The 121,896-nt window shown below is 43.0% G+C and overlaps 3 protein-coding genes across 3 annotated transcripts; all 3 read right to left on the bottom strand.

Annotated features, from left to right (window-relative positions):
• Positions 1-859: 859 nt before the first annotated feature.
• STAT3 (signal transducer and activator of transcription 3) lies at positions 860-61,194 on the bottom strand. The gene is given in 26 exon segments (XM_044000703.1): positions 860-3,329; positions 5,017-5,132; positions 5,412-5,454; positions 10,853-11,062; positions 11,734-11,873; positions 12,032-12,126; positions 12,439-12,491; positions 13,382-13,517; positions 13,644-13,742; positions 14,501-14,584; positions 15,701-15,748; positions 15,839-15,932; positions 16,023-16,052; positions 18,819-18,878; positions 20,129-20,221; positions 20,318-20,401; positions 20,403-20,429; positions 20,431-20,472; positions 22,731-22,882; positions 23,053-23,147; positions 23,362-23,443; positions 23,609-23,704; positions 24,869-24,967; positions 25,701-25,845; positions 30,480-30,631; positions 60,849-61,194. Coding segments are annotated over 25 exon segments (2,307 nt in total). The 5' UTR covers positions 30,608-30,631; positions 60,849-61,194; the 3' UTR covers positions 860-3,273.
• A 3,776-nt stretch (positions 61,195-64,970) lies between these two features.
• Positions 64,971-73,727, bottom strand: LOC122752807 (alpha-N-acetylglucosaminidase-like). Its single transcript, XM_043999729.1, has 6 exons — positions 73,320-73,727; positions 73,095-73,242; positions 71,329-71,475; positions 71,161-71,246; positions 68,900-69,156; positions 64,971-66,565 (listed from the first exon to the last, which is right to left on the bottom strand). The coding sequence occupies exons 1-6, from the start codon at positions 73,715-73,717 to the stop codon at positions 65,355-65,357; spliced, it is 2,247 nt and encodes a 748-aa protein (XP_043855664.1). The 5' UTR covers positions 73,718-73,727; the 3' UTR covers positions 64,971-65,354.
• Positions 73,728-81,593: 7,866 nt separating this feature from the next.
• On the bottom strand, positions 81,594-98,084 carry CAVIN1 (caveolae associated protein 1). The gene is made up of 2 exons (XM_044004345.1): positions 97,434-98,084; positions 81,594-83,004 (listed from the first exon to the last, which is right to left on the bottom strand). The coding sequence occupies exons 1-2, from the start codon at positions 97,896-97,898 to the stop codon at positions 82,303-82,305; spliced, it is 1,167 nt and encodes a 388-aa protein (XP_043860280.1). The 5' UTR covers positions 97,899-98,084; the 3' UTR covers positions 81,594-82,302.
• Between the last annotated feature and the right edge of the window lie 23,812 nt (positions 98,085-121,896).

The raw sequence follows: 121,896 nt of genomic DNA, 5'->3' as shown, positions 1-121,896 counted from the left end.
AGAGCAAACGGCACCAAAGCATTTCCCTGAATTACGGGCCTGTAGGCCAACCCTGGGTCCCTGCTTTTCACAGCAGTTCTAGTCGAGTGTTTACATGTTGCAGTCCCCAGTGACAGACCTGGAAAGAGCATAAAAGACAGACAGTGGAAGAGGGGAGAGAAATCCGGGGCTGGCATCTTCTTTCCTTAGCTTAGAGACGTTAAACAGGGCTCAGAGAAGCTGTGGAAGGGGTGTGGAATCTGGCTCTTTCAGATTAGAAAAGCCTTTTGTCAGAGCCACTGACGTCTCCTGTTTACCTAAGGCTGACAGAAAAACGTCAGGCTTAGGGAGACGAGGGAATGGGGTACCTACCCCCCCCCCAGGAACTTTGACTTCTGAAGCCGACACCCAGACAACAGCCCTGAGGGAGTTTGGCAGGTGGTGTCATCCCAGCCCCTGCATCCATCCCCTCCTTCGGTTCAGGCTGCTCTCCAAGCCTGGAATGTTCTGTCCTCAAGCGTCACTTTGGGAACCATAGCTTCCTCTAAGGATCAGTTCATGCTGTACCCTAAGAGGCCTTTCCTGATGCCTCCAGTAATAGTGTTCTCCCCATACCCCCACTGGGCTGCTTCTCTGGGTACACACTGGTTCCTCCTGGCAGAATGTAAATTGAGGTCGGGAAATGTTTTGGTTTGTGATTTGGTCTTGGTGTCCCCCTGGTAGGTACACAATAAAAACTTGCTGAAGACAGTCATTCCCACCCCGGGTCACAAGCTTGGCCCTGGCAGCAGGGTTTTTTGGAAGGCTGGTGGGGAGGAGAAGGTGGGGGGGGCATAGAGAGAGTGAGAGAGGGCAAGAAACATGCTACATGATCAGATAATTGCTTTAAAATGTTTATTTCTAGAAGTTAAAAGCAGATAGATACAGCAATAAAATATACAAAAACCAACTTTTTTTTTTTACAGTATGAAGTATACACTTAGAGTCAGAATGCAAGAAGTACTAGGTCAACAGTTCAGAGGTTGTTTTACAAACAAAACCAATGTACAAGATGAACTGGCAACAGGGAAGCCCCTTGGGGGCATGATGAGGGGGAAGGGGAGTTTGAAAGGGGTTTGAGAAGGGCAGCAAGACCTATCCCAGATACTGTTCTTGAGAGGAAACAATTAAATGGAGGGAAAGGTAAACCAAGTCTCAGTTCCTTTCACTGCTTCTGTCATCACAAGAATTCCAAACAGGAAGACACACGCCACCTAAAATCATCAATTCTAAAAGTCCACCCCAGGGCTCTGAGTCACCTATCTTCTCCAGCCCCACATTGCAAAATAGCAACAGTGAGTTCTTGGTAGCAGTCCTCAGTTTTCCAGCCTACATGATCAAGGTGCTCCTGACTTTTGCTAAAAAAAGGGAGAAGGGTGTGCACTGAATGCCAACTCCATCTCATCGTGAAGATGATTCAGACCAGGAGGAACTTCTATATCTCTTGGGGAGATCAGTCTCCCCATTCAGCTCAAAGGCTGCTCTGGGGACTGACAGAGGGTAGGGAACAACTGAGAACAGACGCTTCAAGGTCCTCATAATCCAAGGGGCTGCCTCTGGAGCAGAATGGACCTCAATCCTCTTCAAGAAAGCACCTGGGACAACACTACAAGTGTGCACTATCATTTGGCTGGCTAATACTAGGAAGGCAAAAAGAGAAGCACCAGAAGAGGCCTGAGGACAATTTAAGGCCAGTCAAGAGGTGGAGTCTTCTTTCCTCTTTCCCAGGCCCAAAAGCGGGGGCCTCTGACTCACCCCCAGGCTTGGGGAAAGCCAAGAGACACAGGCCCAACCAAAGTATAAGCCCCAGCCTTAGCAGAAAGTCTCCTAAAATTCCTTTGCACTGGAACATTCTATGATTTTGTATGTCTCCACCCTAGGAGCTAACCATGTGAAAAGTGAAATAAGTGCTGAAAACCTTCAAGAACCTGAGAGAGCCATGTCCCCTGAAGCCACCAGGGCGCTTTGTGAGGCTCATGGCTTGACACTACTGCTGGCACCCACAGCTCTTTTGTATTTCACAAGGCTCCAAGCCCAGGATTCCTAAAGCAATGGGATTTAGAGAAACCAGAAGGGAAGAGGGTCATGCGGGCTGAGGAGGGAAGAATCCCTCCAGCCCAAATAAGGCACCCTAACAACCAAGCTCAGAACCAGAAACTAAGGCATTGGGGCTAAGAGGCTAGCAGAGAGAATGAAAAGGTTTATCAAAGAAAATTATATATAATTTTAGGCTCTTCCTAAACATGTCTGTTTTAAAGGCCAAGCAATAGCTTCAGAGCTTCAACTACCATTTGAGGTAATCAATAGTATGCTCCTTGAGGGCAGAAATCATGTCAGATTTTATCTTTGTGTCCCCAGCACCTTGAGCATGTTTGTTGAATGAAGGAAAGAATGAATTTAATTAACCTACTCTAGGACTCTAAGGAAAGACTGCTATGTGGGTTTGCTGATTACCTGGAAGAAATCTCCGAGGAGTCTTAAATAATTTTTTTTTTGGTAGGGCAATGAGGGTTAAGTGACTTGCCCAGGGTCACACAGCTAGTAAGTGTCAAGTGTCTGAGGCCAGATTTGAACTCAGGTCCTCCTGAATCCAGGGCCAGTGCTTTATCCACTGTGCCACCTAGCTGCCCCAATACATTTTTTAAAAGCTTTGATATGGGAGAGAATGGTGTTTTTTCTCTTTTGATTTTAACTTTTCCAAGTTTAAAAAGTCCTCCCTTCTGTTTGGATGTTAGCTAGAGAAGAGGTGCGGCAGGTGCTGGCATAGTACAGTCAGACACGGCCTGGAGCACCGACACACAAAGCAGGCACTGGATGCAGCTGGCACCAGTAGGCACTTGTCAAGCAAAACAAAAAACAAAGCAGGAAACCCAGAACACACACAAAAATCCCCAAATAATTAGGAGGAAGAAAGTTAGAGGGGGGAGAATCAAAACACATTCCCTTCTTCTCCCTTCTGCTTCCCCTACCCCCATGCTCCCACCCAAACCACCACAGTCTCAAAGGATGAACTGTATGACTTGTGTTTGGTTAATAGCATATAACCTAGATGCAGCCATTTCTCTGGGAGAAAGGTACCCTAATCACTTAAGGATAAATGAGAAGCAGGAGAGCAAAGAAAATTATCTGGAGCCACAAAGGGACAAGTTTCAGTTGATCTGGGGCTTGGTTGCTGGGTTGGGGTTTGTTTTTTTGGAGGGGGGGGGGGTTTAGGTGCCTCAGTTACATCATTCTGTAGCTTCCATTCTCAACCCATCACATGGGGGATGCAGCACACTCAGAAGTCAAGTCCATGTCAAACGTGAGGGTCTCTGGAAGGATAGAGAGAGAGGAAGGACAAAGAGAGAGATATAGCTCAGTGACCTGATTTCCTCAGAGCCAGAAGGGCACAACCCCCCTCCCATACCCTGCCCAGTATCCTAGGCTCCTGGGAAGAGTCTCTAGAGGCTCGGGTCATTGTTTCCACCCACTTTCCCACACAGCCCTCCTTTGAAAACAGCAACCAGTGCAGGTTAAATTCCAAGGACATATGCCCCACTACCCTCCAAGAGCCATGCCTTGACCTCCAAAAAGGGTCTCACACAAAAATCCTGCAGGCAGGGTTGAAAGGAAGAGTATTCAAGTCACTTTAGAAAAGGGCATTCTGCACGGGATGAGCTGATTAGTGGGAGAACAGGAGGAGCTGTCTGGGGAGCTTGGATGACTGCTTGCTCAGCAAGACTGGAAAGCAGATTGTGGTTCAGGTACAGGTTGCACCAGAAGGCCTTGGAGCTCCCTTCTACTTCTGAGATTCTGTGGCATGACACGACTCTCCATCTGATTGTGAACTTTAGATCTCAAGGATAACCTCAAGGTGGAGCTGAAGTGAATATTATTTCTAAGCAGAGAAGTGTCTGATAACCTGCATCATCTGCCAATTTAGCAAAACCACAGTCCCACAGCTCCCCCAACTCTTGTGGCCTCCTAGTAGGTTTACGAGGTCCTTGCTACTTGGTTAGGGTTTCCCAGTCTTTTCTTTGCTGTTACAGTATGTGTAAACGAAATGTTCTAGGGAGGCCAGAAAGCTGCCTTCCCTGGTGTGGTGAGGCAGTGTGGGATTTAGAGGGCCAACTACGCATCAGACTGAAGCGCCATCTATTTTGCTCCCTACTAGGGAGATGGTTAACCACTTGGGCTGAAATGAAGTTGAAGAATTTATTTCTGTTGCAAATTATTTAGTATCCACTGCAACTGGCACAGACAACAGAATTGACTATTCCTAGTCACTACTTCCCTTCACTCCCATTGATTCTCTGTTCTATTCAGAATCTTTAGCCTAGGCTTCAATAGCTTCCCCATTTGCCCTTCTCTACTGCTCTCTGCGCACAGCTACAAAGCCTTGGCCAATGTTCAGCACTGGTATTATTGCTGCTCTCTTTTCCCTTAGCTCCATGTGCTCTCCCACCTTTGTCTTCAGACATCCTTTGGCTTGGAGTATCCTCCTTCCTGCCAATCAAACTCTCCTTCAATAAGTAACCACACTTGGTTCTGCTCTATTTCTTACTTTCAAACTCTTAGTACTTCATTCAGTCAACTCAGCCTCTACTGACCACCTGTTTTCACTAGATGATTCTGCATTGCTTGAATGCTGTTTTGTAAGCACTCTTTCTTCTGTTTCCTGTGTGGCTTGCATGTCTCTGTCATCAAAATGAGTGAGTTCTCCCTGAAGGCAAGAAGCTAATTTTCCTCCTGTACCAGAAGGTCCCAACCCATTGATCATAAATCAACTGAAAAATTAGATCTGGTTACTTGAGGTGTTGAGGCCTTGGCTTCTACTCCTCTGTTTGCAGGCTGCTCAGAGAGTTCACCATCAGGTCACCTTCCCACAAAAAAGTCAGAGTTCCCCATTTTTTACTCTCCCACTCCTCCCACTGCAAGGATCTCTGCACACAGAGACAAATTAACTGACTTCACCCGACAAGGAAAAAGTCTAGGGGTCTTTGTCAACTGCACACTCACCAAACTGTCCCCCTCCTGCTGAGGGCTCAGCTCCTTCACCATTATTTCCAAACTGCATCAATGAATCTAAAGTGCGGGGGGACATCGGCAGGTCAATGGTATTGCTGCAGGTCGTTCTGTAGGAAATGGGGAGTGGGGGGAATGGGCGGGGTTGACACGACATAATAGAGAAAAAAAGAAAAACAACACACACACAACAAGCCATCAAACTCTGGTTTCCAACATAAAAAAAACAAAAACTCGAGCTTCTAACACACAGAGGTCATTTTAGGGAACGACTGTGGTCTCAGGGGGCCCCTCCCTAACCCCTTACTAGTTCTCTTTCACCCAGTTTTCTACTCTCAGGGACAACTTAGGGTACAAGGAATGTAAGCACAATGGGTGAAAACACTTACGGGGTCACACAGATAAACTTGGTCTTCAGGTATGGGGCAGCACCTGTGAAAAGCAAGGAAACCCAGTTCTGTTAAGTGGGGTGTGAATTTACAAATACATAAAAAGAAGAAGAAATGTCCCTGGCCCAGAGAGACTTCAAAGTGTCAAGTTTCATCCTAAGCAACAGTATGGGACAGAAGGGTTCATCCACAGAACTGTCCTTTTCCCCTTGACTATTCAATGCTGTCTCTGATAGAATAGCATGAAGTTAGCACCTCCTTGCCCCATTCAGACTTGGAGAGCTCTATAACTCTTCCTCCTCAACCTATTCCATCTGTTTTCTTATTTACCCAAGATCTTCATGATTTCTGAGCTTTCATTTAATAAATACATTGTTAACACTTTTTGCTTCTGTTCTTTTATCTGTCTTTGTCAGTGTCTATAATTTAAAGGTCTCAAGGAACAAGGGCCAGGCCCACAGAGTTCTCTTTGTAGGATACCCAGAACCACAAGCAATTAGGAACCTATTAAATTCAGATTACGGGTAATGGCCTGGGAATTTGTTTAAAAAAAAATTTGCCTTGCATTGTGTTTTTATAACATGCCAGGCTTATAATAAACTTCATAAATTAAGGCATTGTCCTAATATAATCCTCAGCAAAAACTCTTAACCCAAAAAGTGTATAAAAAAGATAGTAATACTGAGTATTTTTGAAAATGTACCTGATGAAGTGAAAATGGGGTCCTAGTACTGGTTCTATCCTGCCGAGCTAGGTAACCCTAAGTCAATCATCTATTGTCATAGAGACTCAGTTTCTTAATTTGTAAAATGAAAATACTGAACTAAGTTATATTTAAGTTCCCTTTCACTCCTAACATTCTGATTCCTGATTGAGGCAGTAACTTCAATCTGGCAAAGGTTGACCTAATTGAGTTCTAGATATCACTCATTTTAATGCTAATATCTATGTTGATTGTACTTTAAGCCCTGGAATTTTGATATGAGCTCTGTGCCCCTCAGACAGGCAAATAACCTGAGGGTAGGAGAGATGACGAGGCAGACATGTGAAGGTTGGGACTTAAACAGAACCTGAAAGGGAAAAGAGGGACTGAATTAAGGAGCTTCATAAAGGACTTTTCGAAGATATGAGGCTCAGATTGTCTGAGAAGGCTAGTTCTAGGGGAGGAAGGCCAGCAGAATCTGCTGAGTCAGGGTTCTAGTGGCTATATGAAGAATTTCAAAACTTAGAAGAAAATATTACAGACAGATCTGAGGCCCAGATAGAAATGACCTTTAGTGACTAAGGTCATGGGAAAAAAAGAGATTTGTCTTTTGGGGAGTTGGTATGGCAGGTGAGAAAAGAGAGCAGATAAAGCCTGGTAAAACTATGAATCAGAAAGAGTCTATGCTTTTAATTTACCCAAACTATAAGAAGTCCATTATCTGAAGTTTCCTTTAACTGTAACAAACGGTTCTTTTTAAATGGCTTATGTTGTGTTTGAGTCGGGGAAGGGATAGAGGAGGAGGATCTGTGGAGGTGACAGACCTGCCACTATGGGGTCCGCCAGAGGCAGAGAATGGTGATGGCCAGAGAGCTTTTTGGTTGGGGGATGGTCCTCATGACCCTTTTCATCACACCATCTGTTTTCCTATCCCCGATTTTTTAACTGCTTCATCATGTTCAAAAGAGCTCCTAGGTCTACAATCTGTGACCCACCCACCCACCTTCCTCCTAACAAAGGCAATTAAGTTATTGCATGTCAGTTTCTTACTTGTGACTGACATCCTTCCCCCAGAAGGAGACAATGTGGGCCTCAGAGAAGGCCAAACCCTCCCACTCCAAAACACGATAGGAAGAGGAAAATGCTAATCAAGGATGTAGCCTCAGATTGGGATCTCATGTCTTAAAGCATAAATAGCCGAACTACCAGCCAGCGCCTGGATGGCCTCCACAAAACAAGAAGGCATAAGTGACAGGGGCTGATTAATAGATCTCCAACTGAAGGACAAGGTGGAGAGAGAGAGATAAGGAACAACCAGGAAGCCACGTCATAAACTTCATGAACAAACTGAATTGGCAGAACAAAGGCAAAGGGAGACCTAATTAGTTCAGGTCACATATCTCCTTCTTCACTTGCCCACTCCACACATGTAATTCTTAATGGATCCTTTTAATTTGTAAGAAGTTCATACTCTGAAATTCTCTAAAATTATGGCAAAACAAAGAGAAAATGGGGCTAGGTCAGGGAAAAAAGAGGGGGCAAGTGAAGCCAATTTCCAGAGAAAACGTTCTGGGGCAGCTAGGTGGTACAGTGGATAAAGCACCGGCCCTGGATTCAGGAGGACCTGAGTTCAAATCTAAACTCAGACACTTGACACTTACTAGCTGTGTGACCCTGAGCAAATCACTTAACCTTCATTGCCTGGGCCGAAAACAAACAAAAAAAACATTCTGCTCTTCATCTTTCAAAACACTATGGATATATAATTTCCATTTTATCTTTTGTGAACTTTGTTTACATAATTGTAGAATCTCTATTATGACTTCGATGAGTCCTCTAGGAAGTGTGGGGAATTACAGCAGAAAAAAGATTCAGAGGGGTATGAATGAAAGCCCTGGGCTCTCTTTCAGTGGGAGACTGAATGCAGCCATTGCTTTCAAGTTTAAATATGTGTATGTGTGTGTATGTATACATATGTGTATGTATATATATTATATATATGTAAAATGTGCATGTTTACTTACATACACATGGGATTTTTATGTACACATATCAAGGACCTATATTTTCAGCTGGGTAGGAACTCCCATTATAGGAATGAAGTACAATCTCTCTGTAATTTATTATCTTACCAATGGATAAGTAATCCAAGGATTATGAACAAAAAGTCTTCAAAGGATAAATTAGAAATTATTAACAACCACAGGAAAGCCTGCTCTAAATTGCTAAGAATAAGAAAAATACAAGTCAAAACAATCATGAAGTTTCACCAAATACCAGTAAATCAACAAAGATGACAAAAGCTAGAAATATTCCAAGTTGAATGGTCTGTGAAGTCAGGCACATTAATACACTGGTGGTAGAGCTATGAATTAGTCCAAAACATTCTGGAAAGCAATTTGGAATTATGTTAAAGAATAAGTGATGAAAATATCCACATCCTTTGATCCAGAGATCCCCAAAGGAAGTCAAAGACAGAAGAAAGATCCCATAAATACCAAAATACATATATACCATTTTTTGTGGTAGCAAAAGAAACCTGAAAACAAGACAGATACCCATTGACAGGAGAATGGCTAAACAAACTGTGCAGTATATATATATATATATATATATATATATATATATGTATAATATTTTATTTTTTTAGAAAACACTAATATGAAGAATTCAGAGAAACTTGGGAAGATTTATATGAACTGCTGCAGAGTGAAATAAGAACCAAGTAAACAATATACAAAATAACCCTAGCAGTGTTTAACCAAAAAAGAAAGAAATGAAACTGAATGCTTTGAAATTATACTGACCAAGCTTGGCCTTGCAAGTACAATGGAGAAAATGTATCTCCCTCCCTTCCCTGAAGAGGTAGATGACTATGAGTATGGAGTACCTATTGTATACACTGTCAAATGTGATCAATATGTTGGACACGGTCCTTTGAGTAAGGTTGAGTTTGCTAAACTGTTTTGTTTTTTTCCTTTTTCTTTTTAAATCTTTGTTACATGGGATTAGGGAGAGGGGTAGGAAGATATATAAAAATGAAATAGATAAAAATGAGAGGCCTCAATTTAAAGAAAACTTATGGTCTTAAAAAGCTGCCCACAATATAAAGGGGTTAAGTGCCTGGTACTTTCCTCATAAGTGTCAAAAGTGGGACTTGGATCCAGGTTTTCTAGAGTCTAAGTACCTTACTCTGGCTTCTATTCTTTCCTATGTATACTCATCTAAGAATCCATGAATGATCTATGATTGTGTCTATATCATGATGGAAAACTCTTGGTGAGAGAACTCTGTCCACCAAAGTAGATCAAAACCAGCAATGCCCTCAAGAGTCTTGCCTAGGGCTGGAGAGGTTAAATGACTTGCCAATGGTCATCTAGTTATTAAGTGTCAGAACCTAAAATTAAGTGGGCAGAACCTAAACTTAGGTCATCCAATCTCCCAATCTAGCACTCCTGTCCACCAGCCCACACTGCTTCTCCTACCTTATGCTGCCAAAAAATAAAGCTTTTCTCTCAAAGAATACACATAGCGACTGTACATATATAACTTATATCAAATTACTTGCATTCTTGGGGAGGGAGGGAGGGAGGGGAAGGAAGGAGAAAAACTTGAAACAAGAAGTCTTATAAAAACAAATGTTGAGGGGCAGCTAGGTAGCGCAGTGGATAAAGCACCGGCCCTGGATTCAGGAGTACCTGAGTTCAAATCTGGCCTTAGACACTTAACACTTACTAGCTGTGTGACTCTGGGCAAGTCACTTAACCCCTGTTGCCCTGCAAAAAAACAAACAAAAAAACCCCCACAAAACAAATGTTGAAAACTATCTTTACATGTAACTGGAAAATAATAAAATATTTATATGGAAAAGAATACATATAGCACTGTCACACAAGAGGTTAGAGAGGCTATAGTCGGCTGTTAGAGGGCTAGGCTTGAGGTAAGGAAGACCAGGGTTCAAAGTGGATCTGAGATACCCACTATCCATGGCCCTGGAGAAGTAACTAACTACTCTAGGCTTCAGTTTCCTCCTCTGTTAGACTCACTGACCTCTAGTCTTTCCAGCTCTAAAACTATGATCCTATGATCTTATACTTCCTTCTGTCAGTGTTAGTGAAATGCTCACATCTGGGAAATCTGTGATTAACCCTCTGCTTCAGCATCTTTCCCTTCTCACCTAGTGTTGTCATCTACAGGTCAAAAAACTTTAGGAAACCCAAGGCACAGTTCTATGCACCCAGCTGCCACTACCAGCTCTATTCTCAATATTGTGTTAAGTTTTTTGTTTGTTTGTTTGTTTTGCGGGGCAATGAGGGTTAAGTGACTTGCCCAGGGTCACACAGCTAGTAAGTATCAAGTGTCTGAGGCCAGATTTGAACTCAGGTTCTCCTGAATCCAGGGCCAGTGCTCTATCCACTGTGCCGCTTAGTTGCCCCTCAATACTGTGTTAAGTTTTAAGGTTGTGTGTGTGTGTGTGTGTGTGTGTGTGTGTATGTGCGCCCCTCATTAAACTAGGAATTCCTGAAATGAATGACCCATTTTCTTCTTTCTTTTTATTCCTCTACAAGGGCTCTAGTCCATGGTGGTGATAGCAGTGAACATCACTGACTTACTGAATGCCCATGGAAAGACTGGATCATTACACATTACCTTTCTATCCTCCAAGGACCCAGTGACTTTGCACCTCTCCAAAAGGACTCAGAATTCAGTGCCTGGTACAGGGAAAATCAACGACTACCTGGGTCAGCTTCAGGATGCTCCTGGCTCTCTGGCCGGCAATACTTTCCAAATGCCTCCTCCTTGGGAATGTCAGGGTAGAGATAGACTAGGGGAGATACCAGGATGTTGGTGGCATCCATGATTTTATAGCCCATGATGATCTCAGCAAAGGACATATTGTTCAGCTGTTGCTTTGTGTATGGTTCCACTGACTGGATCTGGGTCTTGCCTGTGGTAGAATTTGAGAAAGAAAGACCATTGGCCATATGTCTAGAGATCCAAGGGGGAGCCCCCCACCCCCACCCCAGAAGGATGAAATGACAATACCAATATAAATACCTCATATTTATATAGAAAAGCACTTTATATAAGAGATGTTACACTCTCTCATAGGTGTGGCCCAAGGCCCTGGACACAGTGCCCAGTGGTCTGGTACTGAGAATCAGCAGCAACTTTAGGGAAAAAAGAGGGTGGAGCCTGGAAGGAAAACCTTGAAGGTTAGTTATGGGTAATAAGGGATCATGGAGCCCCCTCTGGTGGAAAGACTTTACAGTAAAAACCTGAAAGATCGAGCAGTCAGTTTCCTTCCTATTCAGTAAGGTAGGGGGAAAATGAATGCCGGGGAAATCACAAGAGAAAAAACAAACAAATGAATAAAGAGAAGGAATGTAGAGCCATTTACTCTAGCCTCTGCCTCTTAACTAACTGCACTGGGCAGATGAGACTTGCCTCAACGAAGTGCTGTGGATGTCACAACAAAGGAAAACAAAACACCTAAATGTCCCTTTGTAACTGAGCAAAGACTAGAATAGAAGAAACATCCAAAGGGCAAAGGCAGTGGATGGTCACTGTTACCCACAGCAGGGGGTGTGGTGACAAAAGGCCATTGTTCTAGCTCACCACTAATATCCTTTTCCACCCAGGTGAAGGTGATGCCTCCCTCTTTGCTGCTCTCGCTGAACCTCAACAGGAAGGTTCCAGGGGGTTTCGTGCTCAGGATGGCTCTCTCTCGTTCCTTGCTAATGAAGCCCATTATATACCTGTGGCCAAACAGGGCAAAAAAGAGGGTAAAGACTCATTCTTCTCACTCCTCCAATGCCACCATATCAAGTAGCTTTTTCAGAAACTACAATAACATGTGCCGGTTTTCCTACTTATGTGCTCTCTCTTCCTCCTCCAACCAGGAGTATTGGCTTACCCTTCATTCCACAATGCCAGAATATACTTTTTCACGAGGTCAATAATGTTGTCCAACCAAACCCAGAAGGAGAAACCTTTGCCAGCCATGTTTTCCTAGAGAGAAGGATGTGTTAAATCTAGCATATGCTATGGCTATGATAGTTCTTGAGAGTACCAAATTCCTCCCAAAGGATACAGTATGGGTTCTGAGAAGTTTTGCTAACTTCCCTTTCTCTCCTTAGACTAAGGTAAAATGTCCTCCCACTCCACAAAATCTAAGTGAGAGCCACTCAAAGACATACCCCACTGTCACAAGAGAGAAACCCATATCTACCCTCAGAAAGATGTCAAATTCCAAAAATATCCCCTCTTTTCCATCCCCATCTGTAGGCGGGCCAACAGGGACTCAATTACAGGAATGCTTACTTTGCAAAATTTGGCCCATGTGATCTGGCACCCTGAGTAATTCACACCAGGTCCTAAAAGGGAAAAGAATTAGGTGGTGAGATTTTCAACCTTGTATCAAGGTCTAATTCCCTAAGAATAACCCACATTTTTCCTATGTTGTATATGTTCTACAAATAGGTTACTTTTGAACAGCCAAGACTAATACTACTACTGTTCCGCCACTAGCAAGATCTATATTTGAGTTGGTTTTTCCAAAACTACGGATGAGCTACACTGAGTTCTACTCTTTCACCTGGTCTTATTATCAAGGGTATACACTGGCAGGGGCAGCTAGGTGGCAAAGTGGATAGAGCACTGGCCCTGGAGTCAGGAGTACCTGAGTTCAAATCCGGCCTCAGGCACTTAACACTTACGGGCTGTGTGACCCTGGGCAAGTCACTTAACCCCAATTGCCTCACTAAAAAAAAAAAAAAAAAAGGCAAGATGGCAGACTAAAGTTAGACAGACTCAGCCTTTGTATAGAATGATGCTAATTGTCCTATATGCATACTAATCCCATTTAAGACTTCTCTGTTTCTCTACAAAGCTATGAATACAGACTGTATAGCATCTAACTCTCTACTGGAATTCCTCTTTAAAGAAGAAGCCAGAGAGTTTACAGGAGGACTGGGCATGTGATCCTTCAACTTCGCCTTCCCCATCTACTGTAGGAACATAAAATTCTAGAGGAGAGGAGACTGGGGAAGAAGACCAAGAATCCTGAGAGAATTCTGGCCCCTAAAGCCCACAGAAAGGCCTCCCTATCCCCAACCTCTAAGGAGTATAAGTTACTGACACCCACTTCTCTTCTTACACACTGGCAAGTCAGATTTTCTGGATGAGTAACACTGTACCATTATTTTTTTCTGTGGGAACATCACATTTCTGAGAAGGCAGAGAGAAGAGAAGACAGGTTGCCCACCTAAAAGCTTCTCTGCTAGTGTAGTCAACTGTTCGATGCTTAAGCCCCGCTTTGTGGTGGAGGAAAACTGCCAGCTTAGCACCTCAGCAACTTGATCCCATGTCCCAATGGGAGGCTTGGTGAAGAAGTTAACATTCTGCTCAAGAAACATATCACAGTGAATGGCAAGAAGGTTGAAGTTAAAGATACACAGAAAAGAACAGGAGGCTGCTCCTAACCACAGATAAAAGCCATATGGCTCCCCTGGTGGCTGCACACTAACCTTGGGGTTATTGGTCAACATGTTATACCAAAGGATTGAAGCCCAGGCATTTGGCATCTGACAGATGTTAGAGATGACCACAACTGGTAAGGAGTGTGTCTGTGGAATAAGGGAAGCAGAAACTGTCAGCATATCCCCAAATCTCTCAATCCCCCATTTTGTAACCACACTTATCATTAATTCTCAATCAGATGCTCTAGAACGTATGTAGGTCTGCATCCTTGCATAGGAAAGCCTGTGTCTGAAGTCAGGAGAGTAGAGTGCTAGTTCCCAGCTTTGCCACTAACTGCCAAGGAGACTGGCCAAGTCACTGAACTCTGTTGGGCTTCCACCTGCAATCCGTAAAACTGGGAGCTCCTTATAAGCAGAGCTCCTCTCCTCCAGCTAGACCTAGTGTTCCCAAAGAGTGCCTTATTTTTCATGCTAGAACTGTTCTAGAAAATTGTATGTGTAAATAAAATTGCTACAAAGTAAATTTGTTCAAATCTCTTTGAGTTTTGAAAAAATAATTTAAGGAATCCTATGGTGAAACCTTTTGTAAAGCAAATCATTACCCTCTAGTTTTATCCAATTCGTAAACCCTAAATTTCATGTTAAGTTGGCTAAGAGCAGAGAACACTTCTCTTTCCTTCAAAGTGCCTAATTCAGGACCCCACCTACAGAAGGCACAAAAGGAAGGGGGACAAAACAAGTTGGAGGTAAGGGCATGGGAAAAGAATAAAAAGCCCCAAACAATGATTGTTAAAATGAAGTTACTTAGCAATCATATTCAAGTTTTCTCTCTCTAGACAAACCTGCCTGCCCAAAATTTGTCCTAAATCTGCCCCACCCAGGCTGGCTTTTCCCACAGGACTAACCTCCAAGTCGATCTTTAGGCCTTGATGGTAAACTTCTGTCTCAAAGGTGATGAGATGAAGTTCTTCAGTCACTATCAAAGAGGCCTGTAAAGAGGAGACAGAGATCTAGCTTCAGAGATCAAAGAGAACAGTGCCATCCCCAATAACCAGCAGAAGAGGGAAGGGAATTCAGAACCTGACTCTCCCACCCCCAGTCTGCCGTCTCTCCGTTAAAATAGCAGCCAACTTTCAAGAATGCACCGACGCCACCTTTCCCCACCAAGCATTTCCTTCACTGCTTCCCTGCAATAAGACCACCTCTCAACCCTAACTTTAGAAATGGTTTTCAACCCTCATGACGTCATATGACACTTGGATTGTTTCTCTTTTACTGGGTGCTGCACTTTATACTTCAGTCATTAATACAGTTTGTATGTCTCCACCAGACTGTGAGCAGCATGAGGAGAGGAGCTGTGTCTCGTCATTTTTCTTTTTCAGTGAATACAGAGTATGGTTTTCTGCAGATGGTAGGTAATTAATATCTGTTAAATTGAACTAAATTAATGTCCTGGGGCCAGACCAACCAGTCACACAAGAGGCCAAAAAACAGATGCGAGGACACACTCAGAAAGATACAAAGGTTGTAGAACAATAATGATGCCTGTTCTTAATGAAGCTTAAAAGCACAATCCCCAAAGGCGGGAACTCTGCAGTCTTAACATCAAGAGAACATTTTTTCCATCAAAAATTAGATTGAACTAAGGAGTAATCCCTTGAAGCTGAAGGATGGTTGGGTGCATAAAGAGGAAAGGAAGGACAAGAAAAAATAACCAAGTTCTCATGAAAATCTCCAATATGGCAACTTCTCTCCCCCTTTCATACAGTAACTATTCTTCCTGGGTAGGTAAAATAGGGGCCAAAAAAAAAAGCCCTCAAATGGTGTGTGATGGCAATAAAACTGTCAAGTTAATGAAATCTTTTAAGTCTCAGGCAAGATGGGAAGTTTCTAGAGGTTGTGGATAACAGCTATGGGAAAGCTGGAAAGTCCCTAACTGATAAAGAGTGACTTCCCGGAACAATCCAAGATTGGCTTTTAACCAGTGACGTGGCACAACAGACTGATTTCTGACAACGGCCCTTGGCGTATAACTTTTCTTTTTTACTTCTTGGTAAAGTTAAGCCCTCCCAGGTGAGCTCCCCCCACCCATCCTACCAACTTACATCACAGTTGGCCCGGCCCCCATTGCCACATCTCTGCTCCCTCAGGGTCTACGGGAAGAAACAGAACACGTCTCACACAATTGTTCACTTCTAGTGCTACCTCTGAAAGTAAGAGAGGGTAAGTTGTTTCCTGCATACCAAGTGTTTGAACTCTGCAGAGAGGCTGCCATTGTTAGACTCCTCCATGTTCATCACTTTCGTGTTTGTTCCCAGAATGTTGAATTTCCGGGATCTGAATCACAAAAGGAAAACAACTGAGTGGCTGGAGAACAGAGATGTGGGAAATGAAGAGAATGAAAGGAATCTTCAGGAGAGGACTTACCCTCTTAATGCTGCAACATCACCAGAGTCTCTGTTGAGAATATGAAAACATTTTCAATAAAATAGGCTTCCTCCTGTGTCCTCCTGTGGAAAAACCACTATATAGCTCTTTTTGAAAACTGTTCTATTTGAATGTGCTTTAAATATATAGAGGGAAGTCTTTAATTGCTTAAAACTGCACTAAGACTTTAGGGACAACCTGTATATGTAGCAATGGGGTGCTCTATATATAGGAGAAAAAAGGAAGGAAAAGAAGGTTCTGCTCCCTTAAAAAGCAAAGTTAGAAACAGATTTCTAAAGAGCTCTGTAAGAGTATCTAGTGATAATTTCTAGTATTTTATTCAAATTAGCTTTTGCATTAATTTCTGGCTTCAAAAAGCAGTAGAAACAGGCCAAATAGGGGTGGGAGGATATGGAAATAAAACCATATCTTTAGATTTTAGATTAGTCCTGGGACAAATACTGAAATTTTTCTTTTTTTGTGCTTTTGCCACAAGAGAAGGAAGTAAGAATATCAAAAGAATTAAAAGGAGTTTTTTCCCTGAGGAATTAATTTGAGTAATAGCTCCCAGGATAACAGAAAACTCATTATAAAGGCTAGACTACAGAAAACACTGTCAGCAACCTGACTAAAGTTATTTTACCTAAATTCCAAGAACTCCAAGATAGGGTTGAAGGTAGATTAAGCAAGAACTTAATAGTTGAAAATTGATAACAGGTACCAGCCTATACCTAGAAACCTGGATCTCTTTCATTTTTTTCAAATTGCATAAATATGTATGTATATTTATGTAAATATATACATGAACATACATGTGTGTATGTTATCGCACTGAATAATAATAATAATAATATTAAAATTAAAGCACTACAATTAGGGCTGCAATTTTAATAGAAAGGGATGTTAATAAGTCTGTGGGAGCATGTGCTATGTATACTCTAAATCAGTGGTGTCAAACTCAAATAGAAACAGATCCCTATGGACTGCATATTGACTTAGAAAATCACAAATTAACATTACCTATGTTGTATTATATTTTCATTATTTTTGTGAATTCCAATTACATTTTAGTCTGGTTCAGCCTTTTGTGGGCATATGGATAGAATAGGCCCATGAATTTGATGCCTTTGCTCTATCCTTGACCTGGGTTCAAGTCCTGACCTTGACACAAAACTAGCTGTGTGACCATGGGCAAGTAATTTCTCTCAGTGCCACAGGCAACTCTCTAAGACTCTAGGTTAAAAAAGAATTGCCGGGGGCAGCTAGGTGGCGCAGTGGATAAAACATCGGCCCTGGATTCAGGAGTACCTGAGCTCAAATCCGGCCTCAGACACTTGACACTTACTAGCTGTGTGACCCTGGGCAAGTCACTTAATCCCCATTGCCCCGGAAAAAAAAAAAAAAGGATTTGCCAATTGGCATCAGTGGAAGGTGTTTCTACCTGGATTTCCTCATACTGATGAATCATGGAATTGGACAAAAAGAAAAAGAAACCTAGCCAGTTAGACCACAAAGCCATAATTAGAAAAGTAGTGGCAGTTCTCCAGAAGACAGGCATAATGCTTAGGAAAAAATTAAGGCTGATGAAGGGTGACCCTTTCAAACCTAAATCTATGGACTGACAACCAACACTTTACCTCCAATAAAGGAAGTGTGGCAAAGTCCACCACAGCAAATCTCAACTGAAATCTTCACAATGGTGGTTATGTGAGCATATAGCAACACATTTTATATACCCAAGATGTGAGTGAGCTCTCAAACTCAAGACACGATCACTCCAAAAAACCTCCAAATAATGACATAGGACAATTCCTGAAGCAGCAAAATCCACAGAAGAATGTGCTGAGATCATTTTCCAACCAAGAACAGCTTGGAAGGTCTGAAGGAGGGAGCCTCTGTGCTAAGAAAGGAGTGGAGCCCAACTCCCACAGCCTCACTGACACAGATCCAGTCCCAGGAAGGCCTTGTCAGAGAAAGAGACCCCCAGAGCCTCTGAATCAGCTGCAGCACCAGTGTCATTTAGAACTAAGCTTACAGTCTGGTGAGAAGGCTGAGCCCTTGGCAGGGGGAAGATTACAGAGGTCTCTGCAGGTGTTGAGGCAGAACCTGGGTTTTTCACCCCTGCTGGGAACCAGAAGGTAAGTTTGAGTAACAGTGGCCTAGGCAGGGAAGGGGCACACAAAGCTGGTTGATTAGCAAGTTGGCCTGGGGTCATCTACGGACCAGGGAACAGGCCAGGTGAGTGAAGAACCTGCCCCTCCTTAAATCATACCACCTGGGACCCCCTGAAGCTTGGGACTGTGTAGCCTGGAAACAGTGCACTACTTTAAGAAAAGTCAAGTAAAAGAAAGGCAAGATGAGCAGATAAAGGTGAGGACCATAGAAAGTTTCCTTAGTGACAAGGAAGATGGAGGTGCACCCTCAGAGGAGGATGGCAATGTCGGGGCCCCTATATCTAAAGCTTCTAAGAAAAATATATAACCCAAGATGTAATGCTTCAACTCAAAGTTTTCTGGGAGGAGATTTTGAATTTGCCTTTCCTTTTTTACTTCACTTTTCTGTCTCAGAATCTGTGCACAGAGGATAAACCCAACAAGTGAAAAGGACTGTCAATTCAAACTTTCTAAATGAAGGTTTTTCTCTCCTTCTTTACAAACAGTAAGAGTTCTGAATGAAGACTGAATCTTTACCATTTAGCCAAATCTTTGTAAAGTTCTTTCCTCTCATCCCCTCACTCAAAAACAACAATGACAAAACAAACAAACAAATCAGGGCTAAAGTAACAGGTTTACTTACTTGTCAATGCACACTTTAATTTTAAGTTGATAGTTTAATTCAGGAAATTTGACCAATAACCTATTGAAAAAGTCAATATAGTTTTTTAATAGTCACATAAAAACAATTACATTGGGGGCAACATAAATCAAAGATTCCCCAAGATAAAAAAAAGTCGTAATTCCATCACAAAACCCTTGTTTCCAATAAATAAAGGTTGATAAATTCTGTCCCGCAAAAAATCTGATGCCAAGTTACACTTTCCATTTAAGGCCCGCTTTACTTCAGGGTTGAAGGAATGGGAAATAACTAGTGATGAGAGTCCACATTACCTTTTCACTAAATTCTTAAACACTAAACATTTAAAACACTATCTTTGGGGGGCGGCTAGGTGGCGCAGTGAAGAAAGCACCGCCCTGGATTCAGGAGTACCTGAGTTCAAATCCAGTCTCCAGACACTTGACACTTACTAGCTGTGTGACCCTGGGCAAGTCATTTAACCCCCATTGCCCTGCAAAAAACAAAAACAAAAACAAAAAAACCCCCACTATCTTTGGCATCTTAATGTCGGGTATTTGTGGTGTTTTTCGAGAAGTTAAGAACTAAGGATTAGGACATCCTAGTATGAAGAGGCAATGAAAATGTAAAGGCAACTTCATGAAAAGTATTATAGAAACATATGTATTTAGTATTGCTTACTAAACCTGAAACCTAAAGCCACATTAACTGCATTTCTGCAAAGGGAAATTTTGAGGGTCGCAGGGTAAAACCCTAGCCTACCTGCTCAAGGACAAAAGTGTGAAATTAACACTCCCACTTACAAGCCCAAGTGGTATCAGCTAAATGTCTGTGAGGTGACATTTACTCCAACCTTGAATAGATTCTAAAGTCATGAGACTAATAATCAAAAGAAGGATAGGGGTTCCTTAGGCAGCTAAAAGGACAAGACCCCAGTGGCCTATTGGCTTTCTCAACAACCAAGTACATATCCTTACTCTGAAAGTCAAAAAGGATCACTGGCTACCTCCCCCATAGAACTCACCCAGCCCCATCCCACCCAAGAGAATAATATGAATGGGATGCTGGGAAATAATCTGCACCATTTATTGTTGTTGAAGAAGGGTGAAGCTATCACTGGAGACACTGGGATTCCTGCCAGTTGGCCTAGAATCATAGGTATATGCCTGGATGGATTTGAGGGAGGCCCACCCTTGTTGCTGATGCTGATATCAAATTCCAAAAGTTGTGGGTTACCTACCCATCTGGAGATATAGAATCCTTGCCAGATAATAATTCTCCCCCCACCCTGAGAGTAGATAAGCAGGACCCACCTGACTTTGGTAGTGAACTGGACGCCGGTCTTAATGACCAAGGGCCGATCAGGGTGCATAGGCATGCAGGGCTGCCGCTCGACAACAAAGGCACTGAGAGGAGAGAAGGGAGGGGAGAGGAGGCATTTTAGACAGAGGCCTCATTTCAGGTCCTCCTTTACCTCAGGCTGAATGAATTGGGAACATTACCTTTTCATTAAATTCCTAAAAAGCTCCACAATTCTCTCTTCCAGCATTGGTCGGTGTTGGACAATGGGGTCGCCTTTGTAGAGACTTCTGCTGCAATTCTTCCAGTTTCTTATCTGCTGGCGGTCGGGAGCTGAGATTCAGCTAAGGAAGTTAACCTGCAGACAATACCAGTGACTCTAATTTATGGTTTGAGGTGGGGAGAAGAGGGGTACATGTGTGACTGTGGAAGGGGTTGGGGTGGAAGGCAGATGAATTTTCAAGGTGGGAGAAAAGAAGGCTAAGGGAGGAATCCCAGCATAAATACTATCCAAACACTCCCTTCACAAGGGCCCTCTCGGTTGAAGGGACTATCTTGTTTGCATTTAAAACATGGAAAAAGGAATCTTTGAATCTTTGTTGGTGATCAAAGCTTATGTTATTAGGAAGTATTATGAGCTTGAGCTTAATTATTTACAAAGTTGAACACTGGGATTTAAGGATAAAGGATCTGAAATTTAGCGTTGGATTTCTCCATTAATAAAACATGTTCATGAGAGGCATCATTGCGTGGTGGCAGAGGGCTGGCCTAGAGTCAGCAAGATGTGCGTTCATGCCCTGCCTCTAACATGTTAGCTGAGTGACCATGGGCAAGAGCCTCGGCCTCTCAGTGCCTCAGATTCGTTAGAGGCAGCTGGGTGGTACAGTGGGGGCATCCTGGGCCTGGAGACAGGAAAGCCTGAGTACAAATGTGGCCACACACTCACTCACTGTGTGACCCTGGGCAAGTCACTTCATCTGTCTGATTCAGCTTCCTCATCTGTAAAATGGGTATACTATAGCACCTCCCTCCCAGGCTGGTTGTGAAGATCAAATGAGATAATCATTGTAAATCACTCTGCAAAATTTAGAGTGCTATATAAATGCTGGCTGTTATCATTATTATAAACTACAGTGTTGGAGGAGGCTTAGAGATAGGAAGCCATGCATCCAAACAGCAAGAAATTCACTTTTCTGAGGGAGCAATGACACATATGCAAACAGATGGGGAAAAGGTCAGCAAAACTGAGTGTACCCTGATGTCAGTGAATTAGTGGATAAAACAAAGAACACAAGCAGTTAATGGCATTCACTTTAGCATTTTCTCTCAATGGTCCAACACAGATAAAAGGGTCTTAAAACAACCAAAGATGCAGAGGAGGAAGGCGAGGCAACCCTAGGGATTCCTGAGCTCTCTACTGTGCACTTAGCTCTCTAGCTCTAGTATTTAGTTCCTTCTATTCCTACTACTTTTCCTCTATTCCCTGATAAAAGAAGCATTTTAAAACACATTAACAGATCCCATAACCAAATCCCTGTGTGTATTTATTTTTTCTAGAGTTGGGCCTCCCTGTCCAGCCTGGGTTGGAAGTGCAGTGGCCATTCAAGGGTTTGATACCACTGCTGACCGGCATGAAGCTTGGACCTGGTCCATTTCTTTTTTTGTTTGTTTTTTTTTTAAGTGAGGCAATTGGGGTTAAGTGACTTGCCCAGGGTCACACAGCTAGTAAGTGTTAAGTGTCTGAGGCCAGATTGAACTCAGGTACTCCTGACTCCAGGGCTGGTGCTCTATCCACTGCGCCACCTAGCTGCCCCTGACCTGGTCCATTTCTAATCCTCTCTTTTCGCAGCCTGATGGTCCCCCTGCTGCTGGAGGTTCACCACACTGTCGACTGACTTAGTAAAGACTCCTGCCTGGCTTTAGTTTAGAACTTCTGACCTTAACCAATCTGTCAGCTTCAGCATCAACCTCCCAAAAGCAGGGACTATTTAGGCCCCCCACCGTGCCCAGCATAAATCTGTGCAGTTAAAAATCCTCGGGTTGAGAGGAGCAGAACCAGGAGAACATTGTACACAGTATCAGCAACACTGTGTGAGGAACAATGGGGATAGACTTGGCTCTTCTCAGCAGTGCAACGATCTAAAACAGTTTCAAAGAATTCATGATAGAAAATGTTCTCAACATCCAGAAAAAAGAACTGTAGATTATGAATGCAGATTGAACCATACTATTTCTACTTTTGGACTGTTTTTTTTCCCCTCCTTCTTTTTTGAGGTTTTTCCCTTGTGCTCTGATTCTTCTTTCACAAGACGACTAATGCAGAAATATGTTTAATGTGATTGTACATATATAACCTATATCAGACTACTTTCTGTCTTGGGAAGAGGGAGGGAAGGGAAGGTGGGTGGGAGAAAAATTTGGAACTAAAAATCCTATGAAAACAAATGTTGAAAATTATCCTTATATGTAACTGGATAATAATAAAATACTTTTTTTAAAAAGTCCTCAGGTTTAGTATTTACTCTTAATCTATGGCCTGGGCCTATAGGGCTGACTATATCCATAGTCAGCATGGCTCTAGGAAAAAGAGCAAAAATGTTCCTCTTGATCTTTTACCAGTTTTCTAGGCGATCCAGGCAGATGTTGGGAGGGCCCCCAATACAAGCAATCTGTTGTCTCCTCTTCCAGTCAGCCAGCTCTTCATCTGTGAGAGTCTTCTGCACATATTCCATGGCTGAAAGAAGCCCTGCTAATTCACTCACAATTCCCTGTTTGGAAACCATAACAAAAATGGGAAATGTTGGGATATAGATTTTAACCATCTTCTACAGTCACATCAAGATAAGGAAGTTGTGAAAAGTGGGACAAGCAATGCCATGCTGTTACAAGGGAGCAGTGCTTGTGCCAAGGGTTGGGGAAAAGTGTCTAGTTCTCCTACCCTCCGCATCTGGTCTAGGGCAGTCAGCATCTGCTCCAGCTGCTGCATCTTTTGCCTAGTCACCGATTGGTTGTTTCCATTTAGATCTTGCATATCTGTTGAGGAAAGGTTAATTGCTAACTAACAAGGAGACAGACTCTAGCAAGCCCTTAGTGCTCAAGCACCAACAATGCTGATAGACCCCACAGCCTAAGAGAGGGTGAACTAGTCAACAAAGCCTCCTCTGCCCTACTTCCCCTCACCCCTGTATACTGAACTGTCACTTTTTGCAGAGGACTATTTTTTTTAATGTCTCTAATATCTACATGCCTCCTTGACTTTTCAGTGTCTTGTAGTTGAAATCAAAGTCATCCTGGAGATTCTCCACCACTTTCATCTTCTGTTCCAGATCCTGCAAAACATCCCATGTGAGAATTCTTTTTTTTTTCTGGGGGGAAGGGAGGGAAAGGATGGAGGAGAAATAAAGAAATATGTTCCTAGGTAAGGCATTCAGAGACTGAAGTGTCCTGCACAGTATTTCTAAGGAGCGGCTGCTTTGCAGACCATGCTCATTTACCTGTACTCTTTTCCGCACATCCTGCAAGTGTTGTTCTAGCATCTGTTGTTTTTCTGTCACCACGGCAGCTGTGGGGTGGTTGGCTTGCCCTCCTTGCTGCCATAAAGGGGACAAACAAACATGTGGGTATTGGCACAAAACAGAGAAAATCACACTCTTCAATCCCAGCATCCCCCTGGAATGCTGCCACACTAGCAGAAAACTGAAGAGGCAGTGAGCCTGGCACTGCACCCAGCAGCCAAGGGACTCCCTATGCTCCCTGGTGCTGCCTGCCTGAGCATCAGCAACACTGACATTCAGCAAAAAAAACAACAACAATAAACTTCAGGAAAACCTATTCAGTGGCACAATGCTCTGGACAAAGGGATTATGTTCTTCATGTTTGTATTTGTAACTCCATGGGCATCAGGGTACCTGGCCTAGAGCAGGTGATTAATAAATATTTGCTGAAGGAATAAAACAGATATGTTTCCTACTCTTAGAAGTTTATATTCTAAGATATATGTGAAGAGAAAGAAAGATAGAGACAGAGCTTACCAGAAGAACTCCTCTAGAATGCAGAAGATGAATACCTACTAAATACAAGTTGCTAATGGAGGATGAACGAAAACTATCTTGTCCTAATGGCAGAACCAACACCTGATGGGGTTGGCAAACTGGAAACACCGAAGGTCAAATTAAGTGTTACTTTTTTTTTAAACCAGGAAAAGAAGCATGACACTCTTCTGGGATACACAAATTAAGACAGTTATCTATAAAACTGTAAATGAGTCACAAATATCCTCTGTATGAATGAAGACAACACAGCTGGACACACAAAGCATTCCTGCTCTCTTATACTTGGTACTCCTATCACAAGTTAGACATATCAATCAAGGCACTTGAATCTTAAATCTCTTTATCCTACGGAATAGCCCAGCACCATAACAAGGAGCACACTACTAGTGTCTTGGCTAATCAACACTGTATTCTAAACAAATGGGCTAAGCAGGCTCAGGGTTTCATTCTTCATATGGGCCAATTAGGATCACACTTCTCCAAGACAGAACTGAGACTGTATCCTTAGCTCCATCTGTCTCACAAACATATGTAGAGAGTGACTGTGTGAGAGTGTTGATATCTCAGTGTAAACCTGTTCTGACTACCAGAAAACAGCCAGCATACACAATCGACAATGAGTAAGTAATATTAAATTAGTACATGACAGAAAGCACATATATCAGACTTTTTTTTTTTTTTTTGCTCTTTCCCATCTCTCACCTGGGCAGCTGTGGCTGCTGTCTGAAGGAGACGAGACTCCTCCCACAGGCACCGAGCTACGATCCTGGCAATCTCCATTGGTTTTTCAAGATATCTGCTCTATAAAGGGGGAAAGGGGAGATAGAGGCAGAGGAAAAATATGCCATCAGCTAAAAACCAAACAAACAGGGCAGGTTATTTATTCACTTTTTTCTTTTTTTTAAATGCCACAGTAGGAGTGTCATCTTTCCTGTCTCATTTTCACAAGCTTTTTTTTATTTTTATCTTTGTATACTGAATTTAGCATGGTGTTTTACACATACTAAGTTGAATACTATCTATGGAATTGAACAATGAAAGCCACAGATCCCTAGGGTTGTACAATCTCCTCAACTGTAACAGGACACATGCCTCAGAATGGGGCTAGGAGGAAGGGGGAAAAGCTGAGATGTGAGTTGTAGTTTTGTTCTATTCTTTCAAAAGGGAAGAGTTGCAGTTCAAGTTCACAGACACAGCCTGTTAACTTGGCTTCACTGGGAGACTGTCCAATCAATTAATATCACACTTTGCAGTGTCACAGGAAAAGCTATGCCCCTATGTTAGAGCTATCTATTAACAATGTATGTTGCCATTCTAATTGCAATAGGAGATGGCTAGAGAGTTCCAAGTAATGAAACACTGCACATACTGAGATTTGAGAAAAGACTATCACATCCCCTCTTGTTAAACCTCCTCCCTGGTTGTATTCTGGTTACCTCAACAAAAATGGAGAAGCGTTCTCAAAGACGGGGAAAACTTATTGGCCCCATCCTAATGGTCCAGTTTCTTTTTCGTCTTAGATTTTCTGCCCTACCTGTAGGAACTGCTTGATTCTCCGAAGGTTGTGTTGATAGAGGACATTTGACTCCTGAAGGAAGCGGCTGTACTGCTGGTCTATCTCACCCAAGAGGTTGTGGAAGACCAACGTGGCATGTGATTCTTTACTGGCAGCATATGCCCTAGAAGAAAGAATGAAGAGAAACACAGAGCTTTCCAGGTGTTCACTCAAAAAGAAAACTACCACCAGGAAGGGAAAATAAACAAAGAGCTATTACTATAACCCTAGAGTGGGTCTTATAGATTCCAACTTGTGTTCACACTAATAGCAAGTGTTTGCATACCATTGGCCACTTTTACCTTCTAAATGGTCACCTTAGTTTTTTTTAAACATAGAATCAATTCTGCATGGGGATTATCCATAGCAAAAGCTTAGTGCCTAGCTGATTTTCCCTAGTCATCCAATGAAGTACTACTAGGTTATTTCTCTTTATTCCATCTTACCTTGTCAGTGAGAAAACACGCTTATAGTAACATCAGTTTAAGCCAAAAATAGGCTGTAAAAATATCCCCATATTATATTTTAAAGTTAACTAAAAAAGACTGTTTGATTCCCCTCTGCCACTGACCTCACTATGAGAGGGCCTATATTGAACTCATCCCCCTACCCCACACTATGTCCCTTTTCCATTATTATTATTATTTTTTGAACGGGCAATGAGGGTTAAGTGACTTGCCCAGGGTCACACAGCTAAGTAAGTGTCAAGTGTCTGAGGCCAGATTTGAACTCAGGTCCTCCTGACTCCAGGGCCAGTGCTTTATCCACTGCACCACCTAGCTGCACCCCCCTTTCCATGATTTTTGTTTTAGGGGTTTTTGCAGGGCAATTGGGGTTAAGTGACTTGCCCAGGGTCACACAGCCAGTAAGTGTTAAGTGCCTGAGGCCGGATTTGAACTCAGGTCCTCCTGAATCCAAGGCCGGTGCTCTATCCACTTTACCACCTAGCTGCCCCCTTTTCCATTATTTTTAATAATTTTTTAAATTAAAGTTTTCTGTTTCTTATATCACCATACTTTCCAATATATCCTTTCTTCTCCCTTTACCAGAGAGTCATCCCTTATGATAAATAGTGGGAATTTTTAGAGAGAGAAAAAAAATAGTCAGCACAACTGATCGATACATCGACAATGCCTAAGAACATCTGTAATGTGTAATAACTATGGACCTTCCACCTCTGTGAAAGGGAGGGCTGGAAGTGTTTTCTCCTGTCTCTTCATTCAAGTCCCACTGGATCTTTATAATTTTGTTTTATTTACTTTTGATATTTCGGTGTGTCACTCTTTTTCCCATTGTTATAGTTACTGGGCATATTGTTTTCTTAGCTCTGCTCACTTCACTCTGAATCAGTTCATATAGATTTTTCCAGGTTTCTCTGTATTCATCACACATATCACTTTTTATACCACAGTAATATTCCATTACATTCATGTATTACAATTTGTTTAGCCACGCCCCAATCAATGTTCATCTACTTTGTTTCCAATTCTTAGCTATAACTAAAAGTGCTATTATTATGATATTTTAGAGTATATGGGGGCTTATTTCTAATCAATGGCTTCTTAAGAGGATAAGTCTAGTAATGAGGTTTCTGGTTCAAAGGGTCCATGTATGGACTAAAATGCCCATTTTGGTCACTTTATTTGCATAATTCCAAATTTGCTTTCCAAAATGGCTTCACCACTTCAACAACAATACCACAACAACGTATTAATGTGACTATCTTTCCAACATTGACTGTTGTCCATTTTACACAGTATCATCAACATTGAGTGTTGATCTACTGTGATGGACTATATTCTTCTCACCAATACAATGGTACAGAAGAGTTCCAGGGAACTCATGATAGAAGAGGATCTCCAAATCCAAGAAAAAAAAAAAAGAACTGTGGAGTATAGATGCTAAATGAACCATACTATTTCTTTTGTTTTTGGTGCTGTTGTTTTTTTTCTATTTTGAGGTTTTTCATCATTGCTCTGATTTTTTCTCTTATAACAGGACTAATGCAGAAATAGGATTAATGTTATTATGTGTATATATATATATATGTGTGTGTGTATAGATATATATATCTATATATGTATATGTATATAGATATATAGATATAACCTATATCAGATTACCTGCTGTCTAGGGGAGGGAGGGAGAAAAATCTGAAATTGTAAAGCTTGTATAAACAAAAGTTGTGAACTATCTTTACATGTAATGGAAAAAATAAAATACCTTATATGTAAAAAAAAAAAAAGAATGAAGGACACTTAAAAAAAAATGAAGGACACTTAAAAAAAAAAAAAACATTGACTGTTGTCTTTTTTCCCCACAATGTACAAGGTGTGAAGTGAAACCTCAGAGCTGTTTTGATGTGTATTTCAATTATTATTAGTGATTTGGAATTTTTTTTCATATGGTTATGAATACTTTGTAGTTCTTCTTTTGGGAATTATTTGTTCATATCCTTTGACCATTTATCTATTGTTTTTATATCTTATATACCAAACTTTTATCAGAGAAATTTTATACAAAGATTTTCCCCCCATTTGATCACTTCCCTTTTTATCCTAAATGAATTAATGTCTGTGCAGAATCTTTTCAGTTTCAAGTAATCAAAGATGTCTATTTCATCTTTTGTAATTGCCTCTATCTCTTGTTTTATTAAGAATCTATCTCTTACCTATAACTGTGAGTGTGATCTTTAATATTAAGGTCATGTATCCATTTAGAGGGTACTGTGGAATGTGGTGAAAATGCTGGTCTAAGCCTAATTTCTGCCAGACTTCTTTCCAGTTTTCCCAGTAGTTTTTAACAAAGAGGGAGTTTTCTCCTACATAACTTATGTTTCCCACTTTTATCAAACACTGGGTAATAACCCAGTTATTGTTCTATTGTTTCTAGATATCCTTTGTCTAATCTGTTGCATTTATCTATCTTCCTATTTTTTTTTAACCAATACCAGAGAGTTTTGATGACTGCTGCTTTATAATATGGTTTAAGGTCTAGATCTTTTGTTTTTCCAGATGAATTTTTTGTTTTGTGGGAATTTATTTTGATTTGGGGACCCTGCCTTTGGGCTGAGATTAGAAAGCCTTGGGCCCTCAGGGTTTTTTCTGTGTAGGAGGGGCTGGTGCCTCTCCCCCTCTGCTTCAGCTAAGCCAAAAAGCCCCGTGGGTTTTACAGGATGAGACCCTGGGCTCATCCAGGCCAGGCTCTGGTGTAGCCAGTGCAGAGGTCCCAGGCACCCAGCAGGGGGCAGGGCCCCCCAGAGCCCTGGGTGTGGTATGCATGGGACATTTGAGCCCCTGCCCAACGGCAACTCTAGCCCAGCCGGCAGATTAACTTGGCGTGTTCGGGGCTCACAGAGCTGGAGGTTTGAGGGGAGAGAAGGAACAGAGATACAGAGCTAGTGAGACAGTGGAGGGGGATGCCAGAGGACTAGGAGGACGCAAGAGAGGCCAGAAGATTAAGAAGACAGTAAGAGAGGAGACAGACAGAGGAAGGAGCAGTACGGAGTAAGGGGCTTTTCAGGGGTTCATCGCTATGGTAGTGAGAGAGAAGTTAAAGAGTGAAGCAGGGGGCTATTCAGTGGGGGTGGTCAGCACAGGGGAGTTGGAGTGAAGGAGAAAGTTGGAGAAAGCTGGAGCATAGCCTAAGGCAAGAAGCAATGACCCTTATTATATTAAAAGCAGACAGGTTGTATAATTTGCATTTCTTAACCCTTATCTCTTACATTTATTTTTATAAATAAATTCTGCCTTGATTATTTAATTAAGAGGCTTCTTAATTGTTTGCTTATCAATTTTGGGTGCAGAGCAAGTGGGGAGAAATTTTTAAAAGGCCCTAACAGATTGGCTTTGAAAATTAATAGCAGTCAGATAGCCAGCCAGTCAAAAGTCCCCAGTCAAGTCCTCCAGTCAGTTTAGTCCCCCCAAATTAGGCAAGCTATTTAAAAATTCTTACATTTAAATGGTGACCCAGATGGGACTTATGGCCCAATAATTTTTCTAAACTTGTAATTTTTCCATAGATATAATTTTTCATACAAATCCAGTTATATAAATTTTTTCAGATTAGACTAGATTATAGTTAAATTAAAATTTTTTTTACAGTTTGTTTTGTTTTTTGCAGGGCAATGAAAGTTAAGTGACTTGCCCAGGATCACACAGCTAGTAAGTGTCAAGTGTCTGAGGCCAGATTTGAACTCAGGTCCTCCTGAATCCAGGGCTGGGGTTTTATCCACTGTGCCACCTAGCTGCCCCCTTTCCAGATGAATTTTACAATTATTCTGGCAAGCTCTGTAAAGTGTTCTCTTGGTAATTTAATTAGGATAGCATGAAAAGTGCAAACTGAAGGGGCAGCTAGGTGGCGCAGTGGATAAAGCACCGGCCCTGGATTCAGGAGGACCTGAGTTCAAATCTGGCCTCAGACACTTGACACTTACTAGCTGTATTACCCTGGGCAAGTCACTTAACCCTCACTGCCACCCGTCAAAAAAAAGTATAGATTGATTTGGGTAGTATTGTCATTTTTTATTATATTAGCACAGCTTATTCATAAGCACTGACTATTCTTCCAGTTATTTAGATTGTTCTTGAATTCTTTAAGAAGTGCTTTGCAGTAAGTGAATCTATGCAAGTCTTTTGTGTCCTTTTTCTTTCAAAATTTTATTATTTATTTAAAAAATTCTTTCAGCATTTCTCTCAAATCAAAGCAAAGCCCAATCTTTTAGGAGGGAGCCACTCAACTCTCAAAAAGAAGACTTACCAGTCCTGGCTCTCTATCCAAGGGGCCAGGAATTGCCTCAGTTCCATGGGGAAGCTGTCACTATACAACTGGTGAAGTTGCTCCAGGTACCGAGTATCAAGCTGCTGCAGCTGGTTCCATTGCGCCATCTTGCTGGAGTCTGGGGTTGTCGGCTACAAAGCAAGAAGCACATGTGGTTGCTGTGAATCCTGAGACAACTACTAGACTTGGCAGGGAGAAACAGGAGCACTCTCAGAAGCAGCCAGCCTACCTATTCTGCACAGAGCTCAAAGCATGATAAAGGAAGATAGTGCACTTTGAAAGAGAAGTCCATTCATTATTTTGCTCCATCTAGGTGGTATATACACTGATCATAAGTCTCCTAGCTTTGCAAACCAATTGTGGCTTCCACTAAATTACAAGATTAACAATGTACACATTATGCAAATTTCTCAGATAATTTAGGATAAACAAAATCAAGGTTGTGTTAAGAATATGGTGATGGAATAAGTATAGAATGAAGATGGAAGTGGGAGGCTAATTATACTAATGAACTTTTTTTAATTAAATTTTTTTTCAATTATCAAGCATTTATTTTTTTCTCCCTCAAACCTCTCCTCCAGTGGAAAAAAAAAAGAAAAAATACTCCGTATAACAAATATATAAAGTCAAACAAAACAAATTCTCATATTGGCCATGTCCACAAATCAACATCTCATTCTGCATATTTCAGTTGAACATTTAAAAATACAAACAAGGATGAATCCATAGTCTTTAATAACTCCATTTTAAATAATCTCTTATTGATAAAGTAAATGAAAAGTAGCCTAAGAGAGAATCCACTAGCAGTACAGGGGAAGTGGAACTTCAGATGAGTCTTAAAGAAAGCATGGTAAGTCAAAAGTCAGAGCTGAGAGCAAGAACATCCTAAGCATGAGGAACAACCAGTAAAAAGGTATGCAGGAGGGGCGGCTAGGTGGCACAGTGGATAAAGCACCGGCCCTGGATTCAGGAGTACCTGAGTTCAAATCTGGCCTCAGACATGTGATACTTATCAGCTGTGTGACCCTGGGCAAGTCACTTAACCCCCACTGCCCCGCAAAAAAAAAAAAAAAAAAAAAGGTATGCAGGGGCAGCTAGGTGGCGCAGTGGATAGAGCACCAGCCCTGGAGTCAGGAAGACCTGAGTTCAAATCTGGCCTCAGACACTTGACAACTTACTAGCTGTGTGACCCCGGGCAAGTCACTTAACCCCAATTGCCTACCAAAAATTAAAAAAAAAAATTAAAAGGTATGCAGCTGGTAGATATAGTGTGCCAGGAATAGCAAGTAAGGCAACTGGCTGCAGAGAGGTCAAGAAAGATGAGAACTGAAAAAAGGCCATTAGATTTGTAAAGTAAGAGATTATTAGTAAGACAGAAGTTACAGTTAAATGATGAGGCTGGAAGACAGATTGAAGAACATTTTGAATTAAGTGAAAAGAGAGCAAGTGGTGGCACATACTGGGTGGCTAGATGGTGTGATAGGTTTGAAGTCAGGAAGACCTGAGTTCAAATTCAGCCTCAGACACTTGCTAGTTGTATGGCCATGCATTTGACCTCCATTTGCCTTAGTTTTCTCAAGTGTAATTTAGGGATAATAACAACACAGGGCTGTAAGGAGGATCAAATGAGATAAAATTGCTTAGCGCAGTGCCCGCACATATTAAGTACTAAATAAATGTTTATTTCCTTCCCTTTCCTCTCTTCTCTTCCTTTCCCATCTGGAGATAGTTTTTTCAAAGAGTTCAGTCATGGAAGAGAAGAGATATAAGACAATAGCTGTTGAGAACTTTTTAAGAATGGGGAAGTCATGGGGGCAGCTAGATGGCGCAGTGGATAGAGCACTGGCCCTGGAGTCAGGAGAACCTGAGTTCAAATTCAGCCTCAGACACTTAACACTTACTAGCTGTGTGACCCTGGGCAAGTCACTTAACCCCAATTGCCTCACTAAAAAAAAAAAAAAAAGAATGGGGAAGTCATGGGAGTCTTTGAAGGCAGAAGTAAGGAGCCAATAAATAAGGAATGGCTGAAGATTAGAAAGGATGGGGATGCTGGAGGGGATAATCTGCTAGAGAAGACTGGAGGGGGCCAGATCAAAGGTTCAAGAGATCTGCACTGGGCAAGAGAAGAGTGAACTCTCCATGTGAAACAAAGGTGAAAGAGATAATGGTGGCAAGATGTTTAAGTAATGTGAAGTGAAGAGAATGGGAAAAGAGAGAGTTCTACATGAATGGTCTCAATTTTTCTAGTTAAATACAAGGCAAAGTTCTTAGCTGGGAGGTTGTGGGGAGACATGACCTGGATCTATACTGGGCAAAAATTTGAACAGCATGAACCTCAAAGGAGAAGTTCTCAGTGATGTGGTAGGAGGAGAGTCTGGAAGGGACAATGAGAAGAACAAGGGGTATTCCCTCATCATAGCCAGAGAGTGTAGCAGGTGTTAGAAAGGATGGCCCAGGAGCGGTGCAGCTAGGTGGCACAGTGAATAAAGCACTGGCCCTGGATTCAGGAGGACCTGAGTTCAAATCCAGCCTTAGACACTTGACACTTACTAGCTATGTGAGCCTGGGCAAGTCACTTAACCCTCATTGCCCTGCAAAAACAAAAAAATAAATAAACAAACAACAACAACAACAAAGTCCAGCTTTCTAGAAGCAGCTAGGTGGCACAGTGGATAAATCATTGGCCCTGGATTCAAGAGAACCTGAGTTCAAATCCTGCCTCAGACACTTGACACTAGCTATGTGTCCCTGGGTAAGTCATTTAGCCCTCATTGTCCCCCCGTCCCCCCCAAAAAAGTTCAGCTTTCCTATAATGACAAGTTTTCCTGAGTTAAGTTTAAACAGTCATCTGTCCTATAAGTCACTTTTAACTTGAAGAAACTCATTATCTTTACATATCTTTATATCACCAGTTCTCTCGTGACCAATTAGAGGAAATCCGTTATCTCTCTACCACTAGCTGTCCTTGTACAATTAGAGGAAATGTTATCTATATACCAGTAGTCATTCTTCTAGGATGCAGGTGGGCTCAATTGACTACCAATTTCCTGCTGACAGGATGGAAGGAGGGGTTGTTGCCTGCCCCACATTCCTGTTGTCCACTCAATCATACTGTTTTCCATGCCTATGATGTTTCTAACTTTGTAACCAATCATATTATTTTCCCCACCTATGATGCTGCCTTCTAATTTTTGGAGGCTCCCCCTTTTGCCTATAAAAATCATCTGTCTGCCCTACCTCAAGGTCTTTTGGCTTGCTGAGGAGCTGGAAGACCCCTTTTATTGGTAATTGCTAGCCTTACCAATAAACTGATCGTGCTCAGAGCTTTGTGCCTCAATTTACTTTAGTTTCAATTGGGACAGGTCAAACTCCTTTGAGTGATTCCAGATTGCTTCCAAGAGTATCTGACAGACCTCACCATTCACAGGAAATGCATCTTCTACCTGAATTCTGCATTGGATCTCCTCTATAACAGTGATGAATACCTTTAACAAGCATATGTCTTATTGTTTTATGTCTCACCTGATGTTTATCATCAGATGATGAATGGGGTTATTAAGTTGTTACATTGTCCAAGGAATCTTGAATGATCTTAATGAATGGATGGAAGACATCTGGTTGTACCCTTTTTTTTTTTTGGGTGGGGCAATGAGGGTTAAGTGACTTGCCCAGGGTCACACAGCTAGTAAGTGTCAAGTGTCTGAGGCCAGATTTGAACTCAGGTACTCCTGAATCTGGGACCAGTGCTTTATCCACTGTGCCACCTAGCTGCCTGCCCCCCGGGACATCTGGCTGTAAAAGCACTTTAGTTAGTGTTTTATCAAATCAAATGCTTTTTATAATCAATAAACAAAAAGCACCATTTTCTCTGTATCTTTCAGTTAATTGTGAGAAAGTACAAAAAGAAGACCTATTGTTGAATATTGTTTATGAAAGCCTGCTTTCTGCCTATTAACCCCTCAGCATTGATGCCCTTGATTCCCATATAGATGATCCTCAGAAAGATTTTGTATAAATGGGAGAGGAGAAATACAAGTCAGCAGTTACTGATCCTTCCCCATTTGCCTTTTTTCAGTATTAATAAGGTCAGATATTTTTTCCATGACTCTGGTATCTTCCTCTTCTTAACATATCTTATAAATTAGTTCCTCAACACCTTTAAAATAATATTGCCTCAAGCAGGGACATCCTCTATATAAATTTGACACCATTTGGTGATTTTTCTATTTAGTGCTATTTCTATACCCTCTATAAACACATCAAAGACTGCTGTCTGGGTCCAACTGTGATGGTTTCCACAATCCCTGGTGGAGAAAACAGTTTGTTAAAATAGTTTTTGTTTTGTTTTGGTGAGGCAATTGGAATTAAGTGACTTGCCCAGGGTCACACTGCTAGTAAAGTGTCAAGTGTCTGAGGTCGGACTTGAACTCAGGTCCTCCTGAATACAGGGCTGGTGCTCTATCCACTGCACCACCTAGATGCCCCTGTTAAAAGAGTTTTTTCCCATCTTTTCCACTTTTCTTCTGTCTGTAGATTCTGTAGACCTGTTTTCATCCTTCAATAACCTTGGGATGATGTTGCTCAGCCGGATATCTTTCCAAGCTTTCTTTAAATTGGTTTTACATTTCACTGCTTCTCTCTGCAGCATGAGATGTTATTGCTCATAATTATTTATCATTAATCTTCATAACACTTTGTAAATGAGTTTATATTCTAAGTTGGCGTTGCCTTTGGCAACCATCTCTCTCCATTTAGCAAGTCAGATGTTTGCTGACTAAGGCATTTTCTGGATTCTACTGGTTAATAATAATTGTTATGTATAATATGGAGTGGGGTGGCTAGGTGTTGCAGTGGATAGAGTGCTAGGTCTGGAGCCAGGAAGACCTGAGTTCAAATTCAGCCTTAAATACTTACTAGTTGTGTGACCCTGGGCAAGTCATTCAACCCTGCTTGCCTCAGTTTCCTTATATGTAAAATAAGCTGGAGAAGGAAATGACAAACTACTCCAGTATCTTTGCCAAGAAAATTCCAAATGGGATCACAAAGAGTCAGACATGACCGAAATGACTGAACAACATAATAAGGAGTGTCCCAAAATTATTAGTGCAGCTTTAAGTTCTTAGACCATGTATATATCCATCCATCTATATCTATACCTTTATCACTTCATATTGTTTCAACAGAAACAACAGCCACCAGACTGGTGTTCTTGTTTTTAAGGGCAGAAAACTTATTCATTTGTAAGAGTAAGAGGTTTAAAGGATCTGACAGGTTAGAATACTGGTTAGTTGTAAACCTCCTTTTTCTGGGAAGCTGATAGGGGATTTGCTTAGAGGCAGCTATAAGCTGGTCAAAGTCTAAATTGGATCCTTAGTGGAAGTACAGGTAAAAAAATTTCTAAAAAAGAAAAGAAATACAGCTAGGTGGTACAGTGGATAAAGCACCAGCCCTGGATTCAGGAGGGCCTGAGTTCAAATCCGGCCTCAGACACTTGATACTTACTAGCTGTGTGACCCTGGGCAAGTCACTTAACCCTCATTGCCCCAAAAAAGAAAAAAAAAGAGTGGGAAAGGGACATATTGGATAGAGTACCTGAGTTCAAATCCAGCCTCAGGCACTTAACACTTACTAGCTGTGTGACCCTGGGCAAATCACTTAACCCCAACTGCCTCACTTTAAAAAAAACAACAAACAAAACACCTGTAAGAGGCCTCACAAAGGGAAAAGCCTATGGAATGAAAAAACTGTTATCATACACACAGTTTGCATCCTGCTTCTATCAGGGTCCCATAAATGTAATTTCTTCCACCTTTGAAAAATAATGTTATGGGGGGCAGCTAGGTGGCACAGTGGATAAAGCACCGGCCCTGGATTCAGGAGTACCTGAGTTCAAATCCGGCCTCAGACACTTAACACTTACTAGCTGTGTGACCCTGGGCAAGTCACTTAATCCCCATGGCCTGGCCAAAAAAAAAAAGGAAAAATAATGTTATGTAGTTTAGCAAAGTGCGCTTTGCACTGAGTTAGGCATCAAAAGACCTGAGTTCTGACAAAATCCCATTTCAGACACTTACTACCTCTGTGATCTTGGGCAAGTCACTTAACCTTCTTGGTCTTCAGTTTCTTCATCTGTAAAATAAAAAGATTGGTCTCTGGTATTCTTTCCAGCTATGGAAAGTGTAAGTGTTAAGTTAGGCATTGTAAGTTAGAACTCTAGATCCACAAGTAAAATTTAGTAAAGTCATACTGCCCCCTTAACCTAGCACCTTCTCCATATACTTGCCCCCTTCCTCTTCTAAGGACCTTGAGCCATACAAATTCTGCTTACACAGTAATTATACCTACGGTTTAAATGGATTGATACATCTGCAGAAACAGTCAAAGAGAATGTGCTCAGCTTCGAAACATTTTGCATTGAATTCAATAAAAAATGAAAGTTGCATGGAGTCCTTGATGATGGTGGGTTAGACAGCATTAAGTGGTGGATTAAGCTTTACCTATATGTCAGTGTTTTAGGAGACAGTATTAGCCAATCTGTTTAGTAGGTTATGAGTCAATTCATAATGGTAGACATTTATTAAGTACCTATGTACAAGGTACTGAGGATACAAAAATAAAAAAGGCAACATTTTTGGACCTCAAGAAGCTTAAAGTTGGCTGAAATCCTACTGTATCTGTGAACTCAACTCACTGGAGATGCAAGCCAAAAGCTAAGGCCTTCCTATCTGTTCCCATTGTTTACAAAAGGTACAGCAATTATAGCAATAACTCACTTTTCAAAAGGAATTTCAGTTTCCAAAATTAAAGTAGACTAGTTATCTGACCACCTTTCTTAATAGCCATTCAGGCACACACCTAGGAGAGGTAGGGTAGTGTAGTGAAAAAATGCTGGTTTTGGAGCCAAAGGATATGAGTTCAAATTCTTGCTCAGTCACTTACTGTCTGAGTGGCTTTAGCCAAGTAATCTCACCTCATTAAACCTCAGTTTCCTCATCTGTATAAAAAATAAAGAAAAGAGCAGGATCAAATGGGCTAGGCCTTCTAGCTCTAAATTTATAATTCGATACTCACTTCTTTTTTATAGTTCTGATTCATTTACACCACAATGGCCCCATTACATATTAACACTGCGTGTCTATCTTTTAAATGTAAGAGGAAGACAAACATTCTAACCAATAACACAGGGCTTAAAAGGGAAGGGGGATTCTTTGACTCAGTGATAGAATTATTAGGCTAATAACATCCCAAAAATTATAAAGGAAATGGGCTCACATAAAAAAAATTATAGCAGCACTTTTTGTTATAGCTAAGAATTGGAAACAAAGTGAGTGCCCATCAGCTGGAGAATGGCTGAAAAAAAAATTATAGTGTTTGATTATAATGGAATATCATCATGTGGTAAGAAGTGATAAAATGGGCAGATTCAAACAAACCTGGAAAGAAAGTGAGACTCAGTTTCCTCATCTTTTCATCCCTCAAATTTCCCAAGACTCCCCTTTCCCCCACTTTCTTAGCTGAGAGCCTTGCCTCATTTTACAGAAACAACTGTAGTCATTTGCCATGAACTCTCTTTTTTCCCCTCTTCCTCGTCTTCTATCAATATGGTGCCTTCTGCCACTATCTCCTCCTTCAGCCTTGTCTCACATGATGAAGTAAGCTTACTCCTTACCAAAGCTGACCTCTCTACTTGTTCAAGTGATCCCATTCCATCCTATCACCCCCAAGAGATTGCTCCTTCTGTCATCCCTATTCTTTCATTTATTTTCTTTTTTTTCTTTTTTTGTTTTGTTTTTTGCAGAGCAATGAGGGTTAAGTGACTTGCCCAGAGTCACACAGCTAGTAAGTGTCAAGTGTCTGAGGCTGGATTTGAACTCAGGTACTCCTGAATCCAGGGCCGGTGCTTTACCACTGAGCCATCTAGCTGCCCCTTTCATTTATTTTCAATCTCTTTCTCTCTACCAGCTCATTTCCTGCTGCCTACAAACATGCCTGTCTCTTCCATCCTGAAAAAGACCTCTATTTGAGCCTTCCATTCCCCCTATATCTACTTGTAGCTAAACTTAAAAAGGCCATCTGCAGTAAACTAACTTTTCAAAAGGAATTTCAGTTTCCAAAATGGATTAAAATAAGCTCATTATCTAACACCCCTCTTTCACGATTTTCAATGCTTATCTTTCTACTGGTATATTTCCTATCACCATCTCCCAAAAAAGGCCATCTCCACTTTCTCTCCTCTCACTCTCTTCTTAACTGTTTGCAATCCAGCTTCCCCAAAACGGCTTATTTCACCAAAACTGGTCTCTCCAAAGTTACCAGTGATCTTGTAGGTGCCAAATCCAATGGCTCCTTCTCAGTCCTCATTTTCCCTGACCTCTCTGCAGCCTTTGACACTGTTGCTCACTCCTCCCTGATACTCTCATCTCTCTAGATTTTCAAGCTATTACTTTCTGCCAGTTTTCCTCCAGTCTATCTGGCCTATCCAGCCTATCCAGCCTTCTGTCTCCTTTGCTGAATCCTCCTCCAAAGCATGCCCTTTAACCAGAGGTTTCCCTCAGGGTTCTGTCCTGGGCCCTCTTCTCTTCTCCCTCTATACCCTAGCTTCTTAAATAAACTATGGGTTATAAGCCCATATGGAGTAGTGTAAGAAACACCTGCCAACAGTATAGAGTTATGTACACCTATTTTCTATACCTATATGCCCGGGATCGCATACAAATTTCTCAGGTGAAAAATGGTCATGAGTAGAAAAAGTTTAGGAAGCCCTGCTCTACACCACTTCATGTGGTCTCATCAGCTCCCAAGGATTTAAATACCACTTCTATGCTCATGATTCTCAGATAACTTTCCTGCCCCTTCAAATCCTCTAACTCCAGACATCTCAAACTGGATGTCCAGTTCATAGCTTAAACACAGTATATCCAAAACTGAATTTATTATCTTTTCCCCAAACCCTCTCCTTCCAACTATCTTCCCTAATACTATAGAGGGCAATATCATCTCCCCATCCCTCAGGTTCAAAACCTAGGAGTCATTCAGGACTCTTCACCCCCCATATCCTAGCTGTAGCCAAGGCCTGCTGATTTTACCTTTCCAACATCTTTTGAATACAATCCCTCCTCTCCTCTGACACAGTCACAACTCTAGTGCAGACTCCCATGACATCACACCAGAACTATTTTCATAGTCTGCTGGTGGACTGCCTTGCCTGAAAACTCTCCCCATTCCCATCTGTTCTCCATTCAATCCCTAACTCAATTTTCTTAAAGTGAAGGTCTGAACATGTCACCTTCCCATCTGGCCTCAAAGTAAACTCCCTATCGCCACCAGGATCAAACATAAAATGCTGTTTGTCATTCAAAGTCTTTCATAACATAACCCCCTCAACCTTTCAACCTTTCAAGTTTTCTTAAACCTTTTCCCCAAAAACATATTCTTTGATCTAGTGACACTGGTCTCCTGGCTGTTCCTAGGGGGAAAACCACTCCATCTTTCAGCTCTGGGCATTCACTGTTTCCCATGCCTGGAACACTCTGTCTCCTCAGGTCTACTTACTAACTTGCTTGGCTTCTTTTAAGTATCAGCTATAATCTCACCTTCCACAGGCTTTCCCCAACCCCACTTAAGTGCCTTCCCCTTGTTAGTTATTTCCTATTTATCCTCTACATAGATTGCTTTATATATATTTGTCTGCATGTTGTCTCTCCTGTTATGTTGTAAGCTTCCTTGAGGGCAGTGACTGTCTTTTCCCTCTTTTGGATCCCCAGTATTTAGGATACAGTGATAGGTGCTTATTTTATCAGAACTGGTCTTTCCAAAGTTACTCGTGATCTCTTAGTTGTACCAACTAGGTTTAGGATAGCACACAGTAGGTGCTTAACAAATGTTTATTAACTGACTGATTTACTTGGTCTTTGATTTCCCTTCCAGCTCTAGATCTATGATTCCAAGGTTTCTTTGAACTACTGCAGAACAAAGTGAGCAGAACCAGTAGAATAGTTTATACACTAATTACAATACTGTATATTTAAAAATCCTTTGAAACAATCAAGAACTCTCATCGATGCAATGACCAATCAAGCTTAACTCCAAAAGTCTAATGATAAGGCATACTTCTTACAACTTGGCTGAGGGGTGTTATTGGTTTTGGGTGCAGAATTTTATATATATATATGCATATGTATATATATATATAGAGAGAGAATAATACATTATTATATACTACATTATATATTATTGTATATTGTATATAATATATTATTATAATTATATCTGTATTTCTGATATGACTCAGATGACATGGAAAACATTTTCCCATCATGAACAAGAGATTCATCTTTATAGCAATTCATAAAAATCTATTACTGTTTAGATAAAAATTTCAGGGGCAGCTAGGTGGCACAGTGGATATAGCACCGGCCCTGTATTCAGGAGGCCCTGAGTTTAAATCCGACCTTGGACACTTGACACTAGCTGTGTGACCCTGGACATGTCACTTAACCCTCATTATCCCGCCCCCCCCCAAATTCAAATCAAGTTAATATTTATGTGTCCAACTCATAATAAAAATTAAAGATGTGCTAAGGTGAATATAGTAATTGAAGTATACCTATACACACACACACACACACACACATACATGATGAATAATGCAATTTAAAGTCAGAAAACGATTCTTCATTAGAAAGATGGCCCAGGTATCTAAGAAAACTTCTATTTCAGTTTACTGTTATACCCTCAACCTTTTATTACATCTTGATAAACTGTGCTAACTTGTTAAAAGGTTAGAATCCAAAGGAGAGAAGGAAGTGCAGTTTTTCATAGCAGTCAAGTTCTCTCTGAATCCAAGTCTTGTAAGTCCTTCCTCTCCAAAAGCTAGGGAGAAAGAGGGGAGCACTTAAGAGGGTGGGTTGGGAAGGGGAGGAGGTGGTCGTGATATGGCAGGCACAATCCTTTGCCAATTCTTCCTAATGACAAGGTTGTGAGATCTTATCACAACCACACAAGCTCTACCTTTATGCTGCTGTCTGGTTTCTATCCAGAAATAGAGAATGAATTACTCTCAACTTACAGTAATTGCAGGAGGCGGAGACTACCAGGAATTTGAACAGCAAGGAGGAAGGAAAACCCAGTGTTCTATTCCACAAGTGACAATCACGATCAAAAACCTACCAGAAGAAACAATGTCTAGCCCCTCCCTAGTAGATCTGCTACCTTAGAGGGGGCTTAAAGGGGGCTTTCTTTTAAGTACCTAAGTTGCCATGCAATGGGAAGGATTACTAAACTGCTCATTATTTCAAATCTGACAGCCTAGAGGATTCAAAGCCAATGTGTCTAATTCCCTTCAGGATGGGGTCCAAACGTGACAATGCAAGACACTTTGAACAAGGGAGGAAAGACAAGCCAATAGCTTTTACCCAATACTACAAACTACAAAAGCAGGTGTACCACTCCTGGCAGACTTAGCGTTTAGTAGTATAACTACTTTAAGGCAGAGTTCCATTGCCACTTATTTGGAAATAGCAGGTACCACTATTCAGAAGTCATAGGATACGTCCCAGGCAAAACTGGTCTTTGTCAGACTTGTAGCCTTTCTCTAACTTCGACTACAAGTATCCAGTATCCTACTGTTTCCCCACTGTTTCTTCCTTAGGTGAGGACTCACCCTCCACATACCTTCCTTTCTTCCATCTAAATGTACGTGCCTCAAGTCCCATTCTTTCAGAACCCTGAGTTTCAGAAGCAGTGGAAAATACACCAGAGTGAGAGTCAGAAGACCTGGGTTCAAATTTTGATTCTGCTACTTATCCAGCTTTTTGACTCTTGGGCAAGTTGCTTCACCACAATGGGCCTTTTCATCTGTAAAATGTAGGGGTTGAACCTGGAATCTCTACAGTTCTTTCCAGTTCTAAATCTACTTTCCTTATGACTAGCTAAGATGTTGAGTCATCTTTGTGTGCTGTTCCTCCCATATTTGCCTTTTAATGGAAAATTCTGAGAATTTTTGGCACTTGAAAGGCTAATGGAAGAAATATAAGGGTGAGGGTTTTAACTGAAAAAGCCCTGTCTAGAAGAGTTAATAAATTGAGGAATATTCAAAGTGAGGGAACCAACGAGGTGAAATTTGAGAGAATTAAGTGGAGAGTTTTATGTTTTCATTCTACAAAAATTAGTTGCACAAGTCTAGGTAGTGGGAAAAATCTGAGCTGAGAGGCAATTCAGTGACAGAAACCTGAGGGTTTTAATTGACCACAAGGTTAATACAAGTCAATAGTGTTAACTCTTCTTCTTTCTCTCTGGTCCCCCTCAATCTTTGGCTACATTTAAGTCAACAACAAGCAGTTGTTGATTTCATTAAAAGAAATAGAGGGTGTCCCAAAAGTCATAGTGTAATTTTAAGCTATTAAATGGTGCTGTCCAGATTAATGGAGGTTCTACTTATTTTACTACTATACAGAATTCAGAGTAATGTGTTAGGTTCTATGTTTCATCTTAATTAAGATAAACAATGATAAACCAATGTGTGTCAAGAAGGGAAACCAAGGCAGCAAGTACTCCAAGAAATCATTTCATATGAGGGACAGTTGAAGAAATAAGTGCTCATAGAAAAAGATTTAGATGGAAGGGGAAGAAGAGAATGTTGGAAAAGACCAGTAACTATTTTCAAATAACTAAAGATATGTCATGTAAAAGAAGGAACAGATTTTTTTCCTGAGTTGCTCAAGGAGGTAAAAGCAAGACCAATGGATGGGTGGCCATTACAGAGAAGCAAACACCAGCTTAATATGGTCCTCCTAAGTGGAAGAGGCTACCTCCCCAAAAAATATCCACACAAGCAAATCCCTGGTACCCATCTTCAGGGATACCATGGAGGGAGTTCCAGTACTAGATAGGGATTTGTTTGTAGGCTCAAAGATAGATCCAGATCAAAGAGCTGGAAAAGCCTTCAGGTCATGCAGAGTTCAAGTTCCTCACTTTATAAATGAGAAATATGAGGCACAGGAGGTTTAGGGACTTGCCCTAGTTCATATATGAGAGCTAAATTGGAATCCAGGTCCTCTGATTCTAAATCTATCCATAGTTCCACAAAATTTCAGATGCACCAAGATGCCACTTTGTGGTCCCTTCTTTTTTTTTTTTTTAGTGAGGCAATTGGGGTTAAGTGACTCGCCCGGGGTCACACAGCTAGTAAGTGTTAAGTGTCTGAGGCCGGATTTGAACTCAGGTACTCCTGACTCCAGGGCCGATGCTCTATCCACTGTGCCACCTAGCTGCCCCTTTGTGGTCCCTTCTAATTCTAAGATCTCATGAATTATGGATGAAGTCTAATTCCTTGAAAGAAATATAGATTAAATATTCAAGAACTATGATAAATCAAAATAATATACCCCAAACAGTATATTCTTTCCATAATGGGAGAAGAGCTGCCTCATGGATTCTGGGTATTTTAAGACATTCCTATAAGGAAGTTACATAGGGAAACCTGGTCACTTCCCTCACACCAGCAGAGTTGCTATTCTGATTTGTAGAGGGATGACATTTCATTCACATGACAGGATGTGCATTTGGAACCTTAAAGATTAAGGAGTACCTGGATCCTGTGTTAATGGTTCTAGAGGACAGAGTTCATAAATTCATAAAATGTTGGTGACAGAAGGGACCTTTGAGATTAATTATTCCAGCCACATCATTTGGGGGGGGGCAGGGCAATGAAGGTTAAGTGACTTGCCCAGGGTCACACAGCCAGTAAGTGTCAAGTATCTGAGGTCATATTTGAACTCAGGTCCTCCTGAATCCAGGGCTGGTGCTTTATCCACTGTGCCACCTAGCTGCCCTGTGCCACATCATTTTGGAAGAAGGAAACCAAGTTCTAGAGAGGGAAAGTGATTTAGTGAGGTTACCCAAATCACATGACTCCATTTACAGTCAGTGTTTTTTTGATCACACCAAAACTTTTCCAGGTTGGGAACAGAACTTGCAATGTGTAATCCCCACCCCGTTTTTCCCCCTATACTGTAAATAAAAAAAGTGTTTATCTAGTTTCAAAGTCACACAAACTCAAGTTCTCAGATTCTACAAGAACTTATTTTCCAAAGGAAATTAATTGTCTGGGTCACTGTGTTAATAATAAACAAGTGTAAAACAATCCGTTAAATTTGGCTGTGTAACTCATCATTTTGTTTGGAATTAAGTAATACTCAATCATCATAAGTAGTTGCCTGACATTAACAATGACAATAACACAAACACATGTGGTAAACTTTCATCCAAAAGCATTCCTACTCTATACAACTGCCTAGTTACGTAGGAAAGAGAGTAATTTTTTGAATGGCTGATATCAAATATTAATTTTCAATCTTTTTAAAAAATCTTATTTTAGGAAACTTTGGGATATTGTACCAACTTCTCTCTGTTGGAATGATTTAGGAGCCTAAAAATTAAGTCTGTGACTAAGTGATTACATGACTACATTCTGAAAATAAGAAATAAAACAACTCAGATGACTAAATTTCATTCAGAAAGATGACGGTATGTATGGCACTCTATGGCTAAGTTGGGCTCAAAGCCAGTTTTAAGCCTTTAACAGAAGAATAGTAATTGTAGAATCAACCTGCTGCCTTCTCCCAATGCCCAGACGAAGCATAGCTGAGATTCCAACTAGATAACCAATATAAGTAGACCACTGGAATTTTTGAGAGCTCAAATATTAAGCCCAACCTTTTCATTTCACAAATGAAGAAACTAAGGACCTGAAAAGTTAACATGCCCAACATCACATAACTGGTTATTGAAAAAGTCAGACCAGAACTCAGGCGTCCTGAACATAGCTCCTTCAGGGCAACCATTGTCACACATTTGTTTTCTTATCCCTAGCTCCAACCATAATGCCTGGCATATAATAGACATATAATCAATGCTTATTGATTAACTGTCTCTTCACTGTGCCATGCTTCCTCAGAATGAAGAAAAGAACATGATTTAGATTTTGAGTTCATGATGAACAATATGTGATGACAAAAAAACAAACAAAATTCCTTACCCCTTCAGAGTTCAAGCACAAAAATAAAAATCACATATCTAGACAAGGGACAGGGACATGGGTTATAATGACAGTTCTCCCAAAGTGACACCTAAATGTTCAAAACCTGTCTCTAGTCTGACCATGTTAAAATGTAAACTATAAAATATGACTGGGAATTTGTGGCATCTCAAAGTAAAAGTCCAAAAGTTGAGGCAGCTAGGTGGCTCAGTGGATAGAGCACCGGCCCTGGAGTCAGGAGTACCTGAGTTCAAATCCGGCCTCAGCCACTTAACACTTACTAGCTGTGTGACCCTGGGCAAGTCACTTTACCCCAATTGCCTCACCACTACCACTACCACTACCACCACCACCACCACCACCAAAAGTCCAAGAGTTACCCTGATTAAGATTCCATAAACATTTAATAAGTGCCTACTGTATGCAGAACACTGTGCTAGGCCCCAGAAGAGATACAAAGTTATAATATGCCTTACTAAGCAAGGGGCTGTCATTTTGCTCATAATGTTTCTTAGAAGCTTTTAAAACCCACTGATTGAGGCAGTAGGCAGATTACCTGAATTTTTATCCAAATGACAAAAAAAAATCAGTAGAATGAAGAGCAAGTGTGTGTTTATAAAGGTATATAATGGGCTTACAGGAAACCAACAATTATTATCAACCACAAGGTGCTGCAAAGCTGTTCACAGTAGAAGGATGATTTGTAGTTTATAGCTTGTGAGGCCCCTGGCCCCCTTTCTCAAACCTGATTCTTATCATGGCCACCTTTCCTCTCATTACCATTATCACCCTACGAGTTTTTGGAAGGTCAGGCCACCCACCCATCTCTTCATTATGCATAGGCTTTTAGGTAGCAAAAAAGTCTTTCGGTCCATAACCAAAATTCTGAAACAATAAAACAGCAGAAGGGAAAAAACCTAAAATGATGGGTGAGAGTCAATGGACCAAAATCCAGGTGAATGGCCAGGAACATGGGGTAGGGCCCGAAATGGGGTGTCACGTCCAGAAGGCATCAGCCCTCATTCACAGGTGATTCAATGGGACCAAGAGATGGAGAGGTAGCCTGAAAAAACAGTGTTCTGCCTCATTAGAGATCTTGAAGCAAAGACTGTGTGACTTTGTTGGTATGGATTAGACTAGAAGCCCCTTCCAGCTCTGAGATTCTGTGAAGAGTCCCTGTTTTGGCACAGTAAAAACAAATAAAGACCAATTCTCTCTCCCTCTCTCTATCCATTAATAATGACCCAAAAACATTTACTAGCTGTGTGACCCTGGGCAAGTCACTTAACCCCCAGTGCCCCGCAAAAAAACAAAACAAAACAAAATAAAAAACAAAACAAAAAAAATAATGACCCAAAAAGCCCACTTTCAGATAGGGCTTTTGTTTGGCCTTCCAGGTAATGCAACGGGGAGGCCAAGATTAATCCTTAGGAACTTACAGCCACTTATCCCTTGCTAGCACTGTCATGAATCATTTAGGGAGTAAAGGAAATGAACTGGAGAAAGCAGCAAGATCCAGACAGAAATATGGTACCAGATGCATCAAGAATGCATTCTCTCGGGGCAGCTAGATGGCGCAGTGGTTAAGGCACTGGCCCTGAATTCAGGAGTACCTGAGTTCAAATCCAGCCTCAGACACTTGACACTTACTAGCTGTGTGACCCTGGGCAAGTCACTTAACCCCCATTGCCTGCAAAAAACCAAAAAAAAACAAACAAACAAAAAAAAGAATGCATTCTCTCAGTTCCCTCCAAGATTTTGTATGTCTGACTTAAATAAAATAGTGCAACCTCAAAGTCAAAGAGCCCTGGATCAAGTCCGTATAAGCTTACAGAGCTTCTCTACAAATGAAACACTAAAAATCTTATTTGGGAGTCCCCCAAAATGAGAACATTTCATTTCCTTGTATACTTCCTAATGCACTAACCACCACAAGTAATATTTCCTTACTCCAAAAGATTTACTTCTGTATAAGCTCATATGGGAGAAAAAATTATGGAAGATTTAACTTCATCTTGATGTCAAATTACACACTTTTACTTAAAACCAAAAGCCAAATGTGAGAAAGGTCACTTGTTTTTAAGATGTTGGGCATCTTGCCAATTAGTAAAGCATTTCTTTAAAATGTTACTGAGATTACTGCTTAGCTAAAAGTGACCTTGGTATATTATGGTTACAGAGCTGATCTCATCTATTAGTTTCCATAAAAGATAAGGTAAGGAAAAGGCTAATTGATCAGACAGTCAAAAGTCCAGGCAGTGTGAGTGGAGTGACTATCATGACCAAATTCTTGGAAAGACAGGGTAATCAGCTGCTTGGAAAGAAGCATTAGATCATGAGCAATTCCAGCAGAGCAAAGAAGAAAGGGTTCTCAGATAAGCCTACTTCTGAATCAAACTGGAACTGCAAAAAGCCACCTCCAACAGTACCTCACCAAAAGCTGGAACTCAAAATTGGTAGAGGGTTTTTCTACGGGTCTTCCAATAAGTTCCTTGGACCAATGTGAGCAAAGGGGCTCATGATAACTGAGTACAGAAAAACAAGATAGCAGTGGGCTCCTTGATAATCCCATTTATTTGCATGAATAACTAAATCCTTCAAATAATGCTGACCCATCCAGAACATCCAAGGCAATGTGGCCACCAGAAATTGACCACTAAGATATTTAAAAGACTTATTAATATACTCTTGGGATTTAGGGGCCCAACATACAACATACACCTATAGTTATTGCCAGAATACTCCAAACAGTAAGAGGCTTTTTTCTACCATTAGAAAGTCACTATCCAAGTCGAATTTTGAGTTCCCTATTAATAAATATATATTTACCTCTTGGTAATAAAGATTGGTTTCTTCCTTTTCCACTTTGCATGTGTTACTCAAATCATTGCAAGATCAAGAAAACAAGGAAGATATAGACATACTATCAAGATACAGATGGGAGGTAACCAAAATACACCTTTAGGTGATAAAGCAATACTTCATTTATGCAATCTGGGAAACAACAGTTTCTAACAAAGGTAATATGTATAATCAATAAAATCAAACATCACTAGCTCCTAAAACTTGATTTCTATATATTTTCCTGTCAGATTCTTGGGAAACATTACCCTCATAAAAAACCAAGTGGAGAAGAGGAGATGAACAACACAGAACAGACTTCCCACAACTAAAATGTAGATTAGCATTTAGTAAAATGTTAAGGGGGCAGCTAGGTGGCACAGTGGATAGAGCACTGGCCCTGGAGTCAGGAGTACCTGAGTTCAAATCTGGCCTCAGACATTTAACACTTACTAACTGTGTGACCCTGGGCAAGTCACTTAACCCCAATTGCCTCACTAAAAAAAAAAAAGTTATGGTTACTATAAAATAAGGAAGGTGCCAATCAACTGGGGAATGGATGAAAAAATTATGGCATATAAATGTAACAGAATATTATGTCATAAGAAATGACCATAGGGATGGTTTCAGAGAAATCTGGGAATATTTGTATGAAGTGAGTGAATTGAGTGGAACCAAGGGAACAATTTACATCATTACAACACTGGAAAGAAGACACCTCTGAATGACTTAACTCTGACCAATTCAATGACCAGCCATGATTCCAAAAGATGGATGATGATATGCTACCCACCTCCTGACAGAAATGATGGATTCAGAATGCAGAATAAGACATACATTTTTGAAGTTGTTCAGTTGTTTCCAGTCGTGTCCAATTCTTTGTGAAAACCCCTTTTGAGGTTTTCTTGACAAGATATTGCAGTGATCTGCCATTTCTTTTTCCAGCTCATTTTACAGATGAAGAACTGAGGTAAACAGGATTAAGTGACGTGCCCAGGGTCACACCGCCAGTAAGTAAGTATCTGTGGCCAGCCACATTTGAACTCAGAAAGTTGAATCTTTCTGACTTCAGGCTTGGCATTCTATCCACTGCACCAACTAGCCAAACTAGGAATTTGTTTTGTTTGACTATGCCTAGTTGTTAAAAGGGTTTTCTTTTCTTTTTTTTTTTTTTAAATTAGAGGCAAGTAGGAGGAAAGGAGGTCCACAATAGGGATAGGGAAGGAAGGGAGGGAATGAGGGAGGGAGGAAGGAAGGAAGGAAAAAGGGTCATAGAAATAGTTTTGAAATGCTCTAAATAGAACAGGCCAGAAAAAAAAATCCCAGATAAGCAGGGCAGCTTTGAAAGTTACATGTTGAACTCATTATATTTATATTTGAAAAGCAAACTTACATAATAGAGATTTACAGTTGCATGTATAATCCTCTTTTTCTGTTCTATGTGTGTATGCATTGTTCATTTTATTTATTAAGTTTAAATGAAAAATAAATTTCTAAAAAATAAAAAAAGCCCTCATCAGCCATATCCCCAATGTGTCCTGAATGAAACTGTCATCTCAATCCTCAGGAAGTCTTTTCCCAAACTATCTAAAACTTTCAAACCCCATCTTAAATTGTCTGAAAATCATCTGAACACTCACTCCTATTCAGAAAGGTTCATGAGTAAGGTATAGAAAGGAAAAGCGCTCCAGACCAGGAGTTAGGGGACCTGAGTTCTGGTCCCAATCAAATTATATTCAATGTTTAAATGTACACCGAACATTTACCTGCCATGTGCAAAGCATAGGGAAGAAGGAAGAAACAAAATATAGCCTTGCTCTTTCAGGAAGCTTGTAATATGAGCAAAGTGATGAGCCATAGGAAGTATGCAAATAGCACAAATGACCCTAATACAACATAGAACTTGATAAATGAATAAGAGGGACAAACACTATGTTATGAGAGGCCCCAGGTAAGAATGAGAAAAGGTTCTATGGTGGAGACGACATTGGAGTTCTGTCTAGACATGGCCATTCTGTGGCCTTGGGGAAGTCACAAACCCTCAATCTCAGATTTCTTATCTGTCAAAAAAGGGAAGCAAACCAGATTACTTTGTGGGGGGTGGGGGGGGGGGTTGGGGTTAAGTGATTTGCCCAGGATCACACGGCTAGTAAGTGTCAAGTATCTGAGGCCGGATTTGAACTCAGGTCCTCCTGAATCCAGGCCCGGTGCTCTATCCACTGTACTATCTAGCTGCCCCACCAGATTATTTTTAAATTCCCTTCTAGCTCTATGGTTTTATAGCTACAGGTAACTCTAACCTAGCTGATGGTTCAAAGACAGAAGTGTTACCATCCTGTTCAGAGGTATCTAGGTATCCTGTTGATGGCAGTTTCTTCCTTCCAGTAGCTCAAGTTCCTAACCTTGAAGTCATCCTCAACACTTCCTTCTCTATTACCACCTACGTATCTCAACAATAGCCTAGTCTCATTGATTCTACCATGTCAACATCTCCCAAACTTATCCCTTCCTTTCTACTTCCGGCCACCACCCTAGCTCAGGTCTTTATTATTTTTCAGCTGGCCTCCTAACTGGTCTCTCTGCTTCTGGTCTCTCCCCCTCTCTAATCCATTCTCTACATGGCTGACAAAACCATCTTCCTTAAAACACAGGTCTGCTCATGTCATTCCCATGCTCAAGAATCTTTAGGAACTCCCTATTCAATCTAAGACAAGAAACAATTTTATCAGCATGGCTCCACCCTATCTTTCCAGAATTATTTTAGATCACTTTCCTATACTATGTTCTGGACAACTGGCCTATATGTCAATGCCCAAACTCGACTTTCCATCTCCCACTTCTTTGTCACTGACCCCCATCCCTGGTAGGCACTTCCTCCACGCCTCTTAGAATCCTTAGTTTACTTCAAGCTTCAATTCCAACACCATCTTTCCATGTGAAACCTTTCCTGATCTCCCTAGTTGTTAATGCTCTCTCACTCCTCAAATTATCTGCCATTTACTTAACTTTTAACATGCTGTATCCTTCAGTGGAATGTAAGCACCTGAAGGGAAGGGAAAGAAAGGGAAGGGATTGATGGTCATTTTTTGTCTGTTTTCCTTATGCTTAGCACATAAGGATAGGGAATGGACCTTGTTTCATTGGTATAGAAACTTCTTCTACCAATGGAGGTGGGCACCTTCTCTGAGATTTTTACCTAGAGCTCAGAGAAGTTTAGTGACCTTGTTGCCAGGGTCACAAAGCCAGGAAACTTGAACCCAAATCTTGGCCCCAAGGCTTTCTCTCTATTCACCACACAATGCTTCCTCTTGTCTGGCACAGAAGGAGGCACTTAATAAATGCTTCAATTTATTATCACTTTATGACCTATACTATTATAGTAGCTTTCTTTTTTCTTTTATTTGTGGGGCAATAAGGATTAAGTGACTTGCCCAGGGTCACACAGCTAGTAAGTGTTGTCTGAGGCCAGATCTGAACTCAGGTCCTCCTGACTCCAGGGCCAGTGTTTTATCCACTGCGCCACCTAGCTGCCCCGTACAGTAGCTTTCTAACAAGTCTCTTCACTTTCTGTCCCTCCAACCCATCCTTCACATTACTTCTATTTTAGTGTTATATACTATTTAAATTTTTTTATTAGATCTCTATTGCCCACCAATTTAATTCAATACTTTAGCAAGTAAGGTTTAAATTCCTTAGCCTGGTATTAAAGTTCCTCCACTTTCTGGTGATTGACTGCCTTCCCTAGTTCACATTATACCTTCCAATTTATTTTACTTCAAGCCAAACTAAATGACTCATCATCCCCATCCACACCAGGCACTTTTTTGTCTCCATGCCTTTCCTCCCCTCTGCCTGAAATGCCCTTTCTCCCCAAATTTCTTCTGGATCCTTAAAGAAAAAGTTCTAATATCTCCTAGAAGTTAGAACTGGAAGGGTCTTTGGCTCTTGATTTTCCAGATAAGGAAACTGAGGTCCAGAATGGCAGAGTAATTTGCACAATATCCTGGAAGCTGAACAAGGATTCCAACCCCAGCCCTATGACTCCAAATCCTGGGCTCTTTCCATGACACACTATCCTGATGAAAAACCACAGGATATTTTCTACTCACCTCTCTAAGGCATTTGTCATGGATGAGAGTTTTGTATTATAGTTATGTGTGACATGCTCTGTCCCACCCCAAAAAACCAAACATAACCACCATCAATCAACTAGCATTTATTAAGTGATAACTATGCGGCAGCCACTGCTTGGGGATTGTCTGGCAAAACTTTAAGTATTATATGTGTGTGTGTGTGTGTGTGTCTGTGTGTGTGGTGTGAGTTACTGTCCTTGCTATCTAAAGTTGACTTTGCTAAACCAAATAAAGTTACTGACAAATTCACAAAGAATTCAATTTTTAAAAGTACACATTAAGGGACAGCTAGGTGGCGCGGTGGATAAAGCACTGGCCCTAGATTCAGGACCTGAGTTCAAATCTGACCTTAGACACTTGACACTTAACTAGCTGTGTGACCCTGGGCAAGTCACTTAACCCTCATTGCCCCGCCAAAAAAAAAAAAAAAAGTACACATTAAGTACCTATGGTTTGTAGAAATGCATACACACTCAAAATTTTATGAAGATTCTCCCAAGCAGTTGCTGTTTGAAGTTCAGGCTCTCACAATCACACTCTGATTATTACAACAAACCTGGGGGGGAGGGGGGGTTCTATAAACAAGAGAAATTATCAACATGGTAGGACATCAGGTGGTTAGCCTTAGATAAAGGCAGGATTTCCCCACTCTACCCCCACTGCTGGCCTCTGCTTTGTCAATTCAAGTCAATTTCCAGAAACTGCAATTATAAAAACTACCCAAACCCCACCTCCAACCATTGCCTGGAGGGCCTCCTCCACAATAAGGCCATTGCTTATTTACCAGGTTTACTTTCTGTTTCAGACACTGTTCAGCCACTGACTGCTGCCCCAAAGAGAACTAAGAAGCAAAAAAAGCCTTCCTCTTCTTTAGCACAGTGCCTACTAGCACACAGTAGGCACTAATTCCTTATTTCTTACTCCCCTTCTTGCCTTTCTAGTGATATAATGGATAGGGTACTCGCTGTCAAGAGACTTGGATTCAAATATGACACTGGCTGTAACCATGGGCAGGTTACTTAACTGTTCTGCGCCTCAGTTTCCTCATCTGTAAAATGTAGGCAATATTACCTATAGTATCCACCTTAGGGTTTGTAAGGCTTGAAATATGAGCAAGTATATAAATGTACAACCGTGAAAGTGCTATACATGTCAATGATCACCATCATCATTATATTTTTGTATCTAAGACCTCAGAGCTGGAGTGAGAGAAACCAGTTGGGACTCTTCTTAACCATAAGCATTAAGCTCAGCATAAAGATTACCCAACAACTGAAGACAATGGGGCAGTCTGTAAACAGTATTTGCCAGAACAAAGTAGGGAAGGGAAACTCAGCTAGGCTCAGCCCAGAGCAGTGAAGAAACAGTGGAACAGGAAAAGGCAAATTGAGACACTTGTTAGGACTCATGACAAGTTCCCTCCACCTGAAGCACCCTCCTCTCCTTGCTCCTTGCCTCCACCAACCTATGTCACTCCCCTTCTGCTTTTATCTTGCCTTAGAACTCATTTCCTCCAGTAAATTTTCCTAGATTAACCCCATTCAACTCTGCTCACAGAATCTCAGCGTTTGAAAAAGGCCTTAGAGGCCAATAAATCCAATTCTACAACATACTCAAAGCCCTTCTACAATATCCTCAAAGCTCATTTTATATATCTCAGATCAAATGCCGCAAGACATAACCCCAGTGGAGGGGGATGTTTAAATTGTTTCGTTGTATCAAAGTTGCTTGAAATGGGCTACAACATGGAAGGAGTGTGAGTGATAGAAAGAAGACTAGACTGTAGTCAAGGAAGACCTGAGTCTTCACAACATCTCTCCACAACTGTGAAGTCAATCAATTGAACAGTTATTAAGCACCTAGTAGATACCAGGCACTATGGTAGGCCAGAAGTTAGTTTCTGCCCTGAAGTAGTTTACAATCTAGTGAAGGGTAAAAAACATGTACATATGTAAATATATATAAAATAGGTGGGTGGAAAATCAGGAAGGATTTCATGTATATAGGGGCTCTTTAGTTGAGCCTCAAAGAAACCAAGGATAGGAAGAGTTGGAGGTAAGGAGACAGCATACTCCATGCATAAGTCTAAGAGCTAGGTGTGAGGAACAGTAAGAAGGAAAATTTGACTGGCCTGACATGTGCATGAATGGGAAGGCCAGAAAAGTAAGAGAAGGCCAGGTTGTGAAGGGCTTTAAATGCCAGGCAGCAAGTTTCTATTTGAGCCACTGGAGTTTAATAGGGGAGTGATAGGGTCAGAGCTGGGACTTAAGGTGGGTTGTGGTAGGGAGAGAGAAGAAACCAATAAGAAGATTGCTTCTGCAAGAGCTTGGACAAAAGGTGATAAGGAACTAGACTACTTCTAGTCTAGTGGATGTGTGAACAGAGAGGGGAACAGAGCAGAGAAATGTGGAGAAAGGAACACTGGTAACTGACTGTAAGCATGGGGTGAATGAAAGTAGTACATCCAGGATGACTCCAAATTGTGTCATTGCTTGGAAGGCTGTCTCTTCAACTAGAACGTAAGCTACTTGAGGACAGTTAGTTACTCTGTCATCCCCCCCAAGTAGGTTAGGATTGTCTTCCTTCTTCCATATTCATAAAATAACCCAGCAGAGTAGGCTCATAAGCAAGTATTTGCTAAGGAAACCAAGACCCTTGGACAACTGACCAACTGGTGTTGTCCTTGTATCTTCACATATCCAAAACGAATCATAACAGTCCTTTCCACTGAAAGGATATATAGGTGAAGCAGTTTGGACCTATGAAATCCCAAATGCACACCATGACAACAACTGGCTACTGCAGGAAGCAATGTTAAAACTGAAAAGAACCTTAAAAGATCATGAAGCCTAAAAACCAGGATTTTGCAGGTGCAGGGACTGAGGCCAAGAGAGGTTAAGGGACTTGCCCAAATTCACTCCATTAGGAATTTAGCTGAGACTAACCCTCAGGTCTCCTGAGACAGAATCCAAAACACTTTTTCATTATCCTACATGAAACACAGATTCCTTTGGCCTTATTTATCCAAAAAGTCAACAAGGATGGAGGTGAGGGTAGGGTGGGGAGAGGGAGGTAGGTGAGAGTCAAGCAGACAACTCCACTAAGAAAAGAGAAGGGAGAGACAGAAGGAGGCTAAGCTTCTATGGAAAGTTGGCTGTGCCTGATCCATATGCAAAATTTGAAGTAACGAGAGTAAAAGTTGACTCTTCCAAAAACTTTAGAAATATGCCATCAAAGCAATCACACTGGATGGCCCTCCAGACCAAAGTTCATGATATTAAGCTCTGGTTTCTACCAACAAGTATGTAACCACAACATTTCTTGTTTTCATTATTACTTTAAAAGACACCCAAAGAGCTGGGTTATTTTGTTCTCTGGTTCTCACGACATTCAGCTGCTGCTGTCTGGGGACCCTGAAGATCCTTCAGAAGTTGCTGACTCTCTCTAGGAGCTGAGGAATGGTCTCAGGGCTTTAATCAGGGTTCTCAAATATAGAGAGAAGCTAAAAATGTTAAGTTCTGCACAAACAAGCACAATGTGCCTTTTTCAATGAAAGGAGTCATCCAGTGATGTTGTTACATCTGTTCTCATACCCATATTTAATCACAGAGGTGGAAGGGACCTGGAGATTACTGTCTACTCCCTCTTGTGACTCTATCCAAACTCTACCCATCCTCTATGAAGCCTGGCCAAATTCCCTCTGCCTTCATGAAGCTTTCAACATCATTCTAGCCTCTGGTGGTCTATCCCCAGTTGTCTGTCCTAGACATTAGGCACTTCATTGCACAGTGGAAAGAGCAGGAACCTTGGAGTCTGGTCAAATTCTGCCCCTGCCCCTGCCACTTACTAGCTGAATATTTCATTTTAATCCTCTTAGCTTCAATTCCCTCAATTGTAAGATGAGGAAATGCACCTGTAGTACTCAACAGGGCAGTTTAGAGGGTCAAATGAGATGGTAGATGTGAAGCACTTTGTAAACCTTAGAACACTATCCAAATATCAGCTGCTGTGATTTTATTATTGCCTTGAAATATTTATTTTGCCATATTAAACTGTTATTTCTCTCATCTAAATTTTCATACTATCATATATCAACTTATTTTATCTCTCCATTCCAGTTGGAATCTTGCCTTCCCAAGTCCCCTGTAAAGATCTTGAGGATAAGAAGGGTACTTCCATATCTCCCTCAGTGGCCACTATAGTGTCTTACCTTACACAGAGTACTCACTATTTTAAAAATGCAGCAAGGTGGCACAGTGGATAAAGCACCGGCCTTAGATTCAGGAGTACCTGAGTTCAAATCCGGCCTCAGACACTTAACACTTACTAGCTGTGTGACCCTGGGCAAGTCACTTAACGCCAATTGCCTCACCAAAAAAAAAAAAAAAAGTCAGTGCTTAAAAATGCTTGTTGAACTGAATTGAGCCTTTCTTGGTTGGCTGGTTTGTGAAGTGCCATGAACAAAAGGATGCTACATAAAAGCTTTTGGGAGACAACCTGATGCCCCACATTTCACAGATGGGGAAACAGACAGACACACAAATGACTTGTGCAAGAAAGGAAAGAGAAATGATGTTAGAAAAGAAACTGTGTCTCCAAAAGTGTGCTGACTCTCAGCACTCAGACCACAACTGACCCTAACACAGTGACATTTAGGTCATGACTTAAAGGAATCTGCAGAATCTTCTGAATAAAGTAAATGGTCCTTCCAAGCAGCCAAATGCCTGTTTATTCTGAAGAATGACTCTATTAAAGTATTAAGATAAACTCTTACTTAAATGCTCTTTGGCAACCCGAAAGTTGCCCAAACTAGATCCTATTTACACTTCTACTGTCAACCCTCAACACTGAATCAAAGAGTGTTTCAATGTGCAGAGAGAAAGTAGCCTAATGCAACAGAAAATGAGCAACGCCACTAGCCAGTGGCGTCATCTTGGGCAAATCATCTCTCTTCTCTGAACCTCAGTTCCCTTGTCCATAAAATGACAGGGCTGGACAAAATGCTCTAGAATCCTAGACAGCTCTGAAATACTATAATTCCTGAGCATGTCATTATGTCACTTCTGTTTCCCAGCAGGGACTCAGGCTCAGTCAATATTTTCACTCTCAGATACATTTAAGTTAAGCACTGAATGAGGAGTTAAGGCCTGGGTTTTTTCTATAACCTGTTCCACTTCTTGGTAACTATATGACTTGGGGCAAATCATTTTCTTCTCTGAGCCTCTACTTTCTATTCGCAAAATGGGGATAATATCACCAGCCTGTTCTGAGGACCTAAAGAGATCAAACATGACAATCAAAGAATAGGAATGTATTCTAATTAAATGGTGGCAGAGAATAGGCCCTTTGGCCAGAGCCAACTCTGCCCTTATCAACTGCTGTACTTCCAATTTCCAATAAGTAGCAAGGCACTTTTGACTTGGCCTTGCTACCAGGCAGAAAATCTGCAAACAGCAGTGCTGAGTAGCAGTGTACCTGAGGAAGGAACATATTTTAATGGAATAGAGCACTGGGTCTAGAGGGAGAAGACCTGAGTTCCAATTCCAGTTTTGCTGCTTACTATTAAGGAGACTGTAAGGAGAACAGAGAGCCACAATTCACCCTGACACCATGACATTTAGGTCATGATGACCTATGTGACCTTGGCCAAGCCATTTAATCTCTCTGAATGTCAGTTTCCTCATCTGTAAAATAAGCAAGTTGCTTCTCTAAGGTCCCTTTCAGCTCTAATCCCTATGATTCAATGACTATTTTGTCTTCTTTTCTCCCTTGTTTTGAAATCCTGCGTTATTTTGAGATATGGCTGGATGCTTGTTCTTTGAGGTTCTTACTGAAATGATAAGTAACTTTAATTCTGATAAGCAGGTTAAGCACTCACAGAAAAAGCCATTATGTTCATTCAGTTTTGAATTATCTGCAGGATAATAACCAGTCATGAACTGTGGATATTCTTTACAAGTAAGACAACCGATTACTTCTCAGCACACATATAGTAATAAGAAGTACCCTAAATATGACATATGTGTGTGTGTGTGTGTGTGTGTGTGTGTGTGTGTGTGTGTGTGAGGGAACGACAGCTTAAATCTATAGCCGCACATCTACTTAATAGAAACAATAGAAAACAACATGTACCAGACATGAAAAAGGTAACCTGAGTAATGCTTAGTTCTTCAAAGTGTGCCCCATATTAAACCACACACACGAAATATCACTTAAGTTTGTGCACAAAGCTTCACCAAGAGGCCTTGCTAGTCTTTGTTTCCCTTTTCTTCTGCATTTACCCAAGATCTTGGCCCTGAGACAGAATACTCCCACTTGTTATTACTTCATTCTGACCTGTACAATTAAGCAACACCACAATCCAATAAGTGCAATGGTTCAATTATTTATCCTCTGTCCTTCTTTATCGGGTGTGTATATATATATATTTTTAATGAACAACAAATAGCAGGGGGAAAGCACCCAAAGGAAGTATTGCATTTCTCTGAAGCTGAGGTATTTGTTTGGATATGAAATCTAGCTATTAACCAGTCAAAAAAAAGTGAGGAGGAATTTAGAGTCTCTGAAAAGTCATTTATGTCCATCCAAATTACATTGGGGTAGGGTATGGGGGTGTATAAAAAAAACTGATATCCATGCAATTCAATATTTCATACATCTTGCCAAAAATTAGGATAATGAGATTGAGAGCCTTAGAGATAATGAACTGATAGAGCAACATTTATATGATGTTTTAAGATTTACAAAGGACTATCTTCACTTCACACTGTGAGGTGGATAATGAAAATATCATCTCTATTTTATGGATGAGGAAACTGAGATTCATAGATTAAGTCTAGTCACACAGATACTAAGTGTCAAAACCAGGATTTGAACCTGTCTTTCCTAAATCTAAGTCCAGCTCTCTTTCCGATACATCACACCAATTTTTCACTTAGTCTGATCCTTTTATTCTACATACAAGAAAATTAAGTCACCTAAGATGAAATACTGACTCTGGCTTTTATTACCTATATAATTTTGGGGAAGGCATTTAATCTCTCTGGTCCTCAGTTACTTTGTCAAATTCTGGAGATGGACTAGATAATTTCTAATGGTCTTTCTAGCTCTAATTCCCATAAAACCTAAGCGTCTGATTGTAAATCCAGCACTTTTGTCCACTATCCCAGACTATCATCCCTCAACCCCACCTGGATCCTAGGCAACATGGTTGCCTATATAGAACAGAAACAAGGAGTATGATCATGGGAGTCACCTCTCAACTCTAGATTCCCAGACATTTCTTGAATAACTCCCTTGAAGATGAGTAAGGAAGACAGAATACCCTTGGAAGGGAAGAATTGTCTTCACTTAAAGAATGACAGAAGAGTGAAAAGGAAGGATGGGGGGGGATGTCTTTTCTTGAAGGAGAGGAGGTATTACTGTCTTCCCATGAAGAATGGAAGAAAGGAATCAGAAGAAGAAAAGGAATGGGAAGGAGAGAATACTAACAGTCTTTTCTTGAAGGAGAAAATCGCTTAGCATAGTGTATGGTAAATAGTAGGTGCTTAATAAATGCTTTTGATTGATTGCAAAGAAAGGGCTCTCTCCCCTCACAGGAAAGATGAAGGAAGAGGGAGTGATGAGGAAACCTATTTTTCCTTGGAAGAGGAGAGGGGAAGCCCTCTACCCTTGGAGGACAAGAGGAGGGCAAATAATGAGGGAGCCTGACTTTCCTCAAAAGAAAAGAGACAGAGATTTCTCCCCGAGTTAATGTTGAGGGAGAATGATGCGGAAGCCTGTCTTTACTATGAGGGAGAGGAAGGACCCTTTCTCCACAGAAAAAGGACAAGGGAAAATTCCCCTCAGCAGATGGGAAGGAGAATTGGGGAAGGGAGTACTCTCTTTCCGGGAATGATGTGAGGAAAGAGAATGGGAGGAGGGAGGATTCTCCAGGAGGGACAGAAAGAGGGGGAGGGAAGGAGAGAGCACTATCTCTCCAGGAGGGGTGTGAGAGGGAGATGAAAAAGGAGGGGAGGAGAGAGAACTCTCTTCCCAAGAGAGGAGGAAAGTAAGGAGAGGAGGGAGGATTCTCCCTAAGAGGAACAGAGGTGGGCGAGGAAAAGGGAGAGAGAAGGGGAAGAAGGAGGTTAGAAGGAGGGGGGGGAGAACTCTCTCCCCGGGGATGATGTAGGGAAGGAGAAATAGAGGAGGGAGGACTAGCTCCCCGAGGAGGAGGGGGACGAAAGGAGGGGAAGGAAGGACTGTCTTTCCAGGAGGGGCGGGAGGGGGAAGGAAGGAGAAAAAGAGGAGGGAGGAAGGAGGACCCTTTCCCTTCCCGGGAGCCCCGCCCCTCACCTGGTCCCGGAGCTGCGGCCTGTGACAGGCCCCGCGGCCCCGCTGCTGGAGTGGCCCAAGGCGCAGGCCAAGCGGGTAGTCGCTTCAGGCCGTGCAGGCGGCTGGGTAGCTCCGAAGCTGCCTAGGCTCAACCGTAACCGGAGACCCGGAGCTGGAGGCAGCGGGACCCGGATGTGGGGGGTTACGTCTCCTGGCCTGGGCTCGAGCTCCCGAAGTCCTTTCTCAGTTTAACGTCGAAACCCACTCCTCCGTCGCCGCTACCGCCGCTGCTCCGGAAACGGCTGAGTAACAGCCCACCCAGCCAATCGCCACTAGGATGCGGGCCAGCCAAGATACTCCCCTAATGCATAATTCATGAAGCCCCCCAGTCTCCTCTGCCACTCAGAGTCCTGGGTCGACTAATTATGCCTGAAGAACCCCGCCCCGGGAGCCAATGAGCAAACACCGCCAGGATAAATTATGCAGAATAAGTGACGTATGAGGGGGACGCCCCCGTGCGGGCTGTTCCCTGGGTGGCGCTGCCCCTCCCGCCGGAGCAACCGGAACAGCTAGGGCTAAGGCCGAGGAAGCTCCGGAGGGAGGGAAGGAAGATGACGGGAATGTACTGCTGAAAACTCAGCTGAGTTCCTGGCAGGGCGTGACGTCAAAGGCACTTTAAATGCCCCTAGTGCGGCTCCCTCCTCCCCTCGCCCCCACCCCCTCCCGAACCCCTGGCTCTGCCAGGTGCTAGGCGAGGGTAGGAAAGACAGAGGGAACCAATGGGAATGGGTCCATCTATCAGACCCGTTCACACTCCAGTCCTCACGGGGTATCCAATGCCTCGCTGGAAGGACCAAAGCCCTGGGCTGGGGAGAATGACAAAGATGTGGTACGACCCTTGTCCACCTAAGAGGCTGATGTACAACACTGGGCTTTGTACGCAAGCAACACCCTCAGTCCCACTCACGGAAATGAGGAAAGATGTGACGCGTAAATAATAAAAGGATAAAAACGAGTAAAGGGAAGGACACTGTAGTCATAGATTTCCCCGCCCTCCTTCCGAAGCCCCCAGACCGCTTTACACTTGACCTTGCATAGTTAGACGATAGCAGCTGGTGTCCGTATATTATTTAATGTCATCTTAGGATCTGCTTAACCTTCAGTTCCCTTTGCATTGTCTGCAAAAAGAGCTTACGTCCACAGAAGAGCTAGCACCTATCTTAAGAGACTTGTTTGCGCTCAAAGGCTCAGATAATTTTCAGTGAAAGTAGTTCAGAGGCCAGGGTTGGAGTGTAACCTTGTCCTTTCTTAGGCTCAACTACTACACCCAAAAGAAGAAACACTTGTTCTACTATTTCAGCCAATAATTAAATCAATGTTTATAAGAGGAATTATGGAAGGTGTCCCAAGAGTTTTAGGATTAAAACCACCCTAAGACTTGTGGGACAGCCTGTACTTCGGAAATGTCCTACTCCCTCCATTCTTCACCTCATCCTGGCCAATTTTTGTCCCTCTCCTCTTTTAAATTCTCCATAGGGAATCTACCCAACATGACAAGCTCAAGATCTCTTGAAATAAAGTAGAAACGGTCCAATGCAATGGTTAAATAGGATTCCAAAGAACTGAAGATGCAAATTGTGCCTTACCCACCTCCTGACAAAACACTGAGGGACAAATACACCCGTTTTTAGATGTCACTAATATAGCCATTAGAATGTGAGCTTCTTGAGTTTAGGAACTGTTACTTTTCCAGTTGTATCCCAAGCACTTAGCATGGTGCTTTCTTTGCACATAATGCTCCCCCCACACACATTCATTTGGGAATATATTTTACTTGACTGATTATTTTTTTACCCAAAAAAAACCAAAACAAAACGAAAAAAACCCAACCCTTTTTTCCCTCTATGGAGAAAGTGGGAGAAAAAAAATTGACAAAAAAAATGGTATGGAAACCTACAAAGCAAGAAGACTGGCTGTTGGCTACCTTTTGCTCTTACAACATGGGCAACCCACCTTTTTTTCTGGTCATATTTCTCTCCGATAAAATCCTTGAAATAACTGGGATATCACATAGGAAATGGATGGTCAGAAAAGGACATGGGTCTCTCTTACAAAGAGTAAGGATAACAAAAAGGAAGCTCAAGTTCAACGAAATATAAATGTAAGGGGGTAATGGTGACTGGAACAGGTCTGGCCAAGTGTTCCATTCTAAGGATGGCCAAGTACTTCCTCCCATGGCTACAGGACATGTGCTTCACAGTAACAGTGACTGGTTCCTTGGTTTCCATAACTAGAACCTGACAAGAGTACTGGCAACTAATTCAAGAGGAGCCATCCCCTATTTGGGCTTTAAGAGGAACCAAGAACAGCTCTACATATTCCCTCCCTGTCATTTGAACATGTGGCTTTAGGATTCAGTCATCTTTTCTTTGGACTTCTAACTGGTGAAAAGAGGATTTCTTACCCGCCACCCCCACCCCAAAGTCCTCAAGCAGTATAAGCACTAGTCAGTGAGAATTTAGGTTTCTTTAGGTGAGCTCGAGACTAGATTTCAAGGCTTCTGTTTTGTCAGTCACTGAGTATAGGTGACTGAAAAGAGATCCGGAAAACAGATGCTTTACAAGTTCAAGGAAAAAGTTGTTCTGGAGTCATTGCTGGCTGCCCACTAGGTGTTCCCTACATCTTCAACACTTCATAGAGATGATCCACCATGGCCAGGAGAAAGCTACACATTGTGTGGGGTTGAGGGTAGAAATATCTGCTCAGAAATCCCATAAAGCACATTTATTTGAAGAGTATAGTAGATCATAGGTTGTTTAATGTTTTAAGTATTTAAAGTAAATTTATGAGTTTCTCGTGTTTTGAGCAATTTTTAGTAGTTAGAGGAAAAAATACACATATACATATGTAATCAACATAGAGGTTTGCTCTTCCTCTGTCCCTCCAGAATTAAGTGAAGGCAAAGCAAAGTTCACAAATCATAAAAACTCAAAAAAACCATCTGTGATGGAACTTAGAGATGCAACTTTCTTGTTTTGCATGAGAAAACTGAGTCTCCAAGCTGGCAGCTAGCTAGGAAGTAGCAGCCTCCAAATTTGACCACAGGGCCCTGCCTCCAGATGCCAAGTTGTTTCCAGTCTCTAAGTGTAGCAAGGGGGAAAAGGGAAGAGCTATAGAACCTTAAAGAGAGGTAGGGTAGGACTCTTAGGGGATCCCTGAGTGGGGATGGGGGTGCCCAGGAGTATCCTGGTTACTCAGTGGATCCTGAAGGGTGGCAGCAGGACAACTTAGACCCTCATACATACTCTCCAGTCAAACTGTGAGCCAGGAAACTGCATTAAAGGGCCAGGAAGAGAACAAGAAGGAAGACAGGGCTGAGGAATGTGAGAACTACCTTCTGCTTCGTAGAGACAGGGCAGAGACCAGACCGATAAAATTTTGAGACTAGCAAGGAATGGTTGGATGGAATTAAGGCAGTGAGAGGAGGCAGAGACTGGCCCAGCCCTTGAACCCCAAGGACACTCTTTGATTGTCTCTACTTCAATATCTCAAGGCCAATGTGCCTTCACTGCCCCTTTCTTTGAATTTTCTCCCCTTTCCAAGCCTAATCTGCTGGCAGACATCACAGGGAAAAGTCTCACCTTCTCTGAAAGCTGAGTGGGGGAAAGTGAGGCAAGGGGCACTCTGGAGTCAAGTCTACCTGCTCTGGCAGCTGAAAGAGGTGAAGGGGGAAGGCAGACGTTGTCAGTTATGCTCATATTGCTGTCCTATCTACACTCATTACTGCTTGCTCTGGCTCCTTCAAGGAGAGACATAGACAAACATGAAGAATTATTGGCTGGTATAAAAAATGATGGTTTAATTTATAGTTCTGGAGTAGAACCATGGAAACCCACTCCCCCAATTACCGTCTCTCTCTCTCTCTTTTTTTTTACGGGGCATTAACAGTTAAGTGATTTGCCCAGGGTCACACAGCTAGTTACTGTCAAGTGTCAGAGGCTGGTTTTGAACTCAGGTCCTCCTGAATCCAGGGCTGGTGCTTTATCCATTGAACCACCTACCTCTGCTGCCCCTCCCCCCCAATTACTGTCAATTCACAGGACCCACTTTCTTTTTTCTTCTTTGGTTTGGTTTGCAGGGCAATGAGGGTTAAGTGACTTGCCCAGGGTCACAGAGCTAGTAAGTTTCAAGTGTCTGAGGACAGATTTGAACTCAAGTCCTCCTGAACCCAGGGCCAGTGCTTCATCCTCCAGGGCCAGTGCTTCATCGAGGACCCCCTTTCAATCCCAGACCTTCACTCCTCTTCCCTAACCCCAGCTAAAAAGGGTCTCTTTAGTAAGCCCACTACAGTTGCAGACAAAGCCTAGCTGTGACCAAGGGACAGAAACCATCTCCAAGAGTTAACTGTCCATGGTTTTATAATCTATCCCCTCCCAGATATCCCAAGTTAGGCCACTGATAGGATTTAGGATCCTAGGAGGGTGCTTAAAAGTAAAAGGAATTACTGGAGATCCCAAATTGAGGTCATCACACAGCTCCTACTTGACACCTTGGGTAATACTTGAGGAAAAATTTCTTGGCTAAGTCCACAGTGTCACCCTGAGGCTGGGTGGGGAACTTCTCCCTCCCCAGTACAAAGTCCTGCCCCAACAGCAAGGCTTCATTCTCAAACTGGCTCTGGTGGAAGGGGGTGCCCTCAGCCAGGCTCTTCACCAGCATCTCCACAAAGAGCTTCCATCGGGGGGCATAGTAGCCGGCTACCAAGCCGGCCAGTTGCTTGTTGGCATAGTCTAGGATGTTCCCCGTGGGTCCCCAGAGGGTCAGTTGGTAGCGGGCATTCTGCTCATAATGCCAGGCCTCAGCCTCACTGACAGCCATCTCTTGGGCCTGCTGCAGCCAGCTGCCCAGGAGGAAGCGCTCATCACTGGCCAGCAGCTCATCCAGGGAGGGCAGTAGGTCAAAGACCAGCAGACCACCAGCAGTGAGCAAGGCCGGCATTGCCCCCGCCTCAAAGGCTGTCCTGAGCTCCCCATAGTACAGGCTCACCAACTCCTGGGCCACCTGCCTTGTGACGTCCAGCAGGTCATAGCAGAAGGCAGGGCTGGAGGCCAGCTCTGGGGCTGCTTCCAGCAGCAGCCTCCAGGCCTCAAACAGGTCACTGCGGTTATACCAGACAGAAAAGTCCAGGTGAAGGGATGGTCGCTTCACCAGGGGGCTGTGGTTGTGGCCAGTGCACAACGCACCAGAACAGTTGTAGACACTTTGTAGCAGCAGCCTCCAGGCAGCTTCTGCACAGGAGTGGGCAGTCCCGTACCTCTGGGCTGCAAAGCCTGCTACCCAAGCCCCTAGGTCAGCCAAGGGATCCTTCCTCCAGCCCAGCTCAGCCATCAAGGCATAAACGACTTCATTCTGGTTGATACCTTCTGGGACCATGCCCGTACCCACAAAAGTGGAGTTGGGAAACAGACGGGCAGTGGAGGGGCCCCTGTTCACAGCGTCCAAGGCTCCAAAAAGTCCATGGTTCCCCCCAAAATTGTGCAGCATGCACCAGATGAAAGGCTGCCCATAGAAGGAGTCGGTGTGGGAGTAGACAGGATGGGATTCAGCATAGAGGTCCAGGATGAGAAGGCGGCCAAGGGGCACAGCCTGCAGCACAGCCTTCACCTGGGGGGGTTTCCAGAAGTTTGGCTGGTGTTGAAAAAGCCAGCCTTGGAGCAGCCACACAGCATCAGTGTCCACTGTAGGAATAAGGGTTGGAAGAAGGGATTGCTAATGAGAGGAGGAAAACACCTGGGTCTCTCCCAAAGGGGACCCCAAACCCAAGAAAGGAAGTTACAGCATCAGGATCCATGACCACGCACCCTATGGAACCCTCTGACACTGGACCAACACATACCCAGCCCCACTTCGGTCTCATCACCTCCACCTCTAGGGAACCTCAGGATCCCTGGCCCTAGTCAGTCACCTAGCAAGCCTTTAGGAAGAGCCTACTATGTGCAAGGGTCTGTGCTAAGTGCTGGACATAAAAATAAAGGGGAAAAACTGGCCTTGTTCTCAAGGAGCTCACAGTCTGATAGGAGAGACAAGATAGAAATAACTATGTACAAACAAGACATAGACAGGATCAAATGGAGCTAATCAGCAGAGGGGAGACACCAGTATGAAGGGAATTCTGGAAAGCTTCCTGTAGAAGGTGAGATGTCAGCTGGGAGCCAGGGAGGGGCACAGGAAGAGAACTGTAGGCATGAGGGACAGCACAGGGTCTTGCACAAGAAATAGCAAGAAGGTTGGTGGCAGTGAATCACAGAGTAAATGTGATGGAGGGAGGTATAATTTGGCCTGAAAGGGGCCTGGGGTGGGGGTGGGAGGAGGTGTATAAGTCAAAGAATGTTTAGAGCAGAACCAAATCTATTCGATTCTGGAGGTGATGAGTACCACAGGAGCAGACTGAACAAGAGGTTAACATGGTCAGACTTGGACACCAGCTGAATGCCAGCAGACTACTGAGATAGTCCAAGTGTGAAGTGAAGAGGGCCTGGATCAGGGTGGTGGTAGAGGAGAGAGGGATGGGACAAAGTGACAGGATTTTGGCATTTCAGAGTGAGGAGTTGAGGATTGCACTGAAATCCTAAACCCAGGATGGGAAGAGCCTTGAAAGAAACAGGAAGTTAGGAAGGTGTGTGTGTGGGGAGGGGGGATTGGGGAATGAAAGACAACAATGTGTTGTAAATATGTTTCCTAGTTCTCATATCTATCTATCTAGATCTATATCTATGTCAATATCTGTATCTATAGCTTCCTTGGACGGGTTGTGCGTAAGACGTTTACGGGCTGTCCAGCTGCTGACGTCCAATAGGTATTTGGACATGAGAGACTGGAAGTCAGCAGGGAACTTGGGGCAGGACACATGGATCTGAGAATGATCAATAGGGAGACAGATGGTAGGTGAATCCACAGGGGCTGACAAGATCACCAAGTGAAACTGGCACAGAGAGAGAAGAGAAGGCAGCCCGTGGGACAGCCAGGGTTAGGAGGTGCGACCTGGACAAAGCTCCAGTAAAGGAATTTTACTGGAGGGATCTGACAAGTAAGAGGAGAAGCAGAGAAGAGCTGTGTCACACAAGCCCAGAGAGAGGGACTGTCTGGAGAGGAGCAGGGGCCAAAGTGGGAGAGGCTGAGCATGGAGAAGAGACCAGCAGCTCTGGCCATTGAGGGGCCACCGGTGACACTGGGAGCAGTGTCAGCTGAAGGCCAAGGTTAGAAGCCAGACCACAGAGGGTAGGGCAGGAGAGCAGAGACACTAACTGCAGGCAGCACCTCAAGGGGAGGGGGAGACGGGGAGGAGAGTTATCAGTCACTGAGGATCAAGTGAGGGCTTCTGAGGATAGTTTGGAGGCAGCAGGGAAGCAGCCATTAGCCTGAGAAGCTGAGGAGTGAAGAGGAAGATGCAGGGTGGAGAGAACAGGACCCTTTTCTCTGGGAGGGAACAAAGGTTCCAGATGACAGTGAGCAGAGGGAGTCAGGAGGCCCCAGCTCCGGCCTGAGCCTCATCACTCCGTAGCTGTGGGACCTCAGAAGTCACCTCCCCATGTACAAAATGGAAGGGTGGGACCCTTAGTGGTCACACAGTCAGTCAGTGCTGGAGCCAGACTGCATCAAGTGCATTCTGATTCTGACATTTTGCAATCAATCTGATCTCTGAGCCAGGGTTTGAGAGGGGGACGCTTGTAGAGGGCTGTAAGCTCTGCAAAGCACTTGACATACATGATCTCACTGGGGCCTCTCAATGACCCCCGGCAGTAGGGCTATTGTTATCCCCATTTGACAGATGAAGAAATGAGGCTCTGAGAGATTTAAGTGGTTTGCCCAGGGTCACTCAGCTGGTAAGGATCTGAGGTGAGAATGGTTCACAGTCACAAACAGCAGGCCCTCCCCCTGCACCCCACACATGCCCCCAAACTAACTCTCATTTCCTTGGCTGACATCCCCCATCTCCCCATCTCCCTTCTTTGTCTGATCCCTCCCAGGATGTCCACCTCCCTCGGCCACCCTCAGCACCTTGCCCTGCTCACCTGCAACCATGGCCTCATAGACGGCAGCTGTGGCAGCAGCCAGGTAGGCTGGCTCAGAGGAAGGCGGCTCCATTTCATTGAAGGTGTCAGCACTGTAGATGTGGTCAGTGCCAAAGTCCTGGGTCAGCTCCCTCAGGAAGAGGCTGCCCACAACTGGGAACAAGGGGTCTTCTGGGGCCAGGAGGTAGGAGCAGGAGTAAGTGCAGTTGAAGTGGCCCCACATGCCCAGATGTGTGACATTGGCCTGAGGGAACACCCTTCCAGGGAAGGAAGAGACGATGGTGGGGGGAGGATGATGGAGGAGGGGTGAATGGCAGAGCCCAGAGAGGCAGGATCCTATTGATGAAGGGGAGAAACTTGGGCCAGGGAACCTCCCATCCCTACACAGAGAGCCTGTGAAGGGGACCCCAGAGGTCAGTGACCTTCCCAGGAAAGAAGTGGGGCATGGGGGGAAGGGGTTGTTCCTCTTCACACCTTCACTACACCTCTACACACTGGCTGCTTCTTTGTGTCAGTGTCTCCTCCTTCAGGGATTAACCGTCAGAACACAGTAATGGGTTGTAAGCTTTTGGTGACATGCACCTCCTCGGGCAGCCTGGTGTGGCCTCTAGAGGCATCCTCACAATAATATTGTCAAATGCATGACATAACATACATAAGGTTACAAAGGAAACAGACTCTATGAAAACACAACGATCAAAATGCTAAAACTGGGGCAGCTAGGTGGTGCAGTGGATAGAGCACCAGCCCTGGAGTCAGGAGTACCTGAGTTCAAATATGGCCTCAGACACTTAACATTTACTAGCTGTGTGACCCTGGGCAAGTCACTTAACCACAACTGCCTCACTAAAAACAAAACAAAACAAAACAAAATGCTAAAACAAACAAAAACCAAACCAATTTCGAGGAGCCCAGGGCAAGAACCCCCAAGTAGGATGATCACCGTTTTTTGGAACAATGTTGTTGATAAAATAACTCTCTCTAATGTTGTCACAAATTTATAGCCAGAAACATATGATACTTCGTGGAGGCAGGAAGGCTGGGGAGAACCTCAAGGCAAGAGATCCCAGGAGTGACCTCTGTAACAAGGGCTTCTTAAGAGTTCCTTAGGGGCTCATGGGTGTAAGGGAAAGATGGCTGGGCCTGGAGTCAGGGTTCAAATCCTACTGCAGACACTTATATCCCCAATCATCTTACAGAAGAGAGGAGGTGCATGATCTATATGCTGTTTGTCTTCTCCTCAGAACACAAGCTCATTTCCGGTAGGGATTGTTTCATTCTTTGCACTTGCATCCCCACCACCTAGTCCAGCACACAGTAGGTGCTGAACTGCCTAATCAAGAAATATCTGATAGATTGGCTGATTGAGTGAAGAAGCCCAAAGGAGGGAAGTGACTTTTTCCAATCCACACAGCAGACTTGAGACTGGGATCCAAGTCTTCTGACCCCCTAAAGTGGTTTTTAAAACAACGACCCTGTGGAGCAGTGGAATGAGAGCTGGGTTTGGAGCCAAAGGAATCGAATTCAAATCCCAGCTTGGCCACTTCCTCCTCTGTGACCACAGACAAGACACAACTTCTCAGGGCTTCCGTCTAATCAAGCAACAAACATTTCTTAAGCATCTACTCTGTGTTAGATGGTGGGATACAAAGACAAGTGAAACATGCCTGCCTCCAAGGGGCTTACAGGCTAATCCATTCAGGTCTAGACACACAAGGCAGAGACCAGGCCATCTTGGGGGGAAGACACTAGCATTTCCCTGGGGGCCAGGGAGAGAAGACCTTCAAAGCTCCCTCCACTTCCAAATCTATGCACACTGCTGGAAACAATACAGGTCTTATTTCTACCATTTTACAGATTGCAAAATGCATGCTCAGAGGGAGGGAGGGACTTGTGAGCTGCCCAGAGTGACTAAACCTAGGTTTCCTCTTTTTTTCTATCATGTTACATTTTTTTCCAGAGAAAGGCACTGGAATGCCTTGTCCTCCAAATGGGGTATTCTAAGGTAATGAATTGAGTCCTGGAAGGGACGAACAGTCCTTACAGGCTGTCTGGTCTACCCTCCTGAGAACACAGAAGGGAAAAGGAGGAGTGGAAAGATTAAGGGACTTGCCCAAGGTCACACAGATGATCAGGATTCAAACCCAGGTCTGCTGACACCACCTTTAGCATGCTCTTACTGCCTTTCCTAGACAGGACCTTTGAATCATGCAGAGACTTACCATCTGTGGTCTTGCCTTGCTCTCACTTGGTAAACTCACCTAGTAAATGCCTTGGGGACATGGCCTGCAAACGCAGGAAGCACTGGCTTCATCCCAAAAGATCTCATCCTCTCCAGAATCCGGTACTGGGGAGGCAAAGGGAGGGTCAGGATCATCAGGAACCCCTTCACTCAGCCCAGGGAGGCCTCCTCTCCACTGCCCCATTACCTGCAGGTAAGATTGCTTAAGGTGCCAGGAGGAGGTCAGGGGGCCACCCCAGGTGTGCAGGTTGCCCATGCGCCCCCATGCCAGGAAGGCTGGGCCAGTGAAGTACTCATCTATCTCTGTCTCATTCAGGCCTAAAGTCAAGTACACCTGGAGAAAAGGGAGATAACAGCATGAACAAGACCTGTGCAGGTTATGAAGTCACCTCAATGCATACTTCAGTTTATCCTCATCCCCCTTTGACTGAGAAGAAAACTGAGGCCTGGGTCTGGTGGGAATCTTCTGACTCCTAGTCGTTTACCTTTCCAAAGATCCCAGAATGTCCCTCACTTGGCCCCTCCCAACATATATTTGGATATCTAAGTGAGGCATCAACCAGACCAAGTTAGAATTAGACTCATGGGGGCAGCTGGGTGGCTCAGTGGATAAAGTACCAGCCCTGGATTCAGGAGGGCCTGAGTTCAAATCTGGCCTCAGGCACTTGACACTAGCTGTGTGACTCTGGGCAAGTCACTTGCCCTTGCTGCCCCACCAAAAAAAAATGTCATTAGAATTAGACTCATGGAATGACAGGGCTGGAAGGGACCAACTAGTCCAATTCTTTTTACAGAGAAGGAAACTGAGGCCCGGGGAAGTGAAATAATTTGTTTTCCTCAAAATAGATGGGGAAGAAGAAAGGGGGGAAAAGGGGGGACAGAGAACGAGAGAAGAGGGAAGGAGAAAAGGAGGGAAAGAAAGAGAAGAAAACAGGAGAAGGAAGTCATGTGGGGGGAGGGAAAGGGTGAAGATGACAGAAGTAGAGAGAAAGAGAAAAGAGAGGGAGGAGACAAGGAGAAGGGGAACAAGGGAGAGAGCCTGATAAAGAACGGGAGGGGGAAGAGAGGAAAGAGGAAAACAGGGAGGGAAGGAGAGAGAATGGAGAAAGGGAGAGATGAGGAAAGCAGGGGAGGAAGAGAGGGAGAAGGAAGGGGGAGGGAGGGAGAAGAGACTGATAGGAAGAAGGATAGAAGACAGGGTTGAGAGAGGAAAGGAAGGAGAAAGAGGATGAGGGAGAGAGTAGGGAGAGAGGGAAAAGGGGGAGGGAAGGGGAGGAGAGGAATGAAGGGGTAGGCGAGAAGAGAGGAGTGAGAAGGGGAAGGAGGGAGGAGGGAAAGAGGGAGGGAGAGGGAGAAAGAAGAGTTAGAACGGGAAGAGAAGAGAGGAGTGAGAGAGGGAAGGAGAAGGAAGAGAGGAAGGAGGAAGAGAGGGAAGGGGGAGGGAGAGATAAGGGGAAGTAGAGAAGAGAGGGGTGAGAGAGGGAAGGAGGGAGTGAAAGAAGGATGGAGAAAGAGAGGAGTGAAGGGGGCAGCTAGATGGCGCAGTGGATAGAGCACCAGCCCTGGATTCAGGAGGACTTAGGTTCAAATTTGGCCTCAGACACTTGACACTTACTGGCTGTGTGACCCTGGGCAAGTCACTTAACCCCCATTGCCTCACCAAAAACAAACAAGAGAGAGAGAGAGAGAGAGAGAGAGAGAGAGAGAGAGAGAGAGAGAGAGAGAGAGAGAGAGGAGTGAAGGGGGAAGGAGGAGGGAGGAGGAGAGAGGAGAAAGGAGGAGGGAAAGAAGTGACAGAGGGAAGGAGTGAGGAGGATGGAGGGAAAGAGGGAAGGAGGAGGGAAAAGGGGAAGAGAGGAGGGAGGCACGGGGGCGGAGGAGCGCCGGGCGAAGCTCCCCTGGGACCGCTGGCCCCAAGCCCTCTCTCCCCGGCCCGGTCCGGCCCGGACCCACCCTCCGCCAGACGGCCTCCTGCCCGACGGCGGCCAGCGCCAGGTTGATGCCGTTCAGGGCCATCCAGTCGATCTCTCGCTCCCAGCGCTCCCAGCCCCACCACACGAAGGAGTAGCTCTGCGTGCAGACGTTCTGGTAAAAGCGGTACCTGCACGGAGGGGGCGGGGATGAGCCTCGTTCCCCAATCGCCACCGCCCCCTTTCCACCGCCCCCTCCCCTCGTTACCTGTTGGGCGTGGTCTCGGTGAGCGGTTCGGGCACTGCGGGCAGCGGCTCGGGCAGGCGGAGCTGCGCGCCCGACCAGGCCACGTGGCAGCCGCAGAAGTCGCGCAGGTAGCGGTGCAGGCCGGCCGCGGCCGCCACGCCGCTGGAGCCGGCCACCCGCACGGGGCTGCCACCCCCGCCGCCACTCAGGCGGAACGTGTCGGCGCCCGGGGCCGGCGCCAGGGAGCGCTCCACCGATACCGAGAAGCCCGTGGCCGCCCGGGGCCCCAGCAGCCGCGACAGCAAGCTCCGCACGGCCGCTGCCTCGCGGGCTTCGTCCCCGGACACATCTGCCCCGGTCCCGCTCACTAGCAAACAGGCTAGAAGGGCCACTACCGCCGCTGCTGCCGCCGCCGCCATAACTCTCAGCTCCCGCGCCCCGGAGCCCAACTTTTAAGTTCCTCGACCAATCGCCTAATACTCTGGAGGGGGCGGTGCCCCTGCTGACCAATCGGGGGGGGGGGTGTCACCATTTCGTGCACGTGATATTTTGGTTTTAAGGAACCCAGCGCAGCTTCCTTCCGGCTTGGTTTTCAAGTGTCTAAAGTCTGGTCGAACTTCTGAAGCTGCGCGTGATTTATCTGCTTAGGAAGCACGAGTCACTGAGTACTTCTCTTTTGTACTTAATAACCTTCCTCCTCTTGTGGAACTAGGGGACTTAATGGTAAGATGGAACGCAGAACTTGGAGTCTGGAAAACTGAAGTTTGGCGCTGCGCAAGTCACTTAATTTCATTCACCTCATTTTTTTCATCTGTAAAATAAGGCTAACAACAGTATCTCTCCTCTCGGGTTGTTATTGATATAACATGTAAAGGGTTTTTAAAACTACAATTGCTGGCTGTTGCTACTACTCCCACCACTACTATTCTTGTATAAGTTATTTCCGTAATCAGTCAACAAAAATTCACTAAGCACCTGCTGTGTACTAGTCATTGTACTAGCCGCTGACGATGCAAAGATAAAAATGAAATAATCCCTGTACTTGTCCTATCCCCCATAAATTCTTTGAAGCCAGAACAGAGACTACGTCTTATTTTATTTTTATCATGATCGTATAGCACTGTGACTTGCCCATATGGAGAGACCTTTAACAAATGCACATGTTATATTTTATTGCAGTGCCCTCTGCTGTACTAGGCACTATGAAGTAGCTTTATGTAGAAGAAGCACTGGACATAGGGTGGACCGACTAGCTTCAAGTACCAGCAATGTCACTGAATTTTTTTTTTATAGTGACCTTGGATAAGCCTTATCATTTCTCTTAGCTTCAATGGTCTCACTTGTAAAATTAGGACTAACAATAAAATTTAGATCTGGAAGAGACTAGAAATCATCCAGATTGGTGGTGTCAAACCCAAATAGAAATAGAACCCTCAGGGCTGTATATTGACTTAGAAAACCACAAATTAACATCATCTTTGTTATATTTTAATTTATTTCGGCACGGCAGCTGGGTGGCAAAGTGGATATAGTACTAGTTCTGGTCAGGCCTCAAACACTTGATACTTACTAGCTGTGTAACCTAGGCAAATCCTTTGAACCTAATTGCAATGTCGTGGTCCTCTTCCAGAATGAAGGACAAACAACAACATTTATTTTGTGATCCAACCATTCTGGAGAGCAATTTGGAACTATGCCCAAAGGGCTATGGGGTTGTGCATACCTTTTGACCCAGTAATAACACTACTGGTCTCTATCCCAAAGAGATGATAAAAAAAGGGAAAAGGACTCACATGTACAAAAATATTTCTAGCAGCTCTCTTTGTGGTGGCAAAGAATTGGAAATTGAGGGGATGCCCATCAATTGGGAAATGGCTGAACAAATTGTGGTATATGTATGTAATGGAATACTATTATAAGAAATTATGAGCAGGCAGATTTCAGAAAAACCTGGAAAGACTTAAGTGGACTGATGCTGAGTGAAGTGAGCAGAATCAGGAGAACATTGTACACAGTAACAGCAACATTGTGTGATGATCAACTGTGATAGAGTTAATTCTTCTTAGAAATACAATGATCCAAGACAATTCCAAAGGATTCATGATGGAAAATGTTCTCTACATCCAGAAAAAAGAACAGTGGAATCTGAATGCAGATTGGACCATAATGTTTCTACTTTTTTTTTCTTTTTTGAGGTTTTCCCTTTTGTTCTGATTCTTCTTTCACAGACTAATGCAGAAATACGTTTAATGTGTGTACATATATAACCTATATCAGATTTTTTTCTGTCTTGGGAAGGTGGGAGGGAAGGGAAGGAGGGAGAAAAGTTTGGAACTCAAAATCTTATGAAAACAAATGTTGAAAACAAAAAATAAATAATTTTAGAACATTTATTTTGTTAAACATTTCCCAATTATGTTTTTTATCTGGGTCAGGCCACAGGAGTTTTGACACCATTGAGACCAACTCCCTAAATTACAGAAGAGGAAATTAAGCCCCTGATAGGTTAAGGGACCTGCCCAAAGTCAGGCAGGGAATAAATGGTAGAGCTAGAATTGAAACACACACACACAATCTCAAAATTGGAAGTTTCCTTGCATCATGTAGTCCAACCTGTACTGGAAAAAGGATCACCTCTACAACATATCTGATAAGCAGATCTTAACCAGTCCTTCTTCAAAGGTATCAAGGAGGAGCCCCACGCCTGCCTTGGTTGCCTCTGATTATTAGGAAGTGCCTAAGTCTGGCTTTGCATCTACTGTTCACTGGTCCTAGTTCTGCCCTCTGGAGCTTAGCCAAACAATTTTAGATAGAAAGGATCTCAATGGTCATCTAGTCTAACACTGTCATATTTCATTTGAGGAAATTTGTTGGGAGACATTGAGTGATTTATTCAAATTCACACAGTTTAGTTAGTTACAGAACTGGGATTTGAACCCAGGTCCTGTGAATACAAATACAACAGAGAATCCCTCTTTTATGGGAGTACCTTAAACAATTGAAGACTAGGGCAGCTAGGTGGTGCAGTGGATAAAGCACTGGCCCTGGATTCAGGAGGACCTGAGTCACTTGACACATTACTAGCTGTGTGACCCTGGGCAAGTCACTTAACCCTCACTGCCTCACAAAAAAAAGAAAAACAATTGAAGACAGCTACCATGTTCCCCCTTGTCTTCCTTTCCCTAGGCTAAACAGCCCTAGCCAGTTCCTCTTTCCCTAACCACCCCAGTCTTCCCCCACTCCACCAAGCTCATTGGAGCATGCGTACACACACACCCCTTTTCCACTGAAGCATGGGGTGCCTCTCATCATCAGAAGTTTATATATATATGTATATATATATATATATATACACACACACACACACACATACATATCTATACCACATCTCTGTGTGTGTGTGTGTGTGTGTGTGTGTGTGTATGAGAGAGAGCTGTCTAATCAAAACAGAAAATTCCCAGCGTGGAAAGCATCACCACCAATACACACTAGCAACTTTCAGCCACTTAGAGAATCCCTGAGTCACTGAGGGTTTAAGAAACTTGGCCATGGTCACAAAGCTAATATTTGTCAGAGACAGGTCTTGAACCTAGAACTTCAAACTTCAAGGATTCTAGCCACTGTAGTGTGTAGTGTATGGGCTGGCTTTGAACTGTAACTGCAGTATAAAATAATACTCCCCTACACTGAGGTAAAACCTCAGCATTTGTAGAATAGTGAGAGAGGTAGAATCAGTCACTGGATTGTGTTTGGATTCTTGACCAATCAACCTTCATTGTGTCACTACCACAACCAAGGCCTTCCTTCAAGGTATGACATGACTGAGTTAGGTGGTAGTGACTGATTTTTTTTTAACTGGACATTTGATTTAATTGATGTAGAAAACATCCATTGTGGGTAAAGAAACACCCTACGGGGGCAGCTAGGTGGCAGTAGATAAAGTACTGGCCCTGGATTCAGGAGGACCCGAGTTCAAATTCAGCCTTAGACACTTGACACTTACTAGCTGTGTGACCCTGGGCAAATCACTTAACTCTCATTGCCCTGCCAAAAAAGAAAGAAAGAAACTCCCTACAACCATTCAGGTCAACACCTGTGCTATAATTTAAGAGAGTTGCCCTGATCCCACTGAGAGGTTAAGTTACTTGCCTAGGGCCACAACAGAATTATGTTGTTGGACTTGATTCCCCCCCCTCAACCCGTTGTTCAGACTTGTTAAGCTAGTAAGCATCCACTACAGTGAGCTGCTTCTTGATTAATACAAATAAATAATAATATATCTGGGTTCTGATTTTCCCATTAAGGAAACTAAAATTCAGAGAAAACTTGCTCAAGGCAACAGGACCACCAGAAGAACCAAAGACACTGAATTCAAAAGGTCCATTCTCTTGTTATATCATTCTCTACAATCCTTCACCAGCTTGTAGGTCTTAAGAGACAGAAAAGACCTTAAAATGAATCTGTCCAACCCTTTTTTTGTTTGTTTGTTTTTAGTTTTTTTAGTGAGGCAATTGGGGTTAAGTGACTTGCCCAAGGTCACATAGCTAGTAAGTGTTAAGTGTCTGAGGCCGGATTTGAACTCAGGTCCTCCTGACTGCAGGGCCGGTGCTCTATCCACTGTGCCACCTAGCTGCCCCCCCTTTTATTTTACAAAGGAAGGAAATGAAGCTCCTTTTTTTAAAATTTTAAATTAAAAATTTTTTTTAATGAAGCTCCTTTTTGATGATTATGATCCTCCCCTCCAGGGTTAGCCCTACCTTTCCTGCCTCCTTCCCAGTGCTCTCATCCCAGCTCCCTGATACCCTGAAATACAAAATTTATGGTCACTCTTGTTATTCCTTTAGGGTCCAGCTCCAAGCACTTTGGAGGTGTCAGCTAGCAAATCTGTGCTTAAAGTGCTCTAGAGAGTGAGAGGTTCAGTCCTCTGATCCCAATTTATTGACACAGTTTAACAATTTATTTATTTGTTTGTTTTTGTTAAAGCTAGAGCTGGAAGGAACCTTAGAGATCATCTAATGATTAGATTTTAATCCAACTCCCTCATTTTATGGATAAAGAAACTGAGGCCCAGACAGGTTGAAACTTGTTCAAGGCCATACAGATGATGACAGATGGAACTTTGGCACAGGGTGTGGTATAATGGAGAGAGCCCTGAATTTGAAGAGAAAGACTTGTCCTGCATTCATATCTCAGCTTTATCACTATCTAGATCTCTCCATCTGTTACTTCCTTTGTAAGATGAGAGTTGAATTGGATGATGTATTAGGTTCTTCTCAGTTCTAAATCCTAGGAGACTATAATATACACATATATTATTTATGTATATGTGTACATATACACATACACACACACACACATACATACATATACACCTTTGTTGTCTAACCTGGAGAAGTAAATTGTTGTAAATGGTGGAAATTTTTGACTTCTTAGAAAGTGCTTAGTAGCACTGGCCATGACAAAGTGGTGGGAGAAAATGTTAGGGTCACAGAGATTTGTAATGCCCTCGAATTCCATCATCTTGTCAGTTGTCTACTTTATTTATACACAAGGCCAGTTCTGCCCCCCATCTCTTACAGTTGACAATTAGAACCTGGATCTGAGAAATGCATGAAGGAAGATGGTCTGACAGTGTATGGAGGGATGTGGACAATAGATAATAGGCTATCTTGAACTTCAGATCGTTGTTTTAGGGCTGGAAGGAACCTCTGAGATCATCTAGTTCAACCTAGACCAGTCAGAGTTTGTTTAACAGATGAGGAAATGGAAATCTCCAGAGGATAAATGATCTGCCAAGGTCACATAATAAGCAGCAGAGCTGGTACTTGAACCCAGGTTCTTAGACTCCGAACCCAGCATTCTTTTCCACTGTCTTTTAGGAGATAGTCTTGCCAAAGACTTTGGGTAAGAGGAAACTTGGTGGGAGGGGTACAGATGGGTAGTTTGCCTGGAGTAGAAGACATGGACTAGAAAGTTGGAGGTGAGCTTGATTAGGGAAAGGCACCAGTGACAAAATGGTGTAGATTAGGAAGAGTAAGGACTCTTATTCTTATGGGTGGGGAGGGTTGGCAGGTGGAATATATAGTGTAGGAGGAATAAATGCAGCTTCATACAATCCTGTCGAGGTCTCTCATGTGTCTCTGGGATTACCTGGCTCTCCTCCTCAAATGGGGGTCAAGGCCTTGTTGCTCTCTTCCTGTAGCTGCCAATCTGGATCCTGGTCCAGAAATAAGCAGAATTCTTAGGATGCTCAGCTTGCTGGGTGAGAAGGCTTCAGGTCTGGCTCATTTCCCATTCCTCCCAGGGGACTGAAAAGCTGACTTAAGTTCTAAATTTCTCTAACCAAAACTAGTCTTCTGTCTTTGCATCTCCCTATCGTATGCTTATGTGTTTTGGGAGGTCTGGTAGCGGGGTGGGAGGGAGGAAGCAGACAAATTGGAGAGAAAAGAGGTAGGAGCTGTGAGTCTGGCCAAGTAAGGAAGTAGGGGATAGGTTGCTTGCTACTTGTAAAGAACTCCTGGGCCCTTTCCCAACTACATCCAGTTCCACAGGGGAATTGGAAGAAGGGGCTTTAGAGGCCATCAGATCTGACCTCCTGGTTTTATAGATGAGGAAACAGGCCCTGGGGAAATGATTGGCCTAAGGTCACATGTTCGTGTCAGAACCAAGATGTAAATCCAAGTCCTCTCACTACAATCAGTACTCTTTCGTTGAAATCTGCTCTTCTGCCATTCTCCCCACCCCATTCCCCCCCAATTCTCAGGAAAGCTCTCAGACTAATCGGGGTGTAACCATGGGCTTCTGGGGTCCTGGCTACAATGGACTGAACGTGGGTGCATAACTTCTGGAACATGGAAGAGGGGGAAACGAGGGTGGAGAAATCTGGCCACTCCTCTAGCTTCTCTGGAGAAGTACAGTCCAACACGTGTCTTTTTAGAAAAGCAGGTTTATTGGTCAAGCTGATTACCAGGATGCAGTCACAAGAGACTACAAGCCCTGGAGCCCAAGAGAAACGGCCTCATAGTTCTGCATCTCCCTCCCCCCTCCCACTCCTCTGAAGGCCTGGCCCCCACCAGCCCATCAGCACCAAGGGACCCTGGGCCCCACCCACACCCCATCCTCCATCAACTATTTCTTCATCTCTCCAGAGGAGGAAGGGAACAAAAGGGAAAAAAAAAAAAAGCATGTATAAAAGAAGTTTGTGTCCTTAAGCTCCCTTCTCAGAAACAGCCCGGACCCCACCCCCCAACCCCACCCCTGGCTGAAAACAGCTGAATGCAATTCTACAGTATAAAATAATCATAAAGCAAGGCAGCTTCCGGAAGAAATGAAGGGGCAGGGAGCAAGAAAGGAAGAAGCGGGTATTAAGCGTTGAAGGACAAAGCCCCCAGTTCTAGGCTTCAATTAAAGAGTGTAGAGTTGAAGATGCCATCATTGGGGCTGAGCTGCCTCTGCAATTTATATCCCCAGAGGGGAAATGGGGTGAAGGGGGCAGGGTTGGCACTGGGGATACTGAAGGGAATATGGTCAAAAGTCAGCAGAGATCATGTCCTGCCAACCACAGACATTATTCCACCCCAGCCCCCACAATACAGGAGAGGAACCCCCTGGAGCAGGGAAAACAAAGTTAAAGCGGGGCCAGAATTGTGCCTAATTTGGGGGAGGGGGGAGGGAGCACTATGCAAACCCCCAGTGTCACAAATAGACTTGGGCTAGGGTGTAAATACAGATCCCCTCCCCTGGTTTCCTCTCTTCTTTGCTATCTGTCCTTTTCTGCTACACACACATACTCCATCTGTCTCTTTCTGTCAGAGGCACTTGTGCCCTGAACTACCTCCCAAACCCTAGCTAGTCATGGTTTCCCATGGCTACAACTTTCCGTTTCACTGATCCAGACACAGCTGGGCAACAAGAAATGGGGCAGGCCCTGGTTCATACTCCCCAGATGAGGGGTAAAGTTTGCTCGGATCCTCCTGACACTGTTAGGTGAGCAGGGTTGTCACAGTGGGTCTTCCAAGACAGAAAGCTTGCCCCAAATCTTGTAGCCAAGCTGGGCTTTTAGCTTGGGACTTGCCCCTTCTCAGCCCTTCCTCCAGCAGCTGGTAATGGATGTGCTGTACTCTTGGGAGCACTGGCTGGATGCCTAGTCTGTTCTCGGTGCTGCTAGGGAGGGGCATCTCTCCTCCCCTTTCCCCCAGGCCCCACCTTCCAGTTACCCATCCTCCCACACAACCATGTGTACTGTGTACGTGCCTGCCCTGCCTGCCCCGGGGTGTGTGTGTGTGTGTGTGTGTGTGTGTGTGTGTGTGTGTGTAAATGTCCCTTCAGGGTCTAGCCCTTTTATGCCAGGACCTACACGAAGATTTGACCTGGCCTGGACATCTGCTCCCCCTCCTCAAACCCTGCCCCTCGACAATTATCATGGCCTTACTCACTCTATTTTCCACTGCCCCAAACCCCAGACTGCCTTTCAGGAAAAGGTCTCTATTTCCTCTAGGAGTGGATATGGATATAAAAGATAGGATTTAGGGGAATGTTTACAGCATAACTTGGGTGAGGGGAGACTAAAAAGGCAGGAAGGACAGCTGGGAGGGGGAGAGGGAAAGGGGACCATAGCATCCTCAAACGCTTTTGCTAGCCCTGTCACAGAAATGGCAGGAACTTCTGGCCGACCCCAAACTACATAATTGGAAAATGAGGGGTGCCTTTTTCACCTTTCTACCACTAATAGTGGCAGGTTCTGTCAAAGTCTCCTTTCCTCCTAAAAGGCAGGGAAATGGAGGGGAAAGGGGTGAATTCTTAATGTTATATTTTCAATTTATAAAACTCTCAGCCGATGCCCCAGCTTGGGGGCAGAGAGACAGACAGACAGACAGAATGAAGCAGAGACAGAGTTCACAATAAGAAAGGATTTGGGGAGGGGGGAATGGAGTAGGCTTGCTCCCACTCCTCCATCCCCTGAGCCTCCAGAGAGCATGGCTCTTCCTCTCCCTCTCTGTCCGGCTCAGTCGCTATCACTCTTGTCCACTAGCACAGCATCTGACTCCTCAGTGATTTCCAGCAGGGTGTGCATGTCAGGGCTGCTCCCCCTCAGGAGGTCGGTACCCTCGCCACCATCATCTTCGACTCCATCCTCTTCGCCTCCAACCTCCACCATTTCTGTAGCCTTGACAACCTCGACCTCGCCTTCCCGGATCTTCTTGACATGGAAGGTGAAGGGGGGCACCTTGTAGACGGCGGTCTTGGAGCGGGCATAGACCACGTGGTCAGGTGTGAAGGACTTGCGCAGCTTGTCCCGAGATGTCTTCATCTTCTCCCGGCGCTCGGCGGTCACAATCCTTGTGCCCAGCTTGTTCATTCTCTTCTCCAGATTGTGCCGGGTCTTCTCCAGGTTCTCTTTGGTCTTCAGTCGGGTCTTCTCCAGGTTCTCCCTGGTTCGAACCTTCGTCTTTTCCATTTTCTCCTTGGAGAAGGCTTTCTTGAAGTCATCCACTCGCCGAAGGCCACTTCTCTTGATGCGCTCAGCTCTGGACTCTTCGATGATTTCCTCAACTTCTACTGCCTCATCAGAGGACAGTTCCAGGGTGGCATCATCTTCAGGCTTCTCTCCCCCCTCACCCAGCTCATCACCTTCTTTCTCTGGCAGCAGCTCAGACTCCTTCAGGGACTTACTGATGCTCAATTTGGCTGGTAGTTTCACTTCATCCTGGTGAGAGAACACAAAGAATGGTTTGGAGGAGAGAAGAGAATTCAGAGGTTAGTGGGCACAGACAAAATGTGTTTCTGGCCACAAACCCAAGAATCTTGAAAAAAGCAATGACTCCCAGATACTGGCCTAGCCCTCGCAGCCACAATTGAGGGGAGCAATCATTGTAGAGAAGGGGTCTACCTTTCTCACCAATTAACTGTTGACCAACTGCCATCAATGGGCATGTAAGCCCAAGAGCCCTGGAAGTGGCAGGACAAATCACTCACTGGTGATCCCTCACAAGGCTTCCAGTGCTGCCCCTGAAGACATTACCCTGGGAAGCAACTTCTGGGGATGCCATAGCCTTGTTTCCTTAGCAGTCACAGCTACTGAAGATCAGAAAAGAAAAGTTTGGGGGGCAGCTAGGTGGCATAGTGGATAAAGCACTGCCCCTGGATTCAGGAGGACCTGAGTTCAAGTCTGGCCTCAGACACTTGACACTAGCTGTGTGACCCTGGGCAAGTCACTTAACCCTCATTGCCCCACAAAAAATTTTTTTTTAAATTGGGGGGCAGCTAGGTGGTACAGTGGATAAAGCACTGGCCTTGGATTCAGGAGGACCTGAGTTCAAATCCAGCCACAGCCACTTGACACTTAACTAGCTGTGTGACCCTGGGTAAGTCACTTAACCCTCATTGCCCTGCAGAAAGAAAGAAAGAAAGAAAGAAAGAAAGAAAGAAAGAAAGAAAGAAAGAAAGAAAGAAAGAAAGAAAGAAAGGAAGGAAGGAAGGAAGGAAGGAAGGAAGGAAGGAAGGAAGAAAGAAAGAAAGAAAGAAAGAAAGAAAGAAAGAAAGAAAGAAAGAAAGAAAGAAAAAGAAAAGTTCTGGTCACCAAATGGTTTAACATCAGAAATGGATATTTTATCAGAAAGAAGATAGACTAACCCTGCCCTGCTATATTGTACCCTAAGGACAATTGGACCTTTCCATTTGATTTGCAGCTGAAACCTTTTATGTGAGAATGTGAGCTCCTTGAAAGCAAGGACTGTCTTGCTTTTTTTTTCTATTTGTATCCCTACTAGCTTAGTACATGGTAAGCATTTAATGCATTCATTCATTCATTCATCCATCCATCCATCCATTCATTCATTCTGGGTGTGGTTTCTGTGTTGAAATTGGGAGAGAGGGAAAAGCTATCCTCTGGGGAATATGGAAAGGAATGAATGAAAAAATGATTAAAGAAATACCATAGCAAGGGTGGGGTGATTGTAGAGGGAGGGAAGCAGTGAGCCTGGGGAAAGGGTAGGGCTTCAGAAATACAAAGAGTTCTGAGAGGCTATAGAAGTCCCAAGAAGTTTGGATAAATTATTTTGTAAGCAGCTGGGGAAGGATCATGACCAAAACAGTCACAGGGCTATAGCCACAGACTCCAGGGCAGGGTCTAACCCAGCCCTTATTCTCCCCCTTCTCCCCTAGGTACCTACTAAGCCAGTGACCATAACTAGCCCTGCAAAGGAGGCAGCACGCCCTCTGGTGGTCACAGAAGCACATAGATTTGAACAGTCAGCTTAAAGAGTAATAGTAATAGTAATAATAACAATAATAATAATGTTTCTACACTTTTAAAATTTGCAAAGTGCTTTACCTACATTACTTCATTTGAGTCTCATAACGATTTCCATTTTGCAGAAGCTAGGTACCCACATCTTTCTGACTACAAGTCCAGCACCACCATGATGTGGGGGCAAGATGAGGACTGAGAACATGGTAATAAAAGTCTGGGGTCCCATTCATCCCCCCAAATCTTCCAGGTTCCTTATCACTTCAGAACTAGCTCTCAGGGGCAACTAGGTGGCTCAATGGATAGAGCACCGGCTCTGAAGTCAGGAGGACCTGAGTTCAAATCCGGCTTCAGACACTTAACACTTACTAGCTGTGTGACCCTAGGCAAGTCACTTGGCCCCAATTGCCTCACCAAAAAAAAAAAAAAAAAAAAAGAACTAGCTCTCAGAGCTAAGGGGCGAGAAGGCATGAGTAATGTGTTCATGCTTGTCTGGGATGGGGGTGAGGAAGGTTAGAGGTCAGGGCTAGGGCTAACCCCCTTTCCCAGTTTATATTATTCACTTTTCTATAGCCAGGGTCATTCTCTGTTTTGGAGAAGCCATATACATGTTTCCTTCCCCATTTTTCTTTTACCTCCCTCCTCTCACTGTCTACTCCCTACTTCTTGCATTCATGGAAGTCTGAGAATTGTTGAATTTTCTGTTTTGTTTTTCAAGTTTGTTTGGGCCAGAATCTAAAGATTGCCTCCCTGCCCCTCCTTCACCCCCATAGACTTTAAATTCCCCTCTTCCCAATTCCCCAGGACCAAACTCATATTTGTGGGTAGATGGAACAGTCGTGGTCATCTTTTCCCTGGATCCAAAATATCCCCTTACATTCCAGGAGGAAGGGCATGGAGGGAGGCAGAGATTGAGCTGAGGGAATCAGGGAAGTATGTCGTCCAAAGATTTTCTCCTCTCCGCTCCACCCCTCTCTTAGTCCAGAAACTCCAGAGTTTAGGGGTGAGCGGAAGTTGGTTTTTACAGAGGGAATCCCCCTGCCCTCTGATCTCTGCCTGTGGCATTCTCCAGGATAAAAAGCAGGTAGTATCTATAGTGACAAAAACAATTGGGAAGTCAGCCAGCCTGGGAATAACTCTCTTCCAAAGGAAGGGATGGTGGTGTAAGTGAAGGACATTTGCCCCTGTGTGATCTCACACACACACACACACACACACACACACACACACACACACACACACACACACACGGCAGTTTGATGTCTCCACAACACCCACCACCTGCAACACAGATTCTTTCTTTCTCCCACCCTTGCATATCCTCCAGTTTCCTGGTTTATATAAAAAGCTAGGAACACCTCCTCCTAACTTCCTTCCTTCCTTCCTTGTCAACATCATTAGCTAGGACAAAGAGGGAGCCACACCTCTTCTTTCAGGCCAGGCAACCTCCCTCACCCCCATGTCCCCGGAACTCTGAGGCACCCTTATTTCTCTTTTGTTCAACTACAACTCCCAGTGGACAAAGTGACCAGGGCACAAAGGATGCTGGGACTTGTAGTCTCCCAGCCACCTGGGAGACATCAGGGGCTTCCTGGGTAATTCTCTTCATGCCTCTGCCTCTTCCTCCCCATTTGTGGTTTATAAAAGGTGGTTTTTCCAGTGCTGAGGTACCCTGGCCTCTCTCCTACCAGCCCCTTCCTTATCTGGGAATGTGCCTCCTTATTTCTGCTCTTGCCATGTTCTAGCCCTTTTACTTAGGATATCTGGGAAGGGAGATTCAATTGTGCTCTGCTCCTTTTAGTTTTCCCCACTAGCACATTCATCTTTCCATTCCTGGGCAAGCTGGGGCTAGAGGAGCCATCTTAGAGAACACTTTTCCCTGCACCGAGCTCGCTAGGGAGGGGTAAGGCAGGGAATACCAGAGAAAGACAAAGCGCTGCTGGAAGAGTCAGGAAACGGCTGCAGCAGCTGGGAAACAGACCAGCATTGTCTCTCTGCCCTGGCCCCCGCCCCCCTTAGCATCACTGGTCCTCCCCAACCCCCAAAGCTGAGTTGGCTCATTTTCCTGGACTCATTTTCCAGGCAGAATTCCGGGGCAGTGAGCTGGGGTAGGGGTTGGAAGAGGCCTTAGAAACCCTCTATCACCTCCTCCCTACTCACAGCGCCTGGCAGTCTGGCCTCTGGGGATCTCTCAAACCAGAGTAAAGGATGATGCACACTTGGGGAGTCTGCACCTACCAGTGAAGGGGAAGGAAGTTGGGATGTGGACTAGCAGTAGAAGAGGGAAAAGAGAGAATATTGTTTGGTTTGGGGGAGGGGTTTGGCTTTCCCAATCTGAAGAGATACCTGGAACCAGTAAACTCCTAAGGTGGGGGTTCATTCCTAGGAAGCAATGGGATTCATGCCAAGGGGATCTAAAGGATAAAAATATCTGACCTTTCCCAATTGGGGTGAGAAGTAAGGGAGACCACATATGGTTTGAGTTCCTGGGTCACCTTACTGTGTCCTGGCACTGGGGAGAGGGAACTTTAATGGCTCTGGAGACGATACCCCAATGAAAAGGCCCTCTTTGAAGGGTACCCCAATGAGTTAATTCTTTTTGTTTTGGGTTTTGTTTGTTTGGTTTTTTGCAGGGCAATGAGGGCAATGACTTGTCCAGGGTCACACAGCTAGTAAGTGTCAAGTGTCTGAGGCCACATTTGAATTCAGGTCCTCCTGAATCCAGGGCCAGTGCTTCATCCACTGCACCACCTAGTTGCTCCTCATTGAGCTGATTCTTTTTGTAGAATCATAAAATACCTAAGAATGTCACAGCTAAAAGGCCCTTACAGTCTAACCCCCTTATTTTCCCCCTCACTTTCTAGCCGGGTTCCCTAAGACTCAGCAGTAGAAAACAGTCTCTAAAGCTATTAGAGTTTGCTACAATAGTAGGCACACAGTCTAACAGCTTCTTCCTCCACCCTGGGCATACAGGGCCCACCACTCTACCCCACTTCCCTGGCAAGGCTCATGAGAAAACTATGCCTTGCTCAATGTTACCATTTTTATTTAACAAAACCACCACTGCCATCAAACTTGGTTTCCAGAATTGCTTTTAATGTCCAAAGTCTGAGCATATGTACACACATCTGACCCCCATCAACATTCCCAAGGGCTCCCTACCAATCCCGAGTCAGAGGTGAGGGGTCTTGCCTCTGTTAATTCTAGTCATAAGTCAGAAGAGCCACTAGATGGGATACCACAGCCCCCAAGCCCCTTCCTTTTTTTTTTGCGCAGGGCCATGGGGGTTAAGTGACTTGCCCAGGGTCACACAGCTAGTAAGTATCAAGTGTCTGAGGCCGGATTTGAACTCAGGTATTCCTGAATCTAGGACTGGTGCTCTATCCACTGCGCCACCTAGCTGCCCCCGAAGCCCCTTCCTTTAAGAGCTCCCATTACTGTATGAGAATCCCTGTTGTGGAATAAAGAAATTTTAGGGAAAAGAAAGTACAGTGATCATGAGGTCTTAAATAGGAACTTCTAAGCCTAGGAAATCTCCACTCTCTTTCCTCTCTATAATGTCCAGAGAACACTTTGGGAAGAAGCTTAACAAATCTGTGAGGTATCTGTTAGATTATAAAATGAATGAAAGTTTAAAGGTAGTGAGGCTGAAGGTATGTGTGTGGAAGAGTTAGGAGGAAAGGTGATTTAAACAAAGGAAAATCTCTAGGACTTCAATTCTTGGTTGATAAGTTGAAGGTGTTAGAGACATTAACCATTAATCTTTTCCTTCCTGCCGTGGAGAGACAAGGAGGCTAAAACCCTATTGGGCCACTGAATTAGCCTCCTTCTCCTGGCTTCTCTTGAGTTGGCAGCTCTTGGGCACCCCGCCCAGGGGAGGATCTAGCAAACACAAAGAATCTCTTTGCAAAAATATTTTATTTTTTTTAAAGTGGAAAAAAATGCAAACATTTTCCCCCAGCTGCAAAAGAAGTGGGGAACCTTGGTGGGGGGGCCTCCAGATGATGTTCCTCCTACTTCCCTCAGACACTCCTGACTGCTTTTAGCTATAGTATTCCCTAGGAAGAAAGGGCAGAGAAGGAGCTGACGGAGAAGTATTTTGTGCAGAACGACTGGGAGTCATAGGCTCATTCTTTAACAGTCAAGTTCCATGAACTAGGGATGGGGCGGGTGGTTGTAACTCAGACATGGAGTTTGCTTTGAGGACTCCTGCTTGAATCCTAACATTGGAAGATGGGAGAGACCCTTCTTCCTTTCAATCCCAAAACAGGAGGGGAGAACACCTCAACTACACATGCACACACACATTCCCCTCCCCTTTTTTTGCCCACAGCTTCCTACACTACAAATTTTCACTGCACACATCACTTGTTACAGGTCCTGGTCAGGGCCCATGTTGTCCCTTTCTATCTTGACCATCACTGAGCAGTTAAGGAAGAGATGCCTCTCTCTGTGATCAGGGTACCATGTGATCCCAGATACTTTAAATACCCCCTGCTTCTGTCAGCTCCTCAGAGTTAGTCGGGGGCCCAGACTGTGGGTAATAGGGCACAGTCCTGGGTGCCAGGTCAAAGGGTGGATGCTCAGGCACAGTCTCAGGCAACAGGTCAAAGGGCACAGTCTCAGGCAGAAGGTCAAAGGGCACGATCTTGGGTGTGAAGTGCTCAGAGGGCGTTTTCGGCTTCTTCTCAGGCTAAGGTGAGGAAAAGGGGTTTAAAAGGGATGTTGGGTGGGTGGAGAGTGTGTTGAAAGGAAGAAATTCTGGGAGGCATGCAGGGATGAAGCTGGTGAGTAGGGAGAAGAAACAAAAGCAGAATGGAGTTAGACTTTTAAGTAGGAGAGTTGGAATAGAAGGAAAGCAAACTTAAATTGTGTCTCCTGGGTCCAGGATGGGCTGGGACACACAGTGCTGAAGATAGATTGCAAAGGGTACCCGTGAACCCTCCCCTCTCCCAGCACTTCCCTCTGTTGCTGTCATTTTTCCTCTTAGGAATCTCAGCCTCCACATCCTGCCCAAATACACACAGCCATCAGAGAACAAGATGCAACTGCAGTTTTTTCAGTGACTCAAGGGGCAAAACTTTGAAAAAGGCAAGTTGGGTGAACATGAACATTAGGGAGAATGAAAGGCTTGGGAGTGGGGAGGGGTCACAGAGCTGAAGGAGGAGTGGGATAGCAGCCCCCAAGCCCCTTCCTTTAAGAGCTCTGTTTATGGGGCAGCTAGGTGGCACAGTGGATAGAGAACCGGCCCTGGAGTCAGGAGTACCTGAGTTCAAATCCGGCCTCAGATACTTAACACTTACTAGCTGTGTGACCCTGGGCAAGTCACTTAACCCCAATTGCCTCACTTAAAAAAAAATAAAAAATAAAATAAAATAAAAAAAGAGCTCTGTTTACGTCCCACCTTTGCTAGACCATGAGTTGGGCCAGTTGAGAGGAGCCAGCCAAGCAAGCATTGGGAGGAGAGGATAAAAAGACCAAGTAAACAACTTTGCCATCCTCCCAGTCTGGATACCCAGCCCCTGCGCAGCTGCTGATCCAGACTCTGATTAAACCCTCAGGCAGGGAGAACATAGGGTAATGTCTAGGGTGGGAGAGGGGAGAGGATAAGGCGGAGGAACATCCTGCCCCTCCCCATCAGATCAATTTCCCTTCTGACACATCACTTCTTCCAACAGCCTCCTCTCCACCCCCTCCTTATTCCACAGTGAACAATGGTATACCAGAATGGCCTAAGAGATTAGAAGTTTAAAAAACAGGTCGGCCCTAAAGGCAGCAATGCACTGAGCTGGACCTAATTAGCTCTAGACACTTCGGAGTGAAGCCAGACCAATCTTTGTACCAAAATGGCTTGAGAGAAAAGAAGCTGGAAGACAGAGACCCAATGAAAATTAGACCTGCATGCAAATGGTGTTTCGAACTGATGGTTAACCCCTGGGAGGAAACAGAACCAATCCACATCATCCCACTTTCCAGGGTCACTTGATCCTTCTAATATTCCTCAAGAAAATTCTGTGAAGATCACCTCTTTTTCCAGAGGAATTTGAGGGGAAAGGGGGTGGGAGAAGTAGGAGTGTTCCTCTGTTGAATATCTTCAAGAGCAAAGAAGTTGGGAGGAGTGTCAGACTTTGGAGACACAGAGCTATCCCTGGAGAAAGGTTGGGGAGAGAAGTACCCACTTTGGCAACAGATGCTATGTCATAATGCCTGAAGCCATTAAAAAATTAAAAAGCAAGTCTTAGCCTGTTCTGAAAGTTAAAAGGGAGAGGCTGAGAGTGGGAGTAGCAGCAAGAATGGGTAGGATTGAAGGTCAAACAGATTTTTGGTGAGGCCAGGGACGACAAGAGCCAACACCACCTTCTTCTGCCCAGTGCCAGATTTCATATGTCAGATTGAGTTGTGGATGAATTCAGAAGACTCCTTTGTTTAACCTCACTTCTAACATCAAAAGCTCTAATTGTGAACAACTCTAGGACTCTTCCCACTCATGTGCAATGAGAGGGAGAGGGGTATCTGAGGAGGGGCTCTCTGTTCCCTGTCCCACAAACTAGCTCTCCCATCGTCTCAGAGGCAGCCAACTACCTTTGTCAATTTCTATGAAAGTAACCATGACCCTAAGCAGACAATAGCTATCAGCTGTGGCCATTTGCTCAGCTGCTGCTTGCTCTAGGTTTCTGTTGCCTAAAAGTCAGGATCAGGCCCAGTTCCTCCAGTATGTATATATCCCACACAGTGAATGGCTGTGCACAGCCTCTCAAAGTCTGTCACCCCTCCCAACTTCCTTTCCATTGTTAATTGAACCACCAGTCCTGAAGGCCCAAAAATCTTAGAATCATCTATCCTTCCTTCTCCTTCACCCTACAATCAGCTGTCAACTCTTGTAGACACCACCTCCACAACATTCCTTATGTTTGTCCCTTTCTCTCCACTCACAAAGCCACCACCCTTCAAGCATTCATCACCTTCTTCTAGACCTCCTAACTAGTCTCCCTACTGATGGTCTCTTCCAAAAGCTACCAAAATAAGCCACTCCCTTGCTCAAAAACCTTGAAGAGGAGGCGGCTAGGTGGCGCAGCGGATAAAACACCGGCCCTGGATTCAGGACTACCTGAGTTCAAATCCAGCCTCAGACACCTGACACTTGCTAACTGTGTGACCCTGGGCAAGTCACTTAACCCCCATTGCCCTGAAAACAAACAAACAAACAAAAAACAAAAACCTTGAAGAGTCCCCTCCTATCTATAGGATAAAATACAAACTCTTTAGCTTAGCATATAAGGCACGTCACCATTTGCCTCCAAACTCTCTTTCTAGCTTAATTTCACACCATTCCCATTCATATACCCCTTTGGACAGGAAAGCTGTTCAACTCTCTACACATATAGGCTGTTCTCCATGACTCCTCATTTCTGACTTCTGGAATCTTTATTTTCCTTCAAGGCCTTCTTGATTCTCCCTTCTCTCCCCCTCAAATTTTCCTGAAGCACTTTTACCCCTATCAAATTCTACTTTGAATCATGCTTCATGTCCTATTCCCTCCAACAGAACAAATACAACAAAGGTTCCTTGAGGGTATAAATTATCTTTTCTAATCTTTGTGTCCTCAGTTGTGGATCACAGTGCCTTATACATAGTAGGTAATGAATATCTGGTGAATAAATTTATATGACTTTTGGAGAGCAAAGATTCCTTTTCTATTTTGGCAGTAGTTGCCACTGGGATACAGAAATGCAGGGCAATAACTCTCCTTCTGAACTTTGGGGAGCCAGCCTGGGCTTTTGGTAAAGCCAGAGCAGAGGAAGAAGCAAGATCCTGGTATCACAGGAAGTGACCCAAACTGCTCATCTGCATATGGTCAGCACATCAAAAAGGTACTGGGGCACACTGCCTACAAACAACACCAACTCTCTCATTTTCTATACATGATGCTGTGTTGTGATATCCCGGGTCCAAATCTTGGCTCTGCCACTTACTAGCTATGTGATCTTGGCCTAGGCTCTTTTCTTTTTCTTTTTTTTTTTTGCGGGGCAATGAGGGTTAAGTGACTTGCCCAGGGTCACACAGCTAGTAAGTGTCAAGTGTCTGAGGTAGGATTTGAACTCAGGTCCTCCTGAATCCAGGGCCGGTGCTTTATCCACTGCGCCACCTAGCTGCCCCATTGGCCTAGGCTCTTTTTTTTTTTCTTCTTTTTTTTTTTTAGTGAGGCAATTGGGGTTAAGTGACTTGCCTAGGGTCACACAGCTAGTAAGTGTTAAGTGTCTGAGGCCAGATTTGAACTCAGGTACTCCTGACTCCAGGGCCGGTGCTCTATCCACTGTGCCATCTAGCTGCCCTTGCCATCTAGCTGCCCAAAAGCAAAACACTTTTTTTTTTTTTTAGGCAATGGGGGTTAAGTGACTTGCCCACGGTCACACAGCTAGTAAGTGTCAAGTGTCTGAGGTCGGATTTGAACTCAGGTACTCCTGAATCCAGGGCCGGTGCTTTAACCACTGCGCCATCTAGCTGCCCCTGGCCTAGGCTCTTAACTTCTCTTGGCCTATAAAATGAAGAAGATTTAGACTAGTTGCTCACCAAGGTCTCTTTGAACTTGAAGTTCTAGGATCTCTAAAGTCCCTTTTTGACCCTTGCAATTCTATATTTTCCTCCCTTAAAGCAATTCTCTGGCATTCATTTTAATTTCTCAAATGAGCGCTGAGAGTGGGATATGCTTTAAACCAAAGTTTGGGGCATATCTGAGTCTATACTCCAGAGTCAGAGTTTGGGTAGTAGTGTGACTCACCCCAAGTGTCTGGGGAGCTACCTGTAATTTGGGTTATAGTTTTAGAGAAAAGATTCCCAGAGCTCCTCCTCTTTAATCCCCATGAGCCATAATCCCATAAGTACCTTCTAGTCCTTTTTTTTTTTTTAACACCAGAGATCAGAGTCAAGACCAAACGTATGTATGGAAAACATGGTATAGTTGTTGGGAAAAGACCTTCCTAAAAAATCTCCCTTTTCCCCAGGGTGCCAGAAATTCCCACCATTAAAGTCCCTTCTTAGTCTTGAGATTGACCTAAAAAGTTGCCTAGAAGTTAGCTCATTAGCAATCAGCAATATTAATTTATCAAATTAATTATCATTCTCCTATTCAATTGTCACCTGACAGAATTGAATACCAGGCACCTAACTTTTGATTATGCCTTGTAACATATAAAGGAATTATTCAGAGCATAAATCTCGGAGGAACACTGAGGGGCCACCTTAATAAAGTACTTCCCTCCATTCTGCACCTCCCCCAAAGCAACTGGGAGAAGGGTGTGAGTGGTTAATAGTGAGACCAGACCTATAACCTTGATCCAACAGTTTAGGGCCTTCCCTATCACTCCCCACCACTGTCCTTTTCTTTTTTTTAATTAAACCATGGAATGCCATGGCATGACATCCCACAAGAGATCAATGTCATGATCACATAACCCATGTTTGGGATGATCACCAGAGAAAAGATACCCATTTCCTCACACTCTCCAAACGTCCATACAATGGGAGACTATTTTGGCCATTAATCTTTTCTGAGACCCCACCCAAAACACTTATCCATTCTGCCCAACATCCTAATCCATTGACTTGAGGTTTTGCAATAAAAGACGAGAACTTTATTTACTTCTCTAGGGTCTTCTGAAAGTCTTGGCACTACTTTCCCCTCATTCTTTTCCTGAACCCAAAGCCAAACTGCACAGGGTATTCTTGTTCTCTCACTGTCTGCCTCTATATCCACAACCTTTTCCTCTTGTATTCCCCTCAGCCAGAAGAGTTGCTGAACATCCCAGGGAAACAAAGCACTAATCCCCAGCTAGGGAAGGAGAAAGAAACAAATGACAACAGGTATTGGTGATTTTTTCCCTTTCCACTCAGTCATTGAGGTAGAGTTTTCACCAAGGTGCCAGTTTGGTATCTTCCCCATTATTTCTGAGTCTGAGAATGGGTGGTGTAGCCTTCAAATAAGCCCAGCCTATGCCTGTATGCCTTGCTTTCCCCATCATTTCATGCAACCAGAGTCCTAATTCTTGCAACCCAGCATCCTGGTCAGAGAATGACCTGGGTCTCTTGGCCCAGAATGCCTGATATACATACCTGCTGGTCAGATAGGAAAACAACATTGGTGCATATGTGCATGGGGGTACAGGGAAACAGACACACTGCAACCCCTTCATACTTCATATAGTACTTCCCCCCTCCTCTATTCCTCTTCATAGAGGCAGATATTTGTGTAATGCATTTAGGAAGACCTAAATTGAAATCTGGCCTCAGACACTTATTAGCTGTGTGACCCTGGGCAAGTCCCTTAACCTCTGCCTCAGTTTCTCTAACTGTAAGGTGGAGAAAATAATACCTACCTCATAAGGTTATTGTGAGGATCAAATGAAATAATTTTAAGAAGAAAAAAAAGGGGGGCATCTAGGTGGCGCAGTGGATAAAGCACTGGCCCTGGATTCAGGAGTACCTGAGTTCAAATTCGGCCTCAGACACTTGACACTTACTAGCTGTGTGACCCTGGGCAAGTCACTTAACCCCCATTGCCCTGCAAAAAAAAAAAAAAAAAAAGGTAGCACAGTGCCTGATACACAGTATGTGCTAAATAAATTCTTTCTTTTCCCCCTCCCCCTTGCATCTTCATTTAAAAAAACAGGCCAGTTTATCTCAGGCTCCAGGTTTCTTTCATGTCTTTGGGACTTACAGCATTATATGGGCCTAATACTTCATTATATTCATGGGCAGCTAGGTGGCCCAATGGATAGAGCACTGAATCTGAAGTCAGGAAGATTTAAGTTCAAATCCAGCCTCAGATACTTTCTAGCTGTGCAATGCTGAGCAATTCATTTAACCCTGTTTGCCTCAGTTTCCTCATCTGTAAAATGAGCTGGAGAAGGAAATGGCAAACTATTCCAATATCTTTGCCAAGAAAACCCCAAATTGGGTCACAAAGAGTCAGACACCACTGAACAACAACAGTACTTCACTGATTTCTTCAACTAATATTGGCCTAGTACTTAGAACATAATGTGCTACCTTGTATGGCGCTATGTGACTTGAAGGAAAAAAAGATTCTGGTGTAGGTTAGGGATGAAAAATGACCCCTTTATATTTTCTTCCCTCTTTTCTCTAAAATGCCTCAATTTTTAGTCTTTTATAAAAATGTCAATTCCTTCCCCCAAAGCCCTCTTTCTCCCAGCTCTTCTTTACCCTGTGCCCTACTGCACCCTAAAGCTATCAGAACTTTAACTGGAGATGGTCACAAGAAAACATTCTTCACCAGCTGGAGCTAGGAGGAAACCGGGTCTCTTCTTTGTTAAGAGGGTGCCTAGAGGGAGGGGAAATCCCTGGCAAGTCAAGTCAGTGGGGCCCAGACTTTGGGTGGGGCAGTCATTGCTTCTCTCTCCCTTTCTCTCTCTCTCTCTCTTTCCTTCTCCCTCCCAGAAAGATTTCAGGTCTCCTGTTTCCTCAAGAACACTCCCCACCCCAACTTTCCAAACAGTGTGAGGATCCCCACAGGATTAAGCTTAGATCATTTATTTCAGTTTCTACAGGGTCGTTAAAAGGCCAATGTAACCAAGGCCGCCCCATGAATTCAGAGCAGTTATAACCCCAGTGATCCTGGCTTCATCAGGCAGAATGAATAGAACATTTAATGTCAGTAGAGTCTTACTGAAGTTCAGTATCTCCTGTTACCTCTACTCCCTTTGGTATGGAGAAAATGAGGCAGAGATCCCAATTGGAGCATTAAAGAAAACCCCAAATCTAAGCACCTGTCTAGCCCCCTCTATTATGCTTTCCCACCCAAGCCCCTTGTTTTACATATAGGTATTCATTAGAAACTGCAGGGATCCCAGTTAATTTCACTTTCCCTAATACTACAGCTCTGCAATCACTTTCCTCTCTGCCAGAGTCAACCCCAAGGGTCTCTGACCCCACCCTATCTGATAAAATGGGTGGAGTGGCAAAGCCACCAAATTTCTCTAAGTCCTCAAAATCTCTTACACCAGACTAAGGAACCCAGCATCGGAGGAAGACTCTATCTTTTCCCCTTGTCAGTTGTCCCATTTGGGAAATTTAAGGGGAGACTGATTCTGGGGGACTCCATTCTATCAGATCGGGGAACAAAATAACGGGATGGGGATTAGGAGGGCCAGCACTGCTGGCAAGAGCCCCACGGGTGCATGCCTTAGCTCTGAATCACCAAGCTATATCTGGCCAGGCCCGCTGGAGGCCCCAGTCTCAGGGAATGGCCAACCAGTGTCTGCTTACAGGCACTGCCACTCCAGCCCTTTGGCCCAGCCCTTTCCCGAGACCCCTCCAGCCCAAGCAGGGCAGCTTTCCCTCTGCCACCCTCCCATTTGCTTTCCTGAAAAGTTTCCTAACTTCATCTTTTGACCGAAGCTGGGAATTTATTGCGGGAAGGAACAGAGCTAACTTATATCTAGTAGGAGGGCGGGAGCTACCGATGACCCTCCACCCCACCCCTTTCCCGACCCCCACGACATACGTACGGTTATGCTACCTGTTAGCTAGGGGGTGAAGGGAGATTAAAGGGGTCAGTTTCGAATGGGTCATGCAGGGAGAACGCTGAGTGAGCTGAGAACAACAAATGCCGTTCCCTAGGCTGAACACACCCGGAAGAAGGGATGATCCTTAGCTCTGGGGCAGATGGGGATGGGGACAGGGACTGCTCTCTCTTGTCCTCAGGCGGGATGGCAGGAAAGGAGCGCACTGGACTCCCCCTTCCCCAAAGTCAGCGGGCTGCAGCGGCTGGGTCTCAGGAGAGCTGAGAGGTCTGGGGCTGGCGGGGACGAGGCGTGGGCTGAAGGCGGGTGTGGGGATGGGGTGGAAGGGGTGGGCAAACTCACGCTCACCTGGTAGATCATGACTTTAAAGTTCCGGCGCCGCAGCAGCTCCGCTTCGTTGACCTCGAGTTTCTTGATCTGGCCGGCCTGACGCTCCAGGCTGCCCCTCACGGTCTTCACGTTGACGCTGACCTTGCGCACCCTCTCCAGAAGCTTGCTCACCGTGTTGCTCGTGGTGGCGTGTGCCTTGCTTAGTTTGCTCAGCTCGCCCTGGATGCTCTGCACGGCCCCCTCCATCTCCGCCTGCCTTTCCTCCAGCTGGGCCTGGGTCAGCTGGATCTGGTCGACGGCGCCAATGATCTTGTCCAGCAGGCTCAGGACCAGCACTCCATTCACTTGGTCCGATTTGATCAGTTCCTCGGAGCCCCCTGACAGCTCTTCCGCGGGCGGCCCAGGCTGGGACGACTCGGAGACCCCAGCGTCGGGGTAGCCCGCGAGGGGCTGCTCAATGATATGAAGCGGTGTGTTTTCCATGGCTACCAGGAGCCGCGTGGGGCCCTGCCGAGTGGAGGTGGAAAGCTGCGAAGAGGAAGAGGAAGAAGAGGCAGAAAGAGAGAGGGAGAGGAGAGGAGAGGAGAGGAAAGGAGAGGAAACCTGAGCTGAGTCCGTGTGCAACCGGCCAGTCGCCAGGACAGTGGGGCGGGGGCTCGCTAAACTCCCAGGCCCAAGCCCAGAGACGCGCCGCCCATTGGTTGGCCCTACCCCAGAAAAGGTGGGGACCGCGCGAAAAAGGGGGGCAGCGACTGTGGTGGGCTGTTGGGGGGAGGCGGGAACACAGCGCCCCACCCTCTCTGGGATGGTTGGAATAGTTGGAACAGGAGGCGAGGGCCTCCTCGGCGGGCAGCAGGGGCGGCCGGGAGTGGGGCTGGAACGGGGGCGGAGGAATGCAGGGCTGGGCGGGGAGGTAGATGAGTATTACCCTACTTTACTTTTCGGCTTTCTCACCTCTCCCCAAAACCCTGTACCAGTCACCACCACCCCTTCCCGCCGCGACCACACCCCCTTCAAAAAGGAAGAAAGCAACAACTTGAGGTCCTGAAAGTTTAAGTATTGGATAGTGGGAAAAGGTAGAGAATTCACTATAGGGTGCAAAGCTGGGGAGGTCCAGTGGGAAGGCCCCCTGCCAAACTTCTTTCCCAAAGAAGAGTAAGGTAGGTAATACAGAGTGGGACAGAAGACACTTGCGATCTTCTCTCCCGATTGCAGTTCATGCCCTAGCTCCTCCCCTCCAACATGTGCTCCTTTGCTTCATAACCTGATAAACAAATTTCAGAGGAAAGGGCTGTGCACAGCCCTGTACTCTCTAGTCCCCAAATTCATAGAGAGGAACATGAAACAAGCACGCCTTTAAACGTGTGCTAATGTGTACCTGTCAGTCGGAGGATTCTGTTTAGTCCAAATGCAAACCTCTGGGCAGGGCAGTTCAGAGCCAAGGAGTGTCTGGAGGGTACGTGAAGCCTCCACTTGTGGTCTGTGAGGTTCTAATTAGCACCTGCTTCACAGGATTGTACTGAAGATCATATGAGATAACATTTACAGAGATTTATAAACCTTAAAGGACTATATAAATGGTGTTATGTAAATGTTGTTCAGTCGGGTGTGGGCCTCTTTGTGACACCCGATGGACCATACTGTCTATGGGGTTTTCTTGGCAAAGATCCTGGAGTGGTTTGCCATTTCCTTCTCCAGTGGATTAAGGCAAACAGAGGTTAACACACTGGTCCAGTGTCTGAGGATGGATTTGAACTCAGGTCTTATTGACTTCAGGGCAGCTAGGTGTCTAAGTGGTGATAAGTCACATAACCCTGTTTACCTCAGTTTTCACATCTGTAAAATGAGCTGAAGAAGGAAATGGCAAACCACTCCAGGATCTTTGCCAAGAAAACCCCAAATGGAGTTATGAAGAGTCCAGGGTCAACTGAACAATAACAGCTTCCTGACTCCCGGCACAGTGCTCCATCCACTGAGCCACCTGGCTGCCTTCTATATAAATGGTTTTGTTGTTGTATATATTTTGTTTGTATATAAATGGTAGCTATTAGCAATAATTTATCACTATGATGGTGAGTTCTAGGGGGCTTAGTCAACTCCCTCTCCTTCCCCCCCCAAAAAAATCCATACATGCACAAACCCAACCCTGCAGACCTTTCTCTTGGTTAGGAAATCAAATCGGGAGCACCTCAGTTAAATGGATGAAAGTGTTAGTAAAAGGTCATTTCTACCCTGTATAACCAGCCTGGCACCTCCTGTGAAGGCATATTAGATTAAAAAACTGTTCTGCAGAGTCCCTGAAACAAACAGATGCACCCAGAACCTACCAACCCCGCCAACATTCCAGTAACCCAGAAAGACATTGGTACTTCCCCTGCAACCTACAGAATTTCACTTTCACCAGGAGTCTGATAGGACAGGAACTTCTTTTGTGTACCATGTACCCCTTGGGCAGTGAAGCCTAGGATATTTTCTCAGAATAACGTTTTAAAATAATTGAAGGAGGGGGCAGCTAGATGGCGCAGTGGATAGAACACGGGCCCTGGAGTCAGGAGTACCTGAGTTCAAATCCGGCCTCAGACACTTAACACTTACTAGCTGTGTGACCCTGGTCAAGTCACATAACCCCAACTGCCTCACTAAAAAAAAAATAATAATTGAAGGAAATGCTGGATTTCTGTTAGTCATTAGTGAAAATAAAGATTTAATTTCCCCCCATATAAGTTCCTGGATCTCCTGGGTTAAGGTAATTCAGATTGCTGTTTTAATAGTGTGAATTTATTTTTAAAATGAATTGCATGAGAAAAAAAGAAGATAAGTTAATCAAATGGCAAGAATGAGAAGTAATAATTTGACAGTGTTGGTATTTGAACAATAGTAGGAGGACCCCCTGTGTCGACCTATTGAGCCACATGGACAAAATTGGCATAGGATACTTGGGCATGGATGAGTTATAGTCTGAATCATTGTAGCAAACTCCAAGATTAATGGCATCATAGATTTATTTGAGAATAGCTATAGATAATTACATGTGTATATCTGCCACTAAAATCGAATGATGATGATTGATTTTTATGTGGTTCTCTCCAGGGCTGTAGCAATGGACTGAAAGTTGAAAAGTCTTACCACACTGAAAAATGTAGCCCAGGGATGAACTGTATCTATTATTTAAAAACCAACTTAGCTAAGGATGAAGAGGCTTGTCACCAGATAGTATTGGGTTTTTTTTTCAGTATGGAATTTTGATCTGTGTTGGTTGAGGGAGTGTTCTACTGATAAAATAGATCTTGGAGACACAGTCAGGGTATAGTGAAAAGAGTACTGACCTTGGAGTTGGAACAGCTGGGTTCAAGTCCTGGCTCCTATGCTTACTAGTTTGTGTGATCCTGGACAAGTTTTCTATCCTCTATGAGCCGCAAGTTCCTTAGCTATAAACTGGAATAATAACGTGCATAAACAACCCTATAGGGTTATTGTGAAGAAAGCGCCTTATAAACCTTAAAATATTATATAAATGGGAGCTATTACTTCAAAGCATGTAAAAATAATGGAAGCTGGGGACAGGTGGTGGCACAGTGGATAAAGCACCAGTCCTGGATTCAGGAGGACCTGAGTTCAAATCCAGCCTCAGACACTTGACACTTACTAGCTGTGTGACCCTGGGCAAGTCACTTAACCCCCATTGCCCTGCCCCCCCCCCAAATAATAATAATGGAAGCAGCAAATTAATATCTCCATATATTTATATAACACGTTGAGGTTTACAAAGGACTTTCTCTCAACATCTGTGTGAAATAGATATTACAAATGTTACTTTCCCCATTTTATAGACAAGGAAGTTGAGACTCGAAGAGAATAGGAGTACTCAGAGAGATGTACCCAGGAGTTTTCACATAACTAACAAGTATAAGAGCCAGGATCTGGACCTTGGGCTTTCCTCATCTATAAGCCTAGAATTCTCCATTATACCACACTGCAATTTAAATTCTTTTCTAGTGGGAGGGGAGTTTGAATGGGGAGGGAGTTGAGGTAGGGTATTAGAACTCGTTAAAGGAATATTGTTTTCCATTTTGCATGCTTCTTCCATACTCCTAGGATCACTGTGAAGATCAAAACTCCATAATGGCAATCAGAGAACCTCAGTTCAAATCCTGGCCCCATTACTTACTACTTCTGTGACCTTGGACATCACTTCATCTTTCTAGGCCTCATTTTCCTTATCTGTAAATTGAGGTGGTTGGACTTGATGACTTCTGAGGTCCTTCCAAGCCCTAAATCTATGACTTCTGTAGATGTATCTTTGAGAGTTGTTGTGACCAAAGAATTTGTCATCATGCAGCCAACCTGGCCAAGAGTCTCTCCAAATTAAGCTAGGTTGTGTCTTAGGTAACAGCAACACCTCCCTACACACACACACACACACACACACACACACACACACACACACCCCTCCCCCCCCCACCACCTCCCCCACTTATATTTAAAGCAACATGGTAGGAGCTGACCTAGCTTGTACTCTTCCTGACAGGTACTTTGAGAATCTAGGATCATCCTGTATTGAAGCAAGAATTCAATGAATAAATTTTCATACTTATTAAGTAAAATTAAGCTTAAGTCTATTCTATGGCTTACCACAAGTAGTAGGAGTAGCCTATTAGCAGCTGAAGCTAACACTTTTTGAGAAATTGTTTACAAAGTGTTTTACACATGTCTCATTTGATCCTTGCAAAAACCTTGTGAGGCAGGATTAATTATTATGACCTTTTGACAGGTGAGGAAAACTGAGGCTGAGGGTGGGTTAGTGACTTTCAGGTAACTTCTCCACGTGTTTTAAAAAGTCAATTCTACCTTTTATGGATGAGCCAAAGACATGTTCCAGATGTGGTCCAATGGCTAATCCCTGACTCATTCAATGTCTCCTGAGTCTAGAGTTTCATGGAACAAACAAGGACATATTCCAGGCTCTTGCCTCTAAAGGACCCTGCCCCTACACATTGAAACTTGAAAAATTTCTTCAAGGTAAGTTTCTGTCTCCCTCCCTCTTCTGACATATACCAGTGGAGACCAACAGGGGGCATACTGAACTATGGCCCATCAACTTTGCTAAGGTTGAAAATCTAAGATGCAGCAGCCGACTATTCTTTCAATGGAAAAACAAATGATTTTTGGTGGGTTATTTTAATTATCTATTGCTTTCCAGTCACTTTTCACTCTGCATTCCTCATTGCGAACTCCTTTTGTTGAAATGCATACTGCTCAATGTCCACCTTGGTGTTTTGTTTTTTCCTTCAGCATCTGTCAGATTGCTTAAATTGGATTGAAGCTAAAATAAATTAAACACATCCCTTCATCCTCTCCAACCCCTTACCCCTCCACAAAGGAGAGAAAAACCCTTTAATAGTTTTAGATAAGAAAAGTATGCCAGTGTGCTATTGCTTCCTTCAGCAGCCAGCATCACATAAGACATTCATTCCCCTTTTTCTCCTCTCAAATTTCCTGGTATCGAAGACTACCAGGAGCATAACCAGTTCTTTATGTAACTTCTGGATTTGGATCAACAAGATATGGTGGAAATTGTGATTTTTTTAAGTAAATGATTAGACTAAGTACTTGATTTTCACACTCTGGGAAATTGTCCAGTGTGGAAGATCTAAGAGCAACAGCTATAGCTACTCCATGCTTCATATACAGTATTCCTTTTACCTATTCTGTCATGTACTAAGTACACTATATAGCTGCTGAATTAAATTGAATACTATGTATCTCTATAATATTTGCATTTTTTTTTTAGTGAGGCAATTGGGGTTAAGTGACTTGCCCAGGGTCACACAGCTAGTAAGTATTAAGTGTCTGATGCCGGATTTGAACTCAGGTACTCCTGACTCCAGGGCCAGTGCTCTATCCACTGCGCCATCTAGCCGCCCCAATATTTGCATATTTTTATTAAAGATCTATCCCTTTCTTCTAATTGATAACATGCAAAGCCTAAATATTAATCAATCATGTTAAAGAATTTAAATTAAATTGATTAATCATTAAATGTATTAAATTGCACACAGTGCTATTCCATAATCTCCACCTGTCCCACTCCACTGTCTTGTCATTGCAAAGAGGTGACCCTAGAATCTCCAGCAGGTCCTACTAAGTTGGAAAACCTTTGAGTATAGGGCACAGCAAAGGACTATATGTTGGTTGTCCAAGAGCCAGCCCAGCTGGTGAAGTTCAAAGAGGCTCCACAACAAGTTAGTTATAAGACTGTGATTATTTTTTTGGCCACAGAAGCCCTCAAAGATCATCTGATAAGATATATAGGGTTGTGTCAATGGAGAGAATACCCATAATAACAAAATCATAGATCCTTGAAGTACTGAGATGTTGGTGTTTATATACTGTACTAGATACTATACAAAGAAAAGAATCCAGATGTGGGCCTTGCTTCTAGGAGTTTATGATCTAAAATTGCAATGATAAAGGGTAACATCTGGAAAGCATAAAGTAATGAATGAATACAAACTAAATGCAGTAAAATCTTCCTTTGGGTCCTTTCTCTTTACATGTACAATGCATAATTAAATCTTCTTTATGGGGGAGAAAAAAACTTTAAACTTCACCTTTTCTTGATCCCATTGCCCCCTCAGGCCACCATCCTAGTTCTTTTCCCTTCTATGCCAAACATTTCAGACATGTAGACTATATTTTCTGTCTCCATTTCCCACCATCCAGTCACTCCTTAACCCCTTGTAATCTTGATTCCATTCCTTACTCTCCTTTAACTACTCTTTCAAAAGTCACCAATGATCAAAATTCAATGACTTCTTCTTTAGTCTTCATTCTCTTTACCTCATTTTTTATTTAGCCTAAATCACTGATTTGCCTTAGATAAACTGAGACCTTGGAAAGACCTTAAAAAAAGCCAAAGTCTCCCACTGCGTATGGGGCCATCTCCAGTTATCCTGATCTGTATCTTGCCTGATCCTGGACCCAGATGGCTCCAGAGGAAAGAGTAAGGCTGGTGACCCTGCACAGCCCTGCCTCACTTAAACCCAATTCACTTGGAAGTCATGACGTCAATTTCCCAATGTCATGGTCCTCTTTGAAAACAAAGGACAAACAACAACAACAATCACCACTACCACCTCTATAACATTTAACACTATTAACCATCCCTTCCTGTTTTCTTTTGGCCTTGATGATGCTAGTCAGTCAATATAAACATTTATTAAGCACCTACTATGTACTAGGCACTGTGTCAATGGCTGAAGAGACGTAGAAAGGTAAAAGTCAGTCCTAGCTCTCAAGGAACTCAGTCTAACGAAGGAGACAACATGTAAACAACCATTTACAAACAAGTTACATAGAGGATAAACTCAGATCTTCCTGACTCCAGGCCCAGAACTCTATTCATGGTACCACTGATCTGGATAGTCCCATAATGGAGTAATTTTGCCTACCTAGCTACTACTAATTAAGTAAGTACTTAATAAATGCTTTTTAATTGATTCAGTGGTAAATTCACTGAATTTACCTGGGGTGACCTTTTGTCTTGGTCCTTGGCTTCATTTACATAGTGGAGGAGGCAGTTAGGTGGCTCAGTTGATAAAGTGCTAGGCCTGAAGTCAGGAAGACCTAAGTTCAAATCTGGCCAAAGATACTTACTACTGTGTGACTCTGGGCAAGTCACTTCACCTCTGTTTTAACTCACTAGAGAAGGAAATGGCAAAGCATCCCAGTGTCCTTGTCAAGAAAACCCCATGGAGGGGCAGCAAATATATAGGGAACTGATCCACATTTTTAAAGATAAGAGCCATTCCCCAATTGATAAGTGATCAGAGGATATGAATAAGCAGTTTTCAGAAAAATTAAAGCTAGCTATAATCATATGAAAAATGCTCTAAATCACTACTGATTAGAGAATTGCAAATTAAAACAATTCTTAGGTACCACCTCACACCTATCAGATTGGCTAACTTGACAGCAAAGGAAAATGACAAATGCTAGAGGAGATGTGAAAAAATAGGGACACTAATATACTGCTGATAGAGTTATAAACTGGTCCAATCATTCTGGAGAATAATTTAGGACTATGCCCAAAGGGCTATAAAACTGCATAACTTAAAAAATATTTATAAAAAATATAAAAAAATATTTATATAAAGTTTTGAGTTCCAAATTCTATCCCTCATTCCCTCCCTCCCTTCTCCCTTCCCTAAGGTGGTGAGCAATCAGATATAGGTTATACATGTGTAATTATATAAAACATTATCATAGTAGTCATTTTGGATAAGAAGATGAATAACAGAAAAAATGAAAGAAAGTGAAAAATAACATGCTTCAGTCTGTGTTCAATCAATATCAGTTCTTTCTTTGGAGGTGGATAGCATACTTCATTGTTAGTTCTTTGGGATTGTCTTGGATCCTTGTATTGCTGAGAATAGTTGTCATTCACAGTTCTTCATCAAACAACATTGCTGTGTACAATGTTCTCCTGGTTTTGTTCACTTAATATCAAGGGAATTCATGGGGAAAAAATGCAAAGGAAGGTGGCCTAGCTGTATCAGATTTATTTTTTTATTTTTAATTTTTTTGCTGTATCAGATTTAAAACGATATTATAAAGTGGTGGTCATCAAAACTATTTGGTACTAGCTAAGAAATAGAGTGGTGAATCAGTGGAATAGGTTAGGTACACAAAACAGAGCAGTAAATGAATATAGGAATCTCCTGTTCGATAAACCCAAAGACTCTAGCCTCTGGAATAAGAACTCACTATTTGGTCAAAAACTGCTGGGAAAACTGGAAAATAGCATGGCAGAAACTAGGCATAGACCAATATTTTACAATGTATACCAAGGTAAAGTCAAAATGGGTACATGATCTAGACATAAAGGGTGATACCATAGGCAAATTAGAAAAGGAATGAATAGTTTACTTATCAGATCTATGGAAAGGGGGAGAATTTATGTTTGTGCAAAAGCTTTTCAATTTTATATAATCAAAATGATCTATTTTTACTCTCTATATCTTCTTTGATCTTAAATTATTCTTCTACCCATAAATCTGACAGATAAACGATTCCATACTCTCTTAATTTGCTTATGGTTTCATCCTTTATGTGTAAATCATGTACCCATTTTGACCTTATTTTAGTATACAGTGTGAGATGTTGGTCTATACCTAGTTTCTGCTATACTGTTTTCCAGTTTTCCCAGCAGTTTTTGTCAAATAATGAGTTTTTGTTTCAAACGCTTGGATCTTTGTGTTTATCATATACTAGATTACTATAGGCATTTACTATAGTGTAATTTCTATTTATTCTATTCCACTGATCTGCCTCTCTATTTCTTAGCCAGTACCAGATTGGTTTTTTGTTTTGTTTTGTTTTTGTTTTTTTGCGGGGCAATAAGGGTTAAGTGACTTGCGTAAGTGTCAAGTATATGAGACTGGATTTGAACTCAGGATCTCCTGAATCCAGGGCCAGTGCTTTATCCACTGCACTACCTAGCTGCCCCCGCCCCGATTGTTTTGATAATTACTGCTTTATACTACAGTTTGAGATCTGGTACTGCTAGACCACCTTCTTTAATATTTTTTTCATTCATTCCCATGATATAGGGGAAGAATTTATGAACAAAGATGAGATAGAGAACATTATGAAATGCAAAATGGATCATTTTGATTACATTAAATTAAAAAGCTTTTGCACAAACAAAACCAATGCAAACAAGATTAGAAGAAAAGCAGAAAGCTGGGAAACAATTTTTTACAGTTTCTGATAAAGATCTCATATCTAAAATATTTAGAGAACTGAATCAAATATATAAGAATACAAGTCATTCCCCAATTGAGAAATGGTCAAAGGATAAGAACAGGCAGTTTTCAGACAAAGAAATTAAGCTATCTATAGCCATATGAAAAAATGTTCTCAATGACTACTGGTTAGAGAAATGCAAATTAAAACTACTCTTAAAAAAAAAACAAAACCTACTCTGAGGGGGCAGCTAGGTGTAGCAGTAGATTAAGCACCAGTCCTAGATTCAAGAGGACCTGAGTTCAAATCCAGCCACAGACATTTGACACTTACTAGGCCGTGTGACCCTGGGCAAGTCACTTAACCCTCATTGCCCCACAACCCCCCCCACAACCCCCCCCAAAACCCCAACTACTCTGAGGTACCACCTCACACCTATCCAATTGGCTAACATGACAAACAAGAAAAATGATAAACTTTGGAGGGCATGTGTGAAAATTGGAACTCTAATGCATTGTTGGTAGAGTTGTGAATTGATCCAACCATTCTGGAAAGCAATTTGGAATCATGCCCAAAAGACTATAAAACTGTGCATACCCTTTGGCCCAGTAATACCACTACTAGGTCGTTTTCCCCAAAGAGATCATTAAAAAAGGGAAAAGGACCCGCAAGTACAAAAATATTTATAGCTGCTCTTTTTGTGGTAGTAAAGAATTGGAAATGGAGGGGATGCCCAACTATTGAGGAATGGCTAAACAAGCTGTGGTATATGAATGTAATGGAATACTATTCTGCTGTAAGAAATGATAAGATAGATTTGAAAAAAACCTGGCAAGACTTACATAAATTGATGCTGAGTAAAATGAGCAGAACCAAGAGAACATTGTACACAGTATCAACAACATTGTGTGATGATCAGCTGTGATAAACTTGGCTCTTCTCAGTAATACAATAATCCAAGCCAATGACAAAATAGTGGTGAGGGGGTGACATGGTCCGAGCTATACTTTAGGAAGATTTACTTGACAGCTAAGTGGAGAATAGGTTGGAGTGGAGGAGAGATTAGAGGAAGGGAGACCAACCAGCAAGCTATTGGAATAGTCCTGGTGTGAAGTGATGAGTGCCATTACCAGGGTAATAGTAGTGTCAGAGCAGAGAAGAGGTAGTGTATTTGAGATGTATTTGAGAGATGTTGCAAAGGTGACATTGATAGGCCTTGGCAACAGATAGGATGTGGGGGAGGTGGCTGGTGAGATAGTAAGAAATCAAGCATGATCACTAGGTTGGGAACCTGGGGAAGTGGAAGGGTGGTGGTGCTTTTGATAGTAACAAGAAAGTTTGGGCAAAGAGAGGGTTTGTTCAGAATGATGAAGAGTTCAATTTCAGACAAAACAAGTCATATTTAAGGTGTCTAGGGGACATTCAGTTTGAGATATCCGATACATAGCTGAAGATGGGAGACTGAAGGTCAGGAGATCTTCTAGATAGCTAGATCTGAGAATCAACCTAGAGATGACAACTGAATCGATGGAAGCTGATGAGATCATTCAGTGAAACTGTATAGAAAGAGAAGAGGTCCCAGAGTGACTTAATATAATCAGTTCTGGATATCACAGTTTAAGAAGGATAATGATGAGCTGCTGCATGTCTAATGGAAGGCAACCAGGATGGCAAAGAGCCATGAGTCAATGTCATATGAAGATTAGTTAAAGGAACTGGGTATTTTTAGCCTGAAGAAGAGGGGACTTGGGGGAAGTGAGAGGTGTCTTCACATATCTGAATAGCTGTCATGTGGAGGGGGGATTAGATCTGCTCCATTTGGCCACAGAGGGCAGAACCAAAAGCAATGTGTAGAAATTTCAAAGAGGTCAACTTAGGTTTGATGTCAGGAAAAGCTTCCTGAAAATTAGGGCTAGGTGAAAGTGGAATGGGCTGCCTCCAGATGTGGTGGGTTCTTTCTGGCTTGGACATCCAGCAGAAGTTGGATAAGCACTTGTTGGGGGTATTCAAGTGGAGATTTCTTTCATATATGGGTTAGACTAGATGACCACTGAGGTCCCTTCTAATTTGAAACCTTATTATATGTTATTCACTTTCCCACACTCTATAGTCCAGCCAAACCGGCCTCCTTACAGTTCTGTTTATGGGGGAGTTGGTCTTTTCCAGACCTAATAAAGGGCCAGGTAACAAAAGCATTTAACTAAAAATGCTGCCACTTCAGGTGATAGCCCTTTATGAGGTGTGAACGAGTCCTCAGAATGAATTAAAAAGGCAACAACTACCATAGGTGAAGAATGACAGTCCACACCTCTGGGTGAACTTTAGAACTCACTTCTGTGAATCTAGTAGGCCTCCACCAATTGCGGACGACCATGGATCAGCGCCTTGAAGAGCCACAGGCCACAGTGTGGCTGTGCAGTCAGATACGGGAGCCGCAGCTCCTGAGTGACTTATAACTGGTAACTGCCGCATCCCGTGTTGTATCTACCCCATGAGGAGTAGCTGGAGTGTCCTCTCCAGAGCACTGGCCTGGGCAGATCAATATGGAAAACAAGCTGTTGCCCATGCAGCAGGTTTTCCTTCTCTGAGACATTGGTGGATCCAAAGGAGAGGCAGAGCCAATACAGTTTGGCACCAGTGCCTCCGCAGGCATTGCCAGAGGGATGTGATGTCCAACACCCAACTGCCTAAGGGACTCTGACTCCTGAATTTTCCTCGGGGTTAACTCCCGAAGCCTTTCCCATATATGGGTATAGCCGCAAGGCAGTGGAGGTTTAAAATCAGGGTTCCTTCCCCTAGGCAAGTTGCCTGCCAAGACTAATGAGCCCCACCTGCCCGAAGCTGGTTTTAAGGCACCAGTGACTCGCCTTCACCCCTTCTCCTGTTAGTGGAAACAGTTCCGCCACGAGAAGGCCAGGAGTTGGGCTTTGGTTGCCAGAGGCTATTTGAGACACATGCTATTGGAGCATTTTATAGAGAGTGGGAGCTTAACCCCACTCCCACCCCAGCATGACAAACCTTTGGACAGAATTCAAGAGAAATTTAGTTCTTTACTGGGGGCAGCTAGGTAGTTCAATGGATAGAGCACTGGCCCTGAAGTTGGGAGGACCTGAGTTCAAATTTCAACTCAGACACTTATTAGCCATATGACCCTAGGAAAGTTACAAACATCCAGGGTCATCTTCAGTCATCCTAATATATATCTTGCCACTGGACCCAGATAGCTCTGGAGGAGAGAGTGAAGTTGGTGACTTTGCACAGCCCTCCCTCACTTAAATCCATTTCACTGAAAGCCATGACATTGGGATGACATTCTCTTCAAGAGCGAAGGACAAACAAAAACAAGTTCCTAGAGGAAAAACAAACAAACAAACAAAAAAACCAGAAGTCATGCAGTTAGGAGAGCAGAACGATCACTGCAAAGAAAGTTGCTAGAGTTCTGGAAGAGAGGCTGCCTGGGCCAATCCAGCACAATGACAGTTATGCTCAGCTGTGTTGCTGAACCTTGCATTTCCCATCTCCCTTTCGCCCCACTTACTATAGACTCCAAGTTGGTAATTCTATACATCATCTTTCTCTCTCCTTGAGACAAGTATTGACATTTGCCAGTGGGGCATATATTGAGAATACAGATGAGATGAGGCAACTGAGGGCAAAATATTCCCAGAGAAAGAGAGAAATCTAACACTGAGATATTTTGCCAGAAGTGCTCTATGGCTCTATGGCTCTATGGCCTGAAGCTAACAATCATAAAGAGAGCTATAATTCCTCCATTTCTATTTCTGAGAATGGAGAAAGAATGTGTACAGGAAAGTCATTTTTGTCATCCCCATTTTATAGATGTAAAACTGAAGCTTGGAGAAAGTAAATTACCTGTCCACTACAAATGGGGGAGGCAAGATTTGAACCCAGGTCTTCTTGACTCCAAGTCCAATGCTTTGTTCACTTACATATGCCCCCTCTAGGTTGTTGTTTTTTTTGTTTTTTTGTTTTTTTTGCGGGGCAATGGGGGTTAAGTGACTTGCCCAGGATCACACAGCTAGTAAGTGTCAAGTGTCTGAGGCTGCATTTGAACTCAGGTCCTCCTGAATCCAGGGCCAGTGCTTTATCCACTGTGCAATATAGTGTAATTTGTACCTATTCTATTCCACTGATCTACCTCTCTATTTCTTAGCCAGTACCAAAATGTTTTGATAATTACCGCTTTATAATACAATTTGAGATCTGGTACTAGCAAAGTGATTTGTAAACATTAAAGCACTAAATAAATGTGAGATGTTGTCATGATAATGTATAGAGAATAGAAGTAGGAAGAGCTACTAGGAGGCTACAGAGTTATCCAGAAGAGTGGTAATGAGTAGTACTGTGGTGGTGGCAGGGACAATAGAGAGATGGGGATTTGATGGGATATAAGAGTTAAAAGAGAAGGAAGAATCGAAGTTAAAAAGTTTCACACATAGGAGATTGAGTGTTAAGAGAGAAATAATGAAATTGGAAGGAGAAGGGCAGGTTTGTGAGGAAAATGGTAAGCTTGGCTTGGAGCTTATTGGGTTTGAGGTGGTTGGTGAGATTTTTATTTGGTGATATTTTGTAGGCAACTGGAGGTGATGTGTTGGTGTTTAAAACAGAGTTGATGTTTTGGATGATTAAGGAGGGAACTAGAAATCCTGGGGAAGATAAATAATAAATTTAGGAGGGATATGGTATAGAGAGGTGGAATAGATACAGGTTATGATCTGATAAAGGTATTTAGGAGTTTTTTATTATTAAAGTGGAGCCCTTGTAGGTCATAGTGAGCTCCAGAATTGGCATGCCAGAGTGTGGCCAAGATTGAGTGGAGAAAGTCATGGGAGATTAAGGAGAGTAAGGAATTAGGAGGCCAGTGTTTAAAAGAGCATCAAGGGGGGCAGCTAGATGGCACAGTGGATAGAGCACCGGCCCTGGAGTCAGGAGTACCTGAGTTCAAATCTGGCCTCAGACACTTAATACTTAACTAGCTGTGTGACCCTGGGCAAGTCACTTAACCCCAATTGCCTCACTAAAAAAAAAGAGAGAGAGAAAAGAGCACCAAGGGGCACCTAGGTGGCGCAGTGGAGAAAGCACTGACCCTGGAGTCAGGAGGACCTGAGTTCAAATTCGGCCTCAGACACTTAATACTTAACTAGCTGTCAATTAACCCCAATTGCCTCACCAAAAAAAAGTTAAACAGAGAAGCTGAGTTCTCCTAAATACACCCCACCAAATATCTGTAAAAATGGAAGAGAAGCAAGTAAATTCCACAACTGCACAAAGAGATGCCCAGCAAAGGCTGGGAGAGGGGTTGCAGCTGGGGAGCCAGTAACAACCCCTGTAAATGTACCTGAACCCAGGGGAGCTCTGAATGAGGCTGCTCTAGAGGAGCAGCAAGTCAGCAGAGGCTCCTGTAATTAGGAACTAAAGCCAAATCATGGCCTTGGTTTGTCAGAAAAGAAGTAGGGGATAAAGTGAAGCCACACAGGTCACTGTACAGGGCAAAAAGATCTGCCTCTGCATTCCTTTGAATGCTGGAAGCCACAGCAAAAGACAGGGCGAATTCAATCCCTGGGTGCCCACATCAGGCAGCCTGAGACCAGCACATCTTCAACAAAATCCAACTGGGACTTGCTAAGACTACATTATGGGACAAAACTAACTTCTAATTGGATATCGTGCAAGGGGAAGGAGACAGAAACCAGCACCCAGAGCATATACCATGAGGAGACTGATTCAGATAGATGCAAGGGAATTAAGGCAGAGGGAGGGACCTAATACCAGTCACCCAAATCCAGAGCAGCATTGGCAGCAATATGGCTACTGCAGAGGACACAGGTCCAAAAGGCCCTCCCTAACCCAGATAAGAGTATGTGATGGGATAAGGCAGGCCCTGGCACAAAGTGCTAAACCAATAATTGAGACAAATACAGAAAAGCAAAAATATTAAACGCATCCTTTACTGATCATAATATGATAATAGTTATAATCAATAAAGGGAATTTGAAAAAAGATTCAAATTTAAATGGAGATTAAAATAATTTAACTCTGAAAACTAGGTGAGTCAAAGAACAAATTATAGAAAAATATTAGATACTTTTATCAAAGAAAATGACAATGACACAACAGACCAAAACTTTTAGGATGCAAAGGTGCTGTTAGGGAAAAATTTATGTCTCTAAACATTTTAGTCAACAACAAAAGAAAGAAAGAAAGAAAAACACCAGATCAATGAGATAGGGATCCAGCCAAAAAAAACCTTAGAAAAGCAAAAATTAAAAAACCCCAACACCCCAAACTCCAAAAAGATATTAACAAAACTGAAAGAAAAAAATACCCCACTGAATTAACTGATAAAACCAGAAGCTGTTCATTCATTCATTCATTCTTTCAATCATTGGTTAGTTGATTTATTGATTGGATACTGGGTCTCCTCATCTCACTTGGCCTGGAAATGCAGCTGCCACTCAAGGGATGGAAGTTACAGCTGACTGGCACAGAAGGTTTGCCATGCTGCATTCTGATCTGGGCCAGTTTGCTTCTCCTTAGGGAGCCTGGTGGTCCCTTGCTCCCTAGGGATCACCATATTAGTGCCAGACAAGGTGTGGGCTCCCAATCATTTGAGCACACTGCAGTTCAGAACTCCCAAGCTCCAGTGATCCACCAGTAACAGCGTGTAAGTAGTAGGTGTGAACCACCATGCCTGGCCTATCAGTAGCTGTTTGGGTTTTTTAAACAACTATCATTAAACCATTAGCTACCTGACAAAGGAGAGAAAAAGCAAATTTCCTTTATTAAAAATGAAAGAAAATCTGTAACAAATGGAGAGGAAATAAAAGAAACTATGAGAAACTGTTTTGCCCAATTACATGATGACAAAACTGATGACTTAAATAAAATGGATGAATATTTACAAAAATATAAAAGACAGACTAATAAAACAAGAAAAAGAATTTCAGAAAAAGAAACAAAACATAAAGGAATCCCTATAGGAAAAAAAACCCACAACCAGGACCAGATAGACTTTTAATTGAATTCTATGAAACATTCAAAGAATATTAGATAAATTATTTGGGAAAAGCAGGGAAAGAAAAGATCCTACCAAACTACACCTTATGAGACAAATATTGTCCTAATACCTAAATCAGAGAGACATAAAGCAGAGAAAGAAATTAGAGGACAATATTTCTTAAGGAAAATTGATTTAAAATACTGAATAAAATATTAGTCAAAAGGCTATAACAACATGTGGAAAAGATTATACCTTATAATGGCTGGGATTATTCCAAGAATGCAGGGTTGTTTTATATGAACATAATATATGAACTCCATGAATACCATACCTCTGTTTCCCAGACCCCCCCCTCTCCCCGCTTTTAGTTTCCTTTTGTGTACTGTCTTACCTGAGGGTGGGCTATGTATCCATAGTGCTAAGCATATAAAAGGTGCTTAATATATGTTTATTATTGGGTATTATTATTATTAGGACAGCTAGGTAGCACGGGGAATGGAATACTTGGCCTGGAGTCAGAAGACTCATCTTCCTGAGTTCAAATGTGACCTCAGACACTTACTAACTATGTGACCCTAAATACGTCACTTAACCCTGTTGGCCCTCAGTCTCCTCATCTGTAAAATGAGCTGGAGAAGGAAATGGCAAACTACTCCATCATCTTTTCCAAGAAAACCCCAAGCCTCAGAAACCTTCTCTGATGAACATTATTCAACAATAACTTTCCTACTTTGTGTCCCCTTGATACTAATGTGTATACGTGACAATTACTAGCTGTATGACCCTGGGCAAGTCACTTAATCCCAAATGCCTCAAAATAAATACAAATTTAATTCTTGGGGCAGCTAGATGGCGCAATGGATAGAGCACCGGCCCTGGAGTCAGGAGGACCTGAGTTCAAATCCAGCCTCAGACACTTAACGCTTACTAGCTGTGTGACCCTGGGCAAGTCACTTAACCCCAATTGCCTCACTAAAAAAAAATACTAATGTGTATAATTTATAATTGTTTTCTTTTTCTTGTATTCATTTTTATTCTCCCATACTTTCTTGGTAAGCTCCAAGGAAGTACTATCTCGCTTTAAAAATCCCCATCACTCAGGAATCACATAACACTATGATCCAGCAAGTGTTTAATCAATGACTGTGAATGAAGAAGCAGTTTGGGGCTTGAATTTCTGGATAATTTAAAAGACCATTTCATTTTAACTGTAAAAACAAAGAGTAATCTGCCTTGTTTGGCCTCTTTGAACACAAGAGTCAACCCTATACTGATTGCTCTTTGCCATCTATTAATGGTTTCAGCAGTTCAGAGAAATATGTCTTATGGAAAGATGAGTCAGTCCACTATTGCACAGATGAACTCCCACGTACCCTGGGCCTTACTAAGCAGTGGAAATCTGAACAGAGCAGAAGGAATCTCCATCAGAACAAAAGTTCATAGTTTTCCCCTGATGTTGCATTGTGAAATGGAAACATGGTTTCCTGGGAAAAATGCCAAACTCCACAACTGAAACTAATCTAGCTAAAATACATGCAGCTGCTAAATACTTAATTCTGTTTATTTAGTGTTTGAGGTCAAACATCTTGGTTTTAGGAAATTGAAGTGAGGGGTTTCTTGTAGGTACAATAAAATATATCCCATGTAAACAGTATTCTCTCGTTGCTATTCCCTCTAAATACCATTTCTTGACCTGCAATTATCTGATGTAACAAGAGGTTTCTGCCACAGGGAATGTTGTTCGAGTGAGAAGAAATCTACCTTCTCTGTATTAAGTCTCTTCAGGCTAATCAAAAGGAGACTGATAAATTTCCATAAGTCCACTGTTTCTATACATAAGACTATTTTGGCTCTTCCTTAACAAGTCTTTCACAATTAGTCACTTAGCTCTATGTATATAGTATAAATGTTTAATTTCAAATTATTCTATTTTTTAAAAATATCTTAAAATATGTGATAAAAGCTCATCTAATTTGAAGTTTATGATACAGTAATGGCTGTTTATCCAGAATGCAATTAGAGGGCCAAATAGTAAGATTTATTTTTATTTGCACATTTTTTCCTTCCTATGTATAAGAAAATGTCTACTTATACGAGAGACAAACAACTAATCAGGGATTGATTCAAAAAAGCAACTTCCACTGTACATTCCACTGTACATAGGATTAGTATAGTGAGTCTATTCAATTGTATTTGTATGATGTCATGATGAAATATGCTATCCACCTCCAGATAGAGGTAGACTGAGGCTGGTGTGGAAATCTGTGTGGGAATTTGTTTTTCTTGACTATGCATATTTGTTTTAGGGCTTTTAAATTTTTTTTCCAATGGGAAGGGAAAAGAGTATAGGAGGATGATGGTGAATGAGGTAAATTTAAAAAAGAGAGAAAGAAAAAAGGGTCTACTTTTATGGCATCCTATTTTACAGAAAACTCCCAAATCCAGAGATCTACTCCTGAGTTTCACATCTGAGGCCCATTCAAGCAGTGGCTTTTAGGGAGGGGGAAGGAACCTCCATATATTTAATCAGATAAGCAGCTGGCTGCTGAATCTGATTCATTACACTTGTAAAGTGGTGATGCTCTCATTCTGGTGCTACATAGCCCAACATACTCTTGTATAAGTTACAGTTTAGTGCTACACCAAATGACCACAATGCTGCAGAGGGAATAAGGAACACATACATAGCACAATCATTACCCTGCTTTCTGGCTGTCTCCCCAGGGGGTCAGTGCCCCAGTGGAGCAAACACTTACTTTTTATGGGCAAGAAAATCTCACCAAGGTCACTAGGACAACTACAATCATGTTTCTCTGCTACACTTTGGAATAACTTTTTTTTCTTTTTTAAGATTACCAGCAGGCAGCATAGTATAATGGAAAGAGCACTGGCTCTAGTGTCAAATGTACCTAAGTTCAAATCTTGCCTCTGATACCTGCAAGCATTTTACCTCTCTAAGCCTCTCTTTTTTCTTCTGAAAAATGGGGATAATATAGATAACCTAGTTCACAGGTTGCTGTGAGAATCAAATGAAATAACATATGTACAGTTCTTTGCAAATCTTAAAGCACTAAGTAAATGTCAACTCCCATTAAAGAAGGTAAAGGCAAGTATAAGTACACCTTCCACTCTTTAAACACATTAGTGGAATGCTATCTCATGCACTGGAAATGTTAGTATAATCTTTCATAAAAAGGCCCTAGTTGAACCCATCCACCCCTGCAGCTTAGCCATATCATACCAATTCCTATGCTAAAAGCAGCTTTTTGCAAGGTTGGTCAAGGCCTCTGTTGATGCCTCTTGTGAAATACCACTACCATCTAGCAGCTCTCTTTGTTTTTTTTTTTTACATATAAGGTATTTTATTTTTTCCATTACATATAAAGATAGCTCTCAACTTTTGTTTATACAATCTTTACAATTTCAGATTTTTTCCCTCCCTTCCCCCTCCCCTAGACAGCAGGTAATCTGATATAGGTTATATCTATATCGATATCGATATCGATATAGATATATACACACATATACATACACATAATAACATTAATCCTATTTCTGCATTAGTCCTGTTATAAGAGAAAAAATCAGAGCAATGATGAAAAACCTCAAAATAGAAAAAAAAACAACAGCACCAAAAACAAAAGAAATAGTATGGTTCATTCAGCATCTATACTCCATAGTTCTTTCTTTTTTTCCTTGGATTTGGAGATCCTCTTCTATCATGAGTTCCCTGGAACTCTTCTGTACCATTGCATTGGTGAGAAGAATATAGTCCATCACAGTAGATCAACACTCAATGTTGATGATACTGTGTACAGTGTTCTTCTGGTTCTGCTCATCTCACTCATCATCTAGCAGCTCTCTTTGTGGTGGCAAAGAATTGGAAATCAAGGGAATGCCCATCAATTTGGGGAATGGCTAAACAAGTTCTGGTATATGAATGTAATGGAATACTATTGTGCTGTAAGAAATGAGTAGGAGTTCAGAGAAACCTGGAAGGACTTACATGAACCGATGCTGAGAGGAGCAGAACCAGGAGAACATTGTACACAGTAACAGCAACATTGTGTGATGAACAATAGGGATAGACTTGGCTCTTCTCAGCAGTATAATGATCCAAAACAGTTTCAAATAACTTATGATAGAAAATGTTCTCAACATCCAGAAAAAAGAACTGTGGATTATAAATGCAGATTGAACCATACTGTTTCTACTTTGGGACTGTTTTTTCCTTCTTTTTTGAGGTTTTTCCCTTGTGCTCTGATTCTTCTTTCACAAGATGATTAATGTAGAAATATGTTTAATGTGTTTAATGTGATTGTATACATAAAACCTATCTCAGATTGCTTTCCGTCTTGGGGAGGAGGGAGGGGAGGGAGGGAAGGGAGGATGGGAGAAAAATTTGGAACTAAAAATCCTATGAAAGCAAATGTTGAAAACTATCCTTATATGTAACTGGAAAATAATAAAATACTTAAAAAAAAGAAATACCATTACCATCATAGCCAATAAGCATAACAAATTTAAAGTTTACAAAGCTCTTTTACATATATTATCTCATTTGATCTTCACAACAACCCCATGAGGTAGGTGCTGTTATTATTTCCATTTTAGTGATGAGGAAACTGGATCTGACAGAGAGGTTTAAGTGACTTGTCCAGGGACACATAATCAGTAAGTGCCTGAGGCAGGATTTGACTTCAGATCCTTATGACTCCCAAGTTCAGGGTATGAACATTTTCGGTTAATGCCCAGGTGCAATCCTCTGGACCACCTTTTCTAGTATATCAGGCAGTACTCTGAGATCCCTGATTTTGTCTATAGTCTAAGACATTCTCTACCAGTCCTCTTAGGAAATAACTCAAACAGGTGCTGGTTGTTTCTACTGTTTCTCTGGTCTTCCTGGTGGAACATATGAGTTTGAGGTGTGAGGCATGAAAGACCAGGCAAAACTTTTAAGCTTATATACCAGTCCTAGCTTAAAGGAAACAGGATTGAACTACAAGATGGAGAATGGACCTAAATATCTATAAAGTATATGGTTCTAACTAGACTGGCATCTCCAGCTCTCCTAATAGAACCCTCTCTTCACTGGTACTAGGTCATGTGCTACCATGTCTTACTCTACTACTCATTGAATAGATTAAATTTCCATTATAGGTAATGTTTCCATGTTACCCATGTGGTGATTTGTTAACTTTCTGGTTTTTCTGTGAGGAAGATATATGGAAAGAAGTAAAATGTTAACTGAAAAGCTGAGCTAAGGACAGTGTATAGCATTATTTTTGGCAAGTTCTTTCACAGGGAGGAATGGGACCCAGCACATACTGTCAGTCTTCTATGTAACACTGTTAGAATTGATTGCTTTCTTGGTAACTATATTTCATGTGTATATTAACCTGTGGATGAGAGTATATGGTGAGTAAAAGCCTTTCCAGTCATCTCTTTTGAGGGCTCTTCTGGAATTTGGCTGGGGATCGTAGAACCTTCTTTGGCTGGGGATTGGTTCAAAGCTGAGCCAATTTGTACTGAAATTTAAGGCATATGATTTTTTTTTAAGTGAGGCAATTGGGGTTAAGTGACTTGCTCAGGGTCACACAGCTACTAAGTGTTAAGTGTCTCTGAGGTCGGATTTGAACTCAGGTACTCCTGACTCCAGGGCCGGTGCTCTATCCACTGCGCCATCTAACTGCCCCAAGGCATATGATTTTTTAAAAAAATGCTACACAGTCTTCAAAATGGACAATTTAGGACAAGAAATGAAATAACAAATCCTCTAAAAATGGTCTGTAGCCACAGAGATACAGCAAATTCAAAAGACGTGTATTAAGTGACTGCGTTGTAAAAAATCCCTGAATTATGCCTTGTAGGAGATAACTGCTTACTGCCCTGTAGATTGTGCATATTATATGAAGACAACAGGAATAAAGTATGTTCTTCAGCTGACCAGAACTTGTGTGAGTCTAGACTGGGGCATGAATCCACTGAATTAATCAGTCAACAAATATTCACTCACTAAGCACCTACTAAATGATGGGGAAACAAAAAATAATGAAACAACCCCCTACTTTCAGAGCAAAGCCATTAGATTATGGTCAGATAAGGGGATTTCAGATAACTGCCTGTTGATGGGTTGAAAAAAGTATACAAAATAAATTCCCACAGTTAGGTGGTATAATATGATGACTCAGCAAAGGAGAATGAGAAGGAATTGTCAAATAGCAGAAATAATTGTCAGAATTGAATAACTTGAATCCACAATGACAAATCTCAAAAAAGAAACAGAAGATACCTGATTGGAAATTCAAACATAGGGACAATCTGGAAGAATAAAAAATCAATAACATTAAAAGAAAGCATGATCTCTATACAAGCAAAACATATTGATCTCGAAGACAGAGTACATAGAGACACATTAAGAATTATAGGGATCTGGAGAGGAGAAGAATTTATGACCAAACAAGAGATAGAAAATATTATGGAATACAAAATGGATCATTTTGATTACATTAAATTAAAAAGGTTTTGTACAAACAGAAGCAATGCAGCCAAAATTAGAAGGAAAGCAGAAAGCTGGGACACAATTTTTACAGCCAGTGTTTCTAATAAAGGCCTCATTTCTAAAATATATAGGGAACTAAATCAAATTTATAAGAATATAAGTCATTATCCAATTAAGAAATGGTCAAAGGGGAAGCTAGGTGGCACAGTGGATAGAGCACCAGCCCTGGAGTCAGGAGGACTTGAGTTCAAATCTGGCCTCAGACACTTAACACTTACTAGCTGTGTGACCCTGGGCAAGTCACTTAACCCCAATTGTCTCACCCAAAAATGAATGAATGAACAAATGAACAAATAAATAAATAAATACTTAATGCCCGAAGATCGATTGGTGCTATATGTTTTCTAATTTAAGGTGACCACTCACTAGATTTCAGACATCACTATATATCTATATATCTATCAGATTGTTTTCTGTCTTGGGGAGGGGAGAGGAAAGGGAGGGAGGAAGAAAAATCTGGAACTCAAAATCTTATAAAAACAAATGTTGAAAACTATCTTTACATTTAACTAGAAAAAAATACTATTAAGACTGGGGGGAAAAGAATTATAGGGATCCCATGACAGGATGGGTAAAACTAAATGTGTGTGGTCACCTCTCCCCCGTGTGGGGAAAGCTAACTAGGACAGCAGTTTAACAGTCCAGGTATTAAACATTTATTAAAATATATTAGAGGTTAACAAAGAGAGAACAAGTGTCTCTGAAAGAATAGGAAAAATCTAACTACCCTCCAGGAGCAATCCACCAACTGACAAAACAAACAGCCTTCCACACTGCTTCAAGCCCATTGGTTGAGAGTGGTCTCATGTTGATGTGAGGTAATTTTGGGACACTGAACCTTAGAAAGGTCAACCCATGCTCTCTCAGCAGGGGGCCCCTGTTAATAATATTCGAACACACTAATAATGTAAGAAATAATACAAGAGGGGCAGCTAGGTGGTGCAGTGGATAGAGCACCGGCCCTGGAGTCAGGAGTACCTGAGTTCAAATCCGGCCTCAGACACTTAACACTTACTAGCTGTGTGACCCTGGGCAAGTCACTTAACCCCAATTGCCTCACTAAAAAAAAAAGGAAATAATACAAGATAACTGCCCAGATCTTCTGAACACAGAAAATAAAGTGCCAATAAAAGGAATCTACAAATCGCCTC

Source organism: Dromiciops gliroides, chromosome 4 (assembly GCF_019393635.1).
Source record: "Dromiciops gliroides isolate mDroGli1 chromosome 4, mDroGli1.pri, whole genome shotgun sequence".
In the NCBI taxonomy this organism is placed as follows: Eukaryota; Metazoa; Chordata; class Mammalia; order Microbiotheria; family Microbiotheriidae; genus Dromiciops; species Dromiciops gliroides.
Note: the sequence above shows the minus strand (reverse complement) of the source record. Positions and strands in the feature narration are given on the sequence as shown.

Excerpts from the sequence above, each read along its gene's own strand:
- LOC122752807 (XM_043999729.1), bottom strand. The coding sequence starts at position 73,717 with ATGGCGGCGGCGGCAGCAGCGGCGGTAGTGGCCCTTCTAGCCTGTTTG. Across the intron at positions 73,243-73,319 it reads ACCGAGACCACGCCCAACAG|GTACCGCTTTTACCAGAACG; the intron begins GTAACGAGGGGA and ends CCCTCCGTGCAG. Across the intron at positions 69,157-71,160 it reads GTCCCCAAGGCATTTACTAG|GGTGTTCCCTCAGGCCAATG; the intron begins GTGAGTTTACCA and ends CTTCCCTGGAAG.
- CAVIN1 (XM_044004345.1), bottom strand. The coding sequence starts at position 97,898 with ATGGAAAACACACCGCTTCATATCATTGAGCAGCCCCTCGCGGGCTAC. Across the intron at positions 83,005-97,433 it reads TTAAAGTCATGATCTACCAG|GATGAAGTGAAACTACCAGC; the intron begins GTGAGCGTGAGT and ends TTCTCTCACCAG.